The sequence below is a fragment of the Moschus berezovskii genome, chromosome X (genome assembly GCF_049115385.1).
Source record: "Moschus berezovskii isolate FMDL1 chromosome X, NW_MosBer_1.0, whole genome shotgun sequence".
Taxonomy (NCBI): Eukaryota; Metazoa; Chordata; class Mammalia; order Artiodactyla; family Moschidae; genus Moschus; species Moschus berezovskii.
This window is the reverse complement of record NC_142488.1, coordinates 55927434-56054969: the sequence shown is the minus strand read 5'-3', so window position 1 is coordinate 56054969 and position 127536 is coordinate 55927434. Positions and strand designations below refer to the sequence as shown.

The following is a 127536-nucleotide window of genomic DNA, read 5'->3' as shown; positions in this document are numbered from 1 at the left end:
TTTTAGAGGCTTGATCAAAACAGATTCGAATTTCAGGCAAATGTACTTCAGAAGTGGTATTGAATGCTTGTTAATGCATCCCTCCAGATGACACATAATGCCTGGTTATCTCTCTCGTTGTGTTGAAGTGTTGTCAACCCAATCCACAGATTTTAAATCTATGGATTTGAATCTACTTCCTTAAATCCATTTCCTTCTCCAGCGGATCTTCCCGACCTGGGGATCTTCCCGACCCAGGGATCTAAGCAGGATGTCCTGCATTGCCGGCAGATTCTTTATCATCTGAACCATCAGGGAAGCCCCACGTATTTTTGATTTTAACCGCTTATCAGACATACAATTTGCAAATATTTTCCCCATTCAGTAAGCTGCCTTGTCATTTTGTGGAAGGTCTCAATTGCTGTGCATAAACTTTTTAGCTTGATATATTCCCACTCATTTATTTTTGCTTTCGTTGCCTTTGATATCGGTGTCAAATCCAAGAATTTATCTCCACGAGTTACGTCAAGGAGAGTACCACCTTTGATTTCATCAGAAGTTGTATGGTTTGGGGTCTTATGGTCAAGTCTTTAATCCATTTTCAGTTACCTTTGATGTGTGGTGTAAGAGAGTGTTTCAGTTTCATTCTATTGCATGTGGCTGTCCAGGTTTCCCAAACCATTAATTGAGGAGACTGTCCTTACCCTTTTCATATTCTTGGCTCCTTTGGTAAAAATCAATTGTCCATCAATGTGTGGGTTTATTTCTGGATTTTCTCATCTGTCCCATTGATCTGTATGCCTGTTTTCATACCACAATCAAGTTCGTCAGCACATTCTTCACCTCACAGAGTTACTTTGTGTGTGCGTGTGTGGGTTTGTGTGTGCGGTGAGTACACTTAATTTTTGTATATGGTGTGCGGTGTGGATCACGGTTTGCTTTCTCCTCCAAAATGTTTATCTATTTGTTCCAGCACAGTTTTTAAACAAGGCTTTCCCTTTCCTCGTTGAAGCATTTTGTCACTTTTTTTCATAAAACAGTTGTCCATATGTATGCCAATCTGTCTTTTAGACCCTCTATTCTGTTTCATTAATATGTGAGTCTGTACTTACATCCATACCGCACTGTCTGAATTATTGTAGCGTTAAGGGAGGTCTTAACATTACATATTAGAAATCCTCCATGCTAACCCCTGCTTTGTGTGTTCTAGTTCCTTTGCATAGCAATATAAATTTCTAACATCTCTGTTTCAGTTTTCACCAAAAAGTTGACAAAGAACTGGTTGAACAAGTAAAAGACAAATGAGCCAAGTGATATAAAATTTCAACAACACTCAGTCAAGTTGACTTATATATTAGAGAACACTGCACCCATCCTTGGCTGAATATACATTAATTTCTGGGGACACATGAAACATTCTTCTAGACAGACCATATGTTGAAGTCAGTCAGAGTACGTTTTCCGACAACTATGGAGTTAAGTCAAAATTGACCCAGAAAGAAGGCGTCAAGAGAAAATGCCTGTATTTTTGAAGACTAAATGAAAGCAGCAGTAGAGGGAGCTATGTAAATTGAGAAAAAAAGTGTAGATGCTGGGTTTTCTTGCTGGTCCAATGGTTAAGAGTCCGCTTGTCAAGGCAGGGGCCACTCGTTCAAGTGACCCTGTGCGTTAAAACTACTGAGTCTGCACTCTAGAGCCCGGGAGCCAAACTGCTGAGCCTGTGCACCCCAACCACGGAGGCCTGTGTGCTCCAGAGCCCTTGTCCTGCAACGAGAGAAGCCACTGCAATGAGACGCCCTCGCACCACACCTAGATGGTAACCCCTGCTTGCCACAACTAGAGAAAGCCCATGCACAGGAACAAAGACCCAGAACAACCAAAGATATATAAATAAATTTTAATAAAGTATACAGAAGGCAATGGCAAGCCACTCCAGTAATCTTGCCTAGAAAATCCCATGGATGGAGGAGCCTGGTAGGCTGCAGTCCGTGGGGTCGCTAAGGGTCAGACACGACTGAGCGACTTTACTTTCACTTTTCACTTTCACACATTGGAGAAGGAAATGGCAACCCACTCCAGTGTTCTTGCCTGGAGAATCCCAGGGAAGGGGGAGCCTGGTGGGCTTCCGTCTATGGGGTCACACAGAGTCGGACACAACTGAAATGACGCAGCAGCAGCAGCAGGAGCAGCAGCAGCCGCAGCAGCAGCAGCCTCCTTCAAAAAGGAATAAAACACAAATTTCCCATTCACATGAGCAACAAAGTAGAAAAAAACTTCAAATCCTGGACAAAATGATTAAATGATTATTTTTTCCCCTTTCAATCACACTATTTATTTATTATTGGAGTATAGTTGGTTTACACTGCTGTGTTAATTTCTGCTCTACAGCAAACTGAATCAGGTATGCACACTACTATATATAAAATAGATAACAAATAAAAACTATTATTTTTAAAAATGAAAGACTTATGTACAGTGGATGGCAGAAATTTATGACTAGATATTTCTGTTCTATACATTACGTGTAAGTAGGCCTTTAAAAGGCATAGCCTATGGGATATTATGGTAAAAATCACTAAAAACAATTTCCTGTCTTTCCCTTATCCCCCTGCGCTGACCTGGTCACCCCAAATGGGGCTGTGTTTACAGGTGTCAGTGTCCTTGGTGTTTGTTACAGGTGTCAGTGTCCTTTGAGGACTTCAGCAGAGAGGAGTGGCAGCACCTGAACTCTGCTCAGAGGTGCCTGTACCAGGACATGATGCTGAACACTGCAGCCACCTCCTCTCACTGGGTATGCACAGCTACCCTGTGAATCTATGAGGACCCTGTTAGGAGTAAAATTGTGTCCATCCAAGAAAACATGTTGACGTCCTAACCCCCACTATTTCTGAATGGGACCTGAATTAAAAATAGGGTCTGAGACGGTAACAGGTAGGAAGGCCAGAAGTCCCAGAGCGGCAGGAGAAAATAAACCGTAAGTGGCAGACGGTTTGTTTGTTTTTTCCTTCTCTATATGTGGTGAGGACACCTAGCTCTGCCTTGAGCTAACCAATATGTTTTTCTTAAGCTAAGTTAATGAAACCATGTATTTGCTTTGGAACCTGACTTTCTTCAAAATGTTTCTGCCTAAGACTAACTTTTTTTTCTTTACTCAACCCTTGGGCTGATAATGGCTCAACAAACCAGTATTCATGTCAATTGTTGTATGCCCGGGGGATGACACACCTTGGGCCATTCTATCTCAGAAATGTATATTGTGGGAGAGGGCCCTGGTGAGACTCCCTCAGCCTTGAGGTGTCTCTCTTATCTGATTAATAAGCTTGCTAACAGACATAAAGGAGCAGGCAATGGCACCCCACTCCAGTCTCTTGCCTGGAAAATCCCGTGGACGGAGGAGCCTGGTGGGCTGCAGAGTCGGACACGACTAAGCGAATTCACTTTCACTTTTCACTTTCATGCATTGGAGAAGGAAATGGCAACCCACACCAGTGTTCTTGCCTGGAGACTCCCAGGGACGGGGGAGCCAGGTGGGCTGTTATCTATGGGGTCGCACAGAGTCAGACACGACTGCAGCGACTTAGCAGCAGCAGCAGCAACAGACATAAAACGCCTTGCCAGAAACTAGCAAGAGGACATTCTTTCTGCCCCTTTCTGACTTCCATGTCAGCAGCTTTCTCTCTCTCTCTCTTATACTTTAATAAAATTCTGTTACCCAAAAGGTTCCAGTGGGCAAGCCTCGTCTCTTGCCCTGGATCGAATTCCTCTCCTCCAGAGACCACGAATCCTGGCGTAGCACTCGGCTCAGAGCAGTAACCTTTCAGGTCTTTCCGAAAGTAATCAATCTAGAACGAGGTCGTTAGGTGGGCCCTAATCCAATATACCTGGCATTCTTACAAAAAAAGGGAAGTGTAGACACAGAGACACACAAACACACAAGAGAGACCGTGCGGAGGAACACAAGGAATAGATGACCGTGTGATTGGAGTGATGCACCTATAGGACAGGAGATGCCTGAGGCCACCAGAAACCAGGAGAAGGGCATGGAACACATCCCTCCCTAGCACCTTCAACAAGAGCATGACCTGGCTGACACCTTGATTTCAGACTTCTGGCCCTCAGAACTGCAAGGCAAGAAATTCTTGTTGTTCTGAGCCACACGGTTTGTGATACTTTGTTGCAACATTCCCAGGAAACTACCGCTTTCTGTACTTGGGAGTGGAGTGCTATTGTAATAAGAAGTTGGACTGTGAAGAAGGCTGATCGCCGAAGAATCGATGCTTTTGAACTGTGGTGTTGGAGAAGACTCTTGAGAGTCCCTTATACTGCAAGGAGATCCAACCAGTCCATTCTAAAGGAGATCAATCCTGGATGTTCATTGGAGGGACTGATGCTAAAGCTGAAACTGCAATACTTTGGCCACCTCATGCGACGAGTTGACTCACTGGAAAAGACTCTGATGCTGGGAAAGGTTGGGGGCGGGAGGAGAAGGGAACGACGGAGAATGAGATGGCTGGATGGCATCACCGACTCTGTGGACATGAGTTTGAGTGTACTCCGGGAGTTGGTGATGGACAGGGAGGCCTGGTGTGCTGTGATTCATGGGGTCGCGGAGAGTCGGACACGACTGAGCGACTGAACTGAACTGAAAAAGACATGAAGTGGCTTTGGAATTGGGCAGCGGGTAGAGGCTGGAGAAATTTGTAGGTACTTGATAGAAAACGTCTAGATTGCCTCAAAGAAACTGGTGGGAGAAATAGGAAAAATTGTGCTTTTGCTGAGGTCTCAGATAGGCCTCCCAGGTAACGCTAGTGGTTAAGGATCCTCCTGCCGATGCTGGAGACTCGGGTTCCATCCCCGGGTCAAGAAGATCCCCCATAGAAGGAAAGGCAACCCACTCCAGTCTTCTTGCCTGGAGAATCTCAGGGACAGAGGAGCCTGGCTGGCTAAAGTTCATGGGGTTACAAAGAGTCGGACAGGACTGAAGCCAATTAACACATAGCATTGGCCAAAGAACCTAGCATGTCTGGTATCTCTCTGTCTAAGAAATGAATTCTAGGTATTTCCTAAAAGAACTAGAAGATTTAGAAAAGCTAATTTAATCTTAATTTCTGCATAATGATTTACTGATTGAATTTAACACATGATGAATAAGAGAAATTAACAGCTTTAGATATTTTTACCCTGCACAATGTTAGGTATCAGTTCAGTTCAGTCGCTCAGTCATGTCCGACTCTTTGCGACCCCATGAATCACAGCACACCAGGCCTCCCTGTTCATCACGAAAACCCAGAGTTCACTCAAACTCATGTCCATCGAGTCGGTGATGCCATCCGTCCATCTCATTCTCTGTCGTCCCCTTCTCCTCCCGCCCCCAATCCCTCCCAGCATCAGAGTCTTTTCCAGTGAATCAACTCGTCACATGAGGTGGCCCAAGTATTGGAGTTTCAGCTTTAGCATCAGCCCTTCCAATGAACACCCAGGACTGATCTCCTTTAGAATGGACTGGTTGGTCTCCTTGCAGTCCAAGGGACTCTCAAGAGTCTTCTCCAGCACCACAGTTCAAAAGCATCAGTTTTTCGGCGATCAACTTTCTTCACAGTCCAACTCTCACATCCATACATGACTATGGGAAAAACCATAGCCTTGACTAGACGGACCTTGGTTGGCAAAGTAATGTCTCTGCTTTTTAATATGCTATCTAGGCTGGTCATAACTTTCCTTCCAAGGAGTAAGCGTCTTTTAATTTCATGGCTGCAATCAGCACCTGCAGAGATTGTGGAGCCCAAAAAAATGAAGTCTGACACTGTTTCCACTATTTCCCCATCTATTTCCCAAGAAGTGATGGGATCAGATGCCATGATCTTCGTTTTCTAAATGTTGAGCTTCAAGCCAACCTTTTCACTCTCCTCTTTCATTTTCATCAAGAGGCCTTTGAGTTCCTCTTCACTTTCTGCCATAAGGGTGGTGTCATCTGCATATCTGAGGTGATTGATATTTCTCCCGGCAATCTTGATTCCAGCTTGTGCTTCTTCCAGCCCAGCGTTCCTCATGATGTACTCTGCATATAAGTTAAATAAGCAGGGTGACAATATACAACCTTGACGTACTCCTTTTCCTATTTGGAACCAGTCTGTTGTCCCATGACTAGTTCTAACTGTTGCTTCCTGACCTGCATACGGGTTTCTCAAGAGGCAGGTCAGGTGTTCTGGGATTCCAATCTCTTTCAGAATTTTCCACAGTTTATTGTGATCCACACAGTCAAAGGCCTTGGCATAGTCAATGAAGCAGAAATAGATGTTTTCCTGGAACTCTCTTGCTTTCTCCATAATCCAGAGGATGTTGGCAATTTGATCTCTCGTTCCTCTGCCTTTTCTAAAACCTGCTTGAACATCTGGAAGTTCACGATTCACATATTGCTGAAGCCTAGCTTGGAGCACTTTGAGCATGACTTTACTAGCGTGTGAGATGAGTGCAATTGTGCGGTAGTTTGAGCATTCTTTGGCATTGCCTTTCTTTGGGATTGGACTGAAGACTGACCTTTTCCAGTCCTGTGGCCATTGCTGAGTTTTCCAAATTTGCTGGCATATTGAGTGCAGCACTTTCACAGCATCGTCTTTCAGGATTTGAAATAGCTCAACTGGAATTCCATCACCTCCACTAGCTTTGTTTGTCGTGATGCTCTCTTAGGCCCACTTGACTACACATTCCAAGATGTCTGGTTCCAGGTGAGTGATCAGGCCATCGTGATTATCTTCGTCGTGAAGATCTTTTTTGTACAGTTCTTCTGTGTATTCTTGCCACCTCTTCTTAATATTTTCTGCTTCTGTTAGGTCCATACCATTTCTGTCCTTTATTGAGCCCATCTTTGCATGAAATGTTCCCTTGGTATCTCTAATTTTCTTGAAGAGATCTCTTGTTTTTCCTATTCTGTTGTTTTCCTCTATTTCTTTGCATTGATCACTGAGGAAGGCTTTCTTATCTCTCCTTGCTATTCTTTGGAACTCTGCATTCAGATGCTTATATCTTTCCTCCTTTACTTCTCGCTTCTGTTCTTTTCACAGCTATTTGTAAGGCCTCCTCAGACAGCCATCTTGCTTTTTTTACCACCATTACCCCTACCATAGATTGGCCTCAGGCTTAACTTCATGGAGGGAACACAGCCCCACCCATCAACAGAAAATTGGATCAAATATTTACTGAACCCATCAGATCAAGACCCAGATTCCCCCACAGCCAGTCCCTCCCATCAGGAAGCCTCCATAAGCCTCTTATTCTTATCCATCAGACGGGCAGACAGACTGAAAAGCAGAATCACAGAAAACTAACCAAACTGATCACAGGGATCACAGCCTTGTCTCACTCAATGAAACTATGAGCCATGCTGTGTAGGGTCATCCGGGACGGACAGGTCATGGTGGAGAGTTCTGACAAAATGTGGTCCCCTGGAGAAGGGAATGGCAAACCACTTCAGTATTCTTGCCTTGAGAACCCCATGAACAGTATGAAAAGGCAAAAAGATATGACACTGATAGATAAACTCCCTCGGTCAGTAGGTGCCCAGTATGCTACTGGAGAAGAGTGGAGAAACAACTCCTGAATGATTGAAGAGTTGGAGCCAAAGCGAAAACAACACCCAGTTTTCATGTGACTGGTGATGGAAGTAAAGTCTGATGCTGTGAAGAACAATATTTCATTGGAACCTGGTCCTATGAATCAAGGTGAATTTGAAGTGGTCAAACAAGAGATGGCAACATTGACATTTCAGAAATCAGTGAATTTAATTGGACCAGAATGGGCAAAATTAATTCAGATGACCATTATATCTACTGCTGTGCATAAAAATCCCTTAGAAGAAATGCAGTAGCCTTCATAGCCAACAAAACTGACAGAAATGCAGTACTTGGGTGCAATCTCAAAAACGACAGAATGATCTCTGTTTGTTTTCAAGGTAAACCATTCAATATCACAGTAATCCAAGTCTATGCCCCAACCACTAATGCTGAAGAAGCTGAATTTGAATGGCTCTACGATGACCTACAAGACCTTCTAGAACTAACACCAAAGAAAGATGTCCTTTTCATCATAGGGGACTGGAATGCAAAAGTAGGATATCAAGAGATACCTGGAGTAACAGGTAAGGTTTTGCCAAGAGAATGCACTGAGGGCAAACGCCCTCTTCCAACAATGCCAGAGACAACTCTACACATGGAATGGACATCACCAGATGGTCAATATAGAAATCAGATTGATTATATTCTTTGCAAGTGAAGATGGAAAAGCTCTCTACAGGCAGTAGAAACATGAGTGGGAGCTGACTGTGGCTCAGACCATGAACTCCTTATTGCAAAATTCAGACTTAAACTAAAGAAAGTAAGGAAAACCACTAGGCCATTCAGATATGACCTAAATTAAATCCCTACGATTATACAGTGGGAGTGACAAAAGAGATTCAAGGGATTAGATCTGATAGAGTGCCTAAAGAACTATGGGTGGAGGTTCTTAACTTTGTACAGGACGCAGTGATCAAAATGATGCTCAAGGAAAAGAAGTGCAAAAAGGCAATATAGTTGTCTGAGGAGGCCTTACAAATAGCTGGGAAAAGAAGAAGCTAAAGGCAAAGGAGAAAAGGAAAGATATACCCATTTGAATGCAGAGTTCAAAATAATAGCAAGGAAAGATAAGAAAGCATTCCTAAGTGATCAGCGCAAAGAATTAGAGGAAACCAACAGAATGGGAAAGACTAGAGATCACTTCAAGAAAATTAGAGATACCAAAGGAACATTTCATGCAAAGATGGAAAAAATAAAGGACAGAAACTGTACAGACCTAATACACAAGAATACACAGAACTACACAAAAATATATTAAAGATACAATGGTGTGATCACTCACCTAGATTCAGACTATGTGGAGTACAAACTCAAGTGGCCCTCAGGAAGCATCACTATGAACAAAGCTAGTGGAGGTGATGGAATTGCAGCTCAGCTATTTCAAGTCCTAAAAGATGATGCTGTTAAAATGCTGCACTCAATATGCCAATAAATTTGGAAAAGTCCACAGTGGCCACAGGACTGGAAAAGGTCAGCTTTCATTCCAATCCCAAAGAAAGGCAATGCCAAAGAATGTTCTCACACACTAGCAAAGTAATGCTCAAAATTCTTCAAGATAAGCTTCAACAGTATGCCAACCAAGAACTTCTGGTGGTTCAAACTGAATTAGAAAAGGCAGAGGAACCTGAGATCAAATTGCCAAAATCTGCTGGATCATAGAAAATGCAAGAGGATTCCAGAAAAACATCTACTACTGCTTTATTGACTATGCTAAAACTTTTGACTATGTGGATCAAAACGAACTGTGGAAAATTCTTAAAGAGATGGGAATACCAGATCACCCTACCTGTCTCCTGAGAAATCTGTATGCCAGTCAAGAAGCAACAGTTATATCTAGACATGGAACAATGGAATGGTTCCAAATTGGGAAAGATCTACGTCAAGGCTGTATATTGTCAGTCTGCTTATTTAACTTCTATGCAGATTACATCATGCGAAATGCCCAGCTGGGTGAAGCACAAATGTGAATCAAGACTGCAGGGAGAAATATCAATAACCTTAGATATGCAGATGACACCACAGTTATGACAGAAAGTGAACTAGAGAGACTCTTGACGAAAGTGATGGGGAGATTGAAAAACCTGGCTTAAAACTCAACATTCAAAAAACAAAGATCATGGCATCTGGTCCCATCACTTCATGGCAAGTAGATGGGGGAACAATGGAAACTGACAGAATTTATTTTCTTGGGCTCTGAAATCACTACAAATGCTGACTGCAGCCATGAAATTAAAAGACCTTCTCCTTGCTAGAAAAGCTATGACCAACCTAGACAGCATATTAAAAAGCAGTGACATTACTTTGCCAGTGAAGGTCCATATAGTCAAAGCTAATGGTTCTTCCAGTAGTCATGTATGGATATGAGAGTTGGACCCTATGGAGGGCTGAATGCCAGAGAATTGATGCTTTCGAACTGTGGTGTTGAAGAAGATTCTTGAGAATGCCTTGCACTTCAAGGAAATCAAGCCAGTCAATCCTAAAGGAAATCAACCCTCAATATTTATTGGAAGGACTGATGCTAAAGCTGAAGCTCCAGTACTTTGGCTCCCTGATTCGAAGCACTGACTCATTAGAAAAGACCCTGATGCTGGGAAAGATTGAAGGCAGGAGAAGGGGACAACAGAGGATGAGATGTTTGGATGGTGTCGCCACCTCAATGAACTTGAGTTTGAACAAGCTCCAGGAGATGAAGAAGGACAGGGAAGCCTGGTGTGCTGCAGTCCTGGGGTCTCAAAGAGTCAGACAAGACTGAGAGGGTGAACAACAACAAGTTAAGAAGAAGGAAGGATAGGAGTATGATCAAGCATGGAGAATGGAGGAAGAAGTTAGGCAGGGGTATAGAAAAGGACGTGATCGGTGGGAAGGATGGAAGACGAGAAAGAGAGCAAACAGGAAGGAGGGGAAGGATGGAGGGGAGGTCTGACAGGGAGAATTAGATGAATGGAGGTTGATAAAACATGGAAGAGGTGAGGAATGAGGCCAGGAGGGTGAGATGGATGGGGGCTGATCACACAAGGAAGAAGGGATTTTGGAGGTGAGAAGCAGGGAGAAGGTGACTGGGGATGTGAGGTAGGGAGAATAAGAATGAAGGGAAGTCAGACAGTCAAAAGAGAGGAATTGAGGGTGGCCTTTCGGGGATGATTGGGGGTGGAATGTCAGGCAAGGGCTGGGAAAAGAAAGTAGATGAGCAAGCAAGGAGACAGGAGGAACAGGGAATGATTACACAGTGAGGAGCAGAGGAATGTAGGCTAGACAGGCAGTAAGAGAGAGAAATGTTGGGGGGGTGTGGTCAGGCAAGGAGGTTACCAATAAAGAAACAGCAGCCAGGCAGAGAGAAAAGTGAGATAAGAAGATGATTGAGCAGTAAGAAGGGGAGAATGTAGTGGAGGTCAGGAGGAAAGGAAGGGACCCACAGAGGTTAACCAGAAGGTATGAAGGCATTCAGGCAGAAGAAGAAGGAATAGGAGGCAATTCCAGCATGGAGAACCAGAGGAAGAAGGTGGTGGTAGGGAGAAGGTGAGGAGTGGAGGTTCATGAGGGAGAGAAGGACAAGTCTCACCTTGGGGTCCCTTGAGTGCTCAGGGCATAACACCTGGAGTTGCTTGCAGTACCTCTTACTCTGTGGATTGTAAACATCACAGAAGAGCCTTGTGGCTCTGGGGAGAGATTGAAAGTGAGGTGCTAACTATTAGGAAGGTGGTTCCACCCTGAAGCCTGCCCACACATCGTCACCAACCCCAGCCAAGTGAGCTTCCCTGGTGGCTCCCCACCCCAACCCTGCCCCTAATTCACACACCTCTGCCTCTGAGCCCACCCACGTGCTGCCCTTGATCTTGCCCAGCCTGCTCCTGATCCTGTCCACATCATGCCTTTGAAGCTTCAGCTTCACCATCAGTCCTTCCAATGAATATTCAGGGATGATTTCCTTTAGGATTCACTAGTTTGATCTCCTTGCAGTCCAAGGGACTCTCAAGAGTCCTCTCCAGCACCAATATTTACCAGAAAAGGCAAGCATAATTAGCCTGAGGGCAACTTATTGAAGCTTGTGGTTCACCAGTTTCTATGACCAAGATTCCCTCAATCAGTTAACTTTGAGCCTTTTTCCCATTATTCCCTAGCCGAGGGTTTCGTCCTAGGCTTTCCTGATTCCCTTGTTCCTGCAGGGTCTGCATTCTCAGGAATCTCTTTCTACAGTCCCTCTTCCAGTGTCTTGGCCTCATGTCATCATGACCTACAGTTTTCCCGTCTACCTTGGCTCCCTTCACATGTTGTCCAGAGTAGGGCTTCATCCCTCAGAAAATAGTTGCAACCAAGTGGCTAACACAGTGATGTTTAACTGCTTCTTTTCTCCTTCCTCTTTCTCTGCATTGTCCCCAAATTGAGCAGCTCCTGCTAGGTTTTATGTAATATTCTGTCTTAGGTTGACACAAAGTAGATTAGACCAGTGGGTGATTTTGAAGTACCCCTGGATCCGTGATGGTAAATTTTGGGAAGCCTCAACAAACTGCCAATGGAAATCAACTAGGAAATCACTAGTCTTCTGGATACACTGCTGTGATTTCTCCCAGCTTACTTTTCTTAGAAGGACTTCAGCTATGGCCATTTGCAGGCCCTCTTGGTGGGTCCCTCAAGCATTTAGTTCTTCCATTATGTGGGAGGTGGCATAGAGTCAGAGTCTTTTTTTTTCTTTTTCTAAAAGTAATTAATTTATTTTAATTGGAGGGTAATTACTTTACAATATTGTAGTGGATTTTGCCATACATAGTCACATTATTTTGGCCACATCCCCGCTGATGTGGTGGGTCACATTCCAGTCCTGACATGCCTGCTCCATCAAACAACCAAAGCCTGCTGCTTGCAGAATTCTGTGCAACTACCATTGCACATCCCCATATGAAGGGCTGTAAACTGGAAACACACTGCCAGGTACTTGCACAAACTTCTGCACTCTTCCCTGGGCCCCGGAATAGAGGCCTTCAGCGAAGAATGAAGGGGAGTTGAACAGCATGTAGATTTGTACTGTTTCAACTCTCGGTAGCTACTTGATGGCATCTGCTTTATTGGCAAAGTGGTTAGGGAAGGCTAGCTGTCTTGTCATTGAGTCAGGAAAAATGTAGAATTAGATTACTCTTGGGTTTCCTTTCCCAGTTATTCCTTAATAGTATTGCTTTATCATCTCTGCTTCCCTAGCTGTACAGTTTGTGGATAAAAAAATATTCTTGGAGGTCAAAATCTAGGCTAAGCATGAAATGGAATCAGAGCTATGGCACGAGAAACACACACCTCACTCAGGAAGATAATTCATTACTGTCTCCTTGTCCTTCTTTGCAGGGAAATCTACTATTTAACTGCCCATCTTGAAGATCATAGCTTCGTCCTTACTAGGAGTCAGATGGAGGCGTGAAGATGCAGAGCTGCTATGGAAAGGGAGCAAAAGGAGGGGAGACAGCAGAGAAATGAGGAGGAGGGTTTGGTGAAAGAGAAAGTGACTTTAATTCTCCCATTTCCTCTTCCATTTTCCTCCATCTTCCCAAATGATTTTTAACCTTCTTCTTAGGATGATATTCATCCTGTAACATTAGTAATTCCTTTGCAGGGGATGAAAGTGCAATTGTTAGTCGCTCAGTCATGTCCAACTCTTTGCAACAATATGGACAGTAGCCAGCCAGTCTCCTCTGTCCATGGGATTCTCCAGGCAAGAATACCGGAGTGGGTTGCCATTCCCTTCTCCAGGGGATCTCCTGACCCAGGGATTGAACCCGGGTCTCCTGTGTTGCAAGCAGATTCTTTACAGCCTGAGCCACCAAGAAGAGGTTCTTCTAAGAACCACCATATATGTTAATTCATCCAAATTAATTGAAGCGTCCTTAGGACAATGTAAGACTGTATTTTCCTTTCAAATGGATTCCCTTCCAAGTGTCATATTGAGCTGTATTGACCATTAAAGAGAAAAGATTTGCAGGTAACATCCTGGCTTCCCATCTTTCCCACCATTAAAGCTGATGGTGACTCTGATGGACTTTTAGGTCCTGTATTATGCGTGCTACTCAAAAAGGAAATCTAGAATTTGGAGAGTGAGATCCATCCAGATAGTATTTGCAAAGAGCAAAGTGCTAAACTGGAATGGGGGTGGGGGGTGAGGGTGGGGAATCCGCTTGTCATCACCTCCCATTACTTCCACCTAGATGTGGTCAAGTACCCGGTGGTGGCGCCAGCTTGGAGGCGCGTGGCTCAGTATACTTCAATGATGAGACTATCAAGGGTGCTCAGCAGCTGTGGGCCGCCTCAGCCGCTGACCACCTGGACCTGGTGCAGAGCCTGCTGTGCTGCGAGGACTTGGTGTGCCGCACCACATGCACCCACTCAAAGGCCCTGCGTGCTGCCTGCTTTGGTGGCCACCTGGATGTGGAGCAATAGGTGGAGGGCGAGCACCAGGCTACCTGGGGGTCCAACAGGCGCAGGCTTACACGTGCCTCCTGATCTGCTGTTACACAGGCCATCGCCAGATCGCCCTCTACCGGTTAGAGCAGGGTTGCCGCCTGAACCTGAGCAAGGTCAAGGGCAACAAGGCCCTGTGTGACTGCATCGAGGCTGGCAGCCTGGGAGTCCATCATGTGCTGTTCAGGTGCCAGGCCTTCAGAGAACGGGATGGCTAAGGCATGACCGTGCTGCTGGCGGCCCACGAGACAGACCACAGGAGCATGACGGACGACCTCACCCAGGAGCAGCCAGCTGGAGAGGAGAGGCAGCCAAGGCTGGCCTGAGAAGGTCCCTCCACCAGCCAGGCATGTGTGCAGCCCCAGGGCACATGCTGCTGAAGTTCCTCCTCAGGGTAACCACTGAGCACCAGGTCAGAAGCCATCCGGCAGCCTTGGAGTTGCTGGGAGCCACCTACATGGCTAAGAAATGGGATCTGCTCAGGGTCCTGAAACCCTTGGTAGGGGCCATGGAGCTGTGTCACCAGGGAACATGTATCTGCCTAAACCCGAGTCCCAGCTGGTCCTCGCCTCTGACTATTCCAGGGAGGCGACCAACACCAAGGAATTGGAGGCATTCATCATGCAGTGTGATGAGATGCGCAAGCAGGCACTGTTGACCTGAGGGTGCTCCTGGGTCCCTCCCACCCGGATATTTCCTACTCTATGTGTTACCAGGATGCTGTGTAGGCCAACTGGAACAGCTTTTAGCTCTGCATCCACTCATGGAAATACATCCTAAACATGCAGCAGAACAACCTGGAGCCTCTGACTGCGGGTACCTTCCTATCCTCTAATGAACTCTTCTCCCAAGTGCTCCAGAAACCCTTGGCCAAGGGGCAGCCTGATCATGCCAGCTGGCTTTGCAGATCTCATGTGCGTGCTGTGCAAAGGGGTCTGGGAAGTGGAGCAAGCCCAAGGAGCCCAGGGACTCAGCCCAGTTCACCAAGGGCCTGGACATCTTCCTCCACCTGCTCTCCCTGCTGGAGAAAGTGGAGTGCCATCCTGATCAGGAGGACATGAAACCCCAGAGGGTGAGGGTCTGCTCAAGTGCACCCCTCTCCTCAAGAATGGCTTCACTCCTGCACGTGGTGCTGGATATGGACCACAAACGTGGGCCACTTCTAGGGAGCAAATTCCCTTCCCCCAAGTGGTCAAGGTGCTCTCGACTGCCGGGTCGATCCAGACAGCTGGGACTTTGACAATAGCACCCCAGTCCACATCGCGAAGCAGAACTACTGCCTGGAGATTGTGAATGCCCTGACAGAGGCAGGGACCCACATGGACACCACCAGCACCTTCAAGAATACGGCCTGCAAGGTGCTGCATGAGAAGCTGCTGGCCAAGAGCACCATTCAGCCCTTCAACTATGTGACCCCACAGTGCCTTGGGGCCTTCACCCTGGACAACAAGGTCCGCTACAGGGGCTTCATTCCCTAAGAGCTGGAGGCTTTCCTCCAGCTGCACTGAAAGTGGTCAGAGAGGAGAACCCAGGAGGGGTGGGGCCCACACCAGTCCCCGCCCTCTCTGAGGACCTCTTTGGTGGCTGGAAACCGGGGAAGAGCTCACGGGGCCTCCAAGGTCCCCTCCCCTCATCATGGAGAAGGGCAAGAATCAGTGAGTTGTCAGTAGTAGAACAGTCCGGACCACTTGCTCAGAGAACTGGCTTTCTCTAGGAGTCCGCACGCCCATACTCCACAAGGAGAAGATGCTCAACTTCCCACACATCCCGTTTGCTCGAGTTTCAGAGAATCTTGCTTTCTGACCCCTGGCAGAGGGAAGGCATCACCTTCCTCTCCTACTAGAAACACAAGAAGAAGCTGAGAGTTGGGTTTGGCCTCTACCTCTTACGTATCAGGCAAGATAGATACACTCACCCAGGGCAGTGTGTGTGAATTGGGGGCTCTGAGGGGTCAAAGTGGGAGAATTCACCCATCCAGCACTTTCACACCTGCTCCTTCTGCCCTGCTGTGGGTCAGACTCTCTGCCCCTTGGCCACCAACCCCTTGCATAGCCTTTGTGGCTTGGTGTTATGTTTATTTACCTGGCAGAGTGGAGTTGGTGCTTACCAGGTGGCTCAGTGGTAAAGAATTCACCTGCAATACAAGAGACACAGGAGATGCGGGTTTGATCCCTGTATCAGGAAGATCCCATGGAGAAGGGTATGGCAACTCACTTCAGCATTGTTGCCTGGTGAATCCCATGGACAGAGGATCCTGGTAGGCTACAGTCCACGGGGTCCAAAGAGTTAGATGCCACTGTGCACACTCAGGCACAGGCAGCTTACATTTGTGGTGCAGGAGGTTTTGCTGCCATATACTATTGTTTTTTCAATTTTTAAAAAATTAATGTATTTTAATTGGAGGCTGATTACTTTACAATATTGTGCTGGTTTTTGCCATACATCGACATGAATCAGCCACTGGTGTACATGTGGTCCCCATCCTAAACCCCCCCTCCCACCTCCCTCCCCATCCCATCCCTCTGGGTTGTCCGAGAGAACTAGCTTTGAGTGCCCTGCTTCATGCATCGAACTTTCATTGGTCATCTATTTTACATATGGGAATATACACGTTTCAATGCTATTCTCTCAAATCGTCCCACCCTCGCCTTCTCCCATATAGTCCAGAAGTCCATCCTTTACATCTGTGGCTGTTTTGCTGTCTTGCATATAGGGTCGTCATTACCTTCTTTCTACATTCCATATATATGTTAATATACTGCATTGGTGTTTCTCTTTCTGACTTACTTCACTCTGTATAACAGGCTCCAGTTTCATCCACCTCATTAGAACTGATTCAAATGCATTCTTTTTCATAGCTGAGTAATATTCCATTGTGTATATGTACCACAGCTTCCTTATCCATTCATCTGCCGATGGACATCTAGGTTGCTTCCATGCCCTAGCTATTGCAAACAGTGCTGCAATGTACAGTGGGGTACCTTTCCCTCTTTCAACTCTGGTGTCTTTGGTATGTATGCCCAGCAGTGGGATTGCTGGGTCATACGGCATGTCTACATTCAATTTTTAAAAGACTCTCCACGTTGTTCTCCAAAGTGGCTGTACTAGTTTGCATTCCCACCAACAGTGTAAGAGGGTTCCCTTTTCTGCACACACTCTCCAGCATTTATTGTTTGTAGACGTTTTGATGGCAACCATTCTGACTGGCTGGAGAAAGCAGTGGCAACCCACTCCAGTACTCTTGCCTGGGAAATCCCATGGACGGAGGAGCCTGGTAGGCTACAGTCCATGGGGTTGTGAAGAGATGTACACGACTGAGCGACTTCACTTTCACTTTTCACTTTCATGCACTGGAGAAGGAAATGGCAACCCACTCCAGTGTTCTTGCCTGGAGAATCCCAGGGACGGGGGAGCCTGGTATGCTGCCGTCTATGGGGTCGCACAGAGTCGGACACTGTGGTGACTTAGCAGTCGGTCACTGACGTGACTTAGCAGCAGCAGCATTCTGACTGGCATGAGATGGTACCTCATTGTGGTTTTGATTTACATTTCTTTGATAATAAGTAACGTTGAGCATCTTTTCATGTGTTTGTTAGCCATCTGTATGTCTTCTTTGGAGAAATGTCTGTTCAGTTCTCTGGCCCATGTTTTGATTGAGTCACTTATTTTTCTGGTATTGAGCCTCATGAGCTGCTTGTCTATTTTGGAGATTAATTCTTTGCCATTTGTTTCATTTGCTATTATTTTCTCCCATTCTGAAGGCTGCCTTTTCACCTTGCTTATAGTTTCCTTTGTTGTGCAAACCTTTTAAGCTTAATTAGGTCCCATTTGTTTATTTTTATTTCCATTACGCTGGGGGTGGGGCATAGAAGATCCTGCTGTGATTTATGTCAGAGAGTGTTCTGCGTACGTTTTCCTCTGAGAGTTTTATAGTTTCTGGTCTTACATTTAGACCTTTAATCCATTTTGAGTTTATTTTTGTGTATGGTGTTAGAAAGTGTTCTAGTTTCATTCTTTTTCAGGTGGTTGACCAGTTTTCCAGCACCACTTGTCAAAGAGATTCTCTTTTATCCATTGTATATTTTTGCCTCCTTTGTCAAAGATAAGGTGTCCATTGGTGTGTGGATTTATCTCTGGGCTTCTATTTTCTTCCATTAATCTATATTTCTGTCTTTGTGCCAGTACCATACTGTCTTGGTGACTGTAGCTTTGTAGTATAGTCTGAAGTCAGGAAGATTGATTCCTCCAGTTCCATTCTTCTTTCTCAGGATTGCTTTGGCTATTTTTTTGTGTTTCCATACAAATTGTGAAATTATTGGCTCTAGTTCTTTTAATTTCATGGCTGCAATCACCACCTGCAGTGATTTTGGAGCCCAGAAAAATAAAGTCAGCCACTGTTTCCACTGTTTCTCCATCTATTTGCATGAAGTGATGGGACTGGATGCCATGATCTCAGTTTTATGAATGGCGAGGTTTAAGACAACTTTTTCACTCTCCTATTTCACTTTCATCAAGAGTCTCTTTAGTCTTCTCCACTTTCTGCCATAAGGGTGGTGTCATCTGCATATCTGAGGTTATTGATATTTCTCCCGGCAATCTTGATTCCAGCTTGTGCTTCCTCCTGCCCAGCGTTTCTCATGATGTACTCTGCATATAAGTTACATAAGCAGGGTAAACCTGGCTGTTAGTGCAGATTAAATTCCAGGCAAAACATAATCCTCCAAGATTTCTTGAGCAGTCACCCCAGCATATGAAGCCTCGAGATAGACTCTTTTCATCTTGGATGCGTGGCACATCAGTAAACATTATCAAGTGTCCATTTTTTTTTTTTTTTTTTGTCTGCACCACGCAGCTTGCAGGATCTTAGTTACCCAACCAGGGATTGAACCTGGCCCCTCCTCGCAGTGTAAGCACAGAGTCCTAACCACTGGACTCTTAGGGAATTCCCTCAAGTATGCAATTTGAACAGGAGTATCAGAAAAATTCAGTTGCTGCCTAGTGTCTTCTGCTACTACCATTGTACGCTTGTTTGGTCTTTTCTAATTTTGTTTGTCTTTTGGACTTTTGTTTGTTTGCCACACTCCTCAATATGCGGGATCTTAGTTCCCTGACCAGGGATCAAACTCGTGCCCCCTGCAGTGGAAGCTTGGAGTCCTAACCACTGGACTGACAGAGAATTTCCACCATTGTACACTTGTGGTCCTCTCTTTGGTTAGGAACTGGTAATAGAGTAGCAGGGTTTAGGAGATTTCATCTTTTGAACATAGCTGTGGTTGCCAATGGGGTGGGGGTGGGGAGGGAAGAAGGGTTGGAAGTTTGGGGTTCAGTTCAGTTCAGTTCAGTCGCTCAGTCGTGTCCGACTCTCCGCGACCCCATGAACTACAGCACGCCAGGCTTCCCTGTCCATCACCAACTCCCGGAGTACACTCAAACTCATGTCCACAGAGTCGGTGATGCCATCCAGCCATCTCATCCTCTGTCGTCCCCTTCTCCTCCCGACCCCAACCTTTCCCAGCATCAGAGTCTTTTCCAGTGAGTCAACTCGTCGCATGAGGTGGCCAAAGTATTGCAGTTTCAGCTTTAGCATCAGTCCTTCCAATGAACATCCAGGATTGATCTCCTCTAGAATGGACTGGTTGGATCTCCTTGCAGTATAAGGGACTCTCAAGAGTCTTCTCCAACACCACAGTTCAAAAGCATCGATTCTTCGGCGATCAGCTTTCTTCACAGTCCAACTCTCACATCCATACATGACCATGGGAAAAACCATTGCCTTGACTAGACGGACCTTGGTTGGCAAAGTAATGTCTCTGCTTTTTAATATACTATCAAGGTTGGTCATAACTTTCCTTCCAAGGAGCAAGCAGTAATTTATTATATATGCTGCTGCTAAGTCACTTCAGTCGCGTCCGACTCTGTGCGACCCCACAGACGGAAGCCCACCAGGCTGCCCCATCCCTGGGATTCTCCAGGCAAGAACACTGGAGTGGGCTGCCATTTCCTTCTCCAATGTGTGAAAGTGAAAAGTGAAAGTGAAGTCACTCAGTCATGTCCGACCCATAGCGACCCCATGGACTGCAGCCTACCAGGCTCCTCCATCCATGGGATCTTCCAGACAAGAGTACTGGAGTGGCTTGCCATTGCCTTCTCCGAATTTATTATATATAGGATGGATAAACAACAAGATCCTCTTGTATAAAACAGCTAAGTTTATTTAATATTCTGTGATATACCATAATAGAAGAATATTAAAAAGAATATATATGTGTATAACTGAATCACTTTGCTGTACAGCAAATATTAACACAACACTGCAAATCAACTATACTTCAATAAAGTTTTTTTTTAAAAACAAGGAGTATAAAAAAAGAGATTGAATCTTCCAAGTACAAGATTCAGATTGGGTAGTAATGCTTATTCACAGTCAAATGGCATAGTGATAAGCGCTCAATCTTACGCACTTGTAGGATAGTTGTCACAGCCTGTGAGAGGTACAAGTAAGTGACCCAGGGCAAGGGTGTGTGTCTTTTCACTAAGTGTGGTGGCTGTTGCTACCAGTTGGAGGCATCCATGCACTCACAGTGTCACAGTCTCCAGAAGAACTGAGAGCGGTGCCTTTGGTCTATAGTGTAATCCTACCTTTTGAGCTAAAATTCCACTAGCAGTGCCTTTATTTTCATGACAAAAAAGTGGGAAGGTTTTTCAAAATTTGGAATCCTCAAAGCTAGGGGAGAGACTGGAGTCAGTTTCAGCTGTTCAGTAACCTCTTCAAATTTGAGGGGCCAAATAAGAACCTGATCCCAGCTTCTGCAGAGAGGGCAAAAAACCAGAAGTTTTGCCCTCTTTGCAGAAGCTGGGATCTACTGTCTGTAATGCCCTACCTGTGCCCCAAATTGTCTTAAGTCCTTTTATTGTCATAGGCTCTTTGATCTGCTAAATTACAGCCTTACCTGACAACAGATACCACAAGTATTTTCCTTCAGTTTGGCAGTATTTGAATTTGTCTAGGGAGGCATTGTGCCCCACTGAAGTAAGGAATTGTAACAAAGCCAAAATGCCAGCTTTGTGTTACTCTTCAGTTTTGGAGGCTACCATAAAGTCATCTACATAATGAATAATTATAGATATCCCTCCATGGGCCAGATTCCACTAAGCTTTCCTCTGAGTGGCTAGAGAAAACAATAGAGAGTCTTGGAACCCACGAGTAATTCTTTGCCATAAATACTGGAGTCAGGGCTTCCCAGGTGGTATTAATGGTCAAGAACTTGCTTGGTAATGCAGGAGACATAAGAGATGCAGGTTCAATCCCTGGGTTGGGAAGATCCCCTGGAGGAGGGCATGGTAACCCTCTTCAGTATTCTTGCCTGGAGAATCCCATGGACAGAGGAGCCTGCAGGGCTACAGTTCACAGGACTGTCCGCAAAGAGTTGGACACGACTAAAGCAACTTAGCACATATTACTAAGTAAAAGCAAATAAGAATTTAGATTCATTAGCTACAGAAACATAAAAGAAAGCAAAACACTGAGAAAAACTTTACAGACTATGGTCCCAAAGTCAGAATAGCTGGTAGGGCTAGAAACTGAAGCAGTTAGTGGAACAAAAGGTTTATTTACATCTCTACACTCTGTATGAATCTACATGGTGGTTGTCCATCTTCATCAAATTTACCTTCCTTCTTCATTGGAAGTATGGGTGAATAAGAGGGTGAATCCCCTTTTTAAAATTATTCCTGGCTTTTCTAATTCTTTTATAACTGATTTGATTCCCTTGCATTGGGCTTTCAACAAAGGATATTGTTTTACACATGGCCATAGCTTATCCTTTTGGTAAGCTTCTCTATCTTGAATTAAACCAGTATAATCGTTCTCTGGGGCCCAAAGTCGTATATTGATTTGTTTCCATTTGGAATAATTTTCTAGCACAACCCTCTTTCCCATGCCCCTTTCCTCTCTGAAGGCACATAAATAGCCAAACCAGGCGGGATAGCCATAAGCATTCCATCTAGATTACAGAATATGGTAGCTTCTATCCTGCACAGAAAATTTGCAAGCAGATCTCTTGCTAGCAGTTTTACAGGAGAAGGTGAGAAAGCATACTCGTCATCAGAGGACCTGTCTTTGTGGGAAACTGGAAGAAAAGGAGCAAGTAGAAGGCTGATCTGAAATTCCAAACTTCAGTGGTGAGTATCAACTCACCGCTAGATGGAAAGTGACAAATTTCTCAGGAAACTGCAGAATAAAGAGCACCAATTGTTTTTGTATAGTCGCTAAGTTGTGTCTGACTCTCTGTGACTCCATGGACTGCAGCACGCCAGGCTCCCCTGTCCTTCACTATCTCCCAGAGTATCCTCAAATTCATGTCCCTTGAATCGGTGATGCTAACTAACCATCTCATGCTCTGCTGCCCCCTTCCCCTTTTGTCTTCAATCTTTCTCAGCATCAGGATCTTTCCCAATGAGTCAGCTCTTTGCATCAGGTGGCCAAAGTATTGGAGCTTCAGCTTCAGCATCAGCCCTTTCGATGACATTTCAGAGTTGATTTCCTTTAGGATTGACCGGCTTGATTTCCTTCCAGTCCAAGGGCCTCTCAAGAGTCTTTTCCAACACTGATATTTATGAGAAAAGGCAAGCATAGATTAGCCTGAGGGCAAGGTATTGAAACTTGTAGTTCACCAGTTTCTACCTCCAAGATTCCTCCAATAAGTTAATTTTGAGTCTTTTGGCTATTTTTCCCTGGCTGAGGGTTTTGTCCTGGCCTTTCCAGATTCCTTATTCCTTCAAGGTCTGCATTCTCAGGAGTCTCTTTCTACAGTCCCTCTTAAGTGCCTTGGCCTCATGTAACAATGGCATACAGTTTTTCCACCTACCTTGGTTCCCTTCACATGTTGTCCAGAGTAGGGGTTCTTCCCTTGAAAAATAGTTGTAACCAAGTGCCAAGCATGCCGACCCCAGTAACTCAGATGAAAAACAATCTAGCTGGAGCAGGAGATCTGGGTCCCATCCCTGGGTCGGGAAGATCCCCTGGCGCAGTAAATGGCAATCCACTCCAGTATTCTTGCCTGGAGAATTACATGGACAGAGGATCACAAAGAGATGCTTAACTGCTTCGTTTCTTATTCCACTTTCTCTAGATTATCTCAAAATCGAGCAGCTGCTGCTAAGCTTTATATAATAGACTGTCCTATGTTGACACTGAAGTAGATCGGAACACTGCCCTGGATCCATGCTGGTAAATCTTGAGAAAGTATCAGCAAACTGCTGATGAAAATCAACAGGGAATTCACTAGTCTTCCGAGTATACTGTTGTGATTTCTCCCAGCTCACGTTTAGCAGAAAGGCTTCAAGTATGGCCATTTGCAGGCCCTCTCAGTAGGCCCCTCAAGCCATTAGTTCTTCCATGGCTGTGGGAGGTGGCATATAGTCAGCGTCTTTTGGCCACAATTCCCTCTGATGTGGTAGGTCACCTTCCAGTCCTGACATGCCTGCTGCTTAATCAAACAACCAAATCCTGCTGGTTGCAGAATACTGTGTAGCAACCAGGGCACATCCCCATGTGTGGGGCTGTAAACTGAAAACACACTGCCAAGTACTTGTGCAAATTTCTGTGGGCCTTCCCTGGGCACAGGAAAAGAAGGCCTCAATGAAAAATGTTGGAGAGTTGAAGAGCATGTAGATTCATACTGCTTCAAGTCTGGGTAGCGACTTAGTAGCATCAGCTTTAATGGCAAAGTGGTTAGGGACGGCCAGCTGTCTTATCATTAACTCATTGAAAATGTAGAATTAGAAGACTGTTGGATTTCCTTTCCCATACTGTATATTCAGCTTAGCACCTTTGTTGTTTGTCTGTTCTAAGCGACTGCTGCAACCACTCTCCATCCTGTAGCCACCATGGGAAGTGGGGGGGGGGGACACATTCCTTTATCCAAGTTCCCAGTTATTCCTTGATAATATTGCTTTGTCGTCTCTGCTTTCCTAGCTATACAGTTTGTGGATAAGAAAATAATCTTGAAGCTCAAAATCAAGGCTAAGCATGAAATGGAATCAGAGCTAGAACATGAGACACACACACACCTCACACGGGGCAGATAATTCATTACTGTCTCCTTGTGCCTCTTTGCAGGGAAATCTACTGATTAACAGCCCATCTCGAAGATCATAGCTTCACCCTTACTAGGGGTCAGATTGAGGGGTGAAGGTGAAGAGCTGCCATGGAAAGGGAGCAAAAGGAGGGGAGACATCAAAGAAATGAGGAGGAGGGTTTGGTGAAAGAAAGTGACTTTAATTCTCCCATTTCCTCCATATTCCCAAATAATTTTTAACCTTCTTCTTAGGATGATATTCATCCTGTAAACATGGGTAATTCCTTTGCTGGAGATGAAGTGCAATTGTTAGTTGCTCAGTCGTGTCCAACTCTTTGCAACAGCAAAGACAGTAGCCTGCCAGTCTCCTCCGTCCATGGGATTCTTCAGGCAAGAATACAGGAGTGGGTTGCCATTCCCTTCTCCAGGGGATCTTCCTGACCCAGGGATCGAACCCAGGTCTCCTGCATTGTAAGCAGATTCTTTACCATCTGAGCCACCAGGGAAACCTGAGGATGAGGTCCTAATAAAAACCACTGTATATGTTAATTCATCCAAATTAAAGAAAGCTTTCTCGGGCCAATATAAGGCTGCATTTTCCTTTCAAATGGTTTCCCTTCCAAATGTCATATAGAGCTGTATTGGCCATTCAAGAGAGAAGATCTGCAGGCAACATCTGGGCTTCCCATCTTTCCCACCATTAAAGCTGATGGTGACCCTGATGGATTTTTAGGTCCTTATTATGCATGCTTACTCAAAAAGAAAATCTAGAATTTGGACAGTGAGATCCTTCCAGGTAGTATTTGAAAAGAGCACAGTGCTAAAAGGGAGGCATTTGATAATTCACCTTCACTGGTCTGCTCAGTTCAGGAACTTTCAGGCCATCCCATCCTCATCAGCATACTGTTGAGGAAAATTAAAAACACAATCTCCTGACAACCCAGGAAATCTTCTCCACAAATGTAGAATAGAAGCAGAATGATTTCATTACTGAGTATTAAACCAGACAGTAGTTGGCATCATGGGCAATCTGCTAATCAGACTGCAAAGATGGCAAGAAATCAACCATTTGTTTAACTGAGCAGATACACTCCAGTACCTGCATGTTCTTAAGATGAACGACAACTAGTGGTCCTGCAAGAGGACCTGAGAGCACCGTTTTCTCTACATTCTTTCATAGTTCATCCAAAGATCAGCTGCTAATTGGAGTGTCCTGTGCTAGTTAATTGCCTTTGTTTGCCTGCTAAGTCACTTCAGTCTTGTCTGACTCTTTGAGTGTCTGTAGACCTTACCCTGTCAGTCTCCTCTGTCCATGGGATTCTCCAGACAAGAATACTGGAGTGGGTTCCATGCCCTCTTCCAGAGGATCTTCCCGACCCAGGGATGGAACCTGTGTCTCTTATAGCTCCTGCACTGGAAGATGGGTTCTTTACCACTAGCACCACCTGGGAGGCCAGGTTAATTGGCTTTATCCAAAGCCAAATCAGAATTCTCCTGTCTCTTATTACAAGCAGGTAGTTCCAGCTTAGAACCAGGCCCTGAGGCTAAGCTCCCAGGATGACAGTGAGACAGAGCACTGTCTTCTTTGGTGTTTATAGTTCAAGGAGATGGCTCCCAGGCCCATAAAAAAAATATTCCTGGGTTGTAATGCTGACAAAAGGCTGATTTTCCCTTTCAAAATTTACATACATATCCAAGGGGCCGAGGAAGGTTTACAAATACCAGTTTTCTCAAGGAAATGTTCTAAGAAAAGTGAAGGAGGGAAAGTCTCTTCTCTTATATCAACAGGGAAGTTTCCTTTTTTTTAACCTTATAGGCTATGAGTTCCCTAAGCCCAAGTTCCCACAGGGGTCACTCGGATCATCCTTTACAAATGCCTGTATGTACACTGAGTTGCCTTACAAGAAAGGACCCTGAGCATGGGCAACCTGTTGCCTAAGAGCAGCCTGGAAACCAGCCTCAGAGTCATTTGCTGTAAGCACAAACCCGAGAAATGCCAGGGAGAGAGCACTCGGGGCCTTGCTTTCCTGTCACACTCAGCAAGATGTGCAGGAGCACAAGAGACCCATGGAGGAGTGTCTTCAAGTCCAGTGGGACAGAAAAGAAGCCCTAGGCAGTGACACAGCACTCCCAGTGCCATCAGTCTGTGCTGTGAGTTCATTTAAAGCCACAAAGTCTCGAATGGCCAGGGCCACCGGAGCGACATACATTCCCTTGACGATAATCCACAGTGAGCCTGCACTCCCTGCTAGTTTTTACCACTGGCCTTGCTGGGCCATTGTATTGATGCTTTACTCTCACAACCTACCTGCCGCATATTAGTCTTCATCAAGGCCATGACTTCTCTTTGTCTTCCAGGGAGTCTCTGCTCTTCCTCTTCTGACACCTGTGAGAGGATAAGGAGATGAGTTGGGGAGTGAATTGCACACTCTGCTGTCATCTTTCTGCACATGGCAGTCCCTGAACCCGAGAATTCCCTTTGGTTTTTATCCAGCTTTCCTAGAACAAGCACGCAAAGCACTGTCTCAGTGACATATTCAGCCGTGGAAGCCACAATGACAGTTCCACTGACTCATGAACAATGTGGGGTTTAGGGGCATCAACCTCCTTCTGAGTGGAAAATCCAAGCATAACTTTAGACTCTTCCAAAACTTAACTGCTAAGACTACTATTGACTGGAAGCCTTACGGTTAACACAAACAGTTGATTAACACCTATTTTGTGTGTTATATGCATTAGCTGGGTGGTAGCAGTAAAGAAGCCACCTGCCAGTGTAGTAGATGGGCCACATAGGTGGGTTCGATCCTTGGACGGGGAAGATCCCCTGGAGAAGGAAATAGCAACCCACTCCAGTATTCTTGCCTGAAAAATTCCATGGACAGAGGAGCCTAGCAGGGTACACTCCCTGGAACCACAAAGTCAGACATGACTGAGCACACACTCACACCCATGCATTATATCCTGTATTCTTAAAGTAAGCTGGAGAAAAAAATGTTATGAAGAAAATTGATAAGGAGACGCACCTAGGATGGCAGCAGGAGAGATGGTGAGGGCTGCGGCCTGCCCCTCTGGGCTCAGTCCTCAGTCCCCTGTCCCTCCAACCTTCCCTGTGGCAGCCCATGTCCTGGCGGAGGCCCAGACAGTGAACCTCCACACCACCATATACAACGGCAGTCCCTGGTAGATGCTTCAGAGGCTGCTTAGTGGATGGACAGGGAGGAGTTGGACAAGCTGACGGGTGAGTTGGCCAATGAGGGAAAGGGGTGGGGGTTAAGGTGGGGACGCCTCTTGTCATCACCTCCCATTACAGCCACCTAGATGTGGTTGCCTAAGGTGGACTGTGCAGTGCCAGCTTGGAGGCGGGCGGCTTGGTACACTTCAATGACAAGACCATCAAGGGTGCGCAGCCGCCTTGGGCCACCTAGGCCACTGACCCCTTGGACCTGGTGCAGAGCCTGCTGTGCTGTGGAGCCTTGGTGAGCTGCACCACGCTCACATGCACGAAGCACCTGCACACTGACTGCTTCACTGGGCACGTGGAGGTGGTGCGCTACTCGGCAGATGAACACCAGTTGGACCCGGAAGTGACCAACTGGCATGGGCACCCGTGCCTCATGATCTCCGTTACACAGGCCACCACCAGATCACCTGCTACCTATTACTGCAGGGCACCCAGGTGAACCTGTTCAACATCAAGGACATTGTGGCCCTGCGTGACTGTACCAAGGCCAGCAGCCTGGGTGTCTTGCAGCTGCTGTTTGGGTGCCAGGCTCACAGGGAATGGGATGGCTATGGCATGATGCCACCTCTGGCTGCCCGCGCGATGGCCCACACCAGCATTGTGGAGGACCTCAGCCAGGAGCAGCCTGCTGGCGAGGAGATGTGGCCAGGGATGGCCCGAGAAGGCCCCTCCACCAGTCAGGCGTGTTTGCAGCCCCAGGGCACCTGCTGTGGCAGCTCTTCCCAGGAGGAACACCTAAACACCAGCTGGGAAGCCGCCTAGCAGCCTTGGAGTTGCTGGGAGCCACCTACATGGCTAAGAAACGGGATCTGCTCAGGGTCCTGAAACTCTTGGTAGGGGCCATGGAGCTGCATCACCAGGGGGCGCATATCTGCCTAAACCCAATCCTCGCCTCTGACTATTCCAGGGAGGTGAACACCACCGAGGAATTGGAGGCGCTCACCACGCAGGGGTGTGAGAAGCACGTGCAGGCACTGTTGACCTGAGAGCGATTCTGGTCCCTCCTACTATGTGCACCACCAGGATGTGATATAGGCCAACTCGGACAGCATCCAGTGCTGCATCCACTAGTGGACGTACACTTTGGACATGCAGGAGAACAACCTGGAGCCTCATACTGCCAGAAGTTTCCTATCCTCTGATAACTCTTCTCCTTGGCTAAGCTACAGAACCAGTTGGCCAAGGGGCAGCCTGAGCATGCCAGCTGGCTTTGCAGATCTCATGTGGGTGCTGTGCAAAGGTCTGGGAAGTGGAGCAAGCCCAAGGAGCCCAGGGACTCAGCCCAGTTCACCAAGGCCCTGGCCATCATCCTCCACCTGCTCTGCCTGCTGGAGAAAGTGGAGTGCAGGCCGGATCAGGAGGACATGAAGCACCAGGGCTACTGCTCAAGTGTGCCGTCACAGCAAGAATGTCTTCACTCCTGCACAGGGTGGTGGACACCGACCACGGACGTGGTTCACTTCTAAGTGGGCAGAATCCCCTCTCTCCAGGTGGTCAAGGTGCCCTTGACTGCGGGGCCGACCTAGACAGCCGCGATTTTGACAAAACCTCCTTCCCCCCTGACACGTCCACATTGCAAAGCAGAACAACTGCTTGGGGATCATGAATGCCCTGATAGAGACGCGGGCCCACACGGACACCACCAGTGCCTTTAAGAAGACAGCCTACAAGCCACTGCATGAGAAGCTGCTGGCCAAGAGCACCATTCAGCCCTTCAACTTTGTGACCCTGTAGTGTATTTCAGCCTGCACTCTGGACAAGAGACACACTAATCCACTGAGCCAGCTAGATAAGATGGTGGATGTGCGAAATAGGCTGTCGAATAAAGTAGTACAAAATCTTGGTCTCCCGTCACTGGGGGTGGGGAGGGCGATCAAGTGCTCCTGCTGGAGAAGCCATCCCTGCAAGATTGTCTTGTGTGGAGGTGGGATGGGGGAGGTATCCTCCATGCGCCATTGCCGCCAGCAGGAGAGTGTTTTTGGCCTCTTGGGAAAGCAGACAAGAGCAGAAGGGGACTGGAGCCACCACCGCCACAGCTCAGGAAAGAGGCCATTCCCCTGGGCCTCTCCTCCAGCCCTGTCTCGGGGAAGCTACACAGAAGCCTCCAGAAGGCATGGTAGGTGCTTGGATATTCTGTCACTCTAAGGGAACTAGGTCTTGTTTGGATTTGCAGTGTTAGTTAGGACGGTCTTTATTTTCTAGACCAGGTTCTTACCTTCTGTCAAGGCAGGAAATGCCATCACTGTCCCTCTAGTAGCCTGGAATAAAGAAACGAGGCAGTATAAAAAAATAATCCATAAGGAAGAGAAAAAACATTCTCAGTACTGTCCTGTATTTATTGATCCTGTAAGTTTTGCCAACAATGGTCCGTCTAGTCAAGGCTATGGTTTTTCCCGTGGTCATGTATGGATGTGAGAGTTGGACTGTGAAGAAGGCTGATCGCTGAAGAATTGATGCTTTTGAAATGTGGTGTTGGAGAAGACTCTTGAGAGTCACTTGTACTGCAAGGAAATCCAACCAGTCCATTCTAAAGGAGATCAATCCTGGGTGTTCATTGGAAGGACTGATGTTAAAGCTGAAACTCCAATATTTTGGCCACCTCATGCGATGAGTTGACTCACTGGAAAAGACTCTGATGCTGGGAAGGGTTGGGGGCGGGAGGAGAAGGGGACGACAGAGAATGAGATGGCTGGATGGCATCACCAACTCTGTGGACATGAGTTTGAGTGAACTCCGGGAGTTGGTGATGGACAGGGAGGCCTGGCGTGTTGTGATTCATGGGGTCGCAGAGAGTCGGACACGACTGAGTGACTGAACTGAACTGAACTGAACTGAACATCAGTATTGTTTTATGTGATACAAACACTATAGATGTTTTACATTTTATTAACACTAGATATGACAAATGAAAAGATACTGTGAAAAAGAAATTCATATTTATTTACAGTTATGATTCATGTCCTGATAATGAAGAAACAGCAATATGATTGCTTTATGGTAGCTCAGCCTATACACTAATGAGTGAATTGTTATAAAATGTTTATGGCATACGGTATTATAGTCATATTCGTAATCAGTTTCAGAAGCATTTTTTAAAAAACAGGTCTGATGACTGGCTTATATGTAGTTTTTCCATTTACAAGAGAGAGTGAGGTATACCATCAGTTCAGTTCAGTGGCTCAGTTGTGTCCGACTCTCCGCGACCCCATGAATCACAGCACGCCAGGCCTCCCTGTCCATCACCAACTCCCGAGTTCACTCAGACTCATGTCCATTGAGTTGGTGATGCCATCCAGCCATCTCATTCTGTCGTCCCCTTCTCCTCCCGCCCCCAATCCCTCCCAGCATCAGAGTCTTTTCCAGTGAGTCAACTCGTCGCATGAGGTGGCCAAAGTATTGCAGCTTCAGCTTTAGCATCAGTCCTTCCAATGAACACCCAGGACTGATCTCCTTTAGAATGGACTGGTTGGATCTCCTTGCAGTCCAAGGGACTCTCAAGAGTCTTCTCCAGCACCACAGTTCAAAAGCATCAATTCTTCGACGATCAGCTTTCCTCACAGTCCAACTCTCACATCCATACATGACCACGGGAAAAACCATAGCCTTGACTAGACGGACCTTTGTTGGCAAAGTAATGTCTCTGCTTTTTAATATGCTATCTAGGTTGGTCATAACTTTCCTTCCAAGGAGTAAGCGTCTTTTAATTTCATGGCTGCAATCAGCATCCTCAGTGATTAGGTATTGCGAGGGGGCATCAGAGGGCAGACACACTGAAATCATAATCACAGAGAACTAATCGATCTGATCACGTGGACCACAGCCGAATGTGGTCCACTGGAGAAGGGAATGGCAAACCACTTCAGTATACTTGCCTTGAGAACCCCATGAACAGTATCAAAAGGCAAAATGATAGGATACTGAATGAGGAATTCGCCAGGTCGGTAGATGCCCAGTATGCTACTGGAGCTCAGTGGAGAAATAACTCCAGAAAGAATGAAGGGACGGAGCCAAAGCAAAAACAATACCCAGTTTTGGATGTGACTGGTGATAGAAGCAAGGTCCGGTGCTGTAAAGAGCAATATTGCATAGGAACCTGGAATGTTAGGTCCATGAATCAAGGCAAATTGGAAGTGGTCAAACAGGAGATGGCAAGAGTGAACGTCGACATTCTAGGAATCAGTGAACTGAAATGGATTGGAATGGGTGAATTTAACTCAGATGACCATTATATCTACTACTGTGGGCAGGAATCCCTTAGAAGAAATGGAGTAACCATCATGGTCAACAAAAGAGTCCAAAATGCAGTACTTGGATGCAATCTTAAAAATGACAGAATGATTTCTGTTCGTCTCCAAGGCAACCATTCAATATTACAGTAATCCAGGCCTATGCCCCAACCAGTAATGCTGAAGAAGCCAAAGTTGAACGGTTCTATGAAGACCTACAAGAGCTTTTAGAACTAACACCCAAAAAAGATGTCCTTTTCATTATAGGGGACTGGAATGCAAAAGTAGGAAGTCAAGAAACACCTGGTGTAACAGGCAAATTTGGCCTTGGAGCACGGAATGAAGCAGGGCAAAGGCTAATAGAGTTTTGCCAAGAGAATGCACTGGTTATAGCAAACACCCTCTTCCAACATCACAAGAGAAGACTCTACACATGGACATCACCAGATGGTCAACACCGAAATCAGATTGATTATATTCTTTGCAGCCAAAGATGGAGAAGCTGTATACAGTTAGCAAAAACAAGACCAGGACCTGACTGTGGCTCAGATCATGAACTCCTTATTGACAAATTCAGACTTAAATTGAAGAAAGTAGGGAAAACCACTAGACCATTCAGGTATACCATACAATAATGTAATTCTTTGAGAGCAAAGTTGTAAACCAGTAAGAAAATCAACACACTAATAATTTTATATTGAATATCACTCATCTTCTGCCTATGTAAGGATAGGCTGTCCACTGCAATACATCTTGCACACAATATTCTATACGATGCACACCTAGAAGATGAGAATGGCCAAAAAGCAACCCATACAGTTCCTGTCATACAGTTATTAGATTTTCACATGAAGACACACAAAACACATACACGAGAGATATGTTTGATAACCGTAAGGCATGATGATTCTTTGCTAAAGTGGATATGGATCATCATGAAAGCTTTCATGCTCGTCTTCGTGTTGAGTAGGTTGGGGAGGAAGAGGAAAAGGAGGAGTTCGTCTCACTGTCTCCGGGGCAGCAGAGGTGAAGGAAGTGGAAGGGAAGGCAAGAGAGGCAGGGACACGTGGTGTAACTTTATGGAAACACATCGTGATCTCTGTCTGAGATTTTTCCTTTTCCTTTCTTCCAAAAATGTTTCTATACTGTACCAACCCTTCTTCCACCATTTGCTTTAGTTTCAGTGCCTGTCAGATTCCATATTATAAAAGAAGTCAAAAGCAGTCTTGAGGAGTCTGCCACATTGTCTAATGGCAGTTTGTTTTCTAACTCTGCTTCTTCTACGTCTTCTCATCTTCTTCCTCCTCATTGTCAGGCATTGGTTGGGAAGTAGGCACTCATCTCCATCAAGTGCTCTTCTGTGAATTCCTCTGGTGTGGTTCTATCAGCACTTGAATTTCTCCAAGATCCATATCTTAAAACCCTTATCCCCTGCCTTTTTTTTTTTTTTTGCCACATCCACAACTTCCTGATTTCCTTGATGGGCTCTGTCATAAGTCCTGTGAACTCATACACAACATCTGCACAGTTTTCTCCAGCAGGATTTTATTGTTTTGGGCTTGATGGCTTTTGCAGCTTTTTCTATAACAACAATGACATCTTCAATAGTGTAATCCTTTCAGACTTTAACGATGTCCTCTGTATTTGAGGAGAACAGTGTTGACAATCCTTTCTGTAGAGGACTGTGTGTAATGAGCCTTAAAGGTCCTTATGACCACCTGATCTAGAGGCTGACCTAGAGATATATTGTTTGGGGGCACTTGAATCACTTTAATGCCTTCAGTGTTGAACAGCTGGAGTTCTGGGTGGCCAGGGGATATTGTCCAAGATCAAAACAACTTTAAAAGGCAGTCCCTTACCAGCAAAATATTTCCTGACCTCAGAGACAAAGCATCGATGGAACCAGTCCAGGAAAAGGGTTCTGGTTCTTCAGGCCTTTTTGCTGTATAATCAAAAGACTGGCAGCTGGTGTTTCTCTTTTCCCATCAAGGCTTGCCTTGTGGTTCAGATGGTAAAAAATCTGCCTGCAATGCAGGAGACACAGGTTAGATCCCTGGGTCAGGAAGATCCCCTGTGGAAGGAAATGGCAACCCACTCCAATATGCTTGCCTGGAGAATCCCATGGACAGAGGAGCCTGGAGGGCTACAGTCCATGGGATCTCAAAGAGTCGAGTCTAACACACTCTGGTCTCAGGATGAGCATCTTTTCAGGTAAGGGCAGTCCTGTTCATAAACTCAGCTCCTTTGAACAAAACAGTAGCGTTAGCCTATCCCTTCCTGCCTTAAATCCTGGTGCTTGCTTCTATTCCTTACTAATAAATGTCCTTTGTGGAATTTTTTCCCCAGAATAGGGCTCGTTTGTCTGTATTCAAAACCTGTTCAGGCAGGTATCCCTCTCCTCAGTGATTTTTCTACATGGTATCTGGAACTCATCTGCTGCCGCCTGGTGGGTACAAGCTGCTTCTCCTCTTATCTTGCCTTTTTAAGGCTTCCCTGATAGCTCAGTTGGCAGAGAATCTCCGTTCAATGAGGGAGACCTGGGTTCGATCCCTGGGTCAGGAAGATCGCCTGGAGAAGGGAAAGCCTATCCACTCCACTGTTCTGGCCTTGAGAATTCCTTGGACTACCCAGTCCATGAGGTCGCAAAGAGTCGGACACAACTGAGCATCCGTCAGTCAATCCTGACTTCCTTGCCTTCAATCCTGGTGCTTGCTTGTCTTCCTTACTAACAAATGTCTTTTTTTCCCCCACATATTTCCGTCAAAATAGGGCACTTTTGTCTGTATTCAAAACCTCTTCAGGCAGATACCCTTCTCCTCAGTGATTTTTCTACATGGTATCTGGAACTCATCTGCTGCCCCCTGGTGGTACAGGCTGCTTCTCCTCTTATCTTGACATTTTACAAGCCAAACAAACCTCTTAAAATTATCAGATCTTTCTTTGCTGACATTACATTCTCCAGCTTTAGATTCTTTACCTTCCTTTTGCTTTGGGTTGTTGCAGAAAGACTTTGCTTTTCCTTGAATCATATTAGAGAGGCTTTTGTTATGCCTTTCTCAGAGCAATCTTGCATCTACATTAAAGCTGCATTTTCAAGATGAGATAAGGTGTTTCACAAAATGTGCAAGGTTGACATGCCTGTTGGTATAGCCGCAGTGACAGCTTCATCAGTTTCTTTAAAAAAAAAAAAAACACACAGTCCTTATGCTGGATTCAGTTGTCTTGAGATGGTGGGCAACCACAGCTGCAGACCTCAACCTATAGCACATATCAAACAATTCAACTGTTTGTTGTAACGCGGTGGCTTTTCTCTGCTTCCTGGCAGCACCTCCAGCTTCACTAGTGGTTTGGTTTGGTTCATGGTGTTATTCAAGGTTTACAGTATTGCACTAAGCACGATGAAAAATACATGAGAACCACAGAAGATGACTTGTTACTTCAATACACAATTTGTTGGAGAGACAAATTGCTCACACAGAGATGAGTAATATCGCATGGTGTTTTAAGCAGATACCTGCATCACTTGAGCTCATTGAAATTGCAAAAGGAGGTGGGTATGAAATGATTGCAGTTGTACAGTATGGATGACAGTTAAATTTATGCAGTTATAGTTTATTGCTGACTTTTTTCATGTGCTTACATTTCCCTTGACTGTGAACAGCAGCATGTATTATTGTAACTGTGTGCATAAGTTTTGATAAATTGCAACTTTTTGTAATAGATTTGTGTACATTTTATGATAGTAAATAGCAAAAGAGACTATTATCTACACATATTTGATGAATCCAGCTCATACATTACAGTTTCTAAACGTTTTGCTATTCCTAGGCTACATGGTTCATCTGTGAGTTTTTCAAATAAATTGTTGCAAATCCCAAGAATTTTTTTCAATAGATTTTTAAAAAATAATCCATGTATAAGTGGGCCCGTGCAGCTGAAATCCATGTTGGTCAAGAGTCAAGTGTACATTGAATTGGCTTAACAGGCCACCTCAACCCCGAGGGACACTTTACACTTATCCGTACCTAAACCCCATGAACTGAATCTGGATGCTCCCTCACTCCCTCGAGATCAGATATAATGTTCTTAGGTGCCTGTATCCAACAGAGCCTTAAAAGTCTGATCTCTTCCTTCTCCAAAGTTCTCCAGCATACTCAGAGTGGGGGTGCATGGCCTTTGGTCCCTCTTGGGAACAGGGACCCCCATGCTCCACCCCCAATAATTTCTTCAAGGCGTCGATTTCAGAATACAAGTGAAAGGAGGGACAAGGTGTGGAGTGAGAGGGTGGCTACAGGTCAGAAAGCACGTCTTTTGTATAGTTTACAACAATGCAAAAGCTGCTTGGGCCTCAACCAAAGGATCTCTTGTTTTCAGTATGCCCAGAGCTCTGTATCAGATGGCAAGGTCCTTGTGACTGATGACATCACTTTCAGATTTGAGGATGCCTTGATTCTGTTCAGTTCAGTGGCTCAGTTGTGTCCGACACTGCGACCCCATGAACTGCAGCACGCCAGGCCTCCCTGTCCATCACCAACTCCCAGAGTTCAACCCAAAACCATGTCCATTGAGTTGGTGCCATCCAACCATGTCATCCTCTGTCGTCCCCTTCTCCTCCTGCCCTCAATTTTTCCCAACATCAGCGTCTTTTCAAATCAGTCAGCTCCTCGCATCAGGTGGCCAAAGTATTGGAGTTTCAGCTTCAACATCAGTCCTTCCAATGAATATTCAGGACTGATTTCCTTTAGGATGGGCTGGTTGGATCTCCTTGCAGTCCAAGGGACTCTCAAGAGTCTTCTCTAACACCGCAGTTCAAAAGCATCAATTCTTCGGTGTTCAGCTTTCTTTCTAGTCCAACTCTCACATCCATGCATGACCACTGGAAAAACCATAGCCTTGCCTAGACGGACCTTTGTGGACAGAGTAATATCTCTGCTTTTCAATATGCTGTCTAGGTTGGTCATAACTTTCCTTCCAAGGAGTAAGCAATTTTTTAATTTCATGGCTGCAATCACCATCTGCAGTGATTTTGGAGCCCAGAAAAATAAAGTCAGCCACTGTTTCCACTGTTTCCCCATCTATTTGCCGTGAAGTGATGGGACTGGTTGCCATGATCTTAGTTTTTTGAATGTTGGGCTTTAAGCCAACTTTTTCACTCTTCTCTTTCACCTTCATCAAGAGGCCCTTTAGTTCTTCTTCACTTTCTGCCATAAGGGTGGTGTCTTCTGCATATCTGAGGTTATTGATATTTCTCCTGGCAATCTTGATTCCAGCCTGTGCTTCCTCCAGCCCAGTGTTTCTCATGATGTACTCTGCATATAAGTTAAATAAACAGGGTGACAGTATACAGTCTTGACATACTCCTTTTCCTGTTTGGAACCAATCTGTTGTTCCATGTCCAGTTCTAACTGTTGCTTCCTGACTTGCATACAGGTTTCTCAAGAGGCAGGTCAGGTGGTCTGGTATTCCCATCTCTTTCAGAATTTTCCACAGTTTATTGTGATCCACACAGTCAAAGGCTTTGGCATAGACAGTAAAGCAGAAATAGATGTGTTTTTTTTGGAACTCTCTTGCTTTTTCCGTGATCCATTGGACTTTAGTAATTTGATCTCTTGATTCTGTAGCCATGGCCATATTGCTTTCTAGTCATGCGCATTGGCTAGCTTAAGCATTACTAGTGCAATTGTTGCTGTTGTTCAGTCACTAGTCATGTCCCACTCTTTGTGACTCCATAGATTGCAGCACGCCAGGCTCCTCTGTCCTCCGCTATCTCCCAGAGTTTGCTCAAATTCATGTCCATTGAGTTGGTGATACAATCTAACCATCTCATCCTCTGTCATCCCCTTCTCCTCCTGCCTTCAATCTTTTCACCATCAGGGTCTTTTTTTAGTGAGTCAACATTCACATCAGGTAGCCAAAGTATTGGAGCTTCAGCTTCAGCATCAGTCCTTCCAATTGCCTTCCTTGCAGTCAGTCCAAGGGACTCTCAAGGCTGTGATCCATGAAGGGGAACTAGTGCGGTGGCAACCTTTAAAGATGTTCACTTTAATTTGGGGCATTTGCTACCCATTTTCATGATAGTGGGGGAGGAAAAAGTTTTTCTCCACCTTCTTAGGGTCCCTGGCAGGATCTAAAAATTTAATTGACAGAGACAGATTAACAGGAGAAAACCATACACATTTGTTTGTAAGTTTTATGTGACATGGGAGCCTTCATAAGGAAAGGAAGACACAAAGAAACAGTTAGACTTCAGGAGATCTGGGCTAGCTTTGGTGAAGACTGGATGGTTGTGGAGGAATATAATAAGTCAGAGAGTGTGAGGGAAGTTTAGTAAACTGGGAGAGACTTAGCACAAACTGTTTCTTAGGGTCCATTTGGTTTTCTGAGATAAGGATGCTCCTTTCCTCTCAGTGAAAGCAGGGAACCTTTCACATGAAAGTTTAATGACCTGTTTCAAGGAAGAAGGGCAGGGGGAAAGGTCAGAGTGACCTCACTGCTTCTGCTGTCTTCTCAAATTCCTTCATTTTAAAGTATTCAATATAACAAGGTGCATATTTGGGAGTAACACATCCTGAAACACATCTGTAATACTGTATCTTAAGTTTTTGCTCACTATTTTTTTTAACTTTACATAATTGTATTGGTTTTGCCATACATTGACATGAATCTGCCCCAGGTGTACATATGTCCCCCATCTTGAACCCCCCTCCAACCTCCCTCCCCATCCCATCCCTCTGGTTCATCCCAGTACATCAGCCCCGAGCATCCTGTCTCAAGCATTGAACTTGGACTGGAGATTCGTTTCACATATGATAATATACATGCTTCAATGCAATTCTCCCAAATCATCCCACCCTCTCCCTCTCCCACAGAGTCCAAAAGACTGTTCTATACATCTGTGTCTCTTTTGCTGTCTTGTATACATCCGCTGGATCATGGAGAAAGCAAGAGAGTTCCAGAAAAACATCTATTTCTGCTTCATTGACTATGCCAAAGCCTTTGACTGTGTGGATCACAATAAACTGTGGAACATTCTGAAAGAGATGGGAATCCCAGACCACCTGACCTGCCTCTTGAGAAACCTGTATGCAGGTCAGGAAGCAACAGTCAGAACTGTACATGAAACAACAGACTGGTTCCAAATAGGAAAAGGAGTGCGTCAAGGCTGTATATTGTCACCTTGCTTATTTAACTTCTATGCAGAGTACATCATGAGGAACGCTGGGCTGGAAGAAGCACAAGCTGGAATCAAGATTGCTGGGAGAAATATCAATAATCTCAGATATGCAGATGACACTACCCTTATGGCAGAAAGTGAAGAGGAACACAAAAGCCTCTTGATGAAAGTGAAAGAGGAGAGTGAAAAGGTTGGCTTGAAGCTCAACGTTCAGAAAACAAAGATCATGGCATCTGGTCCCATCACTTCATGGGAAATAGATGGAAAAACAGTGGAAACAGTGTCTGACTTTATTTTTTTGGGCTCCAAAATCACTGTAGATGCTGATTGCAGCCATGAAATTAAAAGATGCTTACTCCTTGGAAGGAAAGATATGACCAACCTTGATAATATAATGAAAAGCAGAGCCATTACTTTGCCAACAAAGGTCCGTCTAGTCAAGGCAATGGTTTTTCCTGTGGTCTTGTATGGATGTGAGAGTTGGACTGTGAAGAAAGCTGATCGCTGAAGAATTGATGCTTTTGAACTGTGGTGTTGGAGAAGACTCTTGAGAGTCCCTTGTACCGCCAGGAGATCCAACCAGTCCATTCTGAGGGAGATCAATCCTGGGTGTTCATTGGAAGGACTGATGCTAAAGCTGAAGCTGCAATACTTTGGCCACCTCATGCGACGAGTTGACTCACTGGAAAAGACTCTGATGCTGGGAGGGATTGGGGGCGGGAGGAGAAGGGGACGACAGAGAATGAGATGGCTGGATGGCATCACCGACTCTGTGGACATGAGTTTGAGTGTATTCCGGGAGTTGGTGATGGACAGGGAGGCCTGGCGTGCTGTGACTCATGGGGTCGCAGAGAGTCGGACACGACTGAGCGAATGAACTGAACTGAACTGAACTGATACAGGGTTATCGTTCTCATCTTTCTAAATTCCATATATATGCGTTAGTATACTGTATTGGTGTTTTTCTTTCTGGCTTACTTCACTCTGTATAATAGGCTCCAGTTTCATCCACCTCATTAGAACTGATTCAAATGTATTCTTTTTAATTGCTGAGTAGTACTCCATTGTGTAAATGTACCACTGCTTTCTTATCCATTCATCTGCAGATGGACAGCTAGGTTGCTTCCATGTCCTGGCTATTATAAACAGTGCTGCAATCAATATTGGAGTACATGTGTCTCTTTCAATTCTGGTTTCCTCGGTGTGTATGCTCAGGAGTGCGATTGCTAGGTCGTTTGGCAGTTCTATTTCCAGTATTTAAAGGAATCTCCACACTGTTTTCCATAGTAGCTGTACTAGTTTGCATTCCCACCGACAGTGTAAGAGGGTTCCCTTTTCTCCACAACCTCTCCAGCATTTATTGCTTGTAGACTTTTGGATAGCAGCCATTCTGACTGGCATGAAATGGTACCTTATTATGGTGGGATCTAGGCAAGTTTCCTATCCTCTCTGTGCTTCTACTTCTGAGATGTGTGATTTTAGGCAAATTGTCTGACCACTCTGTGCTTCCATATCTAAGCTGTGTGGTCTTAGGAAAATCGCCCAACATCTCTGTGCTTCCATATCTGAGCTGTGTGATTTTAGGCACATTGCCTGACCTCTCTGTGCTTCCACTTCTGAGCTATGTAATTTTAGGTAAGTAGTTTAAGCTCTCTGTGCTTCCACTTCTGAGATCTGTGATCTTCACTTCAGTTCAGTTCAGTTGCTCAGTCTTGTATAACTCTTTGTAACACCATGGACTGAAGCATGCCAGGCATCCTTGTCCATCACCAGCTCCTGGAGTTTACTCAAACTCATGTCTATTCGGTGATACCATCCAACCGTCTCATCCTCTGTCATCCCTTTCTCCTCTCTCCTTCAATCTTTCCCAGCATCAGGGTCTTTCCAAATGAGTCAGCTGTTTGCATCAGGTGGCCAAACTATTGGAGTTTCAGCTTCAACATCAGTCCTTCCAATGAACACCCAGGACTGATCTCCTTTAGGATGGACTGGTTGGATCTCCTTGCAGTCCAAGGGACTCTCAAGAGTCTTCTCCAACACCACAGTTAAAAACCATCAATTCTTCAGTACTCAGCTTTCTTTATAGTCCAACTCTCACATCCATACATGACCACTGGAAAAACCATACCCTTGATTAGACGGACCTTTGTTGGCAAAGTAATGTCTCTGCTTTTTAATATGCTGTCTAGGTTGGTCATAACTTTTCTTCCAAGGAGTAGGCATCTTTTATTTTCATTGCTGCAGTCATAATCTGTGGTGATTTAGGAGCCCCACAAAAATAAAGTCTGCCACTGTTTCCACTGTTTCTCCATCTATTTGCCATGAAGTCATGGGACCAGATGCCATGATCTTATTTTTCTGAATGTTGAGCTTTAAGCCAACTTTTTCACTCTCCTCTTTCACTTTCAGCAAGAGGTTATTTAGTTCTTCTTCACTTTCTGCCATACGGGTGATGTCATCTGCATATCTGAGGTTATTGTTATCTCTCCCTGCAATCTTGATTCCAACTTGTGCTTCATCCAACCCAGCATTTCTCATGATGTACTCTGCATATAAGTTAAATAAGCATGGTGACAATATACAGCCTTGATGTACTCCTTTTCCTATTTGGAACCAGTCTGTTGTTCCATGTCCAGTTCTAACTGTTGTTTCTTGACCTGCATACAGATTTCTCAAGAAGCAGGTCAGGTGGTCCGGTATTCGCATCTCTTTCAGAATTTTCCACAGTTTATTGTGATCCGGACAGTCAAAGACTTTGGCATAGTTGATAAAGCAGAAATAGATGTTTTTCTAGAACTCTATTACTTTTTCAATGATCCAGTGAATGTTGGCAATTTGATCTCTGGTTCCTCTGCCTTTTCTAAAACTAGCTTGAACATCTGGAAGTTCACGATTCACGTATTGTTGAAGTGTGGCTTGGAGAATTTTGAGCATTACTTTAGCGGCGTGTGAGATGAGTGCAATTGTGCAGTAGTTTGAACATCATTTCACATTGCGTTTCTTTGGGATTGAAATGAAAACTGACCTTTTCCAGTCCTGTGGCCACTGCTGAGTTTTCCAAATTTGCTAGCATACTGAGTGTGGCACTTTCACAGCATCATCTTTTAGGATTTGAAATACCTCCACTGGAATTCCATCACCTCAACTAGCTTTGTTCATAGTGATGCTTCCTAAGGCCCACTTGACTTCACATTCTATGATGTCTGGCTCTTGGTGCGTGATCACACCATCATGATTCTCTGGGTCGTGAAGATCTTTTTTGTATCATTCTGTGTATTCTTGCCACCTCTTCTTAATATCTTCTGCTTCTGTTAGGTCCATAATATTTCTGCCCTTTATTGACTCCATCTTTGCATGAAATGTTCCCTTGATATCTCTAATTTTCTTGAAGAGATCTCTAGTCTTTCCCATTCTATTGTTTTCCTCTGTTTCTTTGCACTGATCACTGAGAAAGTCTTTCTTATCTCTCCTTGCTATTCTTTGGAACTCTGCATTCAAATGAGCATATCTTTCCTTTTCCCCATTGCTTTTCACTTCCCTTCTTTTCACAGCTATTTGGAAGGCCTCCTCAGACAGCCGTTTTGCTTTTTTGCATTTCTTTTTCTTGGGGATGGTCTTGCTCCCTGTCTCGTATACAATGTCACGAACCTCTGTACGTAGATCATCAGGCACTCTGTCTATCAGATCTAGTCCCTTAAATCTATTTGTCACTTCCACTGTATAATCGTAAGGGATTTGATTTAAGTCATACCTGAATGGTCTAGTGGATTTCCCTACTTTCTTCAATTTAAGTCTGAATTTGACAATAAGGATTTCATAATCTGAGCCACAGTCAGCTTCTGGTCTTGTTTTTCCTGACTGTATAGAGCTTCTCCATCTTTGGTTGCAAAGAATATAATCAATCTGATTTTGTGTTTCCCATTCTATGTTCTGTGATAGTCAGCGATTTGCCACCTCTATGTACTTCCACTTCTAGCTGTGTGATCTTAGGCAAATTGCTTGACCTCTCTGTTCTTCCACATTTGAGCTGTGTGATCTTAGGCAAGTTTTCTGAACACTCTGTGCTTCCACTTGTCTGCTGTGTGATGTTAGGCAAGTTGCTTGATTTCTCTGTGTTTCCATCTCTCCAGTTGTGTGATCTTAGGCAAGTTGCCTGAGCTGTGTGCTTCCACTTTTGAACTGTGAGATTTTAGGCCAGTTGCTTGACTTCTTTGTGCTTCCACATCTCAGCTGTGTGATCTTGTGGAAGTTGCCTAACCTCTCTGTGCTTCCATATGTTAGCTGTGTGATCTTAGGTACATTGCCTAAGCTATCTCTGCTTCCACTTCTGAACTCTGTGATCTTTGGCAAGTTGCCAGACTTCTCTGTGCGTCCACATGTGAGCTGTGTGATATAAGGCAAGTTTCCTAAACTCTCAGTGCTTTCAATTATGAGCTTTGTGATCTTAGGCTAGTTTTTTGACCTCTCTGTTTTTCCACAATGAGCTGTGTGATCTTAAGCGGTTGCCTGCCCTCTCTGTATTTCCACATCTGAGCTGTGTGATCTTAGGTCCCATGTGTATCCTGTCTGTTCTTCTATATCTGAGTTGTGTGACTTCAGGCAAGCTGCCTAAACTGTCTGCTCTTCCCCTTCTGAGCTGTGTGATTTTAGACAATAGTCTAACTTCTCTGTGCTTCCACTTCTGAGCTTGGTGACCTTAGGCAAGTTGCCTGATCTGTTGTGCTGCCACTGCTAAGCTGTGTGACTTTAAGCAAGTAGCCTATCCCCTCTGTGCTTCCCTATGTGAGCTGTGTTATCTTAGACAAATTGCCTGGCTCTCTGTACTTCCATTTTTGAGCTGTGTGATCTTCGGCAAGTTGCCTAAAGTCTCTGTGATTCCACATCTGAGCTGTGTGATCATAGTCAATTTGCCTAATCTCACTGTGCTTCCTCTTCTGAGCTGTGTGATCTTAGTTGGCTGACCTCTGTGGCTTCTACTTAAGAGCTCTGTGATTGTAAGCCATTTCCCTGACTTCTCTGTGCTTCCAGTTGTGAGTTATGTGATCTTAGGCAAGTTGCCTAACCTGTCCGTGCTTCCACCTCTGAACTCCATGAGATTAGGCAAGTTGCCAGACCTCTCTGTGCTTTCACTTTTTAGCTGTGTGATTTTAGGCCATTTTCCTGACCTATCTGTGCTCCCACTTATGATCTATGTGATCTTAGGCAAGTTTCTTGACCTCTTATGTGTTTCCACATCTGAGCTGTGTTATCTTAGGCGAGTAGCGTAACTTCTCTATCCTTTCAGTTTCAAGCTGTGTGATCTTAGGCAAGTTGCCTAACCTCTCTGGGCTTCTATATGTGAGCTCTGTGATGTTACGCAAGTTTCTTGGTGTCTCTGTCCTTCACCTTCTGAGGTGTGTGATCTTAGTCAAGTTGCCTGTCCTCTCTGTGCTTCCACTTCTGAGCTGTGTGATCTTAGGCCAATAGCCTCAACACTCTGTGCTTCCACTTATGAGCTGTGATATTAGGCAAGCTGCCTGACCTCTGTGTGCTTCCACTTTTGAGCTGCATGATTCTTGTCAGGTTGCCTGATATCTCTGTTCTTCCACATCTGAGTTGTGTGTTCTTAAGCAAGTTGCCTAACCTCGCTTTACATCCACTTCTGAACTGTGTGACCTTAGGCAAGTTGGCTGACCTCTGCATGCATCCGATTAAGAGCTGTGGTATCTTAGGCAAGTTTCCTGAGCACGCTGTGCTTCCACTTCTAAGCTATGAGCAGGTAAATTGAGCAGGTCCTGTATTTCCATCTCCTTAAGAATGTTCCACAGTTTGTTGTGATCCACCCAGGCAAAGGCTATGGTGTAGTCAGTAAAGCAGAAGTAGATATTTTCCTGGAACTCTCTTGATTTTTCTATAATCTAATGGATTTTGGCAATTTGATCTCTGGTTCCTCTGCATTTTCTAAATCCAGCTTGAACATCTGGAAGTTCTCAGTTCACATACTGCTGAAGCCTACCTTGAAGAATTTTGAGCATTACTTTGCTAGCGTGTTAGATGAGTGAAATTGTGCGGTAGTTTGAACTTTCTTTGGCATTGCCTTTCTTTGGGACTGGAATGAAAACTGACCTTTTCCAGTCCTGTGGCCACTTCTGAGTTTTCCAAGTATGCTAGCATACTGAGTGCAGCACTTTCACAGCCTCAACTTTTCGGATCTGAAATAGAATCCTATTCTATTTCCTGCTGGAATGACATTACCTCCTCTAGCTTTGTTCATAGTGATGCTTCTGTTACCAAATATATATGCTGGGGGTCTGGCTGCTCTCCGCTCAAAAGCCAATAAACAGGCCAGGTTGGTGGAAAGGAAAGTTTGCTTTATTTCAGATACAGGCAACTATGGGGGAGGGTGGCAAACATCTGTCCAAAGGCTGAATACCCTCCCCCCACCCCATGCCACAAGCCGGGGGTAAGAGCTTTCATAGACAAAGTGAGTGGGAGAGGGTTACCTGCAGAAACAGTACAGTCATCTCTAACAGTCATCTTCAAATTGGTCACCGGTTGTCCAACCAGCATCATCAAGGTTGTTACAGGTACAGTTAATCTTCGGTTCCAGTGTCCAGGTTCCCATTTCTTTGTGATCATTCTCAGAATTGTAGCAGCTCGAGTTCTGAGTAAGTCTGGTCATCATGTAGTTAACTTCTCCACCTGGGGTTTTGGTATCTATAAGACAGCTCACAGGATATGGCTCAGAATATTACCTACAGCCCTTGAGAAAGAACTAAGGGTCCGTGATTATGCTTAATGTTTGCATTATTATTATTTAGTCTCCTTTGACTGTTTCCCTTTGTTTCAGCACTTCTCACTTCTGTGATTAAACTCATTCTTTGACTAGGTTTTCCACGGGAAAAAGGCAGGCAGAGAACATGTGGGCGGGGCAAGGGCCATAGTGTTCTGTCTCGGTTTCAGTGCCCCCTTCTCCTTGATACTCCTCATTCTTGAGGAGGGACGGGTACAGAGCAAGAAAGCAGTAAACTTTCATAGTACCTGGACAAAAATTTGAAAATTACTAGACATATCACAATGAGGATAATAATCGAAATCTACCTTTGTATTATTTTGTCTTAATGGTTAAAGCAGATGTACAATGTATGTTTGATAGGCCACAAACAGGCTATTTTGGTTAGCCTGAAGTTCAAATTAAATCATGTATCAACCAGAATGATTTTCCCCTACCTCAATGTGTGAATTTTTTTTCCGTTATTTTCCCCTTTTAAGTTGCAACTCTTTCCATAAGGAGCATTGATCCAATGTTGCCAAAGTGGTTTATTTGCCATCTCTGGGTCCATCCATGTCCCTCGGTGCTAGGCCTCCTTTTTATTTATATATTTGCCTAGTTGTCCACCTTGGGGGAAAACTAACCAGATATCATGAACAGGCTTGGAAGTATGTTAAATAGGGAAATGCTTTATAGGTCATACATTTTATCATTCATACCAATTGTCACACAAACATTGTGCATGTGCTTTAAGAGGTACACTTGCAGCCAGCAGTGTTGCACATCATGAGCAACTATACTCTGTGACAACTTTATTGGACAATTTTTCCATCCTGAACCTTGGAGTCAAAAGTATGATTAGAAACAAAACAATTACTTTCTGTTAGAAGTCTGTTTTCAAAATCAGGTCAGTGTTCCAGGGGATCTTTACTTACTTAAGAGAGAGAAAAACCAACTTTTTTCTTGTATCAGTTTACTGTTAGTACCTAATTAAATACAGTCTAATCTTAATCTTGACAATGTACTTTTTCTTAATTGAAAATTTATTTTTAACACACCTTTTGTCACTTTCTAGATCCAAACAAATGTGTCCTGTATTTCTTCATCCAGAAGCAACTGTAGGACAAAAGTTAACATCATTTTTCTTCAACAAAAATAGCTCCATTTTTTATACCTTCTCCTCGTCAACAACATATATCCTACTTGTTTTATATACCAAAATGTTGCGCCTATGATTTTTATATATCACAATTTTTAACCCTTGACAGTTTCAACAAGACCAAGAAACAAGTGATTGAAATGTTACACCAGCATTTTCTGATTGACAAACATAAGAACATATTTTATAACCTCAAAAAACATACATTTTTTTCATAGCATCATTTTTCTTTAGTGGTACGATACATATGTTTAATAAACCCAAACGTATCTAGTTTCCCTCTTGGTCTTACAGGAATACAAAAGTAGGTAATCAGTTCATAGGTTATAGCCAGAATATCCAAATCATACATTCAATCTTAAAGCCTTTATTCATTTGCATAGTTAACCCAAGGCTGAAGAGCCAGGCAAAGTGCACTGTGTGTGTATTTCAAGGACATGATTTTTTTTTTTAAAGGACATGATATACGTCCACCTCAAACTTTTTCCCAGGCATATTTTTGTTTTCTCAGGGTCTGGAAAAAGTGTTTTATCAAGTTAGCTTTCCCGCATATGCAAAAAGAACCAATTTTTTTTAATTTCAAGACTTTCATCTGAATCAATCTTCTCCAGATTCTGAAGAATACTGTAGCCATACATTGTCTCCCCAAAAAATCATCTTTCTTTTTTAGGCATAAATTTATGGCTAAAGTTTTTCTTAATGAATTGAACCTGTATTTCCCATTTTACATAAGGCAACGAGAATACCAATCACACAAATGGAATATATGCTCATATACCAAACGACAGATCCATCATAAACCCTCTCTGAGGGTGACCAGTATGGAGTCCCAAAGAAGCACGTGCCCCCTCCAAAAAAAAACGGTCCTCAATGGTAGTCAGATGTCAGAACCAATTGGCAAAATACCCAAAAGACACTCAGTGCTCACAAATGGTCCTCAACGGTAGTCAGGTGTCAGAATCAACTGGAAAAAATGTCCATATAGCAGTCAGTGATCACAAACGATCAACATCAGACACATGTCAGAACCAACTGGCAAAATGCCCAAGTAGCACCTCATGTCCCAAACAGTTCTCAATATCAGATGCACATCAGAACCAATTGGCAAGAATGCCCAAATAGCACTAGCGCTCACAAATGAAGGTTCCCCGTGTGCACACTGGTGGACTTACCCAGTCTTGGAGCTCGTCACATCATCCCAAATGCAAGTTTCCATTCCACCAAGAAAAGCATAAGTTGGCAGTCAGTGCCAAGCAAGGGAGAAACAAGGAGGATCCTCAAAACAAATGGTTTCGGCAGCTGCTAAGAACGTCCCCCAAATCCCCTACTTGGGGCGAGAGAGCCACCAGCAGCAGGCTAATACACTCTCATTGCCACAGCTCTCCCCTGGAAGACCCAGGAGAGCCAGGTGCCATGAAAGCACAGGAGCCAGCAATAGCCAGCCACAGCCAGCTGTAGATGGCCATAGCCTCAGTAGCCAGCCCCACACTGGCCACCAAAATCTGTTACCGAAAGGTACGTGTTGGGGATCCGGCTGCTCGCTGCTCAAAAGCCAGTCAACAGGCCAGGTTGGTGGAAAGTAAAGTTTGCTTTATTTCAAATGCTGGCAACTAGGAGGGGAGAGGATGGTGGATATCTGTCCAAAGGCCAACTGTGCCCTGCCCCCACAAGCAGGGGGTAAGAGTTTTTATAGACAAATTGGGGGAGGAGGGTTACAGGCAGGAACAGTACAGTCACATCTCTAACAGTCATCTTCAAATTGGTCATCAGTGGTGTGAAGAGCATCATCTTGGTTGTTTTAGGTACAGTTAATCTTCAGTTCCAGGTCTTGTAACCTGGCCTCATCACTTGTGAATCTCTGCAGCTCCGCCTTATTCTGCTTTATTGATGATGCGAAAGCCTTTGACTGTGTAAAGAAAGTGAAGTCGCTCAATCGTGTCCGATTCTTTGCGACCCCATGGACTGTACTACCAGGCTCCTCCATCCGTGATATTTTCCAAGCAAGAATACTGGAGTGGATTGCCATTTCCTTCTCCAGGAGATCTTCCTGACCCAGGGATTGAACCCGGGTCTCCCACATTGTAGGCAGACTTTACCGTCTGAGCCACCAGGGAAGTCCTTTGACTGTGTGGATCACAACAAACTGTGGAAAATTCTGAGAGATGGGAATACCAGACCACCTGATATGCTCATCACAGCAAACTGTGGAAAATTCTGAAAGAGATGGGAATACCAGACCACCTGACCTGCCTTTTGAGAAATCTGTTTGCAGGTCAAGAAACAACAGTAAGAACCGGACATGGAACAATGGACTGGTTCCAAATTGGGAAAGGAAAATGTCAAGGATGTATATTGTCACCTTGCTTATTGAACTTATATGCAGAGGACATCATATGAAATGCCAGGTTAGATGAAGCACAAGCTGGAATCAAGATTGCCAGGAAAAATATCAATAACCTCAGATATGCAGATGACATCACCCTAATGGCGGAAAGAGAAGAAGAACTAAAAAGCCTCTTGATGAAAGTGAAAGAGGAGAGTGAAAAAGCTGGCTTAATACTCACCTTTCAAAAAGGAAGGATCATCGCATCCAGTCCCATCACTTCATGGCAAACGGATGGGGAAAGAATGGAAATAGTGACAGACTTTATTTTCTTGGGCTCCCAAATCACTGCAGATGGTGACTGCAGCCATGAAACTAACAAGATGCTTGCTCCTTGGAGGAAAAGTGATGACCAACCTAGATAGCATATTAAAAAGCAGAGACATTTCTTTGCTGACATACGTCTGTGTAGTCAAGGCTATGGTTTTTCCAGTAGTCATGCATGAATGTGAGAGTTGGACTATAATGAAAGCTGAGCACCGAAGAATTGATGCTTTTGAACTGTGGTGTTGGAGAAGACTCTTGAGAGTCCCTTGGATGCAAGGAGATCCAATCAGCCCATTCTAAAGGAGATCAGTCCTGAATATTCATTGGAAGGACTGATGCTGAAGCTGAAACTCCAATACTTTGGCCGCCGGATGCAAACAACTGACTCATTGGAAAAGACCCTGATGCTGGGAAAGATTGAAATCAGGAGGAGAAGGGGAAAACAGAGGATGAGATGTTTGGATGGCATCACCAAATCAATGGACATGAGTTTGAGCAAGCTCTAGGAGTTGGTGATGGCAGGGAAGCCTGGCATGCTGCAGTCCATGGGGTCCCAAAGAGTTGGACACAGCTGAGCCGCTGGTATGAACTGAAGCTTCAGTTCCACGGTCCATTTGTTCCCATTTCTTTGTGATCAGTCCTTGGAATTGTGGCAGCTTAAGTCATGGGTACAGCCTGGTTATCATGTAGTTAACTTCTCCACCTGGGGTTTTAGTATCTATAAGACAGCTCACAGGATATGGCTCAGAATATTATCTATAGCCCTTGAGAAAGAACTAAAGGTCCTTGACTATGCTTGCAGTATATTCTTATTTTGTCTCCTTTGACAGTTTCCCTTTGTTTCAGCATTTCTCACTTCTCTGATTAAACTTATTCTTAGACTAAAGTTTTCCACAGGCAAAAGACAGGGAGAGAATATTGGAGGGGCAGGGGGGAAGGACCATAGTTCTGCTCCATTTCACTTCCTAAGGCCCACATGACCTCACAGTCCATGATGTCTGGCTCTAGGTGAGTAGTCACACCATCGTGGTTGTCTGGATCATGAAGATGTTTTTTGTATAGTTCTTCTGTGTATTCTTGCCACCTCTTCTTAATATCCTCTGCTTCTGTTACGTCCATACTATTTCTGTCCTTTATTGTGCCCATCGTTGCATGAAATGTCCCTTGGTATCTCTAATTTTCTTGAAGAGATCTCTAGTCTTTCCCATTCAGGTGTTTCCCTCTATTTCTTTGCACTGATCACTGAGGAAGGCTTTCTTATCTCTCCTTGATGTTCTTTGGAACTCTGCATTCAAATGGGTATATCGTTCCTTTTCTCCTTTGCCTTTCACTTCTCTTCTTTTCTCAGTTATATATAAGGCCTCCTCAGAAAGCCATTTTGCCTTTTTGCACTTCTTTTTCTTGGGGATGTTTTTGATCGCCACCTCCTGTACAATGTCACGATCCTCCATCCATAGATCTTCAGGCACTCTGTGTATCAGATCTAATCCCTTGAATCTATTTCTCACTTCCTTGCTTATTTAACTTATATGCAGAGTACATCATGAGGAACGCTGGGCTGGAAGAAGCACAGGCTGGAATCAAGATTGCTGGGAGAAATATCAATAATCTCAGGTATGAAGATGACACTACCCTTATGGCAGAAAGTGAAGAGGAACTCAAAAGCCTCTTGATGAAAGTAAAAGAGGAGAGTGAAAAGGTTGCCTTGAAGCTCAACATTCAGAAAACAAAGATATTGGCATCTGGTCCCATCACTTCATAGGAAATAGATGGAAAAACAGTGGAAACAGTGTCAGACTTTGTTTTTTTGGGCTCCAAAATCACTGCAGATTCTGATTGCAGCCATGAAATTAAAAGACGCTTACTCCTTGGAAGGAAAGTTATTATCAACCTTGATAATATATTAAAAAGCAGAGACATTACTTTGCCAACAAAGGTCCGTCTAGTCAAGGCTATTGTTTTTCCCGTGGTCATGTATGGATGTGAGAGTTGGACTGTGAAGAAAGCTGATCGCTGAAGAATTGATGCTTTTGAACTGTGGTGTTGGAGAAGACTCTTGAGAGTCCCTTGTACCGCAAGGAGTCCAACCAGTCCATTCTAAGGGAGATCGATCCTGGGTGTTCATTGGAAGGACTGATGCTAAAGCTGAAACTGCAATACTTTGACCACTTCATGCGACGAGTTGACTCACTGGAAAAGACTCTGATGCTGGGAAGGGTTGGGGGCGGGAGGAGAAGGGGACGACCAAGAATGAGATGGCTGGATGGCATCACCGACTCTGTGGACATGAGTTTGAGTGTATTCCGGGAGTTGGTGATGGACAGGGAGGCCTGGCGTGCTGTGATTCATGGGGTCGCGGAGAGTCGGACACATCTGAGCGACTGAACTGAACTGAACTGAACTGTATAATCATAAAGGATTTGATTTAGCTCACACCTGAATGGTCTAGTGGTTTTCCCTACTTTCTTCAATTTATGTCTGATTTTGGCAATGAGGATCATGGTCTAAGCTACAGTCAGCTCCTGGTCTTATTTCTGCTGATCGTATAGAGCCTCTCCATCTTTGGCTGCAAAGAATATAATCAATCTGATTTCACTATTGACCATTTGGTAATGTCCATATGTAGAGTCATCTCTTGTGCTGTTGGAGGAGGGCGTTTGCTATGACCAGTGCATTCTCTTGGCAAAACTCTGTTAGCCATTGCCCTGCTTCATTTTGTACTACAAGGCCAACCTTGCCTGTTACTCAGGTAACTCTTGACTTCCTGGTTTTGCATTCCAGTCCACTATGATGAAAAGGACGTCATTTTGGAGTTAGTTCCAGAGGGGCTTGTAGGTCATCATATCATTCAACTTCAGCTCCTTCGGCATTAGTGGTTGGGGCATAGCTGTGGATTACTGTAATATTGAGTGGTTTGCCTGAAAATGAGCAAAGATCACTCTCTCATTTTTGAGATTGCATCCATGTGGGACAACTTTTCTAATCACTCTCTGCTTCCATATATGAGCTGTATGAACTTAGGCAAGTTGGCTAACCTCTCTGTGCTTCCACTTCTGAGCTGTGTGATGTCAGGCAAGTGACCTGACCTCTCTGTGCTCCTACATTTGAGCTGTGTGATCTTAGGTAAGTTGACTGACTTCTCTGTGCATTCACTTCTGAGCTGTGTCACCTTAGGCAATTTGCCTGACCCTTCTCTTCTTCCACTTAAGAGCTCTCTGATCTTAGGCAGGTCTTCTGACCTCTCTGTGCTTCCATTTTTGAGTTGTGTGATGCAAGGTAACTTCCGTGACTTCTCTGTGCTTCCACTTCTGAGTTGTGTGGTCTTAGGCAAGTTGCCTAAACTCTCTGTGCTTCCACTCTGAGCTGTGTGATCTTACACAAGTTGACTGATTTCTCTGTTTGTTATTTGAGCTGTGTGATCTTAGGCAAGTTGGCTGACCTCTGGGTGCTTCCACTTCAGAGTTGTGTGATCTTAGGCAACTTGCCTAAACTCTCTGTCTTTCCATTCCATGAACGAAACTTTCTCCCTCATGTCCTTAAGAACTCTGTCATCTTAAGCAAGTCAAAAAAACTCACTGAGCTTACACATTTGGGTTGTGTGATTTGAGGCAATATTCTGGACCTCTCTCTGCTGCCACTTCTGAGTTGTGTGAGTTCAGGTAAGTTGACTAAACCCTCTTTGCTTCCACGTCTGATCTCTGTGATCTTAGGCAGGCTGCCTGATCTCTCCTTGCTTCACTTCTTACCTGTGTGACGTTAGGCAAGTTGTCTAACTTCTCTGTGCTTCTACCTCTGAGCTGAGTGACCTTAGGCAAGTGGCCTAAGCTGTCACTGCTTCTAATTCTGAGCTGTGTGATCTTATTTAACTTGCCTGAGGTCTGCGTGCTTCCACATCTGTACTGTGTGATTTTAGACAAGTTGAGCAACGTCTCTGTGCTTCCGTACATGAGCTCTGTGATCTTAGACAAGTTGCCTGATCTTGGGTGTTTCTACCTTTGAGCTGGGTGGTCTTAGGACGTTTGTCTGATCTCTGTGCTTCCACTTCTGCTCTCTGTGATCATAGCCAAGTTGCAGAACTCTGTTTTTCCACCTAGGAGCTGTGTGTTCTTAGGCAACTCGCTTACATCTCTGTGCTTCCACTTCTCAGTTCTGTCAACATAGGCAAACTGCGTAACATCTCTGTGTTCCATATGTGAGCTGTGTGATCTTAGGCAACTTGCCTTACCTCTCTGTGCTTCCACTTCTGAGCTGTGTCACCTTATGCAATTTGCCTGACCCTTCTCTTCTTCAACTTAAGAGCTGTGTGATCTTAGGCAGCTCTTCTGACCTCTCTGTGCTTCCACTTCTGTGCTGTGTGATCTTAGACATGTTTATTGACCTCTCTGTGCTTCCATTTTTGAGCTGTATGATGCAAGGCAACTTCCTTAACTTCTCTGTGTTTCCACTTCTGACCTGTGTGATTACACCCAACTTCCCTGATATCTCTGTGCTTCCTCTTTCAAGCTTTTTGATCTTAGTACACTTGCCTACCTCTATGTGCTTCCACTTCTGAGTGGATGATATGAGCCAAGTTGCCTGAGCTCCTTGCTCTTCCACTTCGGAGCTGTGTGATCCTGTGGAAGTTGTCTAATTTCTGTGCTTCCACCTAGGAGTTGTGTGATCTTAGGCAACTTACCTAACCTCTCTGTGCTTCTACCTGGCAGCTGTGTGATCTTGGGCATTTTGCCTGACCTCTCTATGCTTCCACTTATGATCTGCATGATCCTAGGCAATTTGCAGGAACTCTTTCTTTTTGCACATTTGAGCTGTGCGATCTGACTCACCTTGCCTAACCTCTCTGTCCTTCCATTCCATGAATGGAACCTTCTCCCTCATGTCCTTAAGAGCTTTGTCATCTTAAGCAAGTTGGAAAAACCTCACTGAGCTTCCATATTTGGGCTGTGTGATTTTAGGCAAGATTCTGGACCTTTCTCTACTGCCACTTCTGAGCTGTGAGAGTTCAGGCAAGTTGCCTAAACCCTCTTTGCTTCCACGTCTGAGCTCTGTGGTCTGAGGCAGGCTGCCTGATCTCTCCTTGCTTCACTTCTTACCTGTGTGACATTAGGCAAGTTGTCTAACTTCTCTGTGCTTCTACCTCTGAGCTGAGTGACCTTAGGCAAGTGGCCTAAGCTGTCACTGCTTCTAATTCTGAGCTGTGTGACCTTATTTAACTTGCCTGAGCTCTATGTGTTTCCACATCTGTACTGTTTGATTTTAGACAAGTTGCACAACGTCTCCGTGCTTCCATACATGAGCTCTGTGATCTCAGACAAGTTGCCTGACATTGCAGTGCTTCCACCTTTGAGCTGGGTGATCTTTGGACATTTTCCTGATCTCTGTGCTTCCACCTCTGCTCTCTGTGATCATAGCCAAGTCGCAGAACTCTCTGTTTTTCCACCTAGGAGCTGTGTGTTCTAAGGCAACTCACTTAACCTCTCTGTGCTTCCACGTCTCAGCTCTGTCAACATAGGCAAGCTGCGTAACATCTCTGTGTTCCATATGTGAGCTGTGTGATCTTAGGGAACTTGCCTTACCTCTCTGTGCTTCCACTTCTGAGCTCTGTCATCTTAGGAAAGTTGCCTAACCTTCCATACTTCTCCTTCTGAACTCTGTCATCTTAGGCAGGTTGCCTAACCTCTCTGTGGTTCCATGTCTGAGCTGTGTGAACTTAGGAAAGTTGCCTGAAATCTCTGTGCTTTCACTTCTGAGTGGTGTGACCATAGGCAAGTTGCCAGACTTCTCTATGTTTCCACTTCGGATCTGAGTGATCATAGGCAATTTGTAGGACCCTCTGTGTTTTTTCACATCTGAGCTGTGCAATCTTAGGGAACTTGCCTAACTTCTCTGTGCTTCCGCTTCTGAACTCTGTCACCTTAGGCAAGTTGCTTAACATCTCTGTGTTTCCAGATCTGACCTGAGGGATTTTTGGCAAGTTCCCAGACATCTAGATGCTTCCACTTACGATCTGTGTGATCTTCAGCAAGTTGTCTGACCTATCTGTGCCTCTACTTGAGAGCTGTGTGATCTTAGGCAAGTTGCCTAACCTCTCTGTGCTTCCACTTCTGAAAGTAAAAGTGAAAGTGAAGTCGCTCAGTCGTGTCTGATTCTTTGCGACCCCATGGACTGTAGCCTACCAGCCTCTTTTGTCCATGGGATTTTCCAGGCAATAGTACTGGAGTGGATTGCCATTTCCTTCTCCAGGGGATTTCGCAACCCAGGGATCGAACCTGGGTCTCCCAAACTGCGGGCAAAGTCTTTACCAGATGAGCCACAGGAGATGGGATATTAGCCAGGATGCCTAAACACCTTGTGCTTCCAAGTCTGAGCTGGTTGATACTATGTAAGATGCCTAATGTCTCCATACATCCATCTGAGTTGTGTGATCTTAGGCATGATACTGACCTGTCTGTGCTTCCATTTATGAACTGTGTGACCTTACACAAGTTGCCTGACCTCTCTGTGCTTCCACTTCTGACCTGTGTAATCATAGACAACTTGAGGAACCTCTCTGTTTTTTGACTTAGGAGCTGTATGAACTTAGGCAACTTGTCTAACCACTCTGTGCTTCCACTTCTGAGCTCTGTCATCTGAGGCAAGTTTTCAACCTGATCTGTTTCATCTGAGACAAGATCCTGACCACTCAGTTTTTCCATAGCTATGCTATGTGTTCCTAGGTAAGTTCCTGACCTCTGTGCTTCCACTTCTGACCTGTGTGATCTTAGGCAAATTCCCTGACTTTCCTATGCTTCCACTTCTGAGCTGTGTCATCTTAGGCAATTTGCCTGACCCTTCTCTTCTTCCACTTAAGAGCTGTGTGATCTTAGGCAGTTCTTCTGACCTCTATGTACTTCCACTTCTGAGCTGTGTGATCTTAGACATGTTTCCTGACCTCTCTGTGCTTCCACTTTTGAGCTGTGTGATGTGAGGCAACTTCCCTCACTTCTCTGGGCTTCCACTTCTGAGTTGTGTGGTCTTAGGCAAGTTGCCTAAACTCTCTGTGCTTCCACTCTGAGCTGTGTGATCTTACGCAAGTTGACTGATTTCACCCTGTTTCTATATTTGAGCTGTGTGATCTTAGGCACGTTGGCTGACCTCTGGGTGCTTCCACTTCAGAATTGTGTGATCCTAGGCAACTTGCTTGACCTCACTGTTTCCATTCTGAGCTGTGTAATCTTAGGCAAGTTTCCTGAAATCTGTGTGCTTTCACTAGATCTGTGTGATATTAGGTAAGTTGCCAATTTACTTGTGCTTCCACTTATGAGCTCTGTGACCTTAGGCTGGTTGCATAACCTGTCTATTCTTCTATATCTGAGCTGTGTGATATTAGGCAAGTTGCCTAACCCATCCATTCTTCCACTTGTGAGCTGTGAGTATTTAGGTAATAGCTTAAATCTCTGTGCTTCCACTTCTGAGCTCTGTTACCTTAGCGAGTTGCCTGACCTTTCTGTGCTGTCATATATGAGCTATGTTATCTGATTAAAATTGTCTGACTCTCTGTGCTTCCATATGTGAGCTGTGTTATCTGATACAAATTGTCTAATTCTCCGAGTTTCCACATGTGAGCTGTGTGATCTTAGGCAAGTTGCCTAAGCTCTCTGTGCTTCCACTTAAAAGCTGTGTGATTTTAGGCAAGTTTGCTGACCTCTTTTTGCTTCCATTGGGAGCTGTGTGATATTAGACAAGCTGCCTGTCCTCTCTGTATTTCCACTTCTGACCTCTGTGATTATACCCAACTTGCCTGATCTCTCTGTGCCTCCTCTTTCAAGGTTTTTGATCTTAGTACACTTGCCTATCTTTATGTGCTTCCACATCTGAGTGGATGATATTAGCCAAGTTGGCTGACCTCCGTGCTCTTCCACTTCTGAGCTGTGTGATACTGTGGAAGTTGTCTTATATCTCTGTGCTTCCACCTAGGAGTTGTGTGATCTTAGGCAACTTACCTAACGTCTCTGTGCTTCTACCTGGCAGCTGTGTGATCTTAGGCATGTTGCCTGACCGCTCCATGCTTCCACTTCTGATCTGTGTGATCATAGGCAATTTGCAGGAACTCTTTCTTTTTGCACATTTGAGCTGTGTGAGTTTAGGCACCTTGCCTAACCTCTCTGCCCTTCCATTTCATGAATAGAACCTTCTCCCTCATATCATTAAGAGCTCTGTCATCTTAATCAAGTTGAAAATACCTCACTGAGCTTCCACATTTGGGCTGAGTGATTTTAGGTAAAATTCTAGACCTCTCTTTGCTGCCACTTCTGAACTGTGTGAGTTCAGGCAAGTTGCCAGAACCCTCTTTGCTTCCACTTCTGATCTCTGTGATCTTAGGCAGGCTGCCTGATCTCTCTATACTTCACTTCTTACCTGTGTGACATTAGGCAAGTTGTCTAACTTCTCTGTGCTTCTACCTCTGAGCTGAGTGACCTTAGGCAAGTGGCCTAAGCTGTCACTGCTTCTAATTCTGAGCTGTGTGACCTTATTCAACTTGTCCGAGCTCTATGTGTTTCCACATCTGTACTGTGTGATTTTAGATAAGTTGAGCAACGTCTCTGTGCTTCCATACATGAGCTCTGTGATCTTAGACAAGTTGCCTGACTTTGCAGTGCTTCCACTTTTGAGTTGGGTGATCTTCGGAAGTTTGTCTGATCTCTGTGCTCCCACTTCTGCTCTCTGTGATCATAGCCAAGTCGCAGAACTCTCTGTTTTTCCACCTAGGAGCTGTGTGTTCTTAGGCAACTTGCCTAACTTCTCTGTGCTTCCACTTCTCAGCTCTGTCATCTTAGGCAAGTTGCTGAACATCTCTGTGCTTCCACATCTGACCTGAGTGAGTTTTGGCAAGTTCCCAGACATCTAGATGCTTCCACTTACGATCTGTGTGATCTTCAGCAAGTTGTCTGACCTATCTGTGCCTCTACTTGAGAGCTGTGTGATCTTAGGCAAGTTGCCTAACCTCTCTGTGCTTCCACTTCTGAAAGTGAAAGTGAAGTCGCTCAGTCGTGTCTGATTCTTTTCGACCCCATGGACTGTAACCTACCAGCCCCCTTTGTCCATGGGATTTTCCAGGCAATAGTACTGGAGTGGATTGCCATTTCCTTCTCCAGGCGATTTCCCAACCCAGGGATCGAACCCGGGTCTCCCACATTGCAGGCAAATTCATTACCAGCTGAACCATAGGAGATGCGATGTTAGCCAAGATGGCTAAACACCCTGTTCTTCCAAGTCTGAGCTGGTTGATACTATGTAAGATGCCTAATGTCTCCATACTTCCACATGAGTTGTGTGATCTTTGGCATGTTACCTGACCTGTCTGTGCTTCCATTTATAAACTGTGTGATCTTACACAAGTTGCCTGACCTCTCTGTGCTTCCACTTCTGAGCTGTGTGATCTTAGACATGTTTCCTGACCTCTCTGTGCTTCCATTTTTATGCTGTGTGATGCGCGGCCACTTCCCTGACTACTCGGTACTTCCACTTCTGAGTAGTGTGGTCTGAGGCAAGTTGCCTAAACTCTCTGTGCTTCCACTCTGAGCTGTGTGATCGTACGCAAGTTGACTGACTTTGTTTTGTTTCTGTATTTGAGCTGTGTGATCTTAGGCACGTTGGCTGACCTCTGGGTGCTTCCACTTCAGGGTTGTGTGATCTTAGGCGACTTGCCTGAGCTCACTGTTTCCATTCTGAGCTCCATAATCTTAGGCAATTTTCCTGATATCTGTGCTTTCACTAGATCTGTGCGATGTTAGGAAGTTGCCAAACTCTCTCTGCTTCCACTTAGAAGCTATGTGATCTTAGGCTGGTTGCATAACGTGTCTGTTCTTCCATATCTGAGCTGTGTGACATCAGGCAAGTTGCCTAACCCGTCCATTCTTCCACTTGTGAGCGGTGAGTATTTAGGCAATAGCTTAACTCTCTGTGCTTCCACTTCTGAGCTCTGTGACCTTAGCAAGTTGCCTGAGCTTTCTGTGCTGTCACTGCTGAGCTGTGTGATTTTAAGCAAGTTGCGTGTCCTCTCTGTGTTTCCATATGTGAGCTCTGTTATCTGATACAAATTGTCTGAATCTCCGTGCTTCCACATGTGAGCTGTGTGATCTTAAGCAAGTTTGCTGATCTGTTTTCCCACTCCACAGAACGGCAAAAGTCCAACATAGAGGCAGAGGTTTATAACAACAATTAAATTGTGATTGAGGGGGGAAGAAAACTCAAAGGCTTAATTAGGTTTCATAGTGCCAATAAAGTTGACAACTACAATGGGGGAGGGGGGAGAAGGAAAACAAACAAACAAAAGGAATCCAAAAGCATATATAGAACAAGTCTAAAGATAAGAATAATAAATATTTTTCTTGAGTCACTGTTGTCAGAGTCCTTTCCCTTGTTGGGAGTCACAGTCCACCTTATCTCCCTAGGGTGCCCTCCCACTCTGTGCTGATCTCTGGACCTGCTGTGGGGGCAGCTCATATTCTAGACTGGCCCTACTACTGTGTGTTCTTGTCTCCAGCGTCCACAGCTACTACAACTAGTGTGTTTTCTTTTGTGGGAGCTCTCAATGTCCTTTTCTATATTTCACAGACACAGAGTCTGCCTGGTTGCTCATGTGGATTTAATCTGCAGCTTGTACAGCTTGTGGGAAGGTTTTGAGTCTTCTTCCTTAGCCGCACTGCCCCTGAGTTTCAATTGTGGTTTTATTTCCACCTCTGCATGTGGGTCACCTACTGGGGTCTGCTCCTGAGGCTGCCCTGGAGGATTTGGGTTTGCCCCTGTGAGGGCCAGATGTGGAGGTGGTGCAGCTGCTTGAGTCACAGAGGTTCTGGCAGCACCAGGTACTCAGGGGAGTTGGCAGCTAGGGCAGCAGCAAATATAGTGCTCTAGAAGGCTATGGAAACCAGTGTTGGCCAATACGCTCCAGCATTCTTGCCTGGAGAACCCCCTGACAGAGAAGCCTGGCAGCCACAGTCTACAGGGCCTCAAAGAGTTGGACATGACTGAAGCAACCCTGCGTGCATAGATGCAAGATTTTTTTTTCTGCCTGTGGCAGTTCTGCCTTTGTGAGCATTGAGCATGAATATGGCACAGCTGCTTGGCTTGCGGGTACCCTGGCGGTGCAAAGCGTGGAGGGACACGGACTGCCTCTGCCCCCAGGAGTTATGGCCCTATCAGAGTCTTTTTTCGAGCCTCTTGTAGCTGGTGACCAGAAGGCCTCTTTGGCCAGTCTTTCTCTGTAGTTCTGCCAGTTCAGGCACGTAGAGTGCTCCCTTGCCTGGGGTCCTTCTCTGTTGTTTGGCACATCAGGCACATAGAGGGGCCCCTCGGCTAGGGTTCTACTCTGTAGATCGGTCTGTCAGGCACTTAAAGGGGAACCCTGGTTGGGGTCCCACTCTGTCGTCCAGTGTGTTAGGTATTTGATGTGCCAGCCTCTCTATTGTTCAGCTGCTGGTGCTGGCGAGTCGGGAGAGAGAGGCCATGGTGGTGGCTCTACTCCCTATGCGTGACTCAGCAGTATTGCCTTGCTTCCAAGGCTGCCCAGCTTTCCTCCACAGGCATTTCCCACCACAATCTCCTCCTTCACATCCCCTCGATCTGTCTCTCTGTGGTCAACAGCGGCCCTCGCCCTTGGATTGCTCCACAATCCCTAAACACCAGCTCCCAGCCAAGCACCTTCCAGGGGACCTGCATCCCTGTCCGGGGTGTGTATGGCTGTGGCAAGGACTGTATAATTCTCATTCCATTTAGGCTGCCACAGATCAGCCGTTTCACTTCAGCCTTAAAGGTTTCTCCTCTGACTCAGACAGTTGCCCCAACGTGGGGACTGGACCCCTGCTTCAGTTCCCCTACCCGCTGAGGGCAGGTCCAGTCCTACTAACACTTCTGTTTCTCCCCCAAGTTCCTTCATCCTACCGAGTTTTGCGTGGTTCTCTGTATTCTTTCCTGCTGGTCAGGTACTCCTGTCCACTCTCAGCTGGTGTTCTGCATGCACTACTGTGTCTGAAGGTGTATTCCTGATATATCCATGGAGAGAGATCTCCACGTCCACCCACTCCTCTGCCATCTTGTTCTCCTCATTTCACTTTTGATATCCAGTGTTGATAAAATGTGAAACATCTATAGTGTTCTGTATCATATAAAACAATATGATAACAGCAAATGAAGCAATTCACAAAGGATTAATCTCAAAAATACACAAGCAACTCCTGTAGCTCAATTCCAGAGAAATAAATGACCCAATCAAAAAATGGGTCAAAGAACTAAACAGACATTTCTCCAAAGAAGACATGCAGATGGCTAACAAACACATGAAAAGATGCTCAGCGTCACTCATAATCAGAGAAATGCAAATCAACACCACAATGAGGTACCAATTCACGCCAGTCAGAATGGCTGCTATCCAAAAGTCTACAAGCAATAAATGCTGGAGAGGGTGTGGAGAAAAGGGAACCCTCTTACACTGTTGGTAGGAATGCAAACTAGTACAGCCACTATGGAGAACAGTGTGGAGATTCCTTAAAAAACTGGAAATAGAACTGCCATACAACCCAGCAATCGCACTCCTGGGCATGCACACCGAAGAAACCAGAATGGAAAGAGACACATGTACTCCAATGTTCATCGCAGCACTGTTTATAATAGCCAGGACATGAAAGCAACCTAGATGTCCACCTGCAGACGAATGGATAAGAAAGCTGTGGTACATATACACAATGGAGTATTACTCAGCAATTTAAAAAGAATACATTTGAATCAGTTCTAATGAGGTGGATGAAACGGGAGCCTATTATACAGAGTGAAGTAAGCCAGACAGAAAAACACCAATACAGTATACTAACGCATATATATGGAATTTAGAAAGATGATAACGATAACCCTATACGAGACAGCAAAAGAGACACAGATGTATAGAACAGTCTTTTGGAATCTGTGGGAGAGGGCGAGGGTGGGATGATTTGGAAGAATGGCATTGAAACATGTATGTTATCATATGTGAAACAAATCGCCAGTCCAGGTTCGATGCATGATACAGGATACTCGGGGCTGGTGTACTGGGATGACCCAGAGGGATGGGATGGGGAGGGAGGTGGGAGGGGGGTTCAAGATGGGGAACACATGTACACCCGGGGCGGATTCATGTCAATGTATGGCAAAACCAATACAATAATATAAAGTAATTAGCCTCCAATTAAAATAAATAAATTAAAAAGAAACCAATATGGATAAAGGTACTGAGAGATAATTCCTCTTGACAAGAGATGACATAAACTTACAGTATCATTCGGTACTGTGAATGTATTTTCTCTTCCTTATGGATATTTTTTGGGGGGACACTACCTTATTTCTTTACTCCAGGCTTCTGGAGGGACAGTGATGGCGTTCCCTGCCTTGACAGAAGGCAACACCTGGTCTTGTAAATAAAGACTCTAATAACACTGCAAATCTTAATGAGACTTAGTTCCCTTGGAGGGACAGAACATCTAGGAACCCACTGTGGCTTCTGGAGTCTTCTGGGTAGCTGCCCTGAGACAAGGCTGCAGGAGAAGCACAGGGTGGGAATGGCCTCTTTCTTGAGCTGTAGTGGCTCCAGTCCCTTTCTGTTCCTCACTGCTTTCCCAACAGGCCAAAACCACTCTCCTGCTGGCGGCCAGGGCACACGGAGGATACCCCCCACACACACCAGACAGTCTCTCAGGGGCGGGTTCTCTAGAAGGAGCACTTGATCGCCCTCCCCACCCCCAGTGATGGGAGACCATGATTTTGTACCACTGTATTTGACAACCTGTTCCAGACATCCTCCATCTTATCTATCTGGCTCAGTGGGTTAATGGTGTGTCAATACTTGGAATTATCTCAGGGTCACCTGGATCCTGGTTTCCAAGCATCTAAAAAACGGCTACAGACACTTGGGTTGTTAACCACACACCTGTGACCACTTGCGTGATTTGTGAGGCAGAGGTGACCTGCAGTTTGAACTCAGAAATTGTGAAAATCAAACTCCAAAGCAACCAAGCTATGAATAGCTCTTGTTGAGTCAGAAATGGCTGGCAAGCCCAGCTCCTTTGGTATTTGGCCTGCTCCTCCTTTGGAAAACGACTTCTCTTTCTAGTGAGAATGGGAAGTAAGGCTGCCCAAATAAAAGGCAAAAGGGTGAACTGTTCAGAAATGTATGGTCACCCTCATTTGTGGGACAGTTACCTCATGAACTTGTCACAAAATATAGCTCACTCTTGCTGGCCGAGGCTGTCTCAGGCAAGATAAACCCCTTGTTGCGTGAAATGAACTTAGGGAGCCTTACAGCAAAATCTTTTTTTAAAAAAGTGTAGGGCAGCAAAACCTCCTGCACCACAGCTGTAAGCTGCCCGTGCCTGAGAGTGCACAGTCGCATCTAACTCTTTGCGACACCATGGACTGTAGCCCACCAAGCTCCTCTCTCCTTGGTATCCTCCAGGCAAGAATACTGGAGTGAATGGCCATTCCCTTCTCCAGGGGAACTTCCCGAGACTGGGATCGAACCTGCATGTCCTGTGTCTCTTGCACTGAAGGTGGATTCTTTACCACAGAGCCACCTGGAAAGCACTAACTCCCCTCCCCCAGGTAAATAAACAGAACACCAAATCACAAAAGCTACCCAAGGGGCTGGTGGCTTGGGCGCAGAGAGTTGGACCCACAGCAGAGAAGAAGGAGCAGGTGAGAATGTGCTGGAAAGGTGGATTATCCCACTTTGCCCTCTCAGGGGCCCCAGTTCTAACACTGCCCTGGGTGGCTGGGTCTATCCTGTCTGACACGTCAGAGGTAGAGGCTGAACCCAACTCTCAGCTTCTACATGTGTTTCTAGTAGGGGAGGAAGACGATGGCTTCAATCTCTCTGCCCCAGGTCAGAGGCAAGATTCTCTGAAACTCAGGCAGATGGGACATGTGGGAGGTTGAGCATCTTCTTGTGGAGGATGAGTGCAGGGACTCTTATAGAAAGTCAGTTCTCTGAGCACGTGGTCTGGAAGCTTCTACCACCAACAGCTCATCGATTCTTGTCCCCTCTCCCTGATGCGGGGAGGGCGCCATGGAGGCCCATGAGCTCTTTCCTGGTTTCCAGACACCACAAGTGTTCCCCAGAGAGGGTGGGGACAGGTGTGGGCCCCGCCCATCCTGGGCTTCCCTCTCCCACCCTTTTCCGTTTCCGTGCAGCTGGATGAAAGCTCCCAGCTCTTAGGGAGTGAAGCCCTTATATGGGATCTTATTCTTGTCCAGGGTGCAAGTCGCAATGCACTAGAGGGTCACATAGGTGAAGGGCTGAATGGTGCTCTTGGCCAGCAGCTTCTCATGCAGCAGCTCGTAGACTGTCTTCTTGAAAGCTCTGATGGCTTCCATGTGGGCCCCCGCCTCTATCAGGGCATTCGTGATCCCCAGGCAGTTGTTCTGCTTTGTGATGTGCACTGGCGTGTTGTTATCAAAGTCCCGGCTGTCTGGGTCAGCCCCACAGTCGAGGGTACCTTGACCACTTGGAAGGAAGGGAATCTGCCCACCTAGAAGTGGCCTTCATTTCTGTTCTGTGTTCACTGCCATACGCAGGAGTGAAGCCATTCTGGCTGTGATTCTTGCGGGCTCACCAAGGCCCCCAAGCGCAGCAGGCCCCGCACCACGTTCAGGTGATCAGCTGCGGAGGCGGCCCACGGCAGCTGCGCGCCCTCGATGCTCTCCTCATTGAAGTGTATGGAGCCGCTGGCATCCGTGCTGGCGCCACTCCAGTCCACCCGGATACTCAACCTCATCTAGGTGGCTGCAATGGGAGGTGATGACAAGCGGTGTCCCCACCTTAACCCCCCACCCCTGTCCCCTGCTGGCCAACTAGCCCGTTAGCTCGGCCGGCTCCTCCCTTCTCTGGCTGCTAGGCAGCCTCTGAAGCATCTGAAGCTTGTCAACACGGACTGTGTTGTATACGGTGGGGTAGACGTCTACCATTTGGACCTCTGCCAGGACATGGGCAGGCCGCCTGAAGGGTTGAGGGGACAGGGGACCGAGGACAAGAGCCCAGAGGGGAAGGCTGCAAATTTCACCATCTCTCCTGCTGCCATCCTAGGTGTGTCTCCTTATGAATTTTCTTAATAACATATTTTTCTCTGGCTTACTTTAAGAATACAGTATTTAAGGGCTTCCCTGGTGGCTCAGTGGTAAAGAATATGCCTGGCAATTCAGGAGTGACTGGTTCCATCCCTGATCTGAGAAGATCCCACGTGTTGCAGAGCAAATAAACCCATGTGTGCCACATCTATTGAGCCAGCGTTCTAGAGCCTCAGAGCTTCAACGACTGAGCCCACACACTCTGGAAGCTGTGATCCACAACAACAGAAGCCACCACAATGAGAAGGGTGCGGCCCGCCACTAGAGAGTAGACCCCGCTCATCCCAACTAGAGAACACCCCCATGCAGCAACAAAGACTTGGCACAGCCCCCTAAACTCAAAACAAACAAAATAATTTTTTTTAAAAAAACACAGTATATAAGGAATTGTCGGTTGTGTCTGACTCTTTGTGGTCCCACAGAGTGTAGCCTGCCAGGCTCCCCTGTCCATGGGATTTCCCAGGGAAGAATACTGGAGTGGCTTCCCATTTCCTCCTCCAGGGGATCTTCCCCACCCAAGGATCAAACCCACATATCTTGTTCGTCTCCTGCCCTGGCAGTCGGATTCTCTACCACTGCTGCTGCTGCTGCTGCTAAGTCACTTCAGTCGTGTCCGACTCTGTGTGACCCCATAGACGGCAGCCCACCAGGCTCCGCCGTCCCTGGGATTCTCCGGGCAAGAACACTGGAGTGGGTTGCCATTTCCTTCTCCAATGTGTGAAAGTGAAAAGTGAAAGTGAAGTCGCTCAGTCATGTCTGACCCTTAGCGACCCCACGGACTGCAGCCTACCAGGCTCCTCCATCCATGGGATTTTCTAGGCAATAGTACTGGAGTGGCTTGCCATTGCCTTCTCCGTCTCTACCACTAGTACCTAGGTAATGGATATAACATACAAAATATGTGTTAATCACCTGTTTGTGTTAACCGTAAGGCTTCCAGTCAACAGCAGGCTATTAGTAGTTAAGTTTTGGAAGAGTCTAAAGTTATGCTTGGATTCTTGACTCAGAGGGGTCTTGGTGCCCCTAACCCCTACATTGTTCAAGGGCCAACAGAACTGTCATTGTTGCTTCCACGACCTAATATGTCACTGGGACAGTGTCTTGCATGCTTGTTCTAGGTCTTTGATAAAGACCAAAGGGAATTCTACGACTAAGGGACTGCCACGTGTAGAGAGATGACAGCAGAGTGTGCAACTCACTCCCCAACCCATGTCCATATCCTCTCCCAGGTGTCTGAAGAGAAACAGGAGAGAATCCCTGGAGGACAAAGAGAAGTCACGGCCTTGATTAGGACTAAAATGCGGCAGGTAGATTACGACAGTAAAGCATCAATACAATGGCCCAGTATGGCCAGTGGAAAAAACTAGCAGGGGGTGCAGGCTCACTGTGGATTACCGCCAATGGAATGTATGTTGCTCCAGTGGCCCTGGCCATTTGAGACTTTGTGGCTGTAAACAAATGCACAGCACAGACTGATGGCACTGGGAGTGCTGTGTCACTGCCGGGGGCTTCTTTTCTGTCCCACTGGACTTGAAGACACTCCTCCATGGGTCTCTTGTGCTCCTACACATCTTGCTGAGTGTGACAGGAAAGCAAGGCCCTGAGTGCTCTTTCCCTGGCATTTCTCAAGTTTGTGCTTACAGCAAATGACTCCGAGGCTGGTTTCCGGGCTGCTCTTAGGCAGCAGGTTGCCCATGCTCAGGGTCCTTTCCTGTAAGGCAACTCAGTGCACATACAGGCATTTGTCAAGGATGATCTGCGTCACCTCTATGGGAAATCAGGAAACTCACAGCCTTTTAAAACTCACAACCTTTTAAAACTGACAGTCGTTTTTACAAAAAAAAAATGGAATCTTCCCTGTTGCTATAAGACAAAGAGACCTTTTCCTCCTTCCCTTTTCTTAGAATATTTCCTTGAGGAAACTGTTATTTGTAAACCATTCCTCTGTCCCTTGGATACACATGTAAATCTTAAAAGGGTAAATAAGCCTTCTGTCAGCAAAACGACTCAGGAATAATTTTCTTTGGGGACTAGGGGCCATCTCCTTGAAATAGAAACACTAAAGAAGACAGTGTTCTGTCTCTCTGTCATCCTGAGAGCTTAGCCTCAGGGCCTGGCTCTATGGTGGAACTCAGTTCAGTTCAGTTCAGTCCCTCAGTCCTGTCTGACTCCTGGTAACCCCGTGGGCTGCAGCATGCCAGGCTTCCCTATCCATCACCCACTCCCAGGGCTTGCTCAAACTCATGTCCATTGAGTTGGTGATGACATCCAACCATCTCATCCTTTGTTGTCCCCTTCTCCTACAGGCTTCAATCTTTCCCAGCAACAGGGTCTTTTCTAAGGAGTCAGTTATTCACATCAGGTGACCAAAGTATTGGCGCTTCAGCTGCAGCATCAGTCCTTCCAATGTATATTCAGGATTCATTTCTTTAGGATTGACAGGTTTGATCTCCTGGCCATTCAAGGGACTCTCAAGAGTCTTCTCTAACACCAAAGTTCAAAACATCAATTCTCTGCCCCTCAGCTCTCTTTATGGTCCAACTCTCACATCCATACATGACTACTGGAAAAACCATTGCTTTGAGTAGATGGGCAAAGTAATGTCTCTGATTTTTAATATGCTGTCTTGCATTGTCATAGCTTTTCTTCCAAGGAGCAAGCATCTTTGGATTTTGTGGCTACAGTCACCATCTGAAGTGATTTTGGAGCCCAAGAAAATAAAGTCTTTCACTGTGCTCGTTGTTTCCCCATCTATTTGCCATGAAGTGATAGAAGCAGATTCCATAATCTTCGTTTTTTCAATGTTGAGTTTTAATCCAGCTTTTTCACTCTCCTTTTCCACTTTCATCAAGAGACTCTTCAGTTTCTCTTTGATTTCTGCCTTAAGGGTGATATAATTTCCAAATCTGAACATACTGATAATTCTCCCAGCAATCTTGATTCCAGCTTGTGCTTCTTCCAGCCCAGGGTTCCTCATGATGTGCTCTGCAGAGAAGTTAAATAAGCAGGGTGACAATAAACAGCTTTAATGTATCCTTTCCCAATTTCGAACCAGTCTGTTGTTTCATGTCCAGTTCTAACTGTTGCTTCTTGACCTACACACAGATTTCTCAGGAGGCAGGTAAGGTGGTTTGCTAGTCCCATCTCTTGAAGAATTTTCCACAGTATGCTGAGATCCACACAGTTACCAGCTTTAGCATAGTCAATAAAGCAAAAATACGTGATTTTCTGGAATTCTCTTGCTTGTTTTATGATCCAACAGATGTTGGCAATTTGATCTCTGGTTCCTCTACCTTTTCTAAATCCAGATTGAACATCTGGAAGTTCTCGGCTCACATACTGTTGAAGCTTACCTTGGAGGATTTTGAGCATTACTTTGCTAGTGTTTGAGATGAGTGCAACTGTGTGGTAGTATGAACATTCTTTGGCATTGCCTTTCTTTGGAATTGGAATGAAAACTGACCTTTTCCAGGCCTGTGGCCACTGCTTAGTTTTCCAAACTTGCTGACCTATTGATTGCAGCACTTTCACAGCATCATCTTTTAGGATTTGAAATAGCTCAGCTGGAATTCCATCACCTCCACTAGCTTTGTTCATAACGATGCTTCCAAAGACCCACTTGACTTCACGTTCCAGGATATCTGACTCTAGATGAGTGATCACACCATCGTGGTTATCTGGGTCATTAACATCTGTTTTGTATAGTTCTGTGTACTCTTGCCACCCTTTCTTAATATCTTCTGCTTCTGTTAGGTCCATACCATTTCTGTCTTTTATTGTGCACAATTTTGCATGAAATGTTCCCTTGGTATCTCTAAATTTTTTGAAAACATCTCTAGTCTTTCCCTTTCTACTGTTTCCCTCTATTTCTTTGCATTGATCACTTAGGAAGGTTTTCTTCTCTTTCCTCGATACCTGCTTGTCATAAGAGAGAGGAGAAGTCTGACTTTGCCTTTGGATAAAGGTAATTAACTGGCACAGATGCCATTGCCATTACCAGCTGAGCTTAGGGTGAATTACGATAGAATGTAGAGAAAATGGTGGTCTCAGGTCCTCTTGCAGGACCGCTAGTTGTCGTTCTTCATAAGAATATTCAGGTACTTGATTGTATATGTTCAGTTAAGCAAAAGGTTGATTTCTTGCTACCTTTGCGGTCTGATTAGCAGATTGCCCATGAGGCCAATCACAGTCTTGTTTAATACTCAGTAATGAAATCATTCTGTTTGTATTCTCCATTTGTGGAGATGATGTCCTGGGTTTTCAGGAGACTGTATTTTTAATTTTCCCAGTTTGCTGATGAGGATGCAATGACCTGAAATTTCCTGAACTGAGCAGACCAGTGATGGTGAGTTATCAAATGCCTCCCTCTTAGGGCTTTGCTCTTATCAAATACTACCTGGAAGGATCTCACTCTCCAAATTCTAGATTTTCTTTCTGAGTAAGCATGCATAATACAGGACCTAAAAATCCATCAGGGTCACCATCAGCTTTAATGGTGGTTAAGATGGGAAGCCCAGATGTTGCCTGCAGATCTTCTCTCTTGAATGGCCAATACAGCTCTATATGACATTTGGAAGGGAACCCATTTGAAAGGAAAATGCAGGCTTATATTGGCCTGAGGATGCTCCCATTAATTTGGATGAATTAATATATATGGTGGTTTTGAGAAGAACCTCTTGCCCAGGTTTCCCTGGTGGCTCAGACGGTAAAGAATCTGCTAGCAACGCAGGAGGCCTGCGTTTGATCCCTGGGTCAGGAAGATCCCCTGGAGAAGGGAATGGCAACCCACTCCAGTATTCTTGCCTGGAGAATCCCACGGACAGAGGAGCCTGGCAGGCCAGGGTACATGGTGTTGCACAGAGGTGGACACGACTGATTGACTAACACTTGCACTTACATCCCCAGCAAAGGAATTACTTGTGTTTACAGGATGACTATCATCCTAGAAAGAAGGTTAAACATTATTTGGGAAGACGTAGGAAAGTGGAAGAGGAAATGGGAGAATTAAAGTCATTTTCTCTTTCTCCAAACCCTCCTCCTCCTTTCTCTGCTGTCTCCCCTCCTTTTGCTCCCTTTCCATGGCATCTCTTCATCTTCACGCCTCAATCCGACTTCTAGTAAGGGCAAAACGATGATCTTCAAGATGGGCAGTTAAATAGATTTCCCTGTGAAGAAGGACAAGGAGACAGTAATGAATTATCTGCCCTGTGTGAGATGTGTGTATCTCATGCCCTAGCTGTGATTCCATTTCAGGCTTAGCCTAGATCTCGGCCCTACATTATTCACTGAGGGATTCTTTGCCGGGGCCCGGTAAGACCCACAGAAGTTTTCACAAGTACCTGGCAGTGTGTTTTCAGTTTACAGCCCCAAACATGGGGATGTGCCCTGGTAGCTGCACAGAATTCTGCAAGCAGAAGGCTTTGGTTGTTTGATGGAGCAGGCATGTCAGGACCAGAAAGCAACCCACCATATCAGGGGGAAAGGTGGCCCAAAGACTCTGGCTATATGCCACCTCCCACAACCATGGAAGGACTAACAGCTTGAGGGACCCACTGAGACACCTACAGGTGGCCATAGTTGAAGCCCTTCTATGAAAAGTGAGCTGGGAGAAATCACAGCATTGTATCCAGAAGACTAGTGATTTCTTTGGTGATTTTCACTGGCAGTTTGTTGAGGCTTTCCCACAACTTACCGGCATGGCTCCAGAGGCAGTTCAAAATCACCCACTAGTCCTATCTATGTTTCTTTCAACCTAGAAGAGATTATTACATAAAACTTAGCAGCAGCTGCTCAATTTGGGGGCATGCTAGAGACAAAGGAAGGAGAAAAGCAGTTAAACATCACTGTGTTAGCCACTTGGTTACAACTATTTTCTAAGGGAAGAATCCCTACTCTGGACAACAAGTGAAGGGAGCCAAGTTAGGTGGGAAAACTGTATGTCATTATTACATGATGCCAAGACACTGGAAGAGGGACTGGAGAAAGAGACTCCTGAGAATGCAGACCCTGCAGGAACAAGGGAATCAGGAAAGCCCAGGATGAAACCCTCAGCTAGGGAATAATAGGCCAAAGTCTCAAAGTCACCTGATTGAGGGAATCTTGGAGGTGGAAACTGGTGAACCACAAGTTTCAATAACTTGCCCTGAGGCTACTCTATGCTTGCCTTTTCTGGTAAATATTCATGCTGCAGAAGACTCTTGAAAGCTCCCTGGTCTACAAGGAGATCAAACCAGTGAATCCTAAAGGAAATAATCCCTGGAAATTCGTTGGAAAGACTGATGGTGAAGCAGAAGCTTCAAAGGCATGATGTGGACAGGATCAGGAGCAGGGTGGGCAAGATCAAGGGCAGGATGTGGGTGGGCTCAGAGGCAAAAGAGGGTGAGTTTGGAGCAGGGTTTGTATGAGGAGCCACCAGGGAAGCCCACTTGGGTGGGATTGGGAGAAAGTGTGGCCTGGGTTCAGGGTGAAACCCCCTCTTCTTCATCTTTAGCACCTCACTTTCAATCTCTCCCCAGAGCCACGAGGCTCTTCTGTGATGTTTACAAGGCAGAGAGTAAGAGGTACTGTAAGCAACTCCCGGTGTTAGGCCACGAGCACTCAATGGATCTCCTGGAGAAGGGAAAGGCTACCTACTCCACTATTCTGGCCTAGAAAATTCCATGGGTCCGTGGGGTCGCAAAGTGTTGGACATGACTGGGCAACTGTCACTCACATTCATGTACTTCTCCCTGTCAGACCTCCCCTCCATCCATCCTCTCCTTCCTGTTTGATCTCTTTCTACTCTTCCATCCATCCTACCCGATCACACCCCTTCCTACATCCCAGCATAACTTCTCCCTCCATCCTCCATGCTTGATCATACCCCCTTTGCCCCCTTCTTCTTTACCTAGTAATCACTGAATTCCTCTCTGCCTTCCTGCTAGGCCACTTCCCATCCCTCTCCTTCTGCTTGACTGCCCTCCAATCCCCCTCGTCCTCTCATTTTACCTGCCTGATCCCCCTCCATAGCCACCCCCGTGCATACCTCATCATCATTCTTTCTGCCCACCGGTTCCAGATGATGAGGTGTGCGGTTGTCTACTAGTGCACAATGTCTCTGAGGTCACTGATGATTTCGGTCATCTCCCCAAATGCCTTTGCAACCTCCACTATTGCTGGGAGAAGCTGAGGTGTGCCGAGGTGGACCTAGAGCCTGTTTGTGTGGTAGGTTACAAGGCTGAGTGTGGCTGAGGGGCAGCATGGGTTCCTAGAAGCCCCTTCTCACACTTACCCCCCACAGTTGCATGAGCTGGTTGAGCAAGAGCACAAGGTGTACACAGCCATGATGAATCGGACAGGGCTGCTGGCGCTGATGCTTCACCAAGCAACCCAGCATGACCCACTCACCACTGACCTATGCTCCAGAGTAGACAGCTGAGCTCTGCTCAACTGAGGTCCTATGCCTGATACCTGGTTCAAGGGAGACACTACGAATTTCTCACACACCTGTTCCTCTAACCATGTCTTCCTCAGGGCATCTCAAAGTTTCTCTGTGCTTCTCTGTTCCCCATTTAGTATCCTGTCTCTGTGCCTCCTTAAGGTGGACTGGTCTTTAAAATATCCCCACTTCTGTCCTTTCTCTTATCCCCTGTCTCTCTCTTTCCTGAATCTCGGCAGGGCCAAAGGATCTGCCCTGTGCTCATCTCCCACTGGCCAGAGTTTTGTTTAGAAACTTGAGATTAGCAAGATATTTTAATATCTCCTGGTGGTCCCTAATCCAGTCTCTGTGCCCACAAACCCAATTCCAAACCTCCAATGGTGATGGGTGACAATGCAGCTTTACTTGCTGGCAGGCCATTTGGATCTGGGTGAGAAGTGCTACACACTCAGCTCAGTCTGTCCTTTTCTGTCAAGGGAGACGTGAAGTTACAAAGTGGGTACCAAGGACCCTGAGGCCCCCGTCCCAGGCCATCAGGTCTGTCGTTGTCACCTGATTAGTGCACTTTGACCAACTTCTGTATAATTGTTGGCATTCCGCAGGCCAGAGGTGCTGTAAAAGTGTTGCAATGGAGGGAAAAGGTGATGGTTCCATATGGGGACACTGAGGAGAGTTCAAGGTGTCAATGCAATCACGCCCTTGCCCCTACCCATCTTGTTCCACCCCTCAAAATACCATGAGGTCCCAGCCCTTCTGTCAGCCTCGGCCCTTGTCAGCTCAGTCCTGGTTTATGCACATGCCCCTCACCCCGAGACCTCTGATTCTGTCTGTTCTCTTCTTTCCACTACCCTTCTCTGGGTTTACTAGACCTCAGAGATTTTTTTTTTTTTGTATGTGCGTAATTTTCACTTTTGTTTTTTCTGCATGGACTCAGATATTTCACCTAAATATTTCAGGATGTTGCTCTAGACTTACACCTTGTATTCCACCATAACTAGTATGTTAATTACCTAATGCACTACTTTGGAGAAGGAAATGGCAATCCACTCCGGTCTTCTGGCCTGGAGAATTCCATGGACAGAGGAGCTTGGCAGGTTACAGTCCATGGAGTCACAAGAGTCGGGCATGACTTAGTGACTAAACCACCACCACCACCACCAATGCCCTACCTATCTAGTGCCATATCTCCTTTATTTATTCCCAGTATTGTATTTTTGTTTCTTTAACTTGATCATTTTTTCCTGGAGCAAATCCATATAAATAATTATAACATTAAAATTTTGTTTTATTTATTCTCCTTATGTTTATATTTATTTATGTATAATTTCATTTTATTAATTGCCACCTTGATTTTTTTGTTTTGTGTTTCATTTTCTATGTTTGCTTCATTTTGTTCTTTCTTGAATTGAATTCCTAACTTTATTAATTTTGTTTTCCCATCTATTATAGTAGTAAAGGATTTGAAACTATATACTTTTTTTCTAATGCAGCTGTATCTCATAAACTCTGGTCTGAAAAGTGCAAGCTCAGATTGATTTCTCACTCTGATTCTACCTATTGAGGAATGTTTCTTAGTTTCTAACTGGTTAAGCAGTTTTGGTGATCTTTCCTTTCTATATTTGTAATTATGCTTTTACTGTGATCAGAGAATATAGGTTGTTGAATCTGAACTCAAACTGTTACTCAGGATTTTCTTTGTGGCCCAGATTACTCAAGTGAGTTTCATAAACTTTCATGGATGTAAGAAAATATATCTTCTGTTAGGTTCAGATTACTCATGAGGACTTTTCTATCTAGCTTGACAGTTACTGCTTCTTTACTCTGACTTTTGTCTTTTTGTCTGCTCCAGCTGCTTTGCTGTCAAAAGATAGAATAAATGTTGTAATATTTTAAAACAAATTTCTCTTTGTAGTTGTGTTTTTTGGCAGGTAGAGGTGGGAAATCCTGAAGTACGTATCTTAGGCTATTTCGCACAATGCCACTGTGTGTTTTCTTTGTTTTGCTTGTTTAGTCCTTTTGACCTTGAATTTACTTTCCCAAGTGCATCATCACTGCTTCTTTTATTTTGCAGCCACGAACCTTGTGTGTGGGTTTCCAAGGTGACTCAGCGGTAAAGAATCCACCCGCAATGCAGGAGAGATGGGTTCGATCCCTGGGTTGGGAAGATCCCCTGGAGTAGGAAATGGCACTCCACTCCAGTATTCGTGCCTGAAAAATTTCATGGACAGAAGAACCTGGGGGCTACAGTCCAGGACTTGCCAAGAGTCAGACACGACTGAGCAACTGAGCATGCACAACCTTGTGTATCTTTGCCTAAACCTTATTTTTCTCATTGTTTAAGATATACTTCTTTTCAACTATATATATTTTTTGCTCTCATCGTACACTTGTGTCTTCGGATTTAGTCCATTTAATATGTATAAAAATGATGATCTTGTCTTTTGTATTAAAATTTCCTTATTATCAATTTTACTGTTTCCTAAATGCACCTTTTTTCTCTTCTTCTCCCTAATACTTTGATGCTTCTGTTCATTTTTGTCCCTCCTTACATCATTAGTGCTTTTTATGTTTACTAATTGTAGCATTATATATTGTGTCACTTCTAACAGGCAAGATTTATGTTTTCTCTATTATTTGATCAGAATATAATTAACCTTTCTTTGTAGAGAGAGAGATTTATCAGCCATATTTGCCTCAGGGAGATAAACAGTATTATTTTTGTGTTTTTCCAGAAATATTAAAGCTGCTCTTTGGAAGACTGTATTTTCCTTAGGTTAAGTCAATTCTGCTTCAAGAAAACTTACTTAGTATTTGTATTCAAAGTTCCCAATTACTTTATTTATCATAATTTAACTCTAGCTATATGAATGTGCAATTGCAGGTGTATGTTTTACCACAACACTTATTGCTACCCATTGTTTTGCTCTCTTATTTTGAGATCTATCTTCTCATTCAATGTTCATTTATTTAGAATACTTCCTTTAGTGTTTTCATCAAATAGAGTAAATTGGTAGGATAGTCTTCAAATCACGTAATGTCCGAACATGTTGTTCTTTTGCTCTAAGGAGTGTTTTCTTGGGAGTGGGTATAGGATCTCTGCATTAGAGTCCTTCTTCTTAACTACATTTTTTATTTTTGTATTGGAATATAGCGGATTAACAATCGGAGAAGGCAAGGGCAACCCACTCCAGTGTTCTTGCCTGGAGAATACCAGGGACGGGGGAGCCTGGTGGGCTGCCGTCTATGGGGTCACACAGAGTCGGACAGGACTGAAGCGACTTAGCAGCAGCAGCAACAGATTAACAATCTTGTGATAGTTTCAGGTGGAAAATAAATGGTCTCAGCCATACATATATATGTATCCAAGAGTCCTTCTTTATTGATGGCCTATGAGAAGTGGCTTCTAAGATGGCTCCCAATGATCCCAGACTCCTGGTATTCAAAGCTTTGTGTAATTCCCTCCATTTCTGTAACTCACTTACTTTTAAGCAGTAGCACATGACTGAGCGACTGAACTGAACTGAGCTGATACCTTTAACACTGAGGAGATGCCACCTTTGTGATCAGCTTACAATAGATTGTAGGTTCTGTCTTCCTAACAGGTTCTCTTCCTTGTGGACTTAGTGAACCAAATTGCCATGTTCAGTTCAGTTCAGTTGCTCAGTCGTCTCCAACTCTGCGACCCCATGAATCACAGCACGCCAGGCTTCCCTGTCCATCACCAACTCCTGGAGTTCACTCAAACTCCTGTCCATTGAGTCAGTGATGCCATCCAGCCATCTTTTTCTCTGTCATCCCCTTCTCCTCCTGCTCCCAATCCCTCCCAGCATCAGAGTCTTTTCCAATGAGTCAACACTTCACATGAGGTGGCCAAAGAATTGGAGTTCAGCTTTAGCATCAGTCCTTCCAATGAACACCCAGGACTGATCTCCTTTAGAATGGACTGGTTGGATCTCCTTGCAGTCCAAGGGACTCTCAAGAGTCTTCCCCAACAACACAGTTCAAAAGCATCAGTTCTTCGGCGCTCAGCTTTCTTCACAGTTCAACTTTCACATCCATACATGACCACTGGAAAAACCATAGCCCTTGTCATGCTGGGGAAGCCTATATAGCAGAGAACTCAGGATTGTCTTTGACAAATTATATGAAAATCAGGCTCTCAGACCAACAACCCAAATGAACTGGATCCTGCAAACAACCACATAAATGAGCTTGGAAGAACATCCTTCCCCAGGTGAGCCTTCACATGAGGCCCCAAGCATAGCTGAGACCTTGATTGCAACCACATGAGAGACCCTGAAACAGAGGATCAAGCTACGCTGTGCCTAGGATTTTGACCCACATAACTTATGAGATAATCAGTGTTTGTTATTTTAGACAACTAAGTTGATGGGAATATGGAGACAGACAGATAGGGACTGGAGGGTCAGTGATTTTGTGAAAGATACTAGGTTGGTTTCTGAGATGAAAACCATAGCATCCATCAGGAAATTTAGTGCTTGGCTGCTCCACGAGTCAGTTTTAGAAACTCTGTGGGTCATTAATTGGCAGTCTGGGAAGACAGATAATTGGAAACCTGCATGGGATGTGGCACTGCTGTACTTGTGTTGGTTATTATTCAATGTTGTCATAGTCATCACCATGGATTAAGAATATGAGGAGCCTGGCCATTGACTTTGAAGTGTCCTCTGGAAGTCCTTGTAGTCCATCCATAGGTGGATTCTGCTGGTCAGTGATTGGTTGGCAGTGAGAGGAATCAGGGGTATAGTGCCATGGATGTGAGGTGTGCAGAGACCAACTTTTTTGAGTTGGTCAGACACTGGGGCACTTGGTGCACACCTGGATTCCAGTGTCTAAGAAAGGAGGGAGGATGAGTTTGAGATTTCACCTCTGCAGAAGAGGGAAGGCAAGGCAGGTTGCTGTGGATGTGCACTGAAATATGCAGAAGCTCAGTTTATGCCCACAAGATGTCCTCCTTCAGCTTGAGCATTTTGGAGACGATAGATAATCAGAGTATTCTTTATTGGGAGCCTACCCAGTATGGGGTTCAGAATCACAGACTGACTTTGGAGTCAGCTGATCTTGGCTGCAGTATTTCCTGGTCTTTCTACTTGCTAGTAGTGTGACCTTAGGATAACTGACTTAGCCTCACTGTGCTTCAACAGCTTCTGCTGTCAAATGGTTTTAATGATAATCATTGTCATGTAGCTGGCAAGGTTACAGTGAAAATTAAATGAGGTACCTGATATTGATCAGCAGGGCCTCATGGCAGGGCAAGTGTGTCACAGGAGGGACAGATTCCAGACTTGTTGCCCCTGAGATGAATCACCATCCCGCGGCTGAGCGTGAGTACCACGTGGCTGGTGCCCCACATTCAGAGCCCTGCCTATATCAGTGAAAAATGAGATGAAGTTGATGGAGGAACGGTGGGATGAAGGGTGAGCCCCATAGCCTGGGAGAAGGGGAGGTCCAGGATGTCTGCAGGCAGCAATGTCCAGGTAGGGGTGACCACCAGCCCCAGCCTGGGAGACATTGTGCCCTGATGTCCAGCACTCCCCACTGGCTCTGTGCAAATGCTCAGCTGATCACCACCAGATCTTCCGTTTTCCTGATCCTTGGGGATTTGCTAATTTCCCCTCTACCCTGATCTAGGGCAGAAATTTCTCTTTATTTTTTTTTTTTTTTTTTGGAACTTAGAGGATGGCCAGGTAGTAGGGTGAGCACAGTCCCTAGGGCCCTTCTAATTCTTCCTCCTCTTCTCAAAGATGAATAAAGTAGCCTGAGAAGGCACGAGTGCCAGGTTCCTGGGGTTGTGACAGTAATGGACTGGAGCCAGTTGTCTTCACTGTGTCCTCCACACTCCCCACACTCCAGCCAGGACCTGCTTTCCCACTAAAAATTCCTCTTGAAATTTTGCAAACAGAGGAGGATGAGGGAGCCAGACCCTGCCCCACTGCCCCACAGCTCCCTTCTTCTGACAGTCCTGAGTCTGCTGTCAACTCCGGGGACAGGATGGTTGTCACAGGGGCTCAGAAAGACAGTGTATATTATAAATCTGCATTACTTTAGTTTTATTACATGGATTTGAAAGTTAAATGTATTTTATATCATTATGTAAATTCATATATGTATATAAATATGTAAAAATGTGTATATGATTATATAAAAATAGTTTTATTTCTGTAACAGGAAGTCATACACTCTAAGTAGAAGGAAAATAATTAAAGTGACCTCTAACTCTATTATCACCTAACTATCAGTTCTATTAACATTTTGATGTTTATGCTTTCAGATATTTTTTTCTGCATATGGGCATGTGTGTCTGTTCATGAGTGTTTAATATATTATTAATATATGCACACTTAGTTTATATGAAAACTAGAAGTGTTTGTTTACCTTCTATTTTTGCTCTTTACAGCAACTTAAACATTTCTCCATGTCGGCATATATTTGTGTGTACAGTTTTAACAGTTGCATAATATTGAGTTTTTGCATGTATCATCATTTTTATAACCAATATACTGTTAATATAGGAATCATTTTAGGAATCAGTGAACTAAAATAGACTGGAATGGGTGAATTTAACTCAGATGACCATTATATCTAACACTGTGGGCAAGAATCCCTTAGGAGAAATGGAGTAGCCCTCATAGTCAATAAAAGAGTCTGATGTGCAGTATGTGGATGCAATCTCAAAAATGACAGAATAATCTCCGTTCGTTTCAAGGCAAACCAGTCAGCATCACAGTAATCCAAGTCTATGTCCCAACCCAGTAATGATGAAGTTGAACAGTTCTATGAAGATCTACAAAACCTTCTAGAACTAACACCCAAGAAAGATGTCCTTTTCATTATAGGGAACTGGAATGCAACAGCAGGAATCCAAGAGATACCTGGAGTAATGGGCAAATTTGGCCTTGAAGGACAAAACAAAGCAAGGCAAAAGTTAACAGAGTTTTGCTGAGTAAACACACTGCTCATAGCAAACACACACTTCCAACAACACAAGAGAAGATTCTACACGTGGACATCACCAGATGGTCAATACCAAAATCAGATTGATTATATTCTTTGCAGCCAAAGATGGAGAAGCTGTATATGGTCAGCAAAAACAAGACCAGGAGCTGACTGTGGCTCAGATCATGAACTCCTTGCCAAAATAACACTTACATTGAAGAAACTAGGGGAAACTTCTAGACCATTCAGGAATGACCTAAATCAAATCCCTTATGATTTAGAGTGGAAGTGACAAATGGATTCAAGGGATTAGGTCCGATAGACAGAGTGCCTGAAGAACTACTGACAGAGGTTCATGACATTGTACAGGAGGCACTGATCAAGACCATTGCCAAGTAAAAGAAATGCGAAAAGGCAAAATGGTAGTCTGAGGAGGCTTTACAAACAGCTGAGAAAAGAAAGGAAGCTAAAGGCGAAGGAGAAAAGGCAAGAGATACCCACATGAATGCAGAGTTCCAAAGAATAGCAAGGAGAGATAAGAAAGTCTTCCTCAGTGATCAATGCAAAGAAATAGAGGAAAACAATAGAACGGGAAAGACTAGAGGTCTCCTCAAGAAAATTAGAGATACCAAGGGAACATTTCATGCAAGTTGGGCACAATAAAGGACAGAAATGGTATGGACCTAACAGAAGCAGAGGATATTAAGAAGAAGTGGCAAGAATACACAGAAGAACTATATGAAAAAGATCTTCATAAACCAGATAACCACGATGGTGTGATCACTCACCTAGAGCCAGACATCCTGGAGTGTGAAGTCAAGTGGGCCTTAAGAAGCATCACTACGAACAAAGCTAGTGGAGCTGATGGAATTCTAGTTGAGCTATTTCAAACCTTGAAAGATGATGCTGTGAAAGTGCTGCACTCAATATACCAGCAAATTTGGAAAACTCAGCTGTGGCCACAGGACTGGAAAAGGTCAGTCTTCATCCCAATCCCAAAGAAAGGCAATGCCAAAGAATGTTCAAACCACTGCACAACTGCAATCATCTCCCACGCTACCAAAGTAATGCTCGAAATTCTCCAAGCCAGGCTTCAACTATACGTGAACCATGAACTTCCAGATCTTCAAGCTGGATTTAGAAAAAGCAGACGAACCAGAGATCAAATTGCAACATCCGTTGGATCATAGAAAAAACAAGAGAGGTCCAGAAAAATATCTACTTCTACTTTATTGACTATGCTAAAGGAAATGGTAACCCACTCCAGTATTCTTGCCTGGAGAATCCCGTGGACAGAGAAGCCTCGTAGGCTACAGTCCACGGGGTCGCATAGAGTTGGACACGACTGAGCGACAGAATGGAATGAATGGAAAGCCCTTGACTCTGTGGATCAAAATTAAGTGGAATGTGACAGTTGGACCATAAAGAGAGCTGAGGGGCAGAGAATTGATGCTTTTGAACTTTGGTGTTGGAGAAGACTCTTGAGAGTCCCTTGGACTACCAGGAGATCCAAAGTCAATCCTATAGGAAATGAGTCCTGAATATTCATTGCAAGGACTGATGCTGCAGCTGAAGCGCCAATACTTTGGCTGCCTGATGTGAATAACTGACTCATTAGAAAAGACCCTGTTGCTGGCAAAGATTGAAGGCTGTAGGAGAAGGGGACAACAGAGGATGAGATGGTTGGATGGCATCACCAACTTGATGGACATGAGTTTGAGCAAGCCCTGGGAGTGGGTGATGGACAGGGAAGCCTGGTGTGCTGCAGTCCATGGGGTCGCAAAAGTTAGCCACGACTGAGCAAATGAACTGTACTGATACTGTGAGTAAACATGTATGAAGGATAGTCTCGGTTTTGATGATTAATACCACTGTCGTTACATGTCTGCATTTAAATCTTTGTGCATATCTGTGACTGATTTCTAGAAATTGAAGTCTTGGGTCAGGGTGTAAGGAAAGATATTTAATGACTTAGGAGGGGAGAGTGGGTACACTTGGTCCCAGTGAGAAACCTGCCTTTTCTAAGTGTCACACAATCACATCAGTTACAGATACACAGCTTGTGGCCATAGAAATGTGGTGCTCCTTGGGTCTCCCACACGGTGCGACCCCCAGCTGAAGTGTGGGTGTTTTTCAGGCTGGTGGATCTGATCTCGACCACGCTTCTGACTTCACAGAACAAGCTCCTTCCCAATAAAAGCAGGAAATAACCAAGCTTTTAGTGAGTTATCTTTAATTTGTGGATTTGTTGTTTTGCACCCATTGCTTCCCCAGTGTCTTTAGGGGGCCTTTAAGAATCCCTGAAACAAAACGTCCAGGTATGACTATAAATTTAGGTCAGAGAAGATATACAGAGAATGGACAAAGTCAGCACCAGGATCTATTTTGACTGTAGACATCTGTGCCAGATAGTCCTGAAGAGTAAATAAAATGGAGCTCTAAGTTTCTTTCTTACTTTCCTATTAGATGCAGCTGGCAAAGGAATGCAGTCATTTGCAAGAGTTACATTGGTCACAGATAGAAAATATGCCAATTCTTCCAGGGTAAATATTTCCTGATAACTGACTTTCAAAAACGTGCTTGATCTCCTTATGGAGTGTAGCTGAGTTAACCTTATACTTTATCATCTAAATCAGGACACTTTAGAATAGGAAAGGGGCATTATTAATAATTGTGGTGGGGGACTTCCTTTCTGGCGGTCCAGTTGTTAGGACTCTGTGGTCTCACTGCTGAGGATCTGGGTTCAATCCCTGGTCAGGGAACTAAGGCCTCACAAGCTGTGCAATGCAGCCGTTAATACAACAGGTGTAAACTGGACAAGGGGTCGGCCTAATGAAAAATACAGAGTGCTATCGATAGCAATCTTGTCGTAAGTGTATTAAAGTGAGATCTGCCACCGCCATCTTCTAGAAAATGGTTCTCACATATATATGTATCTCACATATTCTCTATCCATTCCTTTGTCTATGTATACCTCATTTATAGCAAAGAAGAACTATTACTGCATGAACGCTGAATTTCAGAAATTTCAATTATTATTTCTCCTACAAAATGTTATTTTATATTCAGTTCAGTTCAGTCGCTCAGTCATGTCCGACTCTCCGCGACCCCATGAATCACAGCACACCAGGCCTCCCTGTCCATCACCAACTCCCGGAGTTCACTCAAACTCATGTCCACAGAGTCGGTGATGCCATCCAGCCATCTCATTCTCTGTCGTCCCCTTCTCCTCCCGCCCCCAACCTTTTCCAGCATCGGAGTCTTATCCAGTGAGTCAACTCGTCGCATGAGGTGGCCAAAGTATTGCAGTTTCAGCTTTAGCATCAGTCCTTCCAATGAACACCCAGGATTGATCTCCTTTAGAATGGACTGGTTGGGTATTTAGTAACAGGCATACTATGTTTTATACTAGGATTAAAACTCATTACGGACTCCGCAGGTGGCACAGTGGATGAGAACCCACTTGCCAACACAGGGAACACAGGGGACATAGGTTTGATTCCTGGTCCAGAAAGATTCCTGGAGTAGGAGTAGGGGGGTGTTTGGATCTGAGTATAGAGATCTGTGATATTTATACTGCCATAGAGGTACCTTCAGTTTATTGCATGGGAGCAAGACAGAGAAATTATCTTCTAAGACATACAACTATGGGAGAAGGAGGAAATTTAGAATGGAACAGTCCCCCTTCTGAGATTTGCCACTGGATGGTTTGAGGAATGGGGAAGTCAGGGAGGTTCACAAGCTACCAATGATAAGATAGCATTAGAGAAGAAAGGGGAGGTGTCAGAGTGGTCATGAGGGAGTTCTGGGTATTTCACATTCAGTACATACAATTGCCTTCCAGTATGAACATTCAGGTGTACAATGAGGTGCGACGTCTTGGTAAAGGTTTTCCCACAGTCACTGCATTCATAAGGTATTTCACCAGTATGAATTCTCTGATATGTAATCAAGACTGACTTTTAAGTTAAGGCCTCTCCACATTCAGTATAAACATAAGTTCTTTGTTCAGTCCGAGTCTTCTGGTGTATAAGGAGATTTGATCTTTTGGTGAAGACCTTCCCACATCTTGTGCAGGTATGGGTTTTTACCTTGTGCGAGTTTTTCTATGCTCATGCATTAGATTTGGAAGGGAAAGATGTCCCATAGTCACTGCATTCATAAGGCTTCTCTCCACTATGAATTTTTCGATGTGCAATCAAGTGGGTCTTCTGGATAAAAGCCTGCCTACATTCAGTGCATATGCAGGGTTTCACTCCTGTATGAATTCTCTGATGCAACCTCACTATTGACTGATGAGTGAAAGTCTCATCACATTCTGCATTCATAGGGTTTTCCCACAGACTCGGCTGGACAAAGAGGTGTGGCTTCTGAGTGAAGACCTTTCCACATTCACTGCATACATAGGCTATCTTCCCAGTGAGAAATTTTCAATGAGGAATGTGTTCTTGTTTCTGGCTGAGGGCTTTCCCACACTGCTTAGCTTCACAGAATTTCTCATTTAGATGAGAATTAACGTAGCTAGTAAAAAGGAATAAGTCAAATTTGACTACAACCAATAAACTTCTCAAGGTTTTTCTCATGTTACCTCTATTAGGAATGGTACATTTAACCTATACTTCAAACCATTTCCAAATGAATCACATTTAAGGGGTTGTTCTTATGAACTAACTATGGGCTCATGTAAGTTATTTGTCCAGTGTACTTGCATTCACAATCTCTATACTTATTCAATGTGTTCTTATTGATGAAAGCAACATGACACAAAGGTCTATTTTGATTTTCCTTATATTTATCTGGCTATCATACTGTCACAGTTTTTATTTAAAATGAATAATCATTTTAATTAAAAAGAAACAATGAATAATTCCTCTTGAATTCATCCAGTTTCTCATTGTGAAATGAAGCTTTTACAGTAATCTACTGTATGATATCAGTCTCAGGTTTCTCTCTTAAAAGGACAAAGAAGGAAAAATTCAAACTTAGAACAGTTAGCCAAATATAGAGGAGCTACATGCAACTGATCCAGGTTGGACACAGGGAAAGCAGATGATGATGATGATGATAGAAAACACTCCTATGGTTCTTTATTTATGCTATGTACTTATCAATTTTAGGACATGCCAGGCACTGTTCTATGTGACACAGAAGTATGTACACCCAGGTAAACTCATTTAATTCTCTCAGAAACCATATGAGCTAGATATGATTATACATTACTTAAAAGAGGAAACTAAAGCCCAGAACAAGTAAATTATTTTCTCAAGATAGCATGGGTCATATGCAGGAGAGATTAAAACAAGGCAGCATATCTCCACTTCCATAGACTCTCTGGTACTCATTTTGGAGCGTCCCTGATGGCTCAGACGATAAAGAATCCACCTGCTAATTCAGGAGACACAAGAGACACGGGTTCCATCCCTGCGTCGGGAAGATCCCCTGGAGAAGGGAACGGCAACCCACTCCAGTGTTGTTGCCTGGGAAATCCCACGGACAGAGCAGCCAGGTGGGCTACAATCCAAGGGGTCACAAAGAGTCAGACACGACTGAGTGACTAAACATGCACCTACGTAGTACCCATTTATTTCTTCCAGCAGCTCAGCTTTACCCTAAGCAACGTACCAACTCACCTGGAGGGGAAAATCACTGATGCTTTGTACAGAAGATGAAATACAATAGGTTTTAATATTAAATAGAATGAATAAGTTATGCTATTATCCCATTATACCAAATTTTAAAATACTGAGCCTGATCGGATCATGAAATCCAGTTTGTTTTCCTCTTTTAGTTAGGCTAAAATAGTGAAATCTAGAACTTTGTCTTATCCCTGCCAAACTTCACTATTCTTTCACTCCTATGCTGTACTCTTTATATCCACAAGCCTCATTTCATTTATTCTATAGATCTTAAGCATCTCGATTCACAGGCATGGATTGAGACTTTACCCAACTTTCTACTTCATTTAGTATATATGGACAAAATTCACTAGAGCCAATAATATTTACTTACAACCAACACTATTCAATGTAAACAGTTAATGCCTGTGCTGAAAATAATTATCGTTAACAGTCTGAGCCCATAGACTTCCTTATCAGCACATAAAGAGAGTCATCAGTCTGGAAACACAGCTATGAATGTGAGTTTATATTCTGCCAGTCGTGAAAGTGAAAGTCGCTCAGTCGTGTCCAACTCTTTGCAACTCCATGGACTGAACAGTCCATGGAATTTTCCAGGCTTGAATACTGGAGTAGGTTGCCTTTCCCTTCTCCAGGGGATCTTCCAAACCAAGGGATCGAACCGAGGTCTCCCACATTGCAGGCGGATCCTTTACCAGCTGAACCACAGGGGAAGCCCAAGAATACTGGAGTGGGTGGCCTATCCATTCTTCAGAGGATCTTCCTGACCCAGGAATCAAGCCGGTGTCCCCTGCATTGCAGGCGGATTCTTTAACAACCGCGATATGAGGGAAGCCGCTAGTCATGAACGTGTCCTCAAAATATCTAGCTTATTCCCCAATCCAATAATTATTCACATACACGTCTTCCATTAATTTGACTCTTTCTGCTTTTTGTGACAGTTCAAAATATATATATATATGATTCATAGATCAGTTAAGAGCACTACGCTCTGAAAATTAGTCCACAGTCTCACCACAACTTTAGGGAGACATAATTTTCTCTGAATTTTAAAAGCAGACATTATCTATGCTGCCCACCTTCATGCTTTTTGAGTGAGAATTGTCAGCTTCACCGGAGTGATTAATGAACAGGGCTGAATTCTTTTTTGTTTTCAAGCCATTTCCCCCCTTCCTACTAACAATCTGTTTCTTTGAACTCTTTTTGACACACTTAAAAAAAAGTGAACCCACTTGAAACATCTCCAAAAACCATTAATGTCAGTACTTGAACTGGTTTCTCCATTTATCCACTAGAAATTTTAAGGATAAAATATTATTAATTTTTCATCCTTAAACTTTTCTCATAGGTATAGGGTAGAATATAATCATGTACCACACAATCTAAAAACATTATTTTTAAAGAAATATTTCTGGAAAGAAAGTAAAAAACATTACTTAACATTGGTTAACATTGGCAGTCCCTGGGGGAAGAGAACTGGGCAGTAGAGGTGAAAGTGAGATGTTTTAGTGTCTACTCTTTCACACATCTGATTTTCAAAGTTTGTGACTGTGTCATCTCTCCAAAAATTTGAAATTAAAAATTAAAATAAAGGGGGGAAATTTTTATTTGCTCTGAGTTCTATGGGATGGTGGGGGTGAGAAAAGGAAAAGAATATTAGATACTGGAGTGATTAAGGGCCCAATTTTATGGAACAGGTGAAGCCTGTATCTAAATAGAGCTCTAAATAATCAATAGCCTAGACACAGAAATTTCCTATATACGAAGCTTTAAGAAAACTGGAGTTAAACATGAGTTTTGGAAGATATACAGATGTAAGTTTGAGTTGGAGATCAGGGGCCTGCTGTCATTAAGAGGAAAGGTTAATTATCATGTGCTACATAATAGGGAGTAACTGCAATTTTATTTCATAAGGCTAGTACAAGATAAATGTCATGGTTTCGGTATAGAAATCTGTCATTAGGACCTAAAAGGACCTTGTCAAAAAATGGAATTACTTATCCCATTAAGAACAGAATAATCCAACCAGGATACAATATGGACTTGTTTTGTGGTGACATAGATGGGTCTTAAAAAGGGGGGGCATTTAAATAACACTTTCAAAGAGAGAAAAACAGAGAAATTGCAGAGTGAAGAGTATTGGAGAACAATATCTGATTTGGGCAATGATGATTCCAGGTAATAATATATTTAGAATGAAGGAACTGCACAGCTGTGAGAAATGTCACTCTACATAGGTAAATTGTGGTACTAAGGTACAGTCATAATGCAAGGACTAAAGGTATCACTATATGAGTCAGCAGAATAGGAAAATAAAACGTGTCCACAATGGAACAAAGATTCCATTAAGGAAGGAAAGAGCAGAGGACAGTAGACAGGGCCCTTCAGTTAGAGGGAATGGAAGGAAAAAGTTTGTAAAAAGAAAATAAGGTACTCATCAACAAGGAAAATAACAAAATATCTACAGTTACAAATGGATCGAACAATAAGAACAAGCACTTCACAGAATGGAATCCCACATGGATAACAAGTACAATTAACATTCAAAGTAGCTGACTATAAGAGAAATGGAAACACCACAAAGTTAGCAGCTGAGGATGAGGTATAGGGTGATGAGCAAGAGTATACGATCTGATGTCAGAGTTGATATATGTAAAACAAAATGAGGTTGGTTTTAGATGACATTGAGAAGCTGGAGAGGAAATGGAAAGGGATTGGCAGGAGCAAGGGCGGAAGTGGTTCTTTTGAAAGGAAGCAGATCCACGAAATCCGAATACATAAGGGCAAAAACTATGGTGGGGGGAAGGACGAAAGCAGCACAAAATGGTAGGGAAGGAAAAAAATAACTAAGAAAGCAAGGTGCCTGAGACAGTAGTGTGGCATCTGATCTAGAGTACGGGGATGGGGGAGAAGGGCAGATAACTCTCCTGCCAAAAAGCCAAGCAAAGACGACAATGGATACTGGCAAGCGTCATACTAGGAGATGGCATTTAAGTATTAAAGGGGCTTCTGTCAACTCTGCCTAAGCAACTCTAAAAGTTTAGAGACTTGGTTTTTTTTTTACACAAACACTTTACAGTTTTTAATGAATCTGTAAATCAAAAAGCTCTCATTTCCAAATAAAAACAAATTCCAGATCATGTAGATGTTTGTAGTGACTAGTTTATCTAAACATATATACAGGTTCAGTTGTAAGATGTTAACTAAAATTCTGTGACAAATATGCTTTTTCTTAAATACCAAGAACATTAGAGAATTAATGCAGAGTCCTAAGGATAATCTCGTAGTCACTAAGCTTTTCATAAGTCTTCACTTCAGAGGCTGTTATTTCTAGCACAGGTAAGCAGGCACAGTCTTTCATACGATCAACCACTGGAATCTTTGATTGCTACCATAACAGCTGGCTTGCAAACAAGTAGCCAACCATTTTAAGAATGTTTTAAGTGAACAACTTGCAAAACCCAGGGATGGATAAACCTTCAGAATGCATTAACAATATAGCAACTGCACAGGCTAGTCTTCTGAAATGAGATCTCTCAAAGCAGTATAGTTCAAAATAAAAGATTTTAATTAAAATTGGCATAGGCACAATTTCCCCACCAATTTGTGTGTGTCAAGCATTTAGTGAACGTTTTCAAGGGGAAATGTGAACTAGAAAACTGGATACTACGTTTCACTAATTAAAGAGCTTTCTACTCAGGAGACAATATCTCTGCTGACCAGAGCCAGTTTGTAGGCAGTTGAACGTGGTGCTCTAGTCTCCTGCTCTGGGTCTTCTCTTCCTTGATTCACGTTTCCTAAACTTTGACTTCATTTTTGGCTTTCTCAGTTTGCTTGCTTTGGGGGGTTGGGCCTGCTGACCTTGCCCACTTGAAGACGCAGCCTGCTGTTCTGTTTTCTGCTTCAACACTATCCAATCAAATGCATAGTCATGTTGGTAATTCATCTTTCTAAGAAGAAGTCGGAATAGATGGCGCAGGTACATGTAATTTGGGGCTTCCTCAAAGGACAGCCGGCGACAATGCTTAAAGTACATGGCAAATTCTACAGGAAATCCGTCACATAAAACATCAACAGAAGTGCTCATCTTCATTTCGCTAATCTTTTCACATGTTTGCTTCACTGTTGCAGCCCTTAGTCCCTGCCATGGCAGGCTGGCTCTGATAAAATACATCAAAACAAATCCTAATGATTCCATGTCATCTCGCCGACACTGCTCGAGACCAAGATGTGCACTGATGCTAGCAAAGGTAGGCGTGCCAGTGAAGCTTTTCCCGTATCTGTAGGGTATGTGTTGCCCTGTCCTGTTGTCTTTGTACTTCTTGGCTAAACCAAAATCAATAAGAAATAACTCCTTGCACTCCTGACCAGGACCCATTAAGAAGTTATCTGGTTTAACGTCCCTGTGAATCATATTTTGTGAATGCACATATTCGATTCTACTGATCATCTGATCAGCTAACATAAGCACAGTTTTCATTGTGAACCTTCTTGAACAGAAATTGAAGAGGTCTTCAAGGCTGGGGCCCAGAAGATCCATGACTAGCACATTATAGTCCATTTCCTGACCGTACCACCGTATCTGGGGGATGCCAACCCCCCCTTGAAGACTGTTATAGAGCTTCTTCTCATGTACCAAACGGGGCTGCCTCGCATTCTGTGACTCTAATTTCACCGCCACCTTCTCCTGGTTGGTGAGGTCGATCGCCAAATAAACATCCCCAAAGGAGCCAGACCCGATCTCCCGTACCAGTTTATATCTCCCTCCGACAACGAAATCGGCCTTGGGTCCACTGTTGCTCGCCATCCTGAGAGACAAAGATGGGGTTGGGGTTAAGCTCCGACACCTCTAAGGGGACGATGGACGCCCCTAGGGCTCGTCCATGGAGCAAGGCTGTGAAAGCAGGCAGGAAACAGAAAACGCTGGCTATTTCTCAGCGTTACAGGGCCCAGAATCGCCCAAGGGGAACCTGACCACCGCTCCTGTCAGCCCCCAGATTGTTAGGGAGTTCTCACCCTCAGCAGGCTGAGCCTCTGGCTTCTGGCGGCTTCCGCGGCCTCGCTTTAACAGCGACTTCGGGGGCTGGTAAAGGGGAGCCGTGAAGTTATGGCAGCGATCCCACTGATCCCACTGCCGCTGGCACCAGCCAGGAGGGACCCCTGGTTACGCCGCCGAGGCTGCCATCTTGTTATAACGGCTGCCACCAACACAGAATACCCCGAGTTCCAGGAAGGCGCTTCATGGCGCAGAGAACTCTGGGAAAGTGATCACGAGCGCTCTTAGAACCTTCCGGACAGATTATCTTCAGAGCCTTGCAAAGGCATCAGCCTGTCCTAGAAAAACAGATCTACTCCAAGTCCCCCATCTACTCAGGTCACATATCTGAGCAGCTGTGATGTGGGGTTTCCTCCCCCAATGTCCATGGGCCCTCTCCTTGCTCCATCTTGAAGAGGACCTCTGGTTTGGGAACTTGGTTCCTTGTGAACAGGACACGATACAGGATTGGGTCCAGTTAATTGGGGTTTCAGGGCCTTTCAACCAGACTTCTTTTTGCTCTTCAGGAAAGTAATTCCATTTCCCTGGGAACAGAGTAAAAGGACTGAAGTATCCCGGGCAGCTCAAAGATGACACCATTGCACACTTCAGATGCCCCAGAGCATTCAGCAGCTGAGAATGGAAGCAGCCTCTCTGAGGTCCCTGGCAGTTGCACAGGGCAGCTGTGCTTACTTACCCACTGCGCACAGTTGGCTGTAGGTCTCCAGTGTCACATCCTGGTACAGGCATTTCTGTACAGGGTCCAAGTGCTGCCACTCCTCCCTGCTGAAGTCCACAGTGACGTCCTCGAATGACCCCTTGAGTACAGTCCCATTCAAGGCGATATGGTCTGCCCTGGGGGTTGGATGGAAGAGCACTAGGAAGTTAGTTGTCTTGAATGATTTTCGCCATGGTATGCTATGCTTATTAAATACCTAGTTAGAAAAGAAACGCAAAAAAGCAAAATGGCTGTATGAGGAGGCCTTACAACTAGCTGTGAAAAGAGGAGAAGCCAAAAGCAAAGGAGAAAAGGAAAGATATAAGCATCTTCATGCAGAGTTCCAAAGAATAGCAAGGAGAGATAAGAACATCTTCCTCAGCGATCAATGCAAAGAAATAAAGGAAAAAAACAGAATAGGAAAAACAAGAGATCTCTTCAAGAAAATTAGAGATACCAAGGGAACATTTCATGCAAAGATGAGCTCAATAAAGGACAGAAATGGTATGGACCTAACAGAAGCAGAAGATATTAAGAAGAGGTGGCAAGAATACACAGAAGACCTGTAGAAAAAAGATCTTCACGACCAAGATTATCACGATGGCGTGATCACTCACCTAGAGTGGAGGAGTGCCAAAAGCACAGCGCAAGCAATCATACCCTCATTTTGTGTGTTTTATGTACAGATGGTTTTGATGTATATACCCCAGGATTTTAAACAAGATGGTTCAGAAAATTCTCTGCCATTAATTGCTCTTTAAGATCCTCAAGTAGGTATGGGTCCCTAGAGGTGATCTATAGGGGTACAGCTTAACATCAGTGGGCAGAGATCCTAGATGGTGACCATACTGAGACTTCTAGAGTCAGAAACTACTGAAGGGCCTGATTCTCAGTCTTCAGTGGAGATTTAGTCAAACAAGTCCCTTATCTAAGGCAGCAAGGACACGCTTCAGACATAGTCATTATGATATAACACATTCGCCAACTGTCACTAAATAGTTATCAGAGGTTATTATCCTAGAGCATTTTGACCTGACCATAAGACATGCTGGAAACTTAACTAGGTTTTGGAGTAAAAGGAAGGAAGCTAGGGCTTGGCTATAAATATGTACCTGCCTGAAGGACTAATTCAACAAGAGGTGGACCCAGAGTTCCAAGCAGAGAGCTTTGGGTCCATGCCATCTAGTTTGTCAATAGCCAAAAGATTCAGTTGATTGGGCAAGCAGAAGTCTTTAAATATTAATACAATAAATCACCATAGGAAATGGTGGCAGAGGTTTATTTCCATGAACACTGGTTTATTTTAAGCTTGACTCTGGTCAATATGTGGAATAGGATTCAGCTTCTAGTAGGAAAATGTTGGTAGGATATGGAAATACAAGTGGGATGTCAGCCAAGAGTCCTAAACCCACAGGGAACTAGCATACTGACCCCTGAGAGTGAGGGTGAAAGACTTGGGTCCAACTGTAGACACAAAGACTTGGGCCACAAAGCTCAACCCAGGTATCTATTACTCATTGGTATGGATGAGTTTTCAAATGCATTGCCAGGGTGGTTTCCATTGGGTCAGACTGGGCAAAGTTTTGCCTGTGGGCTCTTGGAAAAATTAGCCCCAGCTGCAGAAAGTGCCTGGAAGTTGTTTTCATCATTGCTGGATCAGGTTTGGTGTTTTGTTACCTAATGAACAAGATCTGGTTGTTGAAATTCTCAGAAGCATGAATTTATGACTGTGAAGTGGTATCACAGTTCCCCATCTGTTGTTTACATGTTAATGCAGATTATAAATCAGTAAGGCTGCAGGTGAGAGGGGTATGTTTACAACGGGATTGCCTGGACTCCTCTTACTGATGAGTTGGGTTTTTCATCCTTGCCGGGGCTTGAGAACGTTTGGCAAGGCAAACTATTGTGAACTGACCAGCGCGGCTGCAGTGAAGGCATGCCTGAAATTTTTGCTGGCAGGATTGTTTGGCTGGAGTGAGAGATGGCTGGCTTCCTCGCAGCTGTGTATGGTCTTCCTTGGGTGCTGGACCTGTGGAGTTTGAGAAGGCTTGGTGGTGGATCCAGGGAGCCAACCATGGGATTTGGACCTCTGACTCTAGAAAATCTGGCCAGTCACTATGTTTCTTGTCCAACTGAATATACTGAGTGATAAGGTCAGGGAGTTTGTCCATCAGATATGGGCCACTAACTTCATCCTGAATGGAGTCTGTAATTCCTCTTGGAAATTATCACTCTGATTGGATTCATCACATCACAGATTCCAAGCAAGGAGCTGGAAAGTAGTGACATCCTTCTTAGAGAAGTTGTCCTCTTTGTCAACCTTAGTATTCACCAGGGGGTTCATTTCCTGTTTTGTGGACTTACCAAATGACTACTGGAATTCAAGAAGAAAGTTCTCATACTGCTTCAACAGAGAACTCTGGTAGGTGATTTTGCCTAATTCTCAATTGTATCTTCTGGAATCTAGTGGGCCTGGGCAGAATGGAATACCAGTACTAGATAACAGTGGGCAGACAGTGGTTTTGCTCTGTGATCAGAGGGACAGTGTCATGAGCAAGTAGCCAAGGCTGTTAGTTACGAGGTCACAAAGGTATACTGAGAGCTGAGAAATGCTTACTGTCCTACATTCAGTGTTGCCTCTTCTTCAGAAAGAACGCCAATGGATAAGAAAGCTGTGGTACATATACACAATGGACTATTACTCATCCATTAAAAGAACACATTTGAATCAGTTCTAATGAGGTGGATGAAACTGCAGCCTATTATACAGAGTGAAATAAGCCAGAAAGAAAAACACCAATACAGTATACTAACGCATATATATGGAATTTAGAAAGATGGTTATGATAACCCTATATGAGAGACAGCAAAAGAGACACAGATGCATAGAACAGTCTTTTGGACTCTATGTGAGAGGGCGAGGGTGGGATGGTTTGGGAGAATGTCATTGAAACATTTATATTATCATATGTGAAATGGATCGCCAGTCTAGGTTCCATGCATGAGACAGGCTGCTCGGGTCTGGTGCACTGGGATAACCCAGAGGGATGGGATGGGGAGGGAGGTGGGATGGGGGCTCAGGATGGGGAACACATGTACACCCATGGTGGATTTATGTCAATGTATGGCAAAACCACTACAATATTGTAAAGTAATTAGCCTCCAATTAAAATAAATACATCTTAAAGAAAAGAAACATGAGATTTGTGGATAACAGTCACCCAATAATCTCTCACGTCCCTTTTAATCTGGAACTGATGTAATGGGCTCTACCCCTGGCTACATTTTGTTGAAGCACCTGGGTCATTTGCCATGAACTATATTCCACCTTTTGGATTTCCTAATTGTATTCTTGTGGTGTTATTTTATAGTTCTCATGTCCCTATGTTAATAGGAACTGATAATTTTAGAGGCTTGATCAAAACAGATTCGATTTTTAGGCAAACGTACTTCACAAGTGGTATTAAATGCTTGTTAATGCATCCCTCCAGATGGACATAATGTCTGGTTATCTCTCTCGGTGTGTTGAAGTGTTGTCAACCCAGTCCACAGATTTTAAATCTATGGATTTGAATTCTATTTGCTTAAATCCATTTCCTTCTCCAGGGGATCTTTCCGACCCGGGAATCTTCCCAACCCATGGATCTAAGCAGGATGTCCTGCATTGCCGGCAGATTCTTTATCATCTGAACCATCAGGGAAGCCCCACGTATTTTGGATTTTAACCGCTTATCAGACATACAATTTGCAAATATTTCCCCCATTCAGTAAGCTGCCTTGTCATTTTGTGGAAGGTCTCAATTGCTGTGCATAAACTTTTTAGCTTGGTATATTCCCACTCGTTTATTTTTGCTTTGGTTGCATTTGATACCAGTGTCAAATCCAAGAATTTATCTCCACAAGCTACGTCAAGGAGCGTACCACCTTTGATTTCATCAGAAGTTTCATGGTTTGGGGTCTTATGGTCATGTCTTTAATCCATTTTCAGTTATCTTTGATGTGTGGTGTAAGAGAGTGTTTCAGTTTCATTCTACTGCATGTGGCTGTCCAGTTTTCCCAAACCGTTATTTGAAGAGACTGTCCTTTCCCTTTTCATATTCTTGGCTCCTTTGGTAAAAATCAATTGTCCATCAAGGTGTGGGTTTATTTCTGGATTTTCTCATCTGTCCCATTGATCTGCATGCCTGTTTTCATACCACAATCAAGTTCGTCAGCACATTCTTCACCTCACAGAGTTACTTTGTGTGTGCTTGTGTGTGTTTGTGTGTGCGGTGAGAACACTTAAGTTAATTTTTGTATATGGTGTGCGGTGTGGATCACGGTTTGGTTTCTCCTCCAAAATGTTTATCTATTTGTTCCAGCACAGTTTTTAAACAAGGCTTTCCTTTTCCCCATTGAAGTACTTTGTCAGTTTTTTCATCAAACAGTTGTCCATATGTGTGCCAATCTGTCTTTTAGACCCTCTATTCTGTTTCATTAATATGTGTGTCTGTACTTACATCCATACCACACTGTCTGAATTATCATAGCATTATAGGAAGTCTTAACATTACATATTAGAAATCCTCCATGCTAACCCCTGCTTTATGTATTCTAGTTCCTTTGAATAGCAGTATAAATTTCTAACATCTCTGTTTCAGTTTTCACCAAAAAGTTGACAAAGAACTGGTTGAACAAGTAAAAGACAAACGAGCCAAGTGATATAACATCTCAACAACACTCAGTCAAGTTGACTTATATATTAGAGAACACTGCACCCATCCTTGGCTGAATATACATTAATTTCTGGGGACACATGAAACATTCTTCTAGACAGACCATATGTTGAAGTCAGTCAGAGTACGTTTTCCGACAACTATGGAGTTAAGTTAAAATTGACCCAGAAAGAAGGCGTCAAGAGAAAATGCCTGTACTTTTGAAGACTAAATGAAAGCAGCAGTAGAGGGAGCTATGTAAATTGAGAAAAAAAAGTGTAGATGCTGGGTTTTCTTGCTGGTCCAATGGTTAAGAGTCCGCTTGTCAAGGCAGGGGCCACTCGTTCAAGTGACCCTGTGCGTTAAAACTACTGAGGCTGCACTATAGAGCCCAGGAGACAAAATGCTGAGCCTGTGCACCCCAACCACAGAGGCCTGTGTGCTCCAGAGCCCTTGTTCTGCAACGAGAGAAGCCACTGCAATGAGACGCCCTCGCACGACACCTAGATGGTAACCCCTGCTTGCCACAACTAGAGAAAGCCCATGCACAGGAACAAAGACCCAGAACAACCAAAGATATATAAATAAATAAATTTTAATAAAGTATACATGCCTCCTTCAAAAAGGAATAAAACACAAATTTCCCATTCACATGAGCAACAAAGTAGAAAAAACTTCAAATCCTAGACAAAATGATTATCTTTTCCCCTTTCAATCACACTATTTATTTATTATTGGAGTATAGTTGGTTTGCACTGCTGTGTTAGTTTCTGCTCTACAGCAAACTGAATCAGGTATGCACACTACTATATATAAAATAGATAACAAATAAAAACTATTATTTTTTAAAATGAAAGACTTACGTACAATGGATGGCAGAAATTTATGACTAGATATTTCTGTTCTATACATTACGTGTAAGTAGGCCTTTAAAAGGCATAGCCTATGGGATATTATGGTAAAAATCACTAAAAACAATTTCCTGCCTTTCTCTTATCCCCCTGCGCTGACCTGTTCACCCCAAATGGGGCTGTGTTTACAGGTGTCAGTGTCCTTGGTGTTTGTTACAGGTGTCAGTGTCCTTTGAGGACATGACCGTGGACTTCAGCAGAGAGGAGTGGCAGCACCTGAACTCTGCTCAGAGGTGCCTGTACCAGGACATGATGCTGAACACTGCAGCCACCTCCTCTCACTGGGTATGCACAGCTACCCTGTGAATCTATGAGGACCCTGTTAGGAGTAAAATTGTGTCCATCCAAGAAAACATGTTGACGTCCTAACCCCCACTATTTCTGAATGAGACCTGAATTAAAAATAAGGTCTGAGACGGTAACAGGTAGGAAGGCCAGAAGTCCCAGAGCGGCAGGAGAAAATAAACCCGTAAGTGGCAGAAGTTTTTTTTTTTTTTCCTTCTCTATATGTGTTGAGGACACCTAGGTCTGCCTTGAGCTAACCAATATGTTTTTCTTATGGAAAAGTTCACTCAAACGCATGTCCATCGAGTCGGTGATGCCATTCAGCCATCTCATTCTCTGTCATCCCCTTCTCCTACTGCCCCCATACCCTCCCAGCATCAGAGTCTTTTCCAGTGAGTCAACTCGTCGCATGAGGTGGCCAAAATATTGGAGTTTCAGCTTTAGCATCAGCCCTTCCAATGAACAGCCAGGACTGATCTCCTTTAGAATGGACTGGTTGGATCTCCTTGCTGTCCAAGGGACTCTCAAGAGTCTTCTCCAGCACCACAGTTCAAAAGCATCAGTTTTTCGGCGCTCAGTTTCTTCACAGTCCAACTCTCACATCCATACATGACCATGGGAAAAACCATAGCCTTGACTAGACGGACCTTGGTTGGCAAAGTAATGTCTCTGCTTTTTAATATATTATCTAGGTTGGTCATAACTTTCCTTCCAAGGAGTAAGCGTCTTTTAATTTCATGGCTGCAATCACCATCCACATGGTTTTGGAGCCCCCCAAAATAAAGTCTGACACTGTTTCCACTGTTTTTCCATCTATTTCCCATGAAGTGATGGGACAGGTTGCCATGATCTTCGTTTTCTGAATGTTGAGCTTCAAGCCAACCTTTTCACTCTCCTCTTTAATTTTCATCAAGAGGCTTTTGAGTTCCTCTTCACTTTCTGCCATAAGGGTGGTGTCATCTGCATATCTGAGGTGATTGATATTTCTCCCAGAAAACTTGACTCCAGCTTGTGCTTCTTCCAGCCCAGCGTTCATCATGATGTATTCTGCATAGAAGTTAAATAAGCAGGATGACAATATACAACCTTGACATACTCCTTTTCCTATTTGGAACCAGTCTGTTGTCCCATGTACAGTTCTAACTGATGCTTTCTGACCTGCATACAGGTTTCTCAAGAGGCAGGTCAGGTGGTCTGGGATGCCCATCTCTTTCAGAATGTTCCACAGTTTATTGTGATCCACACAGTCAAAGGCTTCGGCATAGTCAATGAAGCAGAAATAGATGTTTACCTGGAACTCTCTTGCTTTCTCCATGATCCAGCGGATGTTGGCAATTTGATCTCTGGTGCCTCTGCCTTTTCTAAAACCTGCTTGAGCATCTGGAAGTTCACGGTTCACATATTGCTGAAGCCTGGCTTGAAGAATTCTGAGCATGACTTTACTAGCGTGTGAGATGAGTGCAATTGTGCGGTAGTTTGAGCATTCTTTGGCATTGCCTTTCTTTGGGATTGGAATGAAGACTGACCTTTTCCAGTCCTGTGGCCACTGCTGAGTTTTCCAAATTTGCTGGCATATTGAGTGCAGCACTTTCACAGCATCGTCTTTCAGGATTTGAAATAGCTCAACTGGAATTCCATCACCTCCATTAGCTTTGTTCATAGTGATGCTCTCTAAGGCCCACTTGACTTCACATTCCAAGATGTCTGGCTCTAGGTGAGTGATCATGCCATCGTGATAATCTTGGTCGTGAAGATCTTTTTTGTACAGTTCTTCTGTGTATTCTTGCCACCTCTTCTTAATATCTTCTGCTTCTGTTAAGTCCATGCCATTTCTGTCCTTTATTGAGCCCATCTTTGCATGAAATGTTCCTTTGGTATCTCTAGTTTTCTTGAAGAGATCTCTTGTTTTTCCTATTCTGTTTTTTTCCTCTATTTCTTTGCATTGATCACTGAGGAAGACGTTTTTATCGCTCCTTGCTATTCTTTGGAACTCTGCATTCAGATGCTTATATCTTTCCTTTTCTCCTTTGCTTTTGGCTTCTCTTCTTTTCACAGCTAGTTGTAAGGCCTCCTCAGACAGCCATTTTGATTTTTTGCGTTTCTTTTCTAACTAGGTATTTAATAAGTATAGCATACCATGGCGAAAATCATTCAAGACAACTAACTTCCTAGTTCTCTTCCATCCAACCCCCAGTGCAGTCCATGTCACCTTGAATGGGACTGTACTCAAGGGGTCATTTGAGGACGTCACTGTGGACTTCAGCAGGGAGGAGTGGCAGCACTTGGACCCTGTACAGAAGTGCCTGTACCAGGATGTGATACTGGAGACCTACAGCCAACTGTGCGCAGTGGGTAAGTAAGCACAGCTGCCCTGTGCAACTGCCAGGAGCCTCAGAGAGGCTGCTTCCATTCTCAGCTGCTGAATGCTCTGGGGCATCTGAAGCGTGCAATGGTGTCATCTTTGAGCTGCCCGAGATACTTCAGTCCTTTTACTCTGTTCCCAGGGAAATGGAATTACTTTCCTGAAGAGCAAAAAGAAGTCTGGTTGAAAGGCCCTGAACCCCAATTAACTGGACCCAATCCTGTATCGTGTCCTGTTCACAAAGAACCAAGTTTCCACACCAGAGGTCCTCCTCAAGATGGAGCAAGGAGAGGGCCCACGGACATTGGGGGAGGAAACCCCAAATCACAGCTGCTCAGATACGTGACCTGAGTAGATGGGGGACTTGGAGTAGATCTGTTTTTCTAGGACAGGCTGATGCCTTTGCAAGGCTCTGAAGATAATCTGTCCGGAAGGTTCTAAGAGCGCTCGTGATCACTTTCCCAGAGTTCTCTGTGCCAGGAAGTGCCTTCCTGGAACTCGGGGCATTTTGTGTTGGCGGCAGCCGTTATAACAAGATGGCCGCGTTGGCGGAGTAACCAGGGGTCCCTCCTGGCTGGTGCCAGCGGCAGTGGGATCAGTGGGATCGCTGCCATAACTTCACGGCTCCCCTTTACCAGTACCAGCCCCTGAAGTCGCTGTTAAAGCGAGGCCGCGGAAGCCGCCAGAAGCCAGAGGCTCAGCCTGCTAAGGGTGAGAACTCCCCAACAACCTGCGGGCTGACAGTAGCGGTGGTCAGGTTCCCCTTGGGCGATTCTGGGCCCTGTAACGCTGAGAAATAGCCAGCGTTTTCTGTTTCCTGCCTGCTTTCACAGCCTTGCTCCGTGGACGAGCCCTAGGGGCGTCCATCGTCCCCTTAGAGGTGTCGGAGCTTAACCCCAACCCCATCTTTGTCTCTCAGGATGGCGAGCAACAGTGGACCCAAGGCCGATTTCGTTGTCGGAGGGAGATATAAACTGGTACGGGAGATCGGGTCTGGCTCCTTTGGGGATGTTTATTTGGCGATCGACCTCACCAACCAGGAGAAGGTGGCGGTGAAATTAGAGTCACAGAATGCGAGGCAGCCCCGTTTGGTACATGAGAAGAAGCTCTATAATAGTCTTCAAGGAGGGGTTGGCATCCCCCAGATACGGTGGTACGGTCAGGAAATGGACTATAATGTGCTAGTCATGGATCTTCTGGGCCCCAGCCTTGAAGACCTCTTCAATTTCTGTTCAAGAAGGTTCACAATGAAAACTGTGCTTATGTTAGCTGATCAGATGATCAGTAGAATCGAATATGTGCATTCACAAAATATGATTCACAGGGACGTTAAACCAGATAACTTCTTAATGGGTCCTGGTCAGGAGTGCAAGGAGTTATTTCTTATTGATTTTGGTTTAGCCAAGAAGTACAAAGACAACAGGACAGGGCAACACATACCCTACAGATACGGGAAAAGCTTCACTGGCACGCCTACCTTTGCTAGCATCAGTGCACATCTTGGTCTCGAGCAGTGTCGGCGAGATGACATGGAATCATTAGGATTTGTTTTGATGTATTTTATCAGAGCCAGCCTGCCATGGCAGGGACTAAGGGCTGCAACAGTGAAGCAAACATGTGAAAAGATTAGCGAAATGAAGATGAGCACTTCTGTTGATGTTTTATGTGACGGATTTCCTGTAGAATTTGCCATGTACTTTAAGCATTGTCGCCGGCTGTCCTTTGAGGAAGCCCCAAATTACATGTACCTGCGCCATCTATTCCGACTTCTTCTTAGAAAGATGAATTACCAACATGACTATGCATTTGATTGGATAGTGTTGAAGCAGAAAACAGAACAGCAGGCTGCGTCTTCAAGTGGGCAAGGTCAGCAGGCCCAACCCCCCAAAGCAAGCAAACTGAGAAAGCCAAAAATGAAGTCAAAGTTTAGGAAACGTGAATCAAGGAAGAGAAGACCCAGAGCAGGAGACTAGAGCACCACGTTCAACTGCCTACAAACTGGCTCTGGTCAGCAGAGATATTGTCTCCTGAGTAGAAAGCTCTTTAATTAGTGAAACGTAGTATCCAGTTTTCTAGTTCACATTTCCCCTTGAAAACGTTCACTAAATGCTTGACACACACAAATTGGTGGGGAAATTGTGCCTATGCCAATTTTAATTAAAATCTTTTATTTTGAACTATACTGCTTTGAGAGATCTCATTTCAGAAGACTAGCCTGTGCAGTTGCTATATTGTTAATGCATTCTGAAGGTTTATCCATCCCTGGGTTTTGCAAGTTGTTCACTTAAAACATTCTTAAAATGGTTGGCTACTTGTTTGCAAGCCAGCTGTTATGGTAGCAATCAAAGATTCCAGTGGTTGATCGTATGAAAGACTGTGCCTGCTTACCTGTGCTAGAAATAACAGCCTCTGAAGTGAAGACTTATGAAAAGCTTAGTGACTACGAGATTATCCTTAGGACTCTGCATTAATTCTCTAATGTTCTTGGTATTTAAGAAAAAGCATATTTGTCACAGAATTTTAGTTAACATCTTACAACTGAACCTGTATATATGTTTAGATAAACTAGTCACTACAAACATCTACATGATCTGGAATTTGTTTTTATTTGGAAATGAGAGCTTTTTGATTTACAGATTCATTAAAAACTGTAAAGTGTTTGTGTAAAAAAAAAACCAAGTCTCTAAACTTTTAGAGTTGCTTAGGCAGAGTTGACAGAAGCCCCTTTAATACTTAAATGCCATCTCCTAGTATGACGCTTGCCAGTATCCATTGTCGTCTTTGCTTGGCTTTTTGGCAGGAGAGTTATCTGCCCTTCTCCCCCATCCCCGTACTCTAGATCAGATGCCACACTACTGTCTCAGGCACCTTGCTTTCTTAGTTATTTTTTTCCTTCCCTACCATTTTGTGCTGCTTTCGTCCTTCCCCCCACCATAGTTTTTGCCCTTATGTATTCGGATTTCATGGATCTGCTTCCTTTCAAAAGAACCACTTCCGCCCTTGCTCCTGCCAATCCCTTTCCATTTCCTCTCCAGCTTCTCAATGTCATCTAAAACCAACCTCATTTTGTTTTACATATATCAACTCTGACATCAGATCGTATACTCTTGCTCATCACCCTATACCTCATCCTCAGCTGCTAACTTTGTGGTGTTTCCATTTCTCTTATAGTCAGCTACTTTGAATGTTAATTGTACTTGTTATCCATGTGGGATTCCATTCTGTGAAGTGCTTGTTCTTATTGTTCGATCCATTTGTAACTGTAGATATTTTGTTATTTTCCTTGTTGATGAGTACCTTATTTTCTTTTTACAAACTTTTTCCTTCCATTCCCTCTAACTGAAGGGCCCTGTCTACTGTCCTCTGCTCTTTCCTTCCTTAATGGAATCTTTGTTCCATTGTGGACACGTTTTATTTTCCTATTCTGCTGACTCATATAGTGATACCTTTAGTCCTTGCATTATGACTGTACCTTAGTACCACAATTTACCTATGTAGAGTGACATTTCTCACAGCTGTGCAGTTCCTTCATTCTAAATATATTATTACCTGGAATCATCATTGCCCAAATCAGATATTGTTCTCCAATACTCTTCACTCTGCAATTTCTCTGTTTTTCTCTCTTTGAAAGTGTTATTTAAATGCCCCCCCTTTTTAAGACCCATCTATGTCACCACAAAACAAGTCCATATTGTATCCTGGTTGGATTATTCTGTTCTTAATGGGATAAGTAATTCCATTTTTTGACAAGGTCCTTTTAGGTCCTAATGACAGATTTCTATACCGAAACCATGACATTTATCTTGTACTAGCCTTATGAAATAAAATTGCAGTTACTCCCTATTATGTAGCACATGATAATTAACCTTTCCTCTTAATGACAGCAGGCCCCTGATCTCCAACTCAAACTTACATCTGTATATCTTCCAAAACTCATGTTTAACTCCAGTTTTCTTAAAGCTTCGTATATAGGAAATTTCTGTGTCTAGGCTATTGATTATTTAGAGCTCTATTTAGATACAGGCTTCACCTGTTCCATAAAATTGGGCCCTTAATCACTCCAGTATCTAATATTCTTTTCCTTTTCTCACCCCCACCATCCCATAGAACTCAGAGCAAATAAAAATTTCCCCCCTTTATTTTAATTTTTAATTTCAAATTTTTGGAGAGATGACACAGTCACAAACTTTGAAAATCAGATGTGTGAAAGAGTAGACACTAAAACATCTCACTTTCACCTCTACTGCCCAGTTCTCTTCCCCCAGGGACTGCCAATGTTAACCAATGTTAAGTAATGTTTTTTACTTTCTTTCCAGAAATATTTCTTTAAAAATAATGTTTTTAGATTGTGTGGTACATGATTATATTCTACCCTATACCTATGAGAAAAGTTTAAGGATGAAAAATTAATAATATTTTATCCTTAAAATTTCTAGTGGATAAATGGAGAAACCAGTTCAAGTACTGACATTAATGGTTTTTGGAGATGTTTCAAGTGGGTTCACTTTTTTTTAAGTGTGTCAAAAAGAGTTCAAAGAAACAGATTGTTAGTAGGAAGGGGGGAAATGGCTTGAAAACAAAAAAGAATTCAGCCCTGTTCATTAATCACTCCGGTGAAGCTGACAATTCTCACTCAAAAAGCATGAAGGTGGGCAGCATAGATAATGTCTGCTTTTAAAATTCAGAGAAAATTATGTCTCCCTAAAGTTGTGGTGAGACTGTGGACTAATTTTCAGAGCGTAGTGCTCTTAACTGATCTATGAATCATATATATATATATTTTGAACTGTCACAAAAAGCAGAAAGAGTCAAATTAATGGAAGACGTGTATGTGAATAATTATTGGATTGGGGAATAAGCTAGATATTTTGAGGACACGTTCATGACTAGCGGCTTCCCTCATATCGCGGTTGTTAAAGAATCCGCCTGCAATGCAGGGGACACCGGCTTGATTCCTGGGTCAGGAAGATCCTCTGAAGAATGGATAGGCCACCCACTCCAGTATTCTTGGGCTTCCCCTGTGGTTCAGCTGGTAAAGGATCCGCCTGCAATGTGGGAGACCTCGGTTCGATCCCTTGGTTTGGAAGATCCCCTGGAGAAGGGAAAGGCAACCTACTCCAGTATTCAAGCCTGGAAAATTCCATGGACTGTTCAGTCCATGGAGTTGCAAAGAGTTGGACACGACTGAGCGACTTTCACTTTCACGACTGGCAGAATATAAACTCACATTCATAGCTGTGTTTCCAGACTGATGACTCTCTTTATGTGCTGATAAGGAAGTCTATGGGCTCAGACTGTTAACGATAATTATTTTCAGCACAGGCATTAACTGTTTACATTGAATAGTGTTGGTTGTAAGTAAATATTATTGGCTCTAGTGAATTTTGTCCATATATACTAAATGAAGTAGAAAGTTGGGTAAAGTCTCAATCCATGCCTGTGAATCGAGATGCTTAAGATCTATAGAATAAATGAAATGAGGCTTGTGGATATAAAGAGTACAGCATAGGAGTGAAAGAATAGTGAAGTTTGGCAGGGATAAGACAAAGTTCTAGATTTCACTATTTTAGCCTAACTAAAAGAGGAAAACAAACTGGATTTCATGATCCGATCAGGCTCAGTATTTTAAAATTTGGTATAATGGGATAATAGCATAACTTATTCATTCTATTTAATATTAAAACCTATTGTATTTCATCTTCTGTACAAAGCATCAGTGATTTTCCCCTCCAGGTGAGTTGGTACGTTGCTTAGGGTAAAGCTGAGCTGCTGGAAGAAATAAATGGGTACTACGTAGGTGCATGTTTAGTCACTCAGTCGTGTCTGACTCTTTGTGACCCCTTGGATTGTAGCCCACCTGGCTGCTCTGTCCGTGGGATTTCCCAGGCAACAACACTGGAGTGGGTTGCCGTTCCCTTCTCCAGGGGATCTTCCCGACGCAGGGATGGAACCCGTGTCTCTTGTGTCTCCTGAATTAGCAGGTGGATTCTTTATCGTCTGAGCCATCAGGGACGCTCCAAAATGAGTACCAGAGAGTCTATGGAAGTGGAGATATGCTGCCTTGTTTTAATCTCTCCTGCATATGACCCATGCTATCTTGAGAAAATAATTTACTTGTTCTGGGCTTTAGTTTCCTCTTTTAAGTAATGTATAATCATATCTAGCTCATATGGTTTCTGAGAGAATTAAATGAGTTTACCTGGGTGTACATACTTCTGTGTCACATAGAACAGTGCCTGGCATGTCCTAAAATTGATAAGTACATAGCATAAATAAAGAACCATAGGAGTGTTTTCTATCATCATCATCATCATCTGCTTTCCCTGTGTCCAACCTGGATCAGTTGCATGTAGCTCCTCTATATTTGGCTAACTGTTCTAAGTTTGAATTTTTCCTTCTTTGTCCTTTTAAGAGAGAAACCTGAGACTGATATCATACAGTAGATTACTGTAAAAGCTTCATTTCACAATGAGAAACTGGATGAATTCAAGAGGAATTATTCATTGTTTCTTTTTAATTAAAATGATTATTCATTTTAAATAAAAACTGTGACAGTATGATAGCCAGATAAATATAAGGAAAATCAAAATAGACCTTTGTGTCATGTTGCTTTCATCAATAAGAACACATTGAATAAGTATAGAGATTGTGAATGCAAGTACACTGGACAAATAACTTACATGAGCCCATAGTTAGTTCATAAGAACAACCCCTTAAATGTGATTCATTTGGAAATGGTTTGAAGTATAGGTTAAATGTACCATTCCTAATAGAGGTAACATGAGAAAAACCTTGAGAAGTTTATTGGTTGTAGTCAAATTTGACTTATTCCTTTTTACTAGCTACGTTAATTCTCATCTAAATGAGAAATTCTGTGAAGCTAAGCAGTGTGGGAAAGCCCTCAGCCAGAAACAAGAACACATTCCTCATTGAAAATTTCTCACTGGGAAGATAGCCTATGTATGCAGTGAATGTGGAAAGGTCTTCACTCAGAAGCCACACCTCTTTGTCCAGCCGAGTCTGTGGGAAAACCCTATGAATGCAGAATGTGATGAGACTTTCACTCATCAGTCAATAGTGAGGTTGCATCAGAGAATTCATACAGGAGTGAAACCCTGCATATGCACTGAATGTAGGCAGGCTTTTATCCAGAAGACCCACTTGATTGCACATCGAAAAATTCATAGTGGAGAGAAGCCTTATGAATGCAGTGACTATGGGACATCTTTCCCTTCCAAATCTAATGCATGAGCATAGAAAAACTCGCACAAGGTAAAAACCCATACCTGCACAAGATGTGGGAAGGTCTTCACCAAAAGATCAAATCTCCTTATACACCAGAAGACTCGGACTGAACAAAGAACTTATGTTTATACTGAATGTGGAGAGGCCTTAACTTAAAAGTCAGTCTTGATTACATATCAGAGAGTTCATACTGGTGAAATACCTTATGAATGCAGTGACTGTGGGAAAACCTTTACCAAGACGTCGCACCTCATTGTACACCTGAATGTTCATACTGGAAGGCAATTGTATGTACTGAATGTGAAATACCCAGAACTCCCTCATGACCACTCTGACACCTCCCCTTTCTTCTCTAATGCTATCTTATCATTGGTAGCTTGTGAACCTCCCTGACTTCCCCATTCCTCAAACCATCCAGTGGCAAATCTCAGAAGGGGGACTGTTCCATTCTAAATTTCCTCCTTCTCCCATAGTTGTATGTCTTAGAAGATAATTTCTCTGTCTTGCTCCCATGCAATAAACTGAAGGTACCTCTATGGCAGTATAAATATCACAGATCTCTATACTCAGATCCAAACACCCCCCTACTCCTACTCCAGGAATCTTTCTGGACCAGGAATCAAACCTATGTCCCCTGTGTTCCCTGTGTTGGCAAGTGGGTTCTCATCCACTGTGCCACCTGCGGAGTCCGTAATGAGTTTTAATCCTAGTATAAAACATAGTATGCCTGTTACTAAATACCCAACCAGTCCATTCTAAAGGAGATCAATCCTGGGTGTTCATTGGAAGGACTGATGCTAAAGCTGAAACTGCAATACTTTGGCCACCTCATGCGACGAGTTGACTCACTGGATAAGACTCCGATGCTGGAAAAGGTTGGGGGCGGGAGGAGAAGGGGACGACAGAGAATGAGATGGCTGGATGGCATCACCGACTCTGTGGACATGAGTTTGAGTGAACTCCGGGAGTTGGTGATGGACAGGGAGGCCTGGTGTGCTGTGATTCATGGGGTCGCGGAGAGTCGGACATGACTGAGCGACTGAACTGAACTGAATATAAAATAACATTTTGTAGGAGAAATAATAATTGAAATTTCTGAAATTCAGCGTTCATGCAGTAATAGTTCTTCTTTGCTATAAATGAGGTATACATAGACAAAGGAATGGATAGAGAATATGTGAGATACATATATATGTGAGAACCATTTTCTAGAAGATGGCGGTGGCAGATCTCACTTTAATACACTTACGACAAGATTGCTATCGATAGCACTCTGTATTTTTCATTAGGCCGACCCCTTGTCCAGTTTACACCTGTTGTATTAACGGCTGCATTGCACAGCTTGTGAGGCCTTAGTTCCCTGACCAGGGATTGAACCCAGATCCTCAGCAGTGAGACCACAGAGTCCTAACAACTGGACCGCCAGAAAGGAAGTCCCCCACCACAATTATTAATAATGCCCCTTTCCTATTCTAAAGTGTCCTGATTTAGATGATAAAGTATAAGGTTAACTCAGCTACACTCCATAAGGAGATCAAGCACGTTTTTGAAAGTCAGTTATCAGGAAATATTTACCCTGGAAGAATTGGCATATTTTCTATCTGTGACCAATGTAACTCTTGCAAATGACTGCATTCCTTTGCCAGCTGCATCTAATAGGAAAGTAAGAAAGAAACTTAGAGCTCCATTTTATTTACTCTTCAGGACTATCTGGCACAGATGTCTACAGTCAAAATAGATCCTGGTGCTGACTTTGTCCATTCTCTGTATATCTTCTCTGACCTAAATTTATAGTCATACCTGGACGTTTTGTTTCAGGGATTCTTAAAGGCCCCCTAAAGACACTGGGGAAGCAATGGGTGCAAAACAACAAATCCACAAATTAAAGATAACTCACTAAAAGCTTGGTTATTTCCTGCTTTTATTGGGAAGGAGCTTGTTCTGTGAAGTCAGAAGCGTGGTCGAGATCAGATCCACCAGCCTGAAAAACACCCACACTTCAGCTGGGGGTCGCACCGTGTGGGAGACCCAAGGAGCACCACATTTCTATGGCCACAAGCTGTGTATCTGTAACTGATGTGATTGTGTGACACTTAGAAAAGGCAGGTTTCTCACTGGGACCAAGTGTACCCACTCTCCCCTCCTAAGTCATTAAATATCTTTCCTTACACCCTGACCCAAGACTTCAATTTCTAGAAATCAGTCACAGATATGCACAAAGATTTAAATGCAGACATGTAACGACAGTGGTATTAATCATCAAAACCGAGACTATCCTTCATACATGTTTACTCACAGTATCAGTACAGTTCATTTGCTCAGTCGTGGCTAACTTTTGCGACCCCATGGACTGCAGCACACCAGGCTTCCCTGTCCATCACCCACTCCCAGGGCTTGCTCAAACTCATGTCCATCAAGTTGGTGATGCCATCCAACCATCTCATCCTCTGTTGTCCCCTTCTCCTACAGCCTTCAATCTTTGCCAGCAACAGGGTCTTTTCTAATGAGTCAGTTATTCACATCAGGCAGCCAAAGTATTGGCGCTTCAGCTGCAGCATCAGTCCTTGCAATGAATATTCAGGACTCATTTCCTATAGGATTGACTTTGGATCTCCTGGTAGTCCAAGGGACTCTCAAGAGTCTTCTCCAACACCAAAGTTCAAAAGCATCAATTCTCTGCCCCTCAGCTCTCTTTATGGTCCAACTGTCACATTCCACTTAATTTTGATCCACAGAGTCAAGGGCTTTCCATTCATTCCATTCTGTCGCTCAGTCGTGTCCAACTCTATGCGACCCCGTGGACTGTAGCCTACGAGGCTTCTCTGTCCACGGGATTCTCCAGGCAAGAATACTGGAGTGGGTTACCATTTCCTTTAGCATAGTCAATAAAGTAGAAGTAGATATTTTTCTGGACCTCTCTTGTTTTTTCTATGATCCAACGGATGTTGCAATTTGATCTCTGGTTCGTCTGCTTTTTCTAAATCCAGCTTGAAGATCTGGAAGTTCATGGTTCACGTATAGTTGAAGCCTGGCTTGGAGAATTTCGAGCATTACTTTGGTAGCGTGGGAGATGATTGCAGTTGTGCAGTGGTTTGAACATTCTTTGGCATTGCCTTTCTTTGGGATTGGGATGAAGACTGACCTTTTCCAGTCCTGTGGCCACAGCTGAGTTTTCCAAATTTGCTGGTATATTGAGTGCAGCACTTTCACAGCATCATCTTTCAAGGTTTGAAATAGCTCAACTAGAATTCCATCAGCTCCACTAGCTTTGTTCGTAGTGATGCTTCTTAAGGCCCACTTGACTTCACACTCCAGGATGTCTGGCTCTAGGTGAGTGATCACACCATCGTGGTTATCTGGTTTATGAAGATCTTTTTCATATAGTTCTTCTGTGTATTCTTGCCACTTCTTCTTAATATCCTCTGCTTCTGTTAGGTCCATACCATTTCTGTCCTTTATTGTGCCCAACTTGCATGAAATGTTCCCTTGGTATCTCTAATTTTCTTGAGGAGACCTCTAGTCTTTCCCGTTCTATTGTTTTCCTCTATTTCTTTGCATTGATCACTGAGGAAGACTTTCTTATCTCTCCTTGCTATTCTTTGGAACTCTGCATTCATGTGGGTATCTCTTGCCTTTTCTCCTTCGCCTTTAGCTTCCTTTCTTTTCTCAGCTGTTTGTAAAGCCTCCTCAGACTACCATTTTGCCTTTTCGCATTTCTTTTACTTGGCAATGGTCTTGATCAGTGCCTCCTGTACAATGTCATGAACCTCTGTCAGTAGTTCTTCAGGCACTCTGTCTATCGGACCTAATCCCTTGAATCCATTTGTCACTTCCACTCTAAATCATAAGGGATTTGATTTAGGTCATTCCTGAATGGTCTAGAAGTTTCCCCTAGTTTCTTCAATGTAAGTGTTATTTTGGCAAGGAGTTCATGATCTGAGCCACAGTCAGCTCCTGGTCTTGTTTTTGCTGACCATATACAGCTTCTCCATCTTTGGCTGCAAAGAATATAATCAATCTGATTTTGGTATTGACCATCTGGTGATGTCCACGTGTAGAATCTTCTCTTGTGTTGTTGGAAGTGTGTGTTTGCTATGAGCAGTGTGTTTACTCAGCAAAACTCTGTTAACTTTTGCCTTGCTTTGTTTTGTCCTTCAAGGCCAAATTTGCCCATTACTCCAGGTATCTCTTGGATTCCTGCTGTTGCATTCCAGTTCCCTATAATGAAAAGGACATCTTTCTTGGGTGTTAGTTCTAGAAGGTTTTGTAGATCTTCATAGAACTGTTCAACTTCATCATTACTGGGTTGGGACATAGACTTGGATTACTGTGATGCTGACTGGTTTGCCTTGAAACGAACGGAGATTATTCTGTCATTTTTGAGATTGCATCCACATACTGCACATCAGACTCTTTTATTGACTATGAGGGCTACTCCATTTCTCCTAAGGGATTCTTGCCCACAGTGTTAGATATAATGGTCATCTGAGTTAAATTCACCCATTCCAGTCTATTTTAGTTCACTGATTCCTAAAATGATTCCTATATTAACAGTATATTGGTTATAAAAATGATGATACATGCAAAAACTCAATATTATGCAACTGTTAAAACTGTACACACAAATATATGCCGACATGGAGAAATGTTTAAGTTGCTGTAAAGAGCAAAAATAGAAGGTAAACAAACACTTCTAGTTTTCATATAAACTAAGTGTGCATATATTAATAATATATTAAACACTCATGAACAGACACACATGCCCATATGCAGAAAAAAATATCTGAAAGCATAAACATCAAAATGTTAATAGAACTGATAGTTAGGTGATAATAGAGTTAGAGGTCACTTTAATTATTTTCCTTCTACTTAGAGTGTATGACTTCCTGTTACAGAAATAAAACTATTTTTATATAATCATATACACATTTTTACATATTTATATACATATATGAATTTACATAATGATATAAAATACATTTAACTTTCAAATCCATGTAATAAAACTAAAGTAATGCAGATTTATAATATACACTGTCTTTCTGAGCCCCTGTGACAACCATCCTGTCCCCGGAGTTGACAGCAGACTCAGGACTGTCAGAAGAAGGGAGCTGTGGGGCAGTGGGGCAGGGTCTGGCTCCCTCATCCTCCTCTGTTTGCAAAATTTCAAGAGGAATTTTTAGTGGGAAAGCAGGTCCTGGCTGGAGTGTGGGGAGTGTGGAGGACACAGTGAAGACAACTGGCTCCAGTCCATTACTGTCACAACCCCAGGAACCTGGCACTCGTGCCTTCTCAGGCTACTTTATTCATCTTTGAGAAGAGGAGGAAGAATTAGAAGGGCCCTAGGGACTGTGCTCACCCTACTACCTGGCCATCCTCTAAGTTCCAAAAAAAAAAAAAATAAATAAAGAGAAATTTCTGCCCTAGATCAGGGTAGAGGGGAAATTAGCAAATCCCCAAGGATCAGGAAAACGGAAGATCTGGTGGTGATCAGCTGAGCATTTGCACAGAGCCAGTGGGGAGTGCTGGACATCAGGGCACAATGTCTCCCAGGCTGGGGCTGGTGGTCACCCCTACCTGGACATTGCTGCCTGCAGACATCCTGGACCTCCCCTTCTCCCAGGCTATGGGGCTCACCCTTCATCCCACCGTTCCTCCATCAACTTCATCTCATTTTTCACTGATATAGGCAGGGCTCTGAATGTGGGGCACCAGCCACGTGGTACTCACGCTCAGCCGCGGGATGGTGATTCATCTCAGGGGCAACAAGTCTGGAATCTGTCCCTCCTGTGACACACTTGCCCTGCCATGAGGCCCTGCTGATCAATATCAGGTACCTCATTTAATTTTCACTGTAACCTTGCCAGCTACATGACAATGATTATCATTAAAACCATTTGACAGCAGAAGCTGTTGAAGCACAGTGAGGCTAAGTCAGTTATCCTAAGGTCACACTACTAGCAAGTAGAAAGACCAGGAAATACTGCAGCCAAGATCAGCTGACTCCAAAGTCAGTCTGTGATTCTGAACCCCATACTGGGTAGGCTCCCAATAAAGAATACTCTGATTATCTATCGTCTCCAAAATGCTCAAGCTGAAGGAGGACATCTTGTGGGCATAAACTGAGCTTCTGCATATTTCAGTGCACATCCACAGCAACCTGCCTTGCCTTCCCTCTTCTGCAGAGGTGAAATCTCAAACTCATCCTCCCTCCTTTCTTAGACACTGGAATCCAGGTGTGCACCAAGTGCCCCAGTGTCTGACCAACTCAAAAAAGTTGGTCTCTGCACACCTCACATCCATGGCACTATACCCCTGATTCCTCTCACTGCCAACCAATCACTGACCAGCAGAATCCACCTATGGATGGACTACAAGGACTTCCAGAGGACACTTCAAAGTCAATGGCCAGGCTCCTCATATTCTTAATCCATGGTGATGACTATGACAACATTGAATAATAACCAACACAAGTACAGCAGTGCCACATCCCATGCAGGTTTCCAATTATCTGTCTTCCCAGACTGCCAATTAATGACCCACAGAGTTTCTAAAACTGACTCGTGGAGCAGCCAAGCACTAAATTTCCTGATGGATGCTATGGTTTTCATCTCAGAAACCAACCTAGTATCTTTCACAAAATCACTGACCCTCCAGTCCCTATCTGTCTGTCTCCATATTCCCATCAACTTAGTTGTCTAAAATAACAAACACTGATTATCTCATAAGTTATGTGGGTCAAAATCCTAGGCACAGCGTAGCTTGATCCTCTGTTTCAGGGTCTCTCATGTGGTTGCAATCAAGGTCTCAGCTATGCTTGGGGCCTCATGTGAAGGCTCACCTGGGGAAGGATGTTCTTCCAAGCTCATTTATGTGGTTGTTTGCAGGATCCAGTTCATTTGGGTTGTTGGTCTGAGAGCCTGATTTTCATATAATTTGTCAAAGACAATCCTGAGTTCTCTGCTATATAGGCTTCCCCAGCATGACAAGGGCTATGGTTTTTCCAGTGGTCATGTATGGATGTGAAAGTTGAACTGTGAAGAAAGCTGAGCGCCGAAGAACTGATGCTTTTGAACTGTGTTGTTGGGGAAGACTCTTGAGAGTCCCTTGGACTGCAAGGAGATCCAACCAGTCCATTCTAAAGGAGATCAGTCCTGGGTGTTCATTGGAAGGACTGATGCTAAAGCTGAACTCCAATTCTTTGGCCACCTCATGTGAAGTGTTGACTCATTGGAAAAGACTCTGATGCTGGGAGGGATTGGGAGCAGGAGGAGAAGGGGATGACAGAGAAAAAGATGGCTGGATGGCATCACTGACTCAATGGACAGGAGTTTGAGTGAACTCCAGGAGTTGGTGATGGACAGGGAAGCCTGGCGTGCTGTGATTCATGGGGTCGCAGAGTTGGAGACGACTGAGCAACTGAACTGAACTGAACATGGCAATTTGGTTCACTAAGTCCACAAGGAAGAGAACCTGTTAGGAAGACAGAACCTACAATCTATTGTAAGCTGATCACAAAGGTGGCATCTCCTCAGTGTTAAAGGTATCAGCTCAGTTCAGTTCAGTCGCTCAGTCATGTGCTACTGCTTAAAAGTAAGTGAGTTACAGAAATGGAGGGAATTACACAAAGCTTTGAATACCAGGAGTCTGGGATCATTGGGAGCCATCTTAGAAGCCACTTCTCATAGGCCATCAATAAAGAAGGACTCTTGGATACATATATATGTATGGCTGAGACCATTTATTTTCCACCTGAAACTATCACAAGATTGTTAATCTGTTGCTGCTGCTGCTAAGTCGCTTCAGTCCTGTCCGACTCTGTGTGACCCCATAGACGGCAGCCCACCAGGCTCCCCCGTCCCTGGTATTCTCCAGGCAAGAACACTGGAGTGGGTTGCCCTTGCCTTCTCCGATTGTTAATCCGCTATATTCCAATACAAAAATAAAAAATGTAGTTAAGAAGAAGGACTCTAATGCAGAGATCCTATACCCACTCCCAAGAAAACACTCCTTAGAGCAAAAGAACAACATGTTCGGACATTACGTGATTTGAAGACTATCCTACCAATTTACTCTATTTGATGAAAACACTAAAGGAAGTATTCTAAATAAATGAACATTGAATGAGAAGATAGATCTCAAAATAAGAGAGCAAAACAATGGGTAGCAATAAGTGTTGTGGTAAAACATACACCTGCAATTGCACATTCATATAGCTAGAGTTAAATTATGATAAATAAAGTAATTGGGAACTTTGAATACAAATACTAAGTAAGTTTTCTTGAAGCAGAATTGACTTAACCTAAGGAAAATACAGTCTTCCAAAGAGCAGCTTTAATATTTCTGGAAAAACACAAAAATAATACTGTTTATCTCCCTGAGGCAAATATGGCTGATAAATCTCTCTCTCTACAAAGAAAGGTTAATTATATTCTGATCAAATAATAGAGAAAACATAAATCTTGCCTGTTAGAAGTGACACAATATATAATGCTACAATTAGTAAACATAAAAAGCACTAATGATGTAAGGAGGGACAAAAATGAACAGAAGCATCAAAGTATTAGGGAGAAGAAGAGAAAAAAGGTGCATTTAGGAAACAGTAAAATTGATAATAAGGAAATTTTAATACAAAAGACAAGATCATCATTTTTATACATATTAAATGGACTAAATCCGAAGACACAAGTGTACGATGAGAGCAAAAAATATATATAGTTGAAAAGAAGTATATCTTAAACAATGAGAAAAATAAGGTTTAGGCAAAGATACACAAGGTTGTGCATGCTCAGTTGCTCAGTCGTGTCTGACTCTTGGCAAGTCCTGGACTGTAGCCCCCAGGTTCTTCTGTCCATGAAATTTTTCAGGCACGAATACTGGAGTGGAGTGCCATTTCCTACTCCAGGGGATCTTCCCAACCCAGGGATCGAACCCATCTCTCCTGCATTGCGGGTGGATTCTTTACCGCTGAGTCACCTTGGAAACCCACACACAAGGTTCGTGGCTGCAAAATAAAAGAAGCAGTGATGATGCACTTGGGAAAGTAAATTCAAGGTCAAAAGGACTAAACAAGCAAAACAAAGAAAACACACAGTGGCATTGTGCGAAATAGCCTAAGATACGTACTTCAGGATTTCCCACCTCTACCTGCCAAAAAACACAACTACAAAGAGAAATTTGTTTTAAAATATTACAACATTTATTCTATCTTTTGACAGCAAAGCAGCTGGAGCAGACAAAAAGACAAAAGTCAGAGTAAAGAAGCAGTAACTGTCAAGCTAGATAGAAAAGTCCTCATGAGTAATCTGAACCTAACAGAAGATATATTTTCTTACATCCATGAAAGTTTATGAAACTCACTTGAGTAATCTGGGCCACAAAGAAAATCCTGAGTAACAGTTTGAGTTCAGATTCAACAACCTATATTCTCTGATCACAGTAAAAGCATAATTACAAATATAGAAAGGAAAGATCACCAAAACTGCTTAACCAGTTAGAAACTAAGAAACATTCCTCAATAGGTAGAATCAGAGTGAGAAATCAATCTGAGCTTGCACTTTTCAGACCAGAGTTTATGAGATACAGCTGCATTAGAAAAAAAGTATATAGTTTCAAATCCTTTACTACTATAATAGATGGGAAAACAAAATTAATAAAGTTAGGAATTCAATTCAAGAAAGAACAAAATGAAGCAAACATAGAAAATGAAACACAAAACAAAAAAATCAAGGTGGCAATTAATAAAATGAAATTATACATAAATAAATATAAACATAAGGAGAATAAATAAAACAAAATTTTAATGTTATAATTATTTATATGGATTTGCTCCAGGAAAAAATGATCAAGTTAAAGAAACAAAAATACAATACTGGGAATAAATAAAGGAGATATGGCACTAGATAGGTAGGGCATTGGTGGTGGTGGTGGTGGTTTAGTCACTAAGTCATGCCCGACTCTTGTGACTCCATGGACTGTAACCTGCCAAGCTCCTCTGTCCATGGAATTCTCCAGGCCAGAAGACCGGAGTGGATTGCCATTTCCTTCTCCAAAGTAGTGCATTAGGTAATTAACATACTAGTTATGGTGGAATACAAGGTGTAAGTCTAGAGCAACATCCTGAAATATTTAGGTGAAATATCTGAGTCCATGCAGAAAAAACAAAAGTGAAAATTACGCACATACAAAAAAAAAAAAATCTCTGAGGTCTAGTAAACCCAGAGAAGGGTAGTGGAAAGAAGAGAACAGACAGAATCAGAGGTCTCGGGGTGAGGGGCATGTGCATAAACCAGGACTGAGCTGACAAGGGCCGAGGCTGACAGAAGGGCTGGGACCTCATGGTATTTTGAGGGGTGGAACAAGATGGGTAGGGGCAAGGGCGTGATTGCATTGACACCTTGAACTCTCCTCAGTGTCCCCATATGGAACCATCACCTTTTCCCTCCATTGCAACACTTTTACAGCACCTCTGGCCTGCGGAATGCCAACAATTATACAGAAGTTGGTCAAAGTGCACTAATCAGGTGACAACGACAGACCTGATGGCCTGGGACGGGGGCCTCAGGGTCCTTGGTACCCACTTTGTAACTTCACGTCTCCCTTGACAGAAAAGGACAGACTGAGCTGAGTGTGTAGCACTTCTCACCCAGATCCAAATGGCCTGCCAGCAAGTAAAGCTGCATTGTCACCCATCACCATTGGAGGTTTGGAATTGGGTTTGTGGGCACAGAGACTGGATTAGGGACCACCAGGAGATATTAAAATATCTTGCTAATCTCAAGTTTCTAAACAAAACTCTGGCCAGTGGGAGATGAGCACAGGGCAGATCCTTTGGCCCTGCCGAGATTCAGGAAAGAGAGAGACAGGGGATAAGAGAAAGGACAGAAGTGGGGATATTTTAAAGACCAGTCCACCTTAAGGAGGCACAGAGACAGGATACTAAATGGGGAACAGAGAAGCACAGAGAAACTTTGAGATGCCCTGAGGAAGACATGGTTAGAGGAACAGGTGTGTGAGAAATTCGTAGTGTCTCCCTTGAACCAGGTATCAGGCATAGGACCTCAGTTGAGCAGAGCTCAGCTGTCTACTCTGGAGCATAGGTCAGTGGTGAGTGGGTCATGCTGGGTTGCTTGGTGAAGCATCAGCGCCAGCAGCCCTGTCCGATTCATCATGGCTGTGTACACCTTGTGCTCTTGCTCAACCAGCTCATGCAACTGTGGGGGGTAAGTGTGAGAAGGGGCTTCTAGGAACCCATGCTGCCCCTCAGCCACACTCAGCCTTGTAACCTACCACACAAACAGGCTCTAGGTCCACCTCGGCACACCTCAGCTTCTCCCAGCAATAGTGGAGGTTGCAAAGGCATTTGGGGAGATGACCGAAATCATCAGTGACCTCAGAGACATTGTGCACTAGTAGACAACCGCACACCTCATCATCTGGAACCGGTGGGCAGAAAGAATGATGATGAGGTATGCACGGGGGTGGCTATGGAGGGGGATCAGGCAGGTAAAATGAGAGGACGAGGGGGATTGGAGGGCAGTCAAGCAGAAGGAGAGGGATGGGAAGTGGCCTAGCAGGAAGGCAGAGAGGAATTCAGTGATTACTAGGTAAAGAAGAAGGGGGCAAAGGGGGTATGATCAAGCATGGAGGATGGAGGGAGAAGTTATGCTGGGATGTAGGAAGGGGTGTGATCGGGTAGGATGGATGGAAGAGTAGAAAGAGATCAAACAGGAAGGAGAGGATGGATGGAGGGGAGGTCTGACAGGGAGAAGTACATGAATGTGAGTGACAGTTGCCCAGTCATGTCCAACACTTTGCGACCCCACGGACCCATGGAATTTTCTAGGCCAGAATAGTGGAGTAGGTAGCCTTTCCCTTCTCCAGGAGATCCATTGAGTGCTCGCGGCCTAACACCGGGAGTTGCTTACAGTACCTCTTACTCTCTGCCTTGTAAACATCACAGAAGAGCCTCGTGGCTCTGGGGAGAGATTGAAAGTGAGGTGCTAAAGATGAAGAAGAGGGGGTTTCACCCTGAACCCAGGCCACACTTTCTCCCAATCCCACCCAAGTGGGCTTCCCTGGTGGCTCCTCATACAAACCCTGCTCCAAACTCACCCTCTTTTGCCTCTGAGCCCACCCACATCCTGCCCTTGATCTTGCCCACCCTGCTCCTGATCCTGTCCACATCATGCCTTTGAAGCTTCTGCTTCACCATCAGTCTTTCCAACGAATTTCCAGGGATTATTTCCTTTAGGATTCACTGGTTTGATCTCCTTGTAGACCAGGGAGCTTTCAAGAGTCTTCTGCAGCATGAATATTTACCAGAAAAGGCAAGCATAGAGTAGCCTCAGGGCAAGGTATTCAAACTTGTGGTTCACCAGTTTCCACCTCCAAGATTCCCTCAATCAGGTGACTTTGAGACTTTGGCCTATTATTCCCTAGCTGAGGGTTTCATCCTGGGCTTTCCTGATTCCCTTGTTCCTGCAGGGTCTGCATTCTCAGGAGTCTCTTTCTCCAGTCCCTCTTCCAGTGTCTTGGCATCATGTAATAATGACATACAGTTTTCCCACCTAACTTGGCTCCCTTCACTTGTTGTCCAGAGTAGGGATTCTTCCCTTAGAAAATAGTTGTAACCAAGTGGCTAACACAGTGATGTTTAACTGCTTTTCTCCTTCCTTTGTCTCTAGCATGCCCCCAAATTGAGCAGCTGCTGCTAAGTTTTATGTAATAATCTCTTCTAGGTTGAAAGAAACATAGATAGGACTAGTGGGTGATTTTGAACTGCCTCTGGAGCCATGCCGGTAAGTTGTGGGAAAGCCTCAACAAACTGCCAGTGAAAATCACCAAAGAAATCACTAGTCTTCTGGATACAATGCTGTGATTTCTCCCAGCTCACTTTTCATAGAAGGGCTTCAACTATGGCCACCTGTAGGTGTCTCAGTGGGTCCCTCAAGCTGTTAGTCCTTCCATGGTTGTGGGAGGTGGCATATAGCCAGAGTCTTTGGGCCACCTTTCCCCCTGATATGGTGGGTTGCTTTCTGGTCCTGACATGCCTGCTCCATCAAACAACCAAAGCCTTCTGCTTGCAGAATTCTGTGCAGCTACCAGGGCACATCCCCATGTTTGGGGCTGTAAACTGAAAACACACTGCCAGGTACTTGTGAAAACTTCTGTGGGTCTTACCGGGCCCCGGCAAAGAATCCCTCAGTGAATAATGTAGGGCCGAGATCTAGGCTAAGCCTGAAATGGAATCACAGCTAGGGCATGAGATACACACATCTCACACAGGGCAGATAATTCATTACTGTCTCCTTGTCCTTCTTCACAGGGAAATCTATTTAACTGCCCATCTTGAAGATCATCGTTTTGCCCTTACTAGAAGTCGGATTGAGGCGTGAAGATGAAGAGATGCCATGGAAAGGGAGCAAAAGGAGGGGAGACAGCAGAGAAAGGAGGAGGAGGGTTTGGAGAAAGAGAAAATGACTTTAATTCTCCCATTTCCTCTTCCACTTTCCTACGTCTTCCCAAATAATGTTTAACCTTCTTTCTAGGATGATAGTCATCCTGTAAACACAAGTAATTCCTTTGCTGGGGATGTAAGTGCAAGTGTTAGTCAATCAGTCGTGTCCACCTCTGTGCAACACCATGTACCCTGGCCTGCCAGGCTCCTCTGTCCGTGGGATTCTCCAGGCAAGAATACTGGAGTGGGTTGCCATTCCCTTCTCCAGGGGATCTTCCTGACCCAGGGATCAAACGCAGGCCTCCTGCGTTGCTAGCAGATTCTTTACCGTCTGAGCCACCAGGGAAACCTGGGCAAGAGGTTCTTCTCAAAACCACCATATATATTAATTCATCCAAATTAATGGGAGCATCCTCAGGCCAATATAAGCCTGCATTTTCCTTTCAAATGGGTTCCCTTCCAAATGTCATATAGAGCTGTATTGGCCATTCAAGAGAGAAGATCTGCAGGCAACATCTGGGCTTCCCATCTTAACCACCATTAAAGCTGATGGTGACCCTGATGGATTTTTAGGTCCTGTATTATGCATGCTTACTCAGAAAGAAAATCTAGAATTTGGAGAGTGAGATCCTTCCAGGTAGTATTTGATAAGAGCAAAGCCCTAAGAGGGAGGCATTTGATAACTCACCATCACTGGTCTGCTCAGTTCAGGAAATTTCAGGTCATTGCATCCTCATCAGCAAACTGGGAAAATTAAAAATACAGTCTCCTGAAAACCCAGGACATCATCTCCACAAATGGAGAATACAAACAGAATGATTTCATTACTGAGTATTAAACAAGACTGTGATTGGCCTCATGGGCAATCTGCTAATCAGACCGCAAAGGTAGCAAGAAATCAACCTTTTGCTTAACTGAACATATACAATCAAGTACCTGAATATTCTTATGAAGAACGACAACTAGCGGTCCTGCAAGAGGACCTGAGACCACCATTTTCTCTACATTCTATCGTAATTCACCCTAAGCTCAGCTGGTAATGGCAATGGCATCTGTGCCAGTTAATTACCTTTATCCAAAGGCAAAGTCAGACTTCTCCTCTCTCTTATGACAAGCAGGTATCGAGGAAAGAGAAGAAAACCTTCCTAAGTGATCAATGCAAAGAAATAGAGGGAAACAGTAGAAAGGGAAAGACTAGAGATGTTTTCAAAAAATTTAGAGATACCAAGGGAACATTTCATGCAAAATTGTGCACAATAAAAGACAGAAATGGTATGGACCTAACAGAAGCAGAAGATATTAAGAAAGGGTGGCAAGAGTACACAGAACTATACAAAACAGATGTTAATGACCCAGATAACCACGATGGTGTGATCACTCATCTAGAGTCAGATATCCTGGAACGTGAAGTCAAGTGGGTCTTTGGAAGCATCGTTATGAACAAAGCTAGTGGAGGTGATGGAATTCCAGCTGAGCTATTTCAAATCCTAAAAGATGATGCTGTGAAAGTGCTGCAATCAATAGGTCAGCAAGTTTGGAAAACTAAGCAGTGGCCACAGGCCTGGAAAAGGTCAGTTTTCATTCCAATTCCAAAGAAAGGCAATGCCAAAGAATGTTCATACTACCACACAGTTGCACTCATCTCAAACACTAGCAAAGTAATGCTCAAAATCCTCCAAGGTAAGCTTCAACAGTATGTGAGCCGAGAACTTCCAGATGTTCAATCTGGATTTAGAAAAGGTAGAGGAACCAGAGATCAAATTGCCAACATCTGTTGGATCATAAAACAAGCAAGAGAATTCCAGAAAATCACGTATTTTTGCTTTATTGACTATGCTAAAGCTGGTAACTGTGTGGATCTCAGCATACTGTGGAAAATTCTTCAAGAGATGGGACTAGCAAACCACCTTACCTGCCTCCTGAGAAATCTGTGTGTAGGTCAAGAAGCAACAGTTAGAACTGGACATGAAACAACAGACTGGTTCGAAATTGGGAAAGGATACATTAAAGCTGTTTATTGTCACCCTGCTTATTTAACTTCTCTGCAGAGCACATCATGAGGAACCCTGGGCTGGAAGAAGCACAAGCTGGAATCAAGATTGCTGGGAGAATTATCAGTATGTTCAGATTTGGAAATTATATCACCCTTAAGGCAGAAATCAAAGAGAAACTGAAGAGTCTCTTGATGAAAGTGGAAAAGGAGAGTGAAAAAGCTGGATTAAAACTCAACATTGAAAAAACGAAGATTATGGAATCTGCTTCTATCACTTCATGGCAAATAGATGGGGAAACAACGAGCACAGTGAAAGACTTTATTTTCTTGGGCTCCAAAATCACTTCAGATGGTGACTGTAGCCACAAAATCCAAAGATGCTTGCTCCTTGGAAGAAAAGCTATGACAATGCAAGACAGCATATTAAAAATCAGAGACATTACTTTGCCCATCTACTCAAAGCAATGGTTTTTCCAGTAGTCATGTATGGATGTGAGAGTTGGACCATAAAGAGAGCTGAGGGGCAGAGAATTGATGTTTTGAACTTTGGTGTTAGAGAAGACTCTTGAGAGTCCCTTGAATGGCCAGGAGATCAAACCTGTCAATCCTAAAGAAATGAATCCTGAATATACATTGGAAGGACTGATGCTGCAGCTGAAGCGCCAATACTTTGGTCACCTGATGTGAATAACTGACTCCTTAGAAAAGACCCTGTTGCTGGGAAAGATTGAAGCCTGTAGGAGAAGGGGACAACAAAGGATGAGATGGTTGGATGTCATCACCAACTCAATGGACATGAGTTTGAGCAAGCCCTGGGAGTGGGTGATGGATAGGGAAGCCTGGCATGCTGCAGCCCACGGGGTTACCAGGAGTCAGACAGGACTGAGGGACTGAACTGAACTGAACTGAGTTCCACCATAGAGCCAGGCCCTGAGGCTAAGCTCTCAGGATGACAGAGAGACAGAACACTGTCTTCTTTAGTGTTTCTATTTCAAGGAGATGGCCCCTAGTCCCCAAAGAAAATTATTCCTGAGTCGTTTTGCTGACAGAAGGCTTATTTACCCTTTTAAGATTTACATGTGTATCCAAGGGACAGAGGAATGGTTTACAAATAACAGTTTCCTCAAGGAAATATTCTAAGAAAAGGGAAGGAGGAAAAGGTCTCTTTGTCTTATAGCAACAGGGAAGATTCCATTTTTTTTTTGTAAAAACGACTGTCAGTTTTAAAAGGTTGTGAGTTTTAAAAGGCTGTGAGTTTCCTGATTTCCCATAGAGGTGACGCAGATCATCCTTGACAAATGCCTGTATGTGCACTGAGTTGCCTTACAGGAAAGGACCCTGAGCATGGGCAACCTGCTGCCTAAGAGCAGCCCGGAAACCAGCCTCGGAGTCATTTGCTGTAAGCACAAACTTGAGAAATGCCAGGGAAAGAGCACTCAGGGCCTTGCTTTCCTGTCACACTCAGCAAGATGTGTAGGAGCACAAGAGACCCATGGAGGAGTGTCTTCAAGTCCAGTGGGACAGAAAAGAAGCCCCCGGCAGTGACACAGCACTCCCAGTGCCATCAGTCTGTGCTGTGCATTTGTTTACAGCCACAAAGTCTCAAATGGCCAGGGCCACTGGAGCAACATACATTCCATTGGCGGTAATCCACAGTGAGCCTGCACCCCCTGCTAGTTTTTTCCACTGGCCATACTGGGCCATTGTATTGATGCTTTACTGTCGTAATCTACCTGCCGCATTTTAGTCCTAATCAAGGCCGTGACTTCTCTTTGTCCTCCAGGGATTCTCTCCTGTTTCTCTTCAGACACCTGGGAGAGGATATGGACATGGGTTGGGGAGTGAGTTGCACACTCTGCTGTCATCTCTCTACACGTGGCAGTCCCTTAGTCGTAGAATTCCCTTTGGTCTTTATCAAAGACCTAGAACAAGCATGCAAGACACTGTCCCAGTGACATATTAGGTCGTGGAAGCAACAATGACAGTTCTGTTGGCCCTTGAACAATGTAGGGGTTAGGGGCACCAAGACCCCTCTGAGTCAAGAATCCAAGCATAACTTTAGACTCTTCCAAAACTTAACTACTAATAGCCTGCTGTTGACTGGAAGCCTTACGGTTAACACAAACAGGTGATTAACACATATTTTGTATGTTATATCCATTACCTAGGTACTAGTGGTAGAGACGGAGAAGGCAATGGCAAGCCACTCCAGTACTATTGCCTAGAAAATCCCATGGATGGAGGAGCCTGGTAGGCTGCAGTCCGTGGGGTCGCTAAGGGTCAGACATGACTGAGCGACTTCACTTTCACTTTTCACTTTCACACATTGGAGAAGGAAATGGCAACCCACTCCAGTGTTCTTGCCCGGAGAATCCCAGGGACGGCGGAGCCTGGTGGGCTGCCGTCTATGGGGTCACACAGAGTCGGACACGACTGAAGTGACTTAGCAGCAGCAGCAGCAGCAGTGGTAGAGAATCCGACTGCCAGGGCAGGAGACGAACAAGATATGTGGGTTTGATCCTTGGGTGGGGAAGATCCCCTGGAGGAGGAAATGGGAAGCCACTCCAGTATTCTTCCCTGGGAAATCCCATGGACAGGGGAGCCTGGCAGGCTACACTCTGTGGGACCACAAAGAGTCAGACACAACCGACAATTCCTTATATACTGTGTTTTTTTAAAAAAAATTATTTTGTTTGTTTTGAGTTTAGGGGGCTGTGCCAAGTCTTTGTTGCTGCATGGGGGTGTTCTCTAGTTGGGATGAGCGGGGTCTACTCTCTAGTGGCGGGCCGCACCCTTCTCATTGTGGTGGCTTCTGTTGTTGTGGATCACAGCTTCCAGAGTGTGTGGGCTCAGTCGTTGAAGCTCTGAGGCTCTAGAACGCTGGCTCAATAGATGTGGCACACATGGGTTTATTTGCTCTGCAACACGTGGGATCTTCTCAGATCAGGGATGGAACCAGTCACTCCTGAATTGCCAGGCATATTCTTTACCACTGAGCCACCAGGGAAGCCCTTAAATACTGTATTCTTAAAGTAAGCCAGAGAAAAATATGTTATTAAGAAAATTCATAAGGAGACACACCTAGGATGGCAGCAGGAGAGATGGTGAAATTTGCAGCCTTCCCCTCTGGGCTCTTGTCCTCGGTCCCCTGTCCCCTCAACCCTTCAGGCGGCCTGCCCATGTCCTGGCAGAGGTCCAAATGGTAGACGTCTACCCCACCGTATACAACACAGTCCGTGTTGACAAGCTTCAGATGCTTCAGAGGCTGCCTAGCAGCCAGAGAAGGGAGGAGCCGGCCGAGCTAACGGGCTAGTTGGCCAGCAGGGGACAGGGGTGGGGGGTTAAGGTGGGGACACCGCTTGTCATCACCTCCCATTGCAGCCACCTAGATGAGGTTGAGTATCCGGGTGGACTGGAGTGGCGCCAGCACGGATGCCAGCGGCTCCATACACTTCAATGAGGAGAGCATCGAGGGCGCGCAGCTGCCGTGGGCCGCCTCCGCAGCTGATCACCTGAACGTGGTGCGGGGCCTGCTGCGCTTGGGGGCCTTGGTGAGCCCGCAAGAATCACAGCCAGAATGGCTTCACTCCTGCATATGGCAGTGAACACAGAACAGAAATGAAGGCCACTTCTAGGTGGGCAGATTCCCTTCCTTCCAAGTGGTCAAGGTACCCTCGACTGTGGGGCTGACCCAGACAGCCGGGACTTTGATAACAACACGCCAGTGCACATCACAAAGCAGAACAACTGCCTGGGGATCACGAATGCCCTGATAGAGGCGGGGGCCCACATGGAAGCCATCAGAGCTTTCAAGAAGACAGTCTACGAGCTGCTGCATGAGAAGCTGCTGGCCAAGAGCACCATTCAGCCCTTCACCTATGTGACCCTCTAGTGCATTGCGACTTGCACCCTGGACAAGAATAAGATCCCATATAAGGGCTTCACTCCCTAAGAGCTGGGAGCTTTCATCCAGCTGCACGGAAACGGAAAAGGGTGGGAGAGGGAAGCCCAGGATGGGCGGGGCCCACACCTGTCCCCACCCTCTCTGGGGAACACTTGTGGTGTCTGGAAACCAGGAAAGAGCTCATGGGCCTCCATGGCGCCCTCCCCGCATCAGGGAGAGGGGACAAGAATCGATGAGCTGTTGGTGGTAGAAGCTTCCAGACCACGTGCTCAGAGAACTGACTTTCTATAAGAGTCCCTGCACTCATCCTCCACAAGAAGATGCTCAACCTCCCACATGTCCCATCTGCCTGAGTTTCAGAGAATCTTGCCTCTGACCTGGGGCAGAGAGATTGAAGCCATCGTCTTCCTCCCCTACTAGAAACACATGTAGAAGCTGAGAGTTGGGTTCAGCCTCTACCTCTGACGTGTCAGACAGGATAGACCCAGCCACCCAGGGCAGTGTTAGAACTGGGGCCCCTGAGAGGGCAAAGTGGGATAATCCACCTTTCCAGCACATTCTCACCTGCTCCTTCTTCTCTGCTGTGGGTCCAACTCTCTGCGCCCAAGCCACCAGCCCCTTGGGTAGCTTTTGTGATTTGGTGTTCTGTTTATTTACCTGGGGGAGGGGAGTTAGTGCTTTCCAGGTGGCTCTGTGGTAAAGAATCCACCTTCAGTGCAAGAGACACAGGACATGCAGGTTCGATCCCAGTCTCGGGAAGTTCCCCTGGAGAAGGGAATGGCCATTCACTCCAGTATTCTTGCCTGGAGGATACCAAGGAGAGAGGAGCTTGGTGGGCTACAGTCCATGGTGTCGCAAAGAGTTAGATGCGACTGTGCACTCTCAGGCACGGGCAGCTTACAGCTGTGGTGCAGGAGGTTTTGCTGCCCTACACTTTTTTAAAAAAAGATTTTGCTGTAAGGCTCCCTAAGTTCATTTCACGCAACAAGGGGTTTATCTTGCCTGAGACAGCCTCGGCCAGCAAGAGTGAGCTATATTTTGTGACAAGTTCATGAGGTAACTGTCCCACAAATGAGGGTGACCATACATTTCTGAACAGTTCACCCTTTTGCCTTTTATTTGGGCAGCCTTACTTCCCATTCTCACTAGAAAGAGAAGTCGTTTTCCAAAGGAGGAGCAGGCCAAATACCAAAGGAGCTGGGCTTGCCAGCCATTTCTGACTCAACAAGAGCTATTCATAGCTTGGTTGCTTTGGAGTTTGATTTTCACAATTTCTGAGTTCAAACTGCAGGTCACCTCTGCCTCACAAATCACGCAAGTGGTCACAGGTGTGTGGTTAACAACCCAAGTGTCTGTAGCCGTTTTTTAGATGCTTGGAAACCAGGATCCAGGTGACCCTGAGATAATTCCAAGTATTGACACACCATTAACCCACTGAGCCAGATAGATAAGATGGAGGATGTCTGGAACAGGTTGTCAAATACAGTG

General features: G+C 44.3%; 4 pseudogenes; 3 read left to right on the top strand and 1 right to left on the bottom strand.

Annotated features, from left to right (window-relative positions):
* The window catches only part of LOC129563898 (protein fem-1 homolog A-like), a 36978-nt pseudogene extending 21443 nt beyond the window's left edge, over positions 1-15535 (top strand).
* An 11755-nt stretch (positions 15536-27290) lies between these two features.
* Positions 27291-126339, top strand: LOC148773323 (protein fem-1 homolog A-like; annotated as a pseudogene).
* Positions 89240-90249, bottom strand: LOC129563896 (casein kinase I pseudogene; annotated as a pseudogene).
* Positions 100368-101377, top strand: LOC129563900 (casein kinase I pseudogene; annotated as a pseudogene).
* Positions 126340-127536: the final 1197 nt, after the last annotated feature.